This window comes from Amblyomma maculatum, chromosome 1 (assembly GCF_055883805.1).
Source record: "Amblyomma maculatum isolate TAMU_Amacu chromosome 1, ASM5588380v1, whole genome shotgun sequence".
Lineage (NCBI taxonomy): Eukaryota > Metazoa > Arthropoda > Arachnida > Ixodida > Ixodidae > Amblyomma > Amblyomma maculatum.
In genome coordinates, this window is record NC_139344.1 from 467900521 (window position 1) to 468044699 (window position 144179).

At 48.1% G+C, this 144179-nt stretch overlaps 2 pseudogenes; one reads left to right on the forward strand and one right to left on the reverse strand.

The window, feature by feature from the left end:
* Positions 1 to 3219: 3219 nt before the first annotated feature.
* Positions 3220 to 9173, reverse strand: LOC146209890 (uncharacterized; annotated as a pseudogene).
* Positions 9174 to 11708: 2535 nt separating this feature from the next.
* On the forward strand, positions 11709 to 116811 carry LOC146209891 (ABC transporter G family member 23-like; annotated as a pseudogene).
* Positions 116812 to 144179: the final 27368 nt, after the last annotated feature.

Consider the following 144179-nt stretch of genomic DNA (forward strand, 5'->3'; position numbering starts at 1 on the left):
CCTGCTGTGGGTCAATGCCGGGTTGACGTCAAATGTGGGCTGACGGAATTGGTCCGGTTCGTCTTCCAGGGTTTGGTTGTGGAGGGCGAATACATCTTTGAGGTCCGCTAATTCGTCGAGAAAAGCGATCGTCGTGCCCTTGTTGAGATGCCGGTATTCTTCGGTGAATGTTACCAGCACCTGAGCTTATCCTCTCCGGAATTTCGCGATGCCTCTTGCGATGCCGACATCTCGTTCCAAGAGCAATTGGATATTTCCTTCAACGATGCCTTCAGCGGTTTCGATGTCTGCGCTACCTACGCTGACTGCGACGCTTGATCGGGGCGGCACGGTAAATTCTTCGTCGAGGACGTTAGGAGCGACGTGTTGCGTCGAAGTCGTAGTAGCAGGTATGGCTTTGTCTTCAGATAGCTTGATGAGCTTGGATCGGAAGTCGATGATAGCCCTATGTTCATTTAGGAAGTCCATGCCTAAAATCACGTCTCGGGAGCACTGCTGCAAGACCACAAAGCTGGTGGGGTAAGTACGCCCATTTGCGGTTATTCTTGCACTGCATCGTCCCGATGGAGTAATCAGGTTGCCACCTGCGGTGCGAATCAGCGGGCCATCCCAAGCGGTGGTAACTTTCCTAAGCTGAGAGGCTAACGGTCCACTGATGACTGAATAGTCAGTTCCGGTGTCTACTAGGGCAGTGACTCTGCGACCGTCGACATCAACTTCAAGGTCGCTTATTCGCGTCCTCGTATTGCACGTGGGCCTTGGTGTCTGATCTCGGCTCCGTCGTTTCTTCAGATCATGGTCGGGCATACCGTTATTATTTCACTGGGCGGCGGTGTCGGCTTGCACTCTGGTCGTGGTGTCGATGTCGTCGTGTGGAGCGGCAATGAAATAGCTGCGTCGTCGTTAGGGGTCGTCATCGGCGGAGGATCTTCGTCTTTTCGACGTTGAGCAACCTCACCTCCAAAGGTTGCTGCCTTTAGTTTCCCCTACGGGGGCTGGGCTAGGAGACCGTCCTTGCACGTAACTGCGACCCGGCGACGCAAATCGGGCATTGTACGGCGATGGAGCGTGACAGACGCCTTGGCGACGAGTGCTCTCCGCTGCGCAGGAAGTCATTGATTTCTTGTGGTCGCCAGCCAGGACGTGGTCGTGGGGCGTCGACAGCGAAACCACGGAGGCCGATCCACCTGTACGGGCAGTGACGGAGGATGTGTCCTGCCTCACCACAATGGAAGCAGAGCGGTCGGTTGTTTGCTGTCCTCCAAGCGTCGCACTTCCTGGGACTTGGGGGTCGTTGGTAGGCTTGGCGGTCGGGGGTCAAGGGGCGGTTTTCAGGAACAGGACGGTAGCGGCGAGGGCTCGGAAAGTCATCACGTCGGGGCGCAGGGCGACGTAATACAGCAGCGTAGTTCATCGCTGTTGCCTCTTGTGCTGGAACAGTCGCAGCCGTCGCATGAGGAACGCCCAGCGCCTGTTCGACGTCTTCACGGACGACGTCCGCAAGCGTCGCCACCTGGGGTTGTTGCGAGGATGGCATCAATCGGCGGAGCTCCTTTCGCACGATCTCCCGAATGAGGTCCCGAAGGTTCTCTCCGCTTGCAGATGCGGTGGGGCAGTGGCTTGAGTAGTCCGGCTGAAGTGGTCGCTCGTAGTGGCGCATCCGGGTGTCCAAGGTCTTCTCAATGGCAGATGCTTCCGTTTCAAATTCCGCCACGGTTTTTGGTTTGCAAAAAGCGATTCTTTGACGCCTCGCATTAAAACTTTGACTCTTTCATCTTCGGTCATGTTAGGGCTGGCGCGGCGAAAGAGGCGCTTCATCTCCTCAACGTACGCCAGGACAGGCTCGTTAGGAAGTTGAAGTCTTGACTGAAGGAGGGCCTGGGCTCTTTCCTTTCGAACGACGCTTGAAAAGGCAGTCAAAAATGCTTCCTTGAAAATCTCCCAATATTTCATAGCTGCCTCATGATTTTCGAACCAAACTCGGGCATGTCCTTGAAGAACAAAATAGACTTGGCTGAGTTTCGCGGCGTCGTTCCAGCCGTTGAATTCTGCCACACGGTCGAAAAGGTCCATCCAGTCTTCTGCATCTTCGTTCGGTCGTCCATAGAAGCAGGGGGGCTCACGGGGTTGAACGAAAACAATTGCTGCTGTAGGCTGGGCCATTGTCAGCTTCGATGCCTTCCGAGATCGAATGGGGTCAGGCAGCAGACGATGTTCGGGTTGTAGGCCTTGGAGTCGGCGGCTGGCTCGGTGACCTGTAGGTTGGTCTTCCAGGGCGACAGGAATAAGGCTGAGGTCTTCGCTTGAAGGATCAACGGCAGCACCTCCACCAGATTTCACGTGTGGTGACAAGGTCGATGACGCAAATGAAGGGTCGATGATTGCACCGAAGAAACTCTTTAATGGGCTGACTTGCGCCTGCAAAAGAACTAAGCAACTCGGCGGCGGCGGTAGCAACAAACGTGCTCGTCGATCGTCGAACAAAGAATGCTCGTCACACTTGTCAACGCTCAATTTAAAAGCCGCTCAGAATAATCTAGATAACGTCGCAAACTGCTACTAGCACAACCTGGAACATTGTAGAAACATACGCAAGTGATCGGAGTCTTCGAGACAGATCTCGGCGCATCGTTCGCGACAAAGAAAATGATAACGCGTCGTATCGCGACAACAAGTGTGAACAAACACGAGATACAGAATTGATACGCGTGCCAGGGTCACAGTGATAAGCCTGCTTGCCGGCGGCTGTTAAAAAAAAACAACAAATATAGTTTTGAAAGTTTTGTGGCAATATCTCCCAGTAATAATGTCCTACTATCGTGAGACAGGTAGGAGCCCATAAATGTTGGTAGATTTGGCAAAACATCTACCGGAGCATTTGGGGCCCAGGAAACACCCCAAATGAAGACTGTTTGTTTATCTAGTTTTATTTTGACCCATAGCGCTTCTACGCCATTAACATCTGTAAGTACAGAAAATGCTATGTTGTCTTTGTAATTAATGCAACTTCCCCACCTATGTCTTCTCGGTCCTTTCTTACTATTTTATAGTTAGGAGGACTAACTTCAGTGTCGAGTATATCCCCATGCATCCATGTTTCGATGACTACTACTATGTCTGGTTCATATTCTGTGATTATGCCTTTTAATTCGACAAGTTTAATATGCTTCTGGCATTAACATTTATGAATTTGAATGGCTTTGATCCTTTGTTCCTGCGTCAATCGCTACTACTAGAAGTGATATTACATTTGTACCTTTGTTTCGTAGTGTCGTCCCAGGCGTGAAGGATTTTGTTCACCTTCATCTTATCAAATACCATCTTAACCTCGGCCCTGTTTTTTTTTTTTGCGTCTCTCATAGCTCGAGTCACTTTGGGGCGTTGAACGCCGCAAACCAAACCAAACCCTGTTTTTCCTTTCGGCTACTGTGGAACTCCAGAGGTTTTTCTGTATATCATGCACTCTTTTAGAATAGTCCTTTAAATGCTTATTGGCTATCCTGTAAGCTTGTAGCAATTCATAATCTTAGTTTTTTTTTTTCTAAAATCACCAATCCTAAGGATAACTGGGTGATGCTTTCCTGGAGACAGCTTACCAGACGGTGTATTCCCTCAATGGTACTCAACTTCTCTCCGAGTTTTTCCTCGAAAATTTCGTTGTTTACTTTTCTCAGCAATGCTTCTTCTTTTTCTTCCAGTATACCTCAACAATCTGGTTGTTACGCTGGGACTGAATTTCCAAGCCATCTAGTTGTTTAGCTAGTGCAGTGATTTCCACCTGACAATCACTCATAGTAGTCTCAATATTAGACAGCCTTACTTGGGAATCTTCTAGGACCACGAACTTCGCTTCGATGGAATCGAGTCTTGTTTCTATTTTCTCTGTACCTGCCTCAGACGGTGACCAATATTTCTTTTTCAGTTTTGAGAATTATGTTTAAGATAGCTTCTGAAAGAGGCCAAGAGTTTTCCTCTACATCCACTGAAAGCTTCAGCAGCATGCACGCCAATGAAAGACAGTCGTTGACACAATCAAGCAGTACTTGTGAACACGGCAGCACAGCTATACAGAGGTGGTCGCTACGAAAACCATATCTTTCTGCACTAACCTGCACAAACAAAGGCTCTTGAGATGACATCATCACGGCAGGGGCGTCCTGTCCACTGATGAACGTTGGTCGGGGCAGCAGATTTATAGCTGGCAGGCTCCGTGACGTATGTCGGTGGTGTGGAGTCACTATAATATAATTCTAATTGGTGTACAGGAAAGGAAAGGCACTGTATCTTTCACACTTTCTCTGGCAAGGCAATTGTGTTTCGGCGGTACACCATCGCTCCTGTCACGAGGCGTTCCTTGACGCGAGTTCAAGTATGACATATTGCAGGTGGCAGGAAGCTAAACAAGAACTAATCTCCTGGAATCTCGCGGAATATGACCAATCAAGCGTACAAATCTCGCGTACAACTCTCATGGACGGATATCGTTCCATGAGCGTAGAAAGACTTTCGCTATAAATTAGCATTGGACCTGGGCTGCTCCTGGCCCTACGGGGCTAGGACTGGTAGGTCACTGCCAGTCACGGCTCTTGTTGTTGTGGCTGTAGGAAGGAAAAGAAAATGCACGGGCCTGCTACTGGCTCTGTAGCTGAGCCACCTCTGCTGCCTCGTGCGGACAGAAGAGAGAAAGTAGAGAAGGAAAGAAAAAGAGGGAGAGAAAGACGCGCGCTGCAACAGCCGTCGTCCACCACCTAAGCGGTGGCGGGTGCAGGGACGGCCTACAACACATAAAATTTCTGTGGCTGCATGGTTAGCCACCGCCGCAAGCGGCGCTGACCTACCAGTCCCAGCCCCGCAGGGCCAGGAACCACCACCCTTCACCACCTCCCACCACCCTCACGGCTGTTGCGGCGATCATATTTCTCTCCCTCTTGTTTTCACTAGCTTCACTAAGTTAGTGAACACCGGGTCTGGCGTGCGTGTGATCACTTTTAGCCACAGCTGTGCATGCGCGAACTCGCCGAGTGACGTCAGTAGGGGAGGCGCAGGTGCGACTTCTCTTCAATAAAAAAATAATAGTAGTGATAATAATAATTTTATTTACTATTAATAGTATCCATCCGGGAATCGAATCTCCATCCTTTCCATCCTCAACCGAGCGCTTTACCGCCTTTTTTTCTTCTTTATTGCTTGGTCCTGACACGAGAAAATCAACAAAAATCACTCAAATGCTATTTACATACGCTATTTACATATGACACACTAAAATTCACGCATACACAACAAAGGCTCTAGCCTTGAGAGCCACTCGGGAGGTTCTGCTGTAGCTTTCTGGATTGCCAAATACCTGTCCACGCTTTCCCGAAAATAAATTATGGCAGGCCGTGCATCTTTATCGCAATGGTAACCCGCCATTCTTGAGCGCCATATACAGTGGAGGCCCATGAGCATAATTAAATCAAATTGTGGTCTATGGTTTCTGGATACCTGCATATTTAACAGAGTGATCCCCAGGGTACGAATAATCCCTTTTTCTGCAAAAATGTTTTCACCGGCAAGGCTTCGGTGTGCAGTTTAAAAAAGAAGGTTTTTGGCCCTGGCGTCACCTGCATTTTTACCCTTTTTAAAACATCTGCATCTGGGCCTCCATCGTAGAAGGTCCTGTACGAAGGCACAGGGAACGTAATGTCACACAATGCACGATACAATTTCTTTCGTTTTACTGTAGACGAATAATCACTTGAAAACCGCGCTCAAAGGAACCGAACGCTTTCTACGAGATCTCTACAAAAGCCTTTAATCCCTGCGGAAAGAACTTCCGTTGCAAACAACGTAGCAGCCGCCCAAGTCTGACTTGGCATACGGTGCGTAAGAACGGGTCGGTCGTGTCTCTAAAAAACAAAACAAAAAACGACTTGTCGCCCTATCCTAGCCCACGATCTTTTTACTCGTGTGAACAAGTTAGTCCGGCTGCAGTGCTCCCAGACAAATACAACGAAATCCCTGTGCAGCTTCTGAATATTTAACCGTGAACAGTGCAACACCTGCATAACATACCAGAGCTTACTGATAAAGAACAAATTGCAAAATGGGATAGGTTGGTCCCTCTCCACTTTTCAGCTTTGTTCTTTATCTCCTTAGCCTGCCCTCTCCAATACTGTTCACTGTCACGGTAAGCCATAAGCGGAACTCTTAAGTACCTGTCTGGTGTAGTCGTCCAAGGCACACTGCAAACCGTTCAGGCGTAGATGGCCACCTTCCATGCCAGTCCGAGGCATTTCTACCAGTTAACTCCATTACCGGTGACGCGACTGAATTCGCGCAAACACTTCACAGCTTGGCATATGCCCCCCTCATCATCGATAAAAACATCGATGTCGTCTGCATGCGCTAAAAGCTTTGCTTCGGCTGCTGGTACATTGAAACCCTGAATGCTATTATTCTTGAGTATTTTCAAACAAAGAGTCTCTATATAGATGCAAAATTAAAGAGGGCTGAGGGGACAGCCCTGGCGTACAGAACGCTGTACCCTGATGGGGTCCTCTAAACATTTGTTAACAATCAATCTCGCCGTGCAACTCCGGTACGCCAAAGCCACGCCCTCACGGACAACAGAAGCGACATTCACATGGTTGGTTGGTTGGTTGGTTCACAGGAAGGGAAAGGCGCAGTAACTGTCACACTTGCTCTGTGGACACCTGAACCGCGCCGTAAAGGAAGTAAGGAAGGTGGGAGTGAAAGTTGAAAGAGAGAAAGGGGAGCCGTAGTGGAGGGCTACGGAGTAATTTCGACCACCTGGGGATCTTTAACGTGCGATGACATCGCACAGCACATTCACATGGTCAAAAATGGCAAAAAGTTCGTGAGCGACGCAGTCAAATGCCTTTGCTAAGTCAATCTGGAGAAAGGCCGAAAGGCCATCCGACCATTACTGTCATCGCAGTATTCTAATACACTGCGCGCTTTATGGATATTTGTGAAAATGGAGCCCCCTTTGATCCCACACGTCTGATGAGGCCCAACTATGCCTCCAATTAGGTCTGCGACCTTCGCCCTAGAGCCGTCATAGAAATTTTGTACTCCACGTTTGTGAGCGCTATTGGCCGGTATGCAGTAACCCGTCTTAACTTACTCATTTCATTTGTTTTCGGAATGAGCACAGTGTGGGACGACCCATATGACGGAGGAAGAGCCTTTTCTTTGAAGGCTTCTTTAAAGATTACAGTTACGACAGGGGCTATTTCGTGTTTAAGTACTTTATAAAAAGTCGCACTGAACCCGTCCGGATTTACCGGGGTTTAATTTATCATTTGCATGCTCCGCCTCCGTTTCTGTTATGCCCAGTTCTAATCTGTCTTTTGTTTCGTCGTCGAGACGCGGTAGCTCAGCCAGAAGCGCATCCTTAAATGTAATAACATCTACCTGGTGCGATGCGAAGAGCGCCTGGTTATGTTCGAAAAACGCTGTTTTGATATGATTCATGCCTGTTGATAATACCCCTCCCCATTCTATTTATTCGATGTGATTCCTTTCGACACAGGCTTTTTCTAAACCGAGCGCTCTTTTCGTTGGCGCTTCGCCTGCAGCTGCGTCTTCGGCCCTTGCTTTAACCAGCGCTCCCCGGTAACGCTGTTCCTCGATTAGTTCTAGCTTTTGTTTGCTTTTCCTTATGTCCTCCATCCATTCACCCGGTGCTCAGCTATAACGTTTTACCATTTTATGAAGCAGTTTCCTTAACTGCACTTTATTTTGTTTCTCTTCGTGAATTATAATAGCAGATCTTTCGATTGCTTTTAATTTAAAGGCTTCTTTACAGAGCTCCCACTGCTGCCAAACCTTCATGTTTTTTCGTGGATCTATTTTTGCTATTTCTTCTCTTACTGCTCGACTGTACTATTCATCCTCAAGTAACTTGTTTAACTTCAAAATTTCCCACGAAAAACCATTCCCACGCAGCATTGAACCATACAATGGTCTGAAAACTGCATCGGTACTACTTCATACCTGTTGCATTGTGGTACGATATCGACGGAGGCATAGATGCGATCTAACCACGCATGGCTTGAGCCCTGGAATCGCGTATACGTTACTGGGCATTCTCCCTCCAGACACTCTGCAACGTCCTCCAGGTTATAGATGTCAATTATTCTTAACAGCAGTTCAGTGCTCCTGTCACGAAAAGCGCGACTGCTTGTCTTGTCACGCGTGTTTAGAACACAGTTGTAATCCCCCATAACTATAAGCCGTCTCTCCGTCCGAAGGCGCTCTTCGATATTTTCGAACAACACGGCACGGTCATAAACCACGTTGGGCGCATACTCGCACACCACTCGCCACTCAATGCCTTTCAGCTAAAAATCGAGGTAAGCACATCGTCCCGTCATGCACAAATGATGCGCCTGCACCTCTAACCCGGGCAGCTTCTTTGCAAAAAGAACACAACCAGCCCGATGTGCCAACAGCGTGACTAACTACAGAGAAAAACCTAGACGTGAAACGTCGCATCATACTCTCGGTCTCTTCTTCACCGTCTACTTTCGTTTCTTGCACAGCCAATATATCTATAACCATTTAAAGGCTGTAAATCTGGCTTTGTTTCCTTTTACCTGCCAAACCTTCAACATTTAGGGTGGCCACTTTAAACGGAGATGCAGAAGCCATTTTTTAATACAAAGAAGATACTAAAAGCACGATGCTTACCTCCCGCGTCTATCAATTCACCAGACGTTGCCTTTGCCGCCGGTATCATCCGGCGCTTGCCTCTGGTTATGAGGCGACTTGTGGCTGCAACGCTCGTCTGTCTGAGTATTGGTGCGCGAGCGCAGACTAGAACGCCGTGCTTGAGGCACCTTCGCCTGTGGTTCCTCGGCACTGTGCTCTGCCACCGTGTCGTCATCAGTCTTGGTCTCGGCACACGGACGCTTTGCAGCGGTGATGACAGTCGCGCGGGCGTCTCTCTTCTCGCGGTCGTCGCAGGGAACCTTTTCGTCGACATCCAAAGGCTCCACTAAGCTCGCCCAATCTTCCGCCGTGCCTGATCTGTAGGTGATGGGTCACTCTTCCTGGTGCGACAGCGGTGGCGATGTTGCTGCTCGAACCCGCTGCGTCAAACGTCGCCTCTGGCGGTTTACCGGCGTCTTCAGCTCCACTTGCTGCTTCTTCCGACTCGACGACATTCATGAGCTCAGCTGAGTCGCTCGCCGCTACACGCCAAAAAGCCGAAGCTAGGCACGGACGCAGTCCGCTTCCGCGCGTCCATAGCGCCTTCACTTCCAGTCGCGCTCTTCACTCCCGAGGCGACCCGCGGATCGCTGCCTGTCCATCAGACGATGACCCCGATGACCTACCGCACCACCATAAACTTCCGGAAGTGATATTAAAGATGTTTATATTCATGGCCCGCTGTGTGTTTGTCTTGCCTATCCCTCGGACAAAGGAATACGCAAGACAAACACACAGCGGGCCGTGAGTATAAACATCTTTAACTCACTCCAGCAGGGAGTCGTCGTCCGGGAGGGCAGCGCGTCCAGGAGCGAAGAGCAGGAGCGAAGAAGCGATCAGCCAGGAGCGAAGAGGGTAAGGCGACAGCGCGCGCCTTCCTTTATATACCCTCGCGCGGGACCGATTATCCCGGGAACGAGCGGGGAGAGGGAAGGGTTAAGCGGCGGCGCATCGGTAGCCGCGGGAGCTTTTTGTGGCTGGCTCGGTCCCCACAAAACGAATTATAGAACGCCGGTGAAAGACGCGCTCGACATGGAAGCCAAGGAGAGTTTTGCTACTGACGAATGGCGCAGGAGACTGGAGAAATTCTTCTTCTGATACCGAGGTAGTCACTGCTTTTCGCTACGTATATTCAGGCATAGCACAGCTAAGCCATCTTTAATTTTTTCTTCTCTATTTTCTCCTCTCTCCGCACGAGGCAGCGGAGGTGGCTCAGCTACAGAGTCAGTAGCTGGCCCGTGCATTTTCTTTTCCTCCTTCCTTCAGTCGCAACAACAACATTGAACCTGCTGCAGAGGCACAGTGGTCAAGACCCCCACTGCTGTACCGGAGTTCCCGGGTTTGAACCCGATCGCCGGCGGCTGCGTTTCAATGGAGGTGAAACGGAGAGGCGTCTGTGTGCTGTGTGATGTCAGTGCACGTTAAAGATTGCCATGTGGTCGAAATTACTTCGAAGTTTTATAACTAGACACCTTTTCTGTTTCCGTTTTCAGTCTTACTTTCCTCCTCCCGCACGTCATTGTTCAGGTGTCCATGGCAAAAGTGTGACAGATACGGCGCCTTTCGTTTTCTCTAAAGCAGTTTATTATAATTTATATAAACAATGTACAGAGCTGATTCATATGCATGAGAACATTTCTTATCAAACCAAAAGAAAAGTATAACAAATTGTAAAATGCAGAGAAAAGTATAAATGGGGTAGGCAGTGCTGCGCACATACTTCGTGTTTGATATGAGTATGCGAATCGGGTGTAATGTTTTTTATGAATTACCGAAGTTGACTTAAATGATCTCACCTCTATATAGGAAAATATAGGAATATTAAGGAAAAGTTTGATGCTAAAGCTTGTTCAGCGCTCAAAATTTCATAAGGCTTTTAAAAATAGATTGCTCTTTTTAGTAAATGTGAAGAAAATGTGAAAAATGTTAAGTTAGCTACCACATATATTGATAGAAATGATTGAAGCTTCTGATGCACACCAAAACTTTGGGTCTGAAGTTCCTACGCTCACGGAAAATATGTGAAACTGTCATAGCCGTATAGAAAACCAGACGGACGCGTTTTTGGAAATTAATAGCAAAAATTATAGTCATTCCTGAAGGAAGATGCAATATGAGGGAAAAAAAATTGGCAGTAGTTTAGCTCTGGTTAAAGCTGGTAAGTTTGCGCAAGCAATAGTGCAATGGTTGCGCCTAAGGTTCGCCATGTAGTGTAGCATCGCCGATGCTTCTGCTTGTAAAACTGCATAGCAACTAATTTACCCCAACACAAACTCCTATTTCTCTCTTTCCACTCCTGTAAGTGATCGTCTTTTATTGCGCATTTTATTACTGCGCAATTCCCTACCCTGGGCGGCGGCCATCCGCCGCTTGGACCCTGAGTGGTGCGTCCCGACCATCGCTTTGGCGCACATGCCTGGATTTCGACGCGCGCATGCAACATCGGACCTTGCTTGCATCGCATGCGGTGAGAGAGTGCGATCCGGGGAACGCCAGCAGTGCGAGAGGACCGGAGAGACCGGTGCGTCAGCTTTCGTTCTAATGCTAACACTCCCCACTTCCTTCCCTTATGGCGCGGTTCCGGTGTCGACGCAGCTGCGGCTAAAATTCAAGCGTGTCGTCCGCTGGGTATCCGCGATGGCTCGAAACCTGACGCAGTATTGCTATTGCTTACGCAATAAAACAACTTTCAAGAACTATTTCTCAGAAAGTGTCCAAAATGCCAGGGTGTGTGTTTTGTACTCGAAGGCGGTCTGGACTTCCCATGACGGCGCGGCCTTTTGAGCCAACTTTGGCAAATAAATGGCGTTGCTTTCAGTTTACGGAGGTCGCAATGCCCTTGCGCTGTAGCCGATAGAGCGAACAGTGTGCTACAGGCCGCCTTCGCGACCAGCCTTTAATCCCGTTATTCTTTCAAGTAGCAATTTCCTTCGCTTACCATATACCGGGGTGTTCCACGCAGCCCGGCGGCTGCAGCGGCGAAGTCTGCCGTGACGGTGCGCAACCTGAGGCACAGCTACAGCCGCAGGGGGCCTCCGGTCATCGATGGAGTCAACATGACGATTCCCGTGGGCAGCATGTGAGTGTGCTCGAGCTGCGACACCCTCCTTCGTTGCGCACATCATTCGGACCTTCGTGGGTATAGGCGGACATGCATCGCAATGAGGTTGCTCATTCACTTTACAAGAAAAGGATGGCTGCTCGCGAGTAATCCCGCGTTGTTACGCCGCGAAATATTGCATGGAAAGCGTGGGTATGAGATATTTGATAATCCATACTGGACGCAAGAAAGGACGCGGATGAGCGCTTACATATCTAACTAAATCTTATTCCAAAGTGCAGTCTGATTATACAGACGTACAAACCGATGTCTGATGGCAATAAGCCAATGCCATGCCACTTTCTCATTTTATTATTCCTCAAAGGTGCCTCGCGGGACATTACATGAGGGGTAGAAACAACATGGCAAAAAAAAAACGTATTTTTAAAAATTATGAACAGATGATTACAATCAAGAATGCGCTTCCTCAATGGCAGTCATTAATAGCTGAATGTTGCTGATGATGGTCACTTCTGTCGGGAGGTCATTCTATGTAGTCGCGGGAGCATTTAAATGATTGCTTGGATGTTGAAGTATGCGCACGTTTAGGGTACACAGCATTCGGGTGGTTATGACGAGAAATGCGATACGGGCGGGGGATTACATGATTGGCTACATGAACCCCCCCCCCCCTTTTTTTTTACGTGCCCACATTTTCTGCCTATTCTTTAGAATAAGACTTAGTTCAAAGTTAGCGGTTCTTCGTGTCTGCAGCACTTTGCATTCGCTGTGATTTTGCACTTGATCAACTAGACCAGCCGTTTCACAATGACCAGGACGAGGTGGACATAAATCCAGTTGGATACACAAAAGTAAAAAAAAAAAAACAAATAAAAAAAAGAAACCGCAGTGAATGATTTAAAGTGCAGATATGCGATAGCATTGCATTGCGTTGCATTACCGGCGTGTACAACATAGTTTACGTACTTTTTATGAGTTTTTAATTATTTTTCAGTTGTGTTTGTATTTTAGTGATTATTTCTTGTTCTAATTTTATTTTTCCGTGGTAATGTTTTCTGTTTTGTAATTTTTTTACGTAGTCACTCTACTTTTATTATCAGTCATGCCATTTTCCTTTCCTTTCCTTTCCTTTAAAGTTCTCCAGCTTCTTTGTAATAAACAATGGGAATTATGGACACGTCCGAAGAAAACCGGTATAGAGCAGCGGCTAGCGCGCTCGGCTGGGGCGCGGAAGGATGGTGTTTCGGGTCCAGGCGCTGAGGCGATTTTTTTTTTTAATTAATGACTGACACCTCGTGGTGACACATTCTGTCCACAGCTCATTGTAAATCCACTCATGAGGCAAGAAATACGATCGAAATTAAAATTAAAGAAATAGGTCCTGGCAGCGGCACTTCGGCAACCTATTCCGTACTACTTTAAATCGGGAGCGCCAAATGTTCTGGCGCGCCCATTAAGCCAATTCGACGTCAATGACAAGGGGGCAGCTACCAACCTGCGGTCAGGCTTCTCCCTTATCTTTTGCAAGCGGCTGCCCTAGGAGCACTTCATAAAAGTTATTTCTAAATTTTAGGATCCACGCAGACCTTTCAAATTTCCCTTCAGCACTTACGGACCACTTTTATGAATCAGTTGCATTAGAATAGTGCCGCAAATATCGTTCAGGGTCCCTTAAGAACTGATACTGTGAGAAAGAGTAGACCGTACTTTATTCTTTAGTAGCAGTCATAAGACTTTTATCCGGCCAAACATTGCATGGCCGAACATGTCGACTGCCTGAGCGGCTGGTCGACTCTTTTCTTCCACCCCTTCGGCTCTAAGTCAGTTGAGTTAGGTGGTATTGGAAGGAGACGGCGGAAACCCGACTGCTGAGCATCTGAGCATGAAAAGAGGCACTGGGGTAGGTTTGCACAGGCACTGGAGGAGTCGGATCTATGCGATAGGGGAAGGGACGGGATGGGGCAGCGAGTGCATTCATTTGAATGGGCCAGAAGGCAAGCCTCTGGTACAGGTGCATATCGAAACGAAACTGGAGGTTGCCTTTCTTAATGTGCGGCGCAGGGAGGGTCCCCCCCCCCCCATTCTACAAGAGCTTGAGAGAAGGAATAAATGGTGCCAGGTTAGGAGTGTCAAGGGCGAGTTGATGGACCAGCTCATTTCCGTAAATGCCGAATGACTAGGGAGTCAACTTAGAAAAACAGTGGAACCCAGGTTAACCCCACCTGTGTAACAGGGCATACGGAGACCGCTCGTTTGAACTCTTGTTGAAAGGAAGGCGGCGCATAGCGTGTGCTTCTGCATGCGGCGTATAGCAGCTTGTGAGTCTACATTGCGCACTCAAGAAGAGATGAGGAGGGCAAAGGACTGGAAGACACGGACAATTGCGAGGATATAGAGAGACAATACATCCAGCGGGTGGAGGTATGGGCCGCTGGTGTGTGTTTCAGTGGCTAAGACACGGGGATGATGCGGAGCGTATACCTGCAGGATTCTCGAGGGGTCACAAAGGAGGCATCCTATACGCTACTTCAAGGGTAGCGAAGAGTGGAGAATGCTGCTCCACATCCTCCTGAAGGAGTAAATGGGACTTATTGGAGGGGAAAGGAAAGCTACAGAGGTTTGTAGCCGGAGCGTGATGTGCAGATGTTGTGGTGGAGAATGGACTGAGGGAGAGGCCTGCCTGAATCAGTAACCACTGGCTCTTAAGGATAACGGAGTCTTTATATCAACTGTTTATGACTGTCGCACTGGCACCGAAACAGAGATGAAAGACAGGACAATCGCAGGTTAAGGCGCACATTAATAAGTGGGAGTTTATTTCTTGTAACACAGGTTAATTGCATATATACTGGCGGTTAAGCAACAAACATGAAAACTCGTCTCATGCACGTGCCGCTAATGCACTGGAGCCCGGAAAACCTAAATCCTTTGCCGGCAACGACTGAGAGGCTACTTATTCTGGATTTACCACGGTTTCAGATTTCCACAACTTAAGTATTTATCTGGTTATCCGGTTTTCAGTACTTTGCGGACTCGTGTATCCTTGACGTTGGATTGGCATTTAGTATTTTCTTCTTTTTTTTTTTACGGGGCACTTATGTAACCCGGTAGATGATTCTTCTATATTGAAGTTCATACAACCTTTCATTCACACACCTGCCCGTCCATCTTACGTACGTTGAAACCACAATTCTGGGATTTTTGTTTCTTTAGACTTTTGTGGTCGTTTTTTCGGCGATAGATGAGACGACATGGCAAGCATATATCGCCTCTCTTAGGCGACGGATCTGCTAATGTAAATGGTTTCATCTAGCCAGTGCACTTAAGAAGTCATGTAAGCTTCCAATGTCATCGTCGTGAAATCACTGTCTTATAGCTTCAGCTCACATTTAATGTGTTCCTTGCAGCAATGGGTAGTAGCTAGTGTTTGTTATGCACGAATTATTCGACGAAAGACAAGTTATTTACCATAAATTTCATGACAAGGAGCTTCGCGACAAAATGAATCTTGAAATCCGCTGCCCCTTCTGAATGTGAGAATGCACGTGGGCTGAGAACATATCGCACGGTACTGCTGCCAACACAGGAAGCTTCTGATGGAGAAGTTTTGCCTCGCGAGTACCAGACGATAATGCCGACACGGCGGAATCATTCCGCCATCGTCAGAAAAGGATGCTAAAATCTAATATACGCGCGTGAATAAAAGAATGCAAAAATAAAAATTTGTCGACGATTACGTTATTTCCTAATGCGAAATTTGAGCTCAGCTCATCAGCTGTTTCATCTTTTCGATAGATTCAGGCAAAGATTTCGAGCAAGACACGTACGTACAATTACAGACAACGTTTTTTAATTTTTCACACGTATTCCTTCAAGAAACACTCCACTAACAGTTCTTGGCTGTCATGAAAGAAGCTTTATGGTCGGAGAAATGAGGAGAGCAATTAAGTTATCGCGAGGTTGCGGGAGGCAGCGCGTGGGCACATAGGAACGTTGCTCGACGAACAGATAGCAGCAACTGACTGATGCCGCTGACACCGCTAGCGAGTGAAGAGAACGTCACTCTACGTTTCGGCTTGGGATGCAAGCACCGTGATCTGCCGATAGCCAGCTGGTGTTTCGGCAACCGGAGAGCACCCTCGCCGCCACGAAGGAAGAGGGGGGGGGAGGGGCTATAAGCAGCGGCGAATAGGGTAGCGCGCGCAGCATTCAGGTAACACTCGCGGTCGGCGCCCGCAGGAAGATGGGGGCTGAGCTCGGGGGCTGAAAGTGGGGCGAAGCTGTCTACAAGGCCCATGCCGACACGACGCCGACGCGAAGCCCAGGAACGAGCCCCAAAGAGCTGTGCTCTAAAGGAAAAAAAAAACCTTACTGAGGAGTTTAGATCTGCGAAGACATTCTGCTAGGAATAAAACTGTGATAGAAGAAAATTTCTGCTCGGCGCCCTATAGTATAACTGCCGGTTCTCTACTAAGGCGTCGCCGAAATTACATTTTTCTTTAACTATGAGGCAATTGGGTTGACAGTAAGGCAGTTCCACGAATAGACCATTTACTATAGCGCTGATAATCTCCAAAGCGCCGTCCGCTTCGCAGCTTCAACATGAAGCGTTTTATGCCTATTGCGTAGCGCACGGCTAGAGCACCGTCGCCCGCGCCGCTCACGCGGTTAGCACCGTTGCGTTCTAATGGCGAATTCGAATGGAAGAGCAGGTGGACTCGAGAGCACATCGAAAGTGTTCACAGACCAGCGGGCGCCCCGCAGTGGGAGAGCAGGAGTAGAGTCACTGGCTTCCAATTGTGGGTGATGTGGGCTTTTCCTGCTCCCTCGTCTCGAGTGTAGAGGAAGTAACATGGCATAAGGCGTCATATCCGCGCCACCTTTTTTTTTCTCTCTTGAGTCGGCAAGGCTCAAAATGGCTGCTGCAAAGCGTCGGTCTTCGCGAGCTTTTCGGAATCAAGCGAATTTGCGTCGTGAGCGGAAAGCATTTTCTCAGGTGCTATGCATGTTTGAGATTAGCTGCTGGCGTCGAAAGGGCCAAAGAAGGCAAATCGCCGCGCTGTGAAAACAAAGGCATACAAAACAAGCGGTTCTTCACGGAGCGTGGGCCTCTCCTCCGGCAGCAACTGCCGTCACAGCGGGCAGGCGGAGAATGCGGGGAAGAGAAGGACAGTCACGTGGTCGTGGCGCGCTGCTCTCGACACGCAGAGAACGTACCCGTGGGAGGGCAGTTACACCCTCGCTCGGCGTGCTCCTGTACATTATTAATTTAAACAGCGCCAACAAGAAGACACAGGACAAGATAAAAGGAAGCTACAGTACAAGCGCTGACTCACAAATATGCCTAAGCCTTTACTCCAAGACCCAGATAAAAACAAATATTAGGAAAACAAAACAATCACGTGAAACAACCCCTAGGTTCACATGCTGCACAAAAAGTCACTCAAAAAAGACATCTCTTTGCTTAATAGAGCAAGAGAAGTCTTGCTGACACACTTAATGTCCGTTGAAATAAAATATGATTCAACTATCTCTCTCTTCATCTTTTGTTAGTGGCGATACAAAATCCTAGCCTGGTCAAACATAGGAGTACACTTCTTCTCCTTCTTCATTGTTTCACATGAATGGCAATGTGAGACCAGAAATGTTTTGTCCTTGCCACTTTCCAAGTTGTTCCGGTGTTCCAGTAATCTCTAGTTAATACAGCGTTCTGTTTGTTCTATATAAGAGGCTCCAGAAGAGAGCGGAAGCCTGTACACAACGCCAGTCTTGCATCTAACAAATGGGTCTCTATGTTTCACCCCAAATTCTTGCTTCTTCGATTCTCTTTCCCTCTTGAATAGCCAGGCAAATCCTCTTCATCTTGAGCGGGGCGGTCAATGCGACGTCAACACCAAACCTCTTGCCTACATTTTTGAGGCCATGTGAAATTCTGTGCACATACGGTACCACCGCAACCATCCTCTTCTTCTCACCCATGCTAGGCAGGGATTTCTGTCTGAGCGTTCCTTTAAGGCTCTTCAGTACCCGGCAACTGGCCTCATTAATAACCGACTCCCAATAACCGGAGTAAACGGTGACGGGTTCTTCTTGTCTCTTCAAATCTTCCAGCACCTCTCCAAGTTGCTCCTCGATTCGGCAGGCGACATGCAGTTCACACACAAATGCACACTGAGACGCAGGACGACGAACTTGCAGTAACGAAAATTAACTTTATACGACACAAACACAAGATACAGCAAACTTATTTACACAAGACAGAGAGGCGACACATTTCAAAAAAGAGACTGAGCGAATAACTAACGGCAAAACGAGCACATAGCTCTTTTTACGACTTCTCAGTCGGGGCCTGCCTGCTACGCTGTCTTCGTCGGCGACTAGCCTCAGCACAAGAACCAGAACCGTCGATGGCTGCGCGGCGCGCTCTTAAATAGCCAGCGCAGAACCTTCTAGGCGCGGAGGAGGAACGGAAAACAGCTTAGCGCTGTCAAAGCTATGCCTTCCCCCCTTGGCCTTCTGGAGAGGCCTCGAATTTTCTCGAACATGGTCAGCACGCGCGGCCCTCCCGCGCGAAGCGCGGAGGAGGGCCGGGACCGTGTTGGGGAATGCACGCGTGACTCTGCCCATGACGACGAGGGCGAGGAGGCGCAGCGCGGTGGCTGAGATTACGTAATCGGCCGCGTCGCGTTCTCGCAGCTTGTAGAAAATTCCATCGCCGTTTTCTGCGGCACGCGCGCCGAAACATTAAAGAAAGGACCACAGCGGCCTTACAACCGGCCTTTGCAATTCTTGTCAATTGTCTTTCAAAACTATTGCCCATGCCGTGGTAGCACGATTTCTTCAACGCATTTAACAAGCATGTGTTGATCATCCCATTCTTCACTAATTTGGAATGCCCCGAATTGGAGCTTAGCAAGGGCTTCACCGATCTCGTGTTGTATTCCCAACAAACATTATCCTCACCGAACTGAATCAATAAATCTTAAAAATATAACCGATCGTCAACTGGTTCTTCAACAGTAAATTCCAGCCGATATCCACACTCAGTAAAAACATCAATAATGTTCCTCACTCGTTGATTGAATCCTTCACGGTCTGTGAATACTAAAAGGTCGTCCACATACCTGAAGGTGGAATGGTGTAGGCCCTTCAAGTTATCCTTCAGGTGTCTGTCCACGTACATTAAGAAGTTGTCACTCAAGATCGGTGCAACACTCAGCCCAATGCATATTCCGGCCTTCTGCGTATACAGCTTGTCCTTCCAGCCTATGAAGGTGGACTCCAGGTAGAACCACAAAAGTTCGATGAAACTTCCAACACTTACACCTGAGACGTCAATGAAGTCACATTCATTATTGTCTTCAGTAATGCACATTTGAACACGCTTAAAGAGGCAGTCATGGGGGAGGCTATAATATAAATTCTTGACATCCATGCTGAAGCCAACACATTTTCTTGGGTTGTGTTCATTGAGGAATTCAACAAGGGCTTCAGAGTTGGGTAGCCTTAGAAGGTCTGGTAAAGTCAACGAGCAAAGGTGATTCTGCAAATATTTGGAGACCAGGTGCTGCCGTGCTCTTCTCAGATACGATGGTTCTGAACTGATCATCTCGTTTATGGGTTTTTGCCGAGAAGAATACTTACGAATGTAATTGCTTGCATTGTGTCATCTGTTCACGTATCCGTTCGCGCCCAAGATCACCTAGTAGAGCCATAGCCCTCTCTTTTTCCATAGTAGCTTTCATAGGAAACTTTTGAAATTCTTCTGAACAGCAGCCTCCACATTTTCTTGAAACTGATTCTCAGAAAAAATAGTAAAATACCCTTCTTTATCTGATAAAGATAAAGAAGGGTATTGTGGTTTTGATTGTGTAGCAGCGCGTAGAAGAAATGGTATCAAAGGGAACAAACATCATTCGGTTAGAATTTCACTGAATTTCCCGTGTGACAGAGGTATTGCAGCTGTGAATAAGATATTTCACACGTGGCGAGGCGGCCTTTTGGGTCGGCATCGAGGCAAGAATGGGAATTTGCATGCCCTCATATATTTTGGTCATTTGAAGCGCAATAATGGCTTACATATTCTAACGCATTCTTCACACTGCAGTAATTTAACCGCATTTAAGGTAGCTTGCTTGTTCTGCCCTCATTGGCCATGCACGCCGGGTACTCCTTGCATTCTTTTTTTTTTAATTTGCAACTGAGTGATAAGTCTTGACTCTCACTTCCCGGTGACATCGAGGACGACTCACCGACATTAAATAGTATGTTCCACACGGTGCCATGACGGCGATTGACATTCGCGGACCTCTACTCGCGGTGTGCTACATCGAGGCACCCTCCTAGAGAGAAAGGCAGCATGTGCCTGCGGCTCGACTGCATCCATGTATCGTCATCATGTGACGTCACGCAAAACAGTGCTCTCCTGAAGATGTGTGGGTGTTTCAATTTTAATTCAAGTTTTTGCTAATTTAAAATTATTGCTGGCGTGTTTTATAAAACGAAATCGCGTACTCTGACGGCCAAGCCTTGAGCAATATAATCAACCATTAGCTCAGCAGAGTCTGAAAATCGCCGGAGTTGCTCTTTAAAAATATGTATGCCTACCGGAGCGTGTATTGCAGCTACGGCCTGTTGGGCGCCAGTGGATGCGGCAAGACGTCGCTGCTCAAGTGCATGGTGGGGCTCTCAAAGCCGGACTCTGGCAGCGTGCTCATCTTCGGCCAGCAGCTGCACAAAGGCCTGGTGCCTGGACCCGGCGTCGGTTTCATGCCGCAGGTACGCAACGGTACTACACCGCATGCACAAGCGGCTTCTGCGACCCGCACAGCGACGACGACCAAGGAAGGAGGAGGATATCACATCTATTTGTATCCGTATAGTAAGGGCACCGAAAATGTTCTGCTGCGAACGACAGACTGTGCGTCGAAGGTTGCCTGGGTCAGAGTGTAGCACTACAGACCCCGGATGACGCACATTTACCGCTTAAAGGGAAGCTGAAGCACTTTTCGAAAAAATTGAGTTTTCGGCAGCATTTCGTTGTTTTTGGTCCACTGAACAAGAATATCGCATTAAAAAAGGGCTTAAATAAACGCAAACAGCTGTTTTTTAGAAGAAAACGCGCGCCAGCGCCTCAGGGCGCCGAGCGAACGCCACTGTCGCCTGTGAGTGGTCGGGACCGTCGTGACGTCATCTACGGGTGTCCCTCGGGTCTCCGGCCTGCACCGACGGCGTTGCTGCGTAGTGCGTTGCTAGCGCGTTGCTTCAATTGGCTGGAAGGCCTAGTCTTGAAAATTATGGATAGTGCGGGCAGTAGTGAACAGTTTGGACTCTCGCTATGTATGTTCGAGCTATCAGCGGCTGCAGAAAACGGCGGAACCAACGACGCCGCTGAGTGCGCCGATGGAGAAAGTGACGCCGCGACATTTTCACGGGTTGGAAATCTCCTCTGGTACGTATGTTTTGCGTAGGTGCTTGTTTTTACATATCTTTGCGAGGTATATGTGCAAGTGGTAATAAAGTAAATCACGTCGAAACGCTGTTGCTTACTGGCTGCTGCATAACAGCCGAAACACCAGACACCTGTAATATCGAATTCAAAACGCCGGCATGCTTACACGAGTCAGCGAGGTAAAGCATTTGTTTTTCATTTATTTAGAGCACGGTGCCTAGTTACATCCGAAGGCCTTTTAATTATTACTACGAAAGAGCGCCAAACCTGTTTAGTGAGTTCACTGCTGGACTGCAGTGTAACGAGATGACAGAGGAAGCTATTAAGTGCGCCCCTGTATTTTTTTTTCTTCTGTCGTCCTACGAGATGTAGTAGAGTGGAGAGCTTGGTGAATTGGCACATTTTAAACAAGTAAAGCCAGCTAGAAAACGAGGCAGATCTTTGCCGCGTCGTCCTGTGCACCTCTTTTTGTCTGCGACTTTCCGTTGGTCTTGTTTCGGCAGGATGTAGTTGGTGGTGTTGCGCAGCGAGATAGCCAGCAGAATGACTTACAAGAGATATATGCATACCGCGGCTCGACGAGTTTGCCATTTTTACCCGACGAAAAATTTGCACGAACGCTATACCATTGTCGATCATCAGCCTTGTCAATCATTCACGAATGCAAATTGTTTGCATTGCTCAAATATTCTTAAGTTGTGTGCTGAGCGTTGTTCGAAAGTACCCTGCCAAAACTGGTTTATACACAGGCTTCAAGCATTTCTGGGATTCAATATAGGTAAGTGCCGAATTGTGGTTCCATTTTCAGTTAGCATTCATTACATTGCAGCTTTATTCATGGCAACACCATGTAACGACATCAATTCTAGAAACCTTATTTGGCAATTGCACTTAGCAACACATGCAGGTCTTCTTTTACTGAAGTGTTGGACTTCATAGCGAATTCATTCTGCGAATGACATGTGGACTGTCACTCCTATCTTGAGCTAACAGTCTGCATACTTTTGCTTTCTACGAAAAAACCCCTAACATACAATGTCTGTACAGAGCTCTGGCTAAGTTCTATAGGCAGATTGCACAAACGTAACAGCAGCTCCAAAAATGGAATGTCACGGAGATGGTTCGAGCACAACACAGTTGATTTCGTAGGTACGAAATTTTTCCTCTTCACGGCAGAGACCCACCGCGCTGAAAGTTTCTTGTCCTTTGGAAACGTGTGAAACACCACATCGTCCCGGCCGCCAGTGTTCGCGCAGCCGAATGCTGCGCAGAACGACGGCATGATGGCCACTTGTCGCTACACCCACTCCACACAGAACGCTCGAACTAGAAAAAACAAATGGCACTAGCAAAGGATTACGTTGAATCGTCGTTCGCCACGCCAAAGCGCGAGACGCAGCGGAGCAAGCAATGCGGGACGGGCAGGACGGCCGGCCGGCTCCCCGTGAATGGCGTCATTTCCGCCAGCTCTCCAATTTTGCCATCCCCCAACCCGGCGCTTCCGGAGGCGACGGGGGCGTGTCCGCGGCGGGTTTTTAAAAGGCGATTGCGGCTGTTCTAACGGACAGAATCGAGAAAAAATTTACACATATGATTTTCGAGGTCTTTTCTTCCCAACCACAGCATTTCATGCAATTTGAAAACCGCTTCAGCTTCCCTTTAAGGTACCGCTTAGCACCACATGCCGCTACGATGGCGGAATGAGAAATAAAGTTGTGAACAGAAGTCACAAAATCGAAGACTGACAAGATATTCATGTTGGTTTTCATTAAGGATGACTGAGTTGACGTCAGGGAACACGGATACAAGAGAAGAACGATTATTCCTTGCTCCATCAATGTGTCCTCGCGGCACGTGCCTGCGCCAGGAGCATTTGGTACAAATACACCAGATGTTTAAGCTCTGCTACTCATTATTGAAAACAGGTTTCCTGAGGTAAAAAGTTGTCGCTTTTCGCTAAAGTAGCCCCAGTGTTGGCGGACATCGCAATAAACACAAATCACGTTAACATGTTAGTCAGCTAAAGGGTTAACTAAACTGTAATAATCTTTCTAACTGTCACAAATAGACATGAACCTGGTTATAATTAGATTTTTAGCGGTCCAAGAATTAGACAATGAAGACTAATATCCGTTTTTAAAAATTTGAAAATTGCGATTAATCTCGCATGTGTGGCTCTGCTAACTTTGGTCATTTGTCAAGCATTTTGAAAGTCACGCGCCCGCGTTGCGCGCTGAAGCGGCGCCCAGCAGTGAACCTCGTTCCGCAGGCACAAATTTTTAAATCACTTGAGGAGTGGTCAATACTTGCGGCCCCACAGCCCCAATGTTAATGGCGTTTTCGAAATTTTACCACAAATATGATTATACTAAATTACCAGCTACAAATCTCTAACTGCAACCAGCTGCCTATTTGTTTACCACCGCGTAGTATAGTGGGTGTTAAGCCTGCTTTTCATCCAAGTTGTCGCAGCTGGGCGGCAGCAGCTTCACTATATCATGCGGATGTCACAACAGGGATATTGGTCATGACGCGGCAGCAGGATCGCCATTACCCCAAATCTCTTGTTATGTATACGGGTGTGCTCGTTGCCGCGCAGGAACTTGCAGTTTACCCTGACTTCACGGTGGCCGAGAACATGTACTTCTTTGGCCAACTGCGCGGCATGCCCCTGGCGAAGATATACGAGCGCATCGCATTCCTATGCTCCTTCTTCCAGCTCCTGCCCGCCGATCGGTTCGTCGAGCATCTCAGGTATGTGGATATGAACTAAACAGTCAGCTTTAAGGCCTTTAAGGTCTCATCGTTGTCAGCAGGAGCTGTCGGCAGAGACTGTCGGTAGAGGGTGTCACGGTCTCAAGAGCGGGAGTTAAAAATAAATTAATAAACCTTGTCTTACCGGGAATCGAACCTCCATCCATTGGATCCCCAGCCCAGCGCTTTACCAACTGCGCCACTTGTTTTTCTATATGTGCATAACTACAGAATATATATACGCGCGCGCGCGCGCACGCACGCACGCACGCACGCACGCACGCACGCACGCACGCACGCACGCACGCACGCACGCACGCACACACACACACACACACACACACACACACACACACACACACACACACACACACACACACACACACACACACACACACACACACACACACACACACACACACACACACACACACACACACACACACACACACACACACACACACACACACACACACACACACACACACACACACACACACACACACACACACACACACACACACACACACATGGATTTTTATAATGCTATCAACAAAGTGATCATACACAAATTTCGCTTCAGACTCACAATGTCGATAATCCACAGCACTGCACCATACAGAGTGCAGTCCCAACACAAATATGGCATTGTATGGTAAGCTTCTTCTTAATGGTACGCTGTAACGCGACCCTCCCCCCCTCCCCCTTAAAACAAAATAGCATTATTATAATTTACGAAAATGAGCTCAATTGTCTCTAATTTGTTACACAGGAAACAATTTGTCCTCTACGGTACATATATTCCTTTTTGATATGACCAACCCTACCGAAAAACCAAAATTTCTACTGGGTAATAACCTCATAAAATCTCATCAAATCGCATAGTCTCATACGGTGCACATCATTATCATAAAATATAGTACATAATTTATGATAATGTACAAGAAACTATGAGACAATATGCAATTATATGCGACTTGTATGTGATTTGTTATGTGAATTGCGTGAAATTGTGTGAGAAAATGTGAGGTTATTGCCTCACACGATTTTTTCAGTAGGGAGTTTTCACAGGTAAGGTACCAGTGTGTAGATGGAAGATGAATGTCTTGGTTGCAGGCATGATTCACATTTTTCATACCCTCTTTGACCTATCATGACCATCTGTATCTGAAAATCTGTCGGTACAGGGGAACTGGCAAGACCATGTCCTGTGTTAGGCGCTTTTCCTTTACTGTGTGCAAATACTCCCGAGTAAAACGCATGAAAAAAAAAAGATAAGCGGCGACCACCTCTCGGAGAAAGTGCGACACACCATAAGAACCCCTTTCATTTGATGAGACGATTAAACCAGGTAAGGCGTTGGACAGCATGTACTGGACAAAAGAATGAAGAAAGGGATGTCTTTGCGCAGAAACATCCATCCCTAAATACAAATGACAAAGACCAAGGCACCCATTAGTTAAGTTTGCGGGCTTCGCACGGAAACGAGATTCCGAAGGGGCGACCAAGTCAAGAGGTAGCTTGACGCGGGCAGGTTTATGACAGTCGCGCGGGCGACCGCTTCTCGGAAGCGGTCGACGCTGCCGGCCCTGTCCGTCCCGTGCCGCGAGGGAGGCAGAACAGTGCAGTTAGAGCGCACAGCATAAGCGCAGTGGTTGTGGTTTCGGCGCTAACTGTGGTGTCTCCCGGTTCGAGTGGAGAGGGCGCGGAACCCATAAATCCCGAAACGCGGCGTAACACGGGCCTTGGGAGAACGCGCTGTTGACATATGTCTTCCCGAGAAGACGCCTGTGTGTCCCTTTGAATCCGCCGCCCGCGCGCAACCGGCCAAGAGCAGGGATCGGAATGTTTGGGCCTGAGGTTTGCGCGTGTGTGTTTTTATGTATTTTCGGAAGTGTAACCGTTGACGCCGTTTGTCTTTGCCACTGCTTGGCGCCTCTTGCGTTGGAGGATCTGTTGCAGATGTATGTGTGTGCGTGCGCAACTACTCGCCGCTTAGTGCGTGCTTTGTGTGTGTTTTATTTGACATGCGTAGGAGAGGGTATATGGGGCACAGTGATTGGCCAGCCCATTTTAAAGAACTGCATATTATTGGCCACAGAGTGGCGTACGTTGATTGGTCAACTGACAATAGACTCGAATTTTGAGCGCTAAGGAAGGAGGTTGGACGGTTTGGCTGGGAAGACAGTTGGGCTTGGGAGCAGAGTTGGGCTCGGACGAGAGTGGAGAGCAGACGGGTTGTTCGAGAGGGAGGCTAGGCTGACGGAGGTCTCAAGGGACTCCGGCCTAAAGTGTAGCAGGAGGCCAAGGCCTGATTCTGCTAGCCTCTGACCTCAGATCGTTCACCAGTCGCAGTTAGCCCTCTACGTTTGATGTCGCATCCGACGACATTTGTGTAAATACGCCAGTTGTAAAAAGTGTAAATAAACGTGTACAGTCCGAGAAGAGACGTCGTCATCTCCGCACCGCAATGTGTCACTGAGCCACGGACGCAGCGGTGGTCAGCAACACCACTCGGTACGAGCGAAGGCAGCAGCCGCACAGCAAGAACACCTGCTGTACAGGGAAGCCCAACATTCCCCACGCCTTCGCACCTTTGAAAATAACTCCATTACCTACTGTTCGAAAGAGGCTGCATTTCACGATCTGGGGCATGGCGCAGGGCTGGAGCCGCTTTCTCTACAACATTCCCCGGAACGTGAAACGCTCTTCATAATTCTCCTTGTATACCGTGAGGATGATAGCGGGATTCCGCAAGTGACAGATGCTGCGCCTTTCCTTTCCTGTAAACGAATTATAGAACGCCGGTGAACATTGATGCCTGCAATGAAGTGGTGGTTGTGTTAAACAAGAGGCGCGTGTTGTACAATCACGACAGCTCACGACGTTACCCGGCGATTCATGCTTTATACTCTGCTGACCCCGCCGGGCATCCGATAGGCGTCCGTGCGGCGCCTTTCATTTGCCGCTTCCTCGAACGCCACACCACACAGCAAACAGATGCAGATTTCTAGGAGGTGTTAGCACAGCTGCCATCAGCGGCATTTGCAATTGATTTACAAGGGTGGAAAGCACGCAGTATCGAGTATAGAAAACTGGGCGAGTTGGATTGGATTCATCTTAAAGCAGTGCGAAACACAGGACAAAAGAACACGAGACGACACAAGTGCTTGTGTCGTCTCCTGTTTTTTTTGTCCTGTGCTTTGCGCTGCTTTAAGATTAACGCAATATCGGTCACGATTCCCTGCGTACACATGTACCACGCCGTAAAGGAAGGGTGCAAGGTGGGAGTGAAAGAAGAGAGGGAGATAGAGGTGCCGTAGCGGAGGGCTACGATCCACCGCGCTATAACGGCTTTCACCTCATTGCACTTTAGTGGCCCAAAGTGCCCTCTAGAAGTTTTCTTACCGTTGCTGCTAGAGGAAAAGCAAGAGTGTCGGCAGTCACTAAGGACAGGGACTGACTGAATAATATTACTTGCTCAAAACACTTGGTCTTGTTGAGTTGCCTTGTGTTCGGTGCTTTCAGGCCAGGTATTCCAGCGGAGACTGCTGCCTTCCGGGCCCTGTGAACTAGCCAATGCTCTCATCTTCGAGACCTCAACTGGACAGTATTGCTTCCCACTGCGCCGGTGTGGCGTTGTACATTATGGGCCTAACGAAGACTAAGGGGATTCAGTTGCTGTGCGATTGGGGACAAAATTAACGGAAATTCCTAATACACGGTTACCTGCATACCGTTCTAGATATTTCCTCTCTTTATTAGTCAGCGTGAATAGCGGCTTGCTCACGTTGTTTAAACTCAAGGAATTGTTTGCCCTCCTTTGCGCTGATATTTCCCGTGGCTGCAGTTTGTTACCATTGTGGTGTTCAAGCTGGTTTGCGAGGGCGCTTTTTTTTTCTTGCAATGTTCGGCCAAGTGGCCTTCTATCGCAAAGGCTACTGCAAAGGCAAAGGCCCCTGCAGTATTTTTATAAGCCAGCGGCCTGCTTGTCGAGGTAGCATTTGCCGCAGGGCAGGTGAATGATGTAAACGACGCCCTTCTGACATTTCACGGGTATCGTTTGGTGCTTCTTGATGCAGGTATTCTTCTCCGCGCCGTTGTTAACGACCCTTTTTTGCGCTATGTCTTCAAGAGACCCTTCCTAGCCTGTGTAAATACCGCGGAGACGCAATTTTGTTTGCCATTTTTTTTAGGCTGTGAGATACGCCGTGCATGTACGGCATGGCTCCTCACCTGCTGTTTAGTTTGCTTATTTTAGTGTCCTTATGCACACCTTTTTATAGACAGACCTCTTTTACAAGGTTACGGACGCCATGGCATCCATCGGATAGACCGATTTTCTCAGCCGTGCCACCTGCTCACTGGAACTGTCAATATTCACTAGAGTGCAAGGTTCGTAAACTCTAAGAAAAAAAGAACTAAAAGTGGTAAGGAGCTTAGTCCTTCTAGGGACCAACTCGTTTGCCACAACCATTAATCATTTTGGGGACCAACTTCAAGGGGATAAGCACTTAGTCTCCAAAGGACAAACTGTAGGAGGAGGAACAGTTACTCCTTGCATATGCTCCACAAGAGACTAACAGTTGATCCTTGAAAATGACCCTAAGGAGAGGACATGTTACTCCCTGAAGGACTAACAGTGGATCCTCGAAAATTATCCTAAGGAGAGCACCAATTACTCTCTTAAAGATTAACTGTTGGTCCACAGAACGGATCTCTGGCAGTACAAATAATGCTCCCTCAGGATTAACTGTTATTCCTTAGAAATGATGCTTGGGAGGGCAATTATTACTGCCCCAAGATAAACTGCTGATCCATGCGAAAATTTCAAAGGAGGAACTTTTAAACCATTGAGACCAAGTTTTATCCACTCTCGCCCGCCGCAGACATGCTAGCTCTGATCGACTGTGCTTTATTCACCGCTGCATGAATGCATGTAAAGATGTAAAACCAGGGCGTTCAACTGCAGTTTGTAAATTTTTCAATTATTTCAATTAGCATCTTTGGCCTGGTCGGCAATGTAGACGAGAGTTGGACTCGAGATCAAAAAAAAAAGTAAGGGAGGGGGGGAAGAACAAGGGTACATTACATTGTTAGTTATGAAGCCAAATGATGTTGCCAATGCAGAATTTACATAATGAAATACTTCCTTCTTGAGTTGAAATTCTTGAGTTGCGTGGAGTTGCGTACAGCTACTGAAGCCCCAAAGCACAAGAGGCTAACAAAAAATGCCGATTTTATTTAATTTTGCATTATGCAGGACGTCACAGGTAACCTCGACTTCCGACAGATTTGCATGAAATATTTCAGTCGGCGCCATTCTAATTTGATTTTTTAATACTTGTATCAAAACCATCTTGCCATGTTGTCGCGAACAATTCTTTCATTGATAGAATAGTTCATTACGTTTTCTGTGATTGTGCTGATTGCGAAGAATAATTTTATTGGAGTGAGCATAACTTTCTGCGGTTTAATACATGCTTGCTATAATTATACTCATTTGTTTTGGCGCAGTACGCGTGGTGTTTGTACCGTTACCAAAGCTGAGATGAAAACGCTTTCTAGCTCCAAACTGCTGCTAGAGCACGTGAGACAGCACGCTTCTTCTTTTTTTTTTTTCCCCATACAGACGCGGAGTACACGACTTCCACTGCTGCAGGTAGGGCAGCCGCCCTTCGTATTTTTTTTTTTTTTTGCAGGAGAAAAAAAAAGCGCTCTGACGTAGAGTCACGTGGGAGCGGCGAAGCCCCGCCCGAGCAGGTTTGACGGCGTCCGGCGGCCCTTTCTGTTTGAACGTCACGCCGCTCCATCCGTCGTGCTGTGTCCCCCGCCGGTGCCGCTGCGACGGAGAGGAGCACCGGCTGTGAGAATGAGGCCTTAACCGTACGCGGCAGAAGTGGTTGGCATCGCTTTGCCAAGCCTGCGGCGGTCACCGTGCCGCCAGCTCCGGTCCACTGGCGCTGACGAGAAACGCCGTCGATTCCATCCAATATGTTTTCGTCAGTCGCCACTGGGACTTCGCGCATGCGCATAGAACTCGCGCAAAAGGCAGATTATGACGGCCACAGCCGAATGCTTTCGATGCCATGACGCCGTGAAGCTATATTGTGTATCTTTTTTAGAGAGTTTCAACGTTTCGTTACGTCGTTTCGAGCGCTTCGAGAGCGACGATGATCGGCGCGGCTCTGTCTCACAATACACTGGCGATTAATGTAAAACTGAATCTGGAATTCAATAATGTGGTCTACATGCATAACAATCTTCACAGCTGTTCTTGAGGCCCCTCTAACACGATAATTACTACCAAAATGCTCACTGCAGGCTCCAAACAGGGCCTACGCACGAGAGCGTATCCCGTACCATCGCCCAGTATAAACAGCCGAAAAAATTTGATAAAACAAGGAAGAGGGTAATTTACCGAGCGATGGACCCATGAAAGAAAAAAAGAACATTGAACGCTTGTAACTGAGCTCGCTGATACCCAAAATTAAGCTTCGATTGAGGAAAACGCAGAAAACTAGAAGGCCTTTCAGGTATGATCTGGATCAAATTCCGTTAGAATATGCTGTGGAAGTGAGGAATCGATTTCAAGAATTAGATCTAGAAGACAGAGTGCCCGAAGAGATGTGGACTGATGTTCGTGATATAATACACGAAATTGCTACTAAGGTAGTTTCAAAGCAAAAGAAATGCAAGAAAGCAAACTGGTTATCTGAAGAGGCTTTGCAAATAGCTGAGGAAAGGAGGATGGCAAAAGTTATGGGGGAAAGAGAAAGATACAAGGTTCTCAATGCGGATTTTCAGAAAATAGCAAGGAGAGATAAGAATGCCTTCCTGAACATACAGTGCCAAGCAGTTGAGGACAACAGCCAATTAAGGAACACAAGAGCTCTGTATAAGACAATCAAAGATATCAAAGGAAGCTTCTGTGCTAAGCTCGGCGTGATAAAGGACAAATAAGGCAAGGACGTCACTGAAGCCTCAGAGATAAAGAAGAGGTGGCAGGAATACACAGAAGAACTGTACAAGAAAGACCCGGATGTGCAAACCCAACACAAGACGGTTGTGATTACTGATCTGGAGCCGGGCATCCTGAATAGTGAAGTTGAATGGGCCTTAGCCAGCCTTGCTAAGAACAAAGCTAGCGGAATTGATGGCATTCCAGCTGAGTTGCTTCAAAACCTCAACCATGACGCTGTTAACATTCTGCATACATTATGTCAGAAGATTTGGACAACACTGCAGTGGCCACAGGATTGGAGGAGGTCAGTTTACATCCCCATTCCAAAGAAAGGCAGTGCCAAAGATTGTTCCAACTACCGCATGATCGCGCTTATTTCGCATGTTAGCAAGGTGATGTTGAAAATCCTCCAAGGTAGGCTGCAGTAGTATGTGGATCGGGAGCTTCCGGACGTGCAAGCTGGGTTTCGCAAGGGCAGAGGAACTAGAGATCAAATTGCCAACCTTCGCTGGATCATGGAAAAAGCAAGAGAGTTCCAGAAACCCATATACTTCTGCTTTATTGATTATGCGAAAGCGTTTGACTGCGTAGATCACAGCAGATTGTGGCAAGCTTTCCAAGAGATGGGAGTTTCAATTCACCTCCTCTGTCTCCTCAGGAACCTGTATGAAGGACAAGAGGCCACAGTCAGAACTGGACATGGTCTTACTGATTGGTTTCCGATTGAGAAAGGAGTGAGGCAAGGCTGCATACTGTCGCCCTGCCTATTTACCCTTTTTGCAGAGTGCATCATGAGGAAGGCCGGTCTGGACGAGTCTGCAGCTGGAGTGAAGATTGCTGGAAAACGTATCAACAACCTAAGATATGCGGATGATACCACTTTAATGGCAGAAAGTGAAGTGGAACTCAAGAAACTTCTGATACGCGTACAAGAAGAGAGTGAGAAGTTTGGGCTTAAACTGAACATTAAAAAGACAAAGATCATAGCGTCTTGCCCTATCGAGTCCTGGAGCATCAATGGACAAGAAGTGGAAGCTGTGACAGATTTTCTCTTCTTGGACTCTAAGATTACCTCGGAAGGAGACTGCAGCCATGAAATTAGGAGACGCCTGCTTCTGGGAAAGAGAGCAATGGTTAGCCTTGACCACCTAGTAAAGAGCAGGGACATTAGTCTGCCAACCAAGATACGTATAACTCGTGCTATGGTTTTTCCTGTTGTGATGTATGGATGGGAGAGTTGGACTGTGAAAAAGGCTGACCACCGAAGAATTGACGCGTTTGAATTGTGGTGCTGGCGAAGACTCTTGAGAGTTCCTTGGACTGCCAGAAGATCAAATCAATCGATATTGTCGACCATAAACCCTGACTGCTCATTGGAGGGTCAAATTCTAAAGTTAAAGCTCAGCTACTTTGGTCATCTGATGAGAAGAGAGGAGTCGCTGGAGAAAGATTTGATGTTGGGAAAGGTTGAGGGTCGCCGGAGAAGGGGTATGCAGCGAACGCGATGGTTAGACGGTATCCTCGAGGCACTGCAGATGAAGTTATGTGATGTTAGGAAGATAGTGAGAGACCGCAAAGCGGGGCGTAATATGGTCCATAGGGTCACGAAGAGTCGGACACGACTAAACGACTGAACTGAATGCACAATACCTTACGTGTTTCACACGCTTTTGCGCTCCTTGTTGCTTTGCGTATAAACAAACGGATACCTCGGTAAGCGCGACGCTCCCCAAAATGTTTACATACAAATCAGAATAATTACCAGTAAACTAGTGTCCTCGCTGCTGCGCTTGCCGGTTTTGAAGCTTCGTCGCATCTTTCCCCTTGAATGTTTGTGCTACAGCTTCGTGTTCAACGAAAATTACGTCGATCTACGGTAGCACAGCATGAACCAAGAGGCGGCGCTCCTAAATTTGCCAGCGCTGTGAAACTCAACATGTTAAAATAGTGCGCATAGGTATTCAGAACATTACTTGCATGTCCTGAGAGCAGGCAGTAAGCTCCGATGGTCAAGAAGTTTTAATTTTTAGAGCGGCAACAATGGTCTGTAAACTTTGAAATGTGAAGTTGTAAACTTATAAATGTGGCCTCGGCAGAAAAAAATATTTCTTAAGCTCCAATATCTTTGCTTGGGCGAATGGTTAGCGCAGTACTACACGGAGCAAAACATAGGGAGTTCGAATCCCACTTACGGTGCCATTTTTTTCTTTTAGAATTTTTTTTGTTTTTTAATATGCATTTGAGGTGCATCGTTACTTTTTAATTTTTCCTTTTTATCCGAGGCCTTTTTTGCCGGGCGACGAGTGCAATAGGGAAGGATGCCCCTTTTGTTTTACGATGCCTGCCAATGGCATGTTGAAGCTCTTGCTACCTCATTACGTAAGTTAAATGTGCCATGATTTAGTGAAGAATTGAATGATAATGCGTTTTTCCATTGACACTTAGCATAGCTGTATGCTTTTCGTGGCATTAGTAGCTGCATTCGAGCGGTCAGGTCAGGGTTGTCGGGAGCTCGCAGTCGAAGCGGCGACGGCGGCGATATGTTGATTCAGAAGTGTAAACGAAGGGAGCGTGTCGGCTGCAGTGGATTTCGCTCGCTCGCGCCTCCGAATGCTTAAGTGTGAACGAGCCAGTAAGAGAGGGGCGCGTCAGTTGCGAACGTGGCGGCCTTCACTGGGCAGCGTTGCACAAGCGCGTGTCGCTCACGCGTCCTCCCCTCGTATCAGTCACTCCTCAGTATTCACGGACAACAGACGTGCACGCGCGGTGTTCCCTGGACCTTGGCTCCGAGCCGCTCGCATCCTCCTTGAAGCGCGTTTCCTTCTCTCTTTCTCTCCCCCTATGATCTCACCCCAGATCTTTCGGTCGCAAGCCGAAGGATCTGCAGGCATTGTAATATTGGTGGGGAGGTGCTGAGCTCGACTTGTCTGGAATTTGGACAGTTGGCGCCCAACCGACTGAATTATGGGAAGAGCGGCCGGTTGCGGCAGGACAGAGTGCGCGCGCGCGTTTTCAAGCCGCCATCCATCTCGGAGAAGTGTCTCGGTCGCTCGCACGTGTTCCCGGTGACGCTCCTTTGCGGTCCAGGCGTAGCCTGCGCCACCCCCTGCGGTCCGGAAGCGGCCGGCGCGCCTTTTGCAGTGGTGAAACCGCCTCCGCCCGCTTCGGTCAGACGACACTGCTAGCGGACCGCTGCCTTGGAAAACGGCGGCTGCGTCAATAGAGAACCGGGGAGCCGGAGACTCATAAATGGAGAGTCGGCGGAGACGCGGCCGTTTGGACGCTCAAGTCCACGCAAGGCTGACAGCGGACGAGCATAGATCCCCTTCGTCAGCTCTGGAGAATTCCCATTACATGAATCGACCAGCGTCATGGTGCGAGGACCGGTGAGAGTGTGAAGGCACCACCTTATCGGGGGCGGGTTTTCGTCGACAAATGCAATTGGTTAATTAATAAACAGCAAAATTTCACTTCAAATGTGACCTCAAGGAATTCTTGAATCATATTGATCCTGACTAGTAAATATTTAAATAAACTCTGTCTATCTCGTCTAACATCGGTGAACTGGCTGCATCTTATTCTGCACTTTTTTGGGGAACCGAGAATCTCAGGAGACCATCACGAAGTACGAGCCATCCCATCCTAACTGCGTATTAAAGCAAAACGAAGCATAATAAAGTGTGAAATGCATGAAAGGTATAGCGGGGATAAGCGGTGCTACGCATCTACTTCGCATTTCATTAACTATGCAAATCGGCCGTAACTTTTTTAACTTTTTCCAGCCGCTTGCATAGCGTAGGAATTCGGGCAACATTGTAGCGAAGCGGACGGCCGAGATCGGCGCTGCTACGTGAAGCAAGTTGTCGGAGAGACAGGTGTTCGCAGGGGTAACGACATGTTTCCGAACAGTTCGTGTTGGCGCGGCGTGGTAGGTGGTAGGATCGCCAAAACGACGCAAACATTATGTTTACGGATGCAGTTGACCAATTGTTTCCGAACTGAGACTCCGCCATGAGAGCATGTGGCGGAGTCACACTGCAAGCAGAGTAGACGACGCGCCTACTCGTCAACGTCACGAGATTTTGACCCACGTGGCATTTCAATGCTGTGTGCCAACTACGAACCAAACCCGAAACTGCTGCGTACTTATATATGCAATAATAAATTATGTAATGTGATTTTGGGCTTCTAACACAGTACTTTATGCTTACAGAATCGCTACGCACTATTTACCACACAAAAGTACAGCGCAAAAATTTGGTGTCCGTATCCCCTTTAATTCCTTCAGGCAAGTTCATACAGCTTTGTCGTAATTAACTACTGCTCGCTTATCAGTAAGTGTAAATAACACAGGCACAAGTTCAGGGATTAGTAGTTAAATGTTGGATCGGAAAGAGGTAGCCGACAGGCGGGAGCCATTAAATACTGTCGCATTACACCCTTAAATATGTGAGTGCCCCCATTTTGTTTTTAAGAAATAGTTGTTTGAGCTCCTAAACTGCGGTTTTTGTCACGGCCTTCTTTAGTAATAAGACTTAGGGGGCCCACTTTTTTTTCTACGGGTGAGAGCGAGGCATGCCCCACGGCATTCATCCGCTTGAATTATTGGCAGGCAGAGAAACCGTAGCAAAAGTGATAAATCTCCATTAGTGCAAGTGTGCACTTTGCCTCGAAATGTGCATAGGTTAAATAGAGCGCTTTCTCTGCTTTCAATAAAAAGAAAACTACATAGTGTGAGAGTTGGCGGTGTTAGCAGCGGTAAAGCCCTCACTACATTTAATTTAAACACAGCCGCCTATGTACTCCTTCGTCACGGGCATAAGGTAACAGCAAGGAATACACTGTAGTGAGGAATGAAGTTGGCCGAGTTGGTACTAGTTCATGACTAAAAGAACGTTACTGCGTAATAATAGACACAAATACTAACCATGTAAGGACCAGAACATGCGCATGCTGTAGTGCATGTAATGTTCTTTCAGCCACGAGCTAGAAAGGAATACATACGGCGAAAACAGATGGACACTCCTGTCAACTTCTGTCTTGTCTGCATTTGGATTTGCTTGTCCTTCGGGCACCAACGTGCTTGGTGCCCTAAGCTCTGCCCTCGACATGCAGCGGCGGCCAGCAGCGGCGCGTGTCCCTGGCGGTGGCGCTGATCCACGAGCCGCCCTTCCTGATCCTGGACGAGCCCACAGGGGGACTGGATCCGTTGCTGCGCGAGGCGATCTGGCGCTACTTCCTGGTGCTCTCGCACGAGATGCATACCACGCTACTCGTCACTACACATTTCATTGAGGAGATCGCCGACGCCGCCCTGGTATACACTATGTTCTGCACGGAGCTACGCTCGAAAAAGCGCCACCAAAATGAGGGTTCGCAGACACTGCAGTGCTGCATAGAGGCTTAAAATAATTCAAGAAATGCACTCGGCAGTTATAAAACTTTATCGTCTTACGGTGTTTGGGACGCTAGTCGACTCAATGGTGAAGTATAAATGCAGTGTTTTTGCCGCTGAGCACATGCATTCAGTGAAATTTGTTGTAGACTTCGCAGAGTCCTGTACATGCCTGCAGACAGTATAACAAACCGACACTCTCTCTCGGGAGGGGGGGGGGGGGCATATAAACCTTCTAATATAAGACGGGAGAACCCTTCCATGCACGTTCAGAAGGACATGCAAGAATAGCCACATAGCGATGCCACTTTCGTGCTATCACCTTTACTTTGCAAATCCCGTGAAATGGCAAAGCGCCTGAAATATCGCTCCCGTTGCCCTCCCCTGCTTCCAAATACGAATTTAGTCACATGTGAGCGTGTATGGGATCATACAGATTACGGCTTTATCGGTGGTCTTCTGTATAAAAAGTCTAGCTGAGCTTCTCTATTTTTGCATTCGTTGCGCCTGTTTTATTGAGTGTGTTGCTTTAGGTAAACTGGTGAGCGAGTTGATGCATCAGTGGTTCCTATTAAACGAATGAGCCGAGAAAATTCTAGGACAAAGCGGTGGTGTACCTTCCTTGCTCTCTTGTTCTTTCCTTGTGATTTGGGAAGGAACAGCGCTCGCCAACTCGCCCTTACAAATTCCTGCTTTCCGCTGTGTTCTTTGTGTGATATGCATTAAATAGTGTCACCCAGGACAGTGCAGCGTTCATTGGCGGACGGGTGTGCCGAACTTAATGTAGTCGCTTCCGAACAAAAAGCCGTTAAAGTATTAGCTCATCTGTCTAAGAGAAGTAAATCCCTGTTAGCGGTGCCTTCTTTAGAATAGCCTTTCTGCCTCACATTCCGAGCTTAAATGACGCCTCACTGCGTCCTCACTGCCACTATTGTTGTGCGCTAGCTCTGGGCATTTAATCGCATGCATTATACTTTTCCTTTCTGCAAAACGCAAGACGCTGGGCCAAACTCAACATCTGATTATGGCAGCGTTATGTGTTTCGAAGTTGACATGAACGACGGGGCAGGTGTGTCAAGGCAGACACCTGAGCACATTGTACCAACTCAGAGGGTTGTTCAAGTTGCCGTCGAAATATTTAGTTGCGCTGAAATGCAACGCTCCGTGTGAACTTTCCCGTGACATTCATTTCGCACTTCTAAACAAAGCAGAATCAGCAAGCCGTGCCTTCGATTTCGACCCATTTTGTGCTAAAATATATCGCGGAAGAAATGTCAATTGCCCAGGTAGAGAATTCTCAAGACTGCAGACTGGAGGCCTCGTAAAGCGAGAAGTAAAGCAGGGCGGAGCGCGGCTCCCGCTAGCGCCAGTGCGCATGCGCGGAAAATTAAATTCTGGCTTTTGGAAATGCATGCGCTGCGTCTGCATGAAGCGCACATGAGCACCAAGATCACCATTGGGTGGCGCCTACGCAGGTGGGCATTATGAAGAACGGCAAGATCTGGTGTGAGCAGCCGCCCAGTCAGCTTATGGAGATTTACAATACAGTGACCCTGGCCGACTCCTACTTCAAGGTGGGCGACAGAGAGCATTGATTCAACACCACTTTTTTGTTTCACCACCGCGGCCGGTATCACTTATTTATTCTCTTCGGCATAAGAGAAACATGGTGAAGCCGATTGCCGACAGAGGCCGTTTATTATTCACACAATTCAACATCCATTGCGGAAATTAACGCTAGCTTAAAAACAAAGAGCCCAGTCCTTACACGCTTGCTATGCGCTATAAGCATCAATTGGCTCCATTGCCCGCTCGCTCGCTCGCTCGCTCACTCACTCACTCACTCACTCACTCACTCACTCACTCACTCACTCACTCACTCACTCACTCACTCACTCACTCACTCACTCACTCACTCACTCACTCACTCACTCACTCACTCACACACACACACACACACACACACACACACACACACACACACACACACACACACACACACACACACACACACACACACACACACACACACACACACACACACACACACACACACACACACACACACACACACACACACACACACACACACACACACACACACACACACACACACACACACACACACACACACACACACACACACACACACACACACACACACACACACACACACACACACACACACACACACGTTCGCACTAGATTTTTTATCTTTTGCGTGTTTGTTGTGGATTGAATATGGACTACATTTGGGCTCACTTCACCATTTGTACTTTTTTTGCAAAATGTTGGCAGTCTAGCACAGTTGCCCATTTCTCACTTCGTAAAAATCGTGTTATACTGTTTAAGAAGTTTTCGTATGCTTGCAATGCGGAAATTTTGCATGCCTAACCAAAATATTGAAGCGAAAGCTTGTCTGCGGCATGTAAAGCCAATGCCACCGTGTTGGGTGCAGGCAACAATTGAGCATGCGCCACATTTTCGTGTTGTTGTCGTCTTCGGAATCATCTTGCTACCTCTTTATCTCTTGTTCTTGGCGTCTTTTGAGTCTCTTTATTATTTCAACCTCTATGAAAAAAAATGCAGAATTCCTTTCCGAAATCTTCAACGAATAAAGAGCTTCACCACGTGTGCCCATTAGTAATTAAACGTTCGCTTACACACTAGGTTTAATCAAGTTAAACCATCTGTAATGTTTTTCGCTGCTGTTTCGCAGCGTTCCCGCAGGTTGATAGGCTTGCATATTGCTCAAAACAGGCTCTCATTATAAATGACGTGTACAGATTTATTTGTTTTATTTATTTATATACTTTTTGTTTTATTTATTTATATACTTTCAGGGCACATAGACATTGCAGGAGGGGGCGGAATGCATAAAGAGTCGACGTAAATGCATTAATAAAAATCGAAAGCAACATCAAAACGGACCAACACAGAATAGTCAGGATAAATGTGTTCTTCAAAGGCATATTTAAGCAAAACCGTGTCGGTGATCGTGGCGATTGATGTGGGTGCGTGGTCACATTTATTCTTTGTCTTTGGAAGAACGGAATACAGATATGCATTATTATCACTGAGTGGACAGTTACTTTATGGGGCTGGCCTCTATGGGATGTAATGTGATAAATTATATTCTGGTTAAGAGGGAAGCACTTGTTCGAGATGGTGATTTTAAGCACACATTTTGGGAAGTGGTGACCACCGAGCTTCATTTTTTGTAAGGAAAATAGGGAAAGGTTCAGTGCTACTTTCATTATTGATACTCAGGATAAACGAGAACAGTTAAAGAGTATGAATCTTGCCCTGCGTTTTTGAACACACTATAAAGTTTGAATGACACTTTAAAGACTGCGATCACACACCAAGCATACATTTAGCGGTTACGAGTGCTGTACAGGAAAACAGTTTTAAGGCGAATAGGATAATAGAGACGTTACTCCTTAAATATCCAAACATGCAATTAGCATTACTGACCATGTAAATTATAGGCCTTTGCCAGGATATATTATAGGTTATATGAACACCAACACCAAGCACCCCGCCGTGGTGGCGCAGTGGTGACGGCGCTCGACTACTGTTCCCAAGGACGCGGGATAGAATCCCGGCCTCGGCGGCCGCTTTTTGATGGAGGCGAAAAGCAAGGCGCCCGTGTGCTGTGCGATGTCAGTGCACGTTAAAAAACCCCAGGTGGTCGAAATTTCCGAAGTACTCCACTACGGCATCTCTCATAGCCTGAGTCGCTTTGGGACGTTAAACCGCACAAACCAAACCAACCAACCAAACCAAACCAACACTAAGCTATTTGTAGGACGTTAAAGTTCTATTGAAATACCTTTGATGAGGTATAGTCAAAACGACTCTGGAAGCAGGAACGTTTTTCAAAACTTCGCATTGCTTTGCACTTAATTGTGGTAAGGACATGTTTAAGATGCTACGCCACTGAGATGTTTAGTTATATGACGTCGCAGCTGGGTGGAGTTCTTTTTATTATTCGATTATCTTGTTGCGTAAATTAGGAGTATTAAGTAGTATTAATGTGTAAGGAGTATCAATGTAGTAGTAATGTGGTCAAACAAGCTGTTAGCATAAACTGTGTTCTATTGTGAAGAACATTTTGGATCTATCCTAAAACCTTCATTAAAATCTAGTTTTCTAAGCTTCAGACAAAATAGGTGAAGAATAAACGGCCTGAACAACTCTAGGAATATGCAGTCGATGTGGAATCCGAAATCTGTAGCTACGAAAACAGTGTTAGTTAAAGAAGCCTGAGTAATTCACACGAAAAGTATGTTTCAAATCTATGCTGGTGTGGTGAAAAGAACGAGTTACTTTCAAGAAAATTAACCAGAGTAGGTACACATCTAACATTCTGAGATAATGTTAGTGGCTCAAAATACAACGTAACTTATCCGATGAAAATTACACTCTTATGCTTAAAGAAAAACAAACGGCGCCACATTGGCCACTTTCCAATCCCTTGATAACACTGAAGAATGCAAAGACTGTGACTAGTTTAGACACGCTTACAAATGAATACAAAATTTTATAATTATTAATGCACGCTTGAAAGTTCAGGACAGCTTTAAATTTTCTATTATGTTCGACCTACACACCGACAGAGTCAATAAGTGACCATTGGAGTAAAATTCTTGTCGCTAACATCAGGCAAGGAACAGACGTCAACAGCAAGACGAGTGGGGCGGTGGTGTAGAGGTAGAACATCCGCCTCGCATGCTAGAGGACCGTCGTTCGAATCCCGGTGCCCCGCAGTTATCCACCAGATAAAAAATCAAATCCGCGTATCGATGGAATTGCATAAACAGGTTTGGGGTGAGAACTGACGCCGGTGAACATCTCCGGCAACGCACTCTCTCACAAAAACAGGAGTTGGCCACCGTGGTGAAGTAATTGCCCGTAACCTCCCGTGATAAGTCTTATAAAACCCCGGCACTCAATCACCATCGTGCTGGGAAAACTGGCCACCCTGTATACGCAGTGCCTGGTGTCTTCGGCAGTACCGGAACCATGAAGAAAACGAACATTATCTTATTTCATAAGATCTGGGTCGCTAAGAACCTGTAAAATCACACACCATTCAACTTACTGTCTGATAGGTATGAAGCATTTACTGAGGTAATCGCTAATAGAATCAGGACAACCTTAGACTGCAATCAAACAAAGGATCAAGCAAGTTTTCGGAAATGGTACTCTATCTAAGCAAACTATGAACTGTTATGGGAAAATTGTGTTTCCTTGCCTAACACCTTTCTATATAGTATACTATTGATCATATCCATACCATCAACCAGGTGATAGAAAAATGCTAGGAAAATAACCAGCCCTTATTCACAAGATTCATTGATTACGGAAAAGCATTTAACTCAGTAGAAACCTTGGCGGTCGTGCAGGCATTGCGAAATCAGGGTTTAGACGAGCCGTACGTGAAAGTGCTAGAAGATACATATAGAAGGTGTTAGGCAAGGAGACACGATTTTCCCAGTACAATTCACAGTTTGCTTAGAGGAAGTATTCAGACTTGGAATGGGATCAGTTAGGAATAGGGACAGATGGAGAATACCTCAGTAATCTGCGATTTGCGATGACATTGCCTTGCAAAGTAATTCATGGGATAAGCTGCAAATAATGGTTGATGATATAGACAAGAAAGTAGAAAAGTAGGCTTGAAAATTCATAGGCAAAATACAAAGGTAATGTTCAACAGAAGCAAGGTTGAATGGTGGGCTTATTGGTAATTCATGTTCAAAGTGTAGACAAGCCAAAAAGACGCAAACACTAGAGAGAACTTCACAGAAAAAACCTGCCCGCGTGCTGTGAAGTTCTTTCTCGTGTTTGCGTTTTTTTTTTTTTTTTTTTTTTTTTGGCTGGCTTACCCTTTGAAAATGTTCAACAGCCTCGGCAAGACACAGAAGTTGACGTTAGGTAGCGAAGCACTGGAAGTAGTAGGCGAAAATGTCTACGTGGGACAGGTAGTAATTGCAGATCCCGTTCATGAAATTGAAATAACAAGAAGAATAAGATTGGGATGAAGCGCATTTGGCAAGCACTCGCAGATTATGACTAGCAGCTTACCGGTATCGCTCAAGAGGAAAGTATACAACAGTCGCATCTAACCTGTACTCTCCTATGGGGCTTAAACATGGAGGCTAACGAAGAGGGTTCTACTTAGGTTGAGGACACCGCAGAGGGCTATGAAACAAAAAATGCTAGCGGTAACATAAAGAGATAGGAAGCGTGCACAGTGGATTAGAGAAATAACCCCTTACGGACATTCTAGTGAAAATGAAGAAGAAGAAGAAATTGACATGGATAGGACATGTAGTGCGAAGAGAGGATAACTGATGGTCGCTTAGGGTAATAAACTGAATTCCAAGGGAAGGAAAGCGTAGCAGGGGGCCACAGAAAGGTAGGTTGGCGGATGAGTTTAAGAAGTTCGCAGCGGTCAACTGGATGCAGGTAGCACAGAAGCGGGCTAAGTGGAGAAATATGGGAGAGGCCTGCGCCCTGCAGTGGGTATACTCAGGCTGACTATGATAATGATGATGTGAAAATACCTCATTAAGTGCGCCACGACATTTTTCTTTAAGAATAAGAACGCCATTTTCATCAGATAAGTTTGTCATGTATTTTTAGCCATTAACAATATTACTGAACTTTTCAGTATCTGTAACTCTCAAGAAGGCGGAGTCTGCGGAAGAGAAAAAAAAAGTGTGTTTAGTGCTTTTTAGTGGGCTTTTATATCGAAAGTTTGCTACCAGATAAGCAAACAAGCGATCTCAACCACTGCTACTTACGTCTTTGCGAAACAGTCACTTTTTATTTAGCAGCTGTTTTCAGAAGTGTTTAGTTATGGGGATTGGTGCCTGACCGATATGGCAAGTAAGTGCATCTATCTGTTAGCGGAATTAGTTATATTGCGAAAGCAATGCTACGCCAGGTCTACAGTACTCTCGCATCTTTTAATGGCGCAGCACATGCAGTGTGTGGTCTGGAAGCAGGACTGCCTGATTATTACAGGAAAATAACGTTTAATAATTAGCTTGGTTTGGTTTGTTTTGTGGGGTTTAACGTCCCAAAGCGACTCAGGCTACGAGAGACGCCGTAGCGGAGAACTCCGGAAATTTTGACCACCAGGGGTTCTTTAACGTGCACTGTCATCGCACAGCACACAGGAGCCTTGCTTTTCGTCACCATCGAAAAGCATGCCGCCGAGGCCGGGATTCGATCCCGCATCTTTGGGAACAGTAGTCGAGCGCCGTAACCACTGCGCCTCTCCGGCGAGGTAGAAGGAGAAGAAGATGATGAAGAACGCTCGGTCACCCGCACCTAATGCTTTCGCTCCATATTCGATTCAGCAGTGTTGAACCCTTCTAATTTTTAATTAATTTTTTAAACAGACACCGGTTCACTTCGAAAGTATGAGAGAACATTTTTAATGAACACTTATATTAAAATGATCCGAGTTCACTTTTTTGAAACACAAACCTTACATTTTATGTTTTCAGATGCTAGCGCGGAGCGATTTATGGTTCTTTCTGGCTCGAATAGATGCTGTGGTCGCAGCATCCGGTATAAGTCTGTGTGAGCTGCAGTAGGAAAAGTAGCCAGAATAAGCTTCGAATATTGTAACCGTGTGGCGTAGTTCGTGTTCGTTGCTCTATGATTTGCTAGAAGCTGACATCAGCACGCAAGTTTAGAAATGTTGTGATTTGAGATGACTGGGTGAGGCAAACGGAGCCTTATTTTGGGTAATTGAAATCCCGAAGCAGAAATATAGGCGAACTATGGAATCTGATGGCTTTATTGTTTAATACGTCAAGACAATTAGTGCAAAATTAGGACGGGACAGTGGTACGGTGGTAGAATGCGTAAAAAACTGTCACCGTGGTTGATGCGTATACGTGCGCACATTACATCTAAAGAGGAGGCATTGCGAATATGAATACTGAGAACGTTGTCTGTAATGACGATTATAACTGGTTCCGGTAAAAACGTCCCCGGAGCAAACGTCTCCTGAAAAAAAAAAAAAAAAAAGAAAAAATGGCCCCGGAAAAATCGTGCCCTGCAAAAAAGCCTCCATTTCAGAAGTAAAAAAAAATGTCCCCAAACGGACGCAAGCCTAACGTAACATCATGCCTGCACCTCGCCACGTGCCCGGCTTCTGGAGTGTGAATCTTTTTTAGTGCCCCTTAAGTTTACTGATTTTACTTTACATCTTTGGTGGTTTTAAATAAAAGTTTATTTCAAATTCTTTAATTGAAAAGCTCATAATTTAAATGCTGAAATGTTCATAATAACAAACAAAAATAATGATGGCAACGAAAACACTGACAGCATCTCGTCTTCGTTTTTTGTGGAGTGTATGTATCTTCAGGGGACGTTCTCTCCGGGAACGGTTTTACCTACACCCGGCTAGAACACTTCCCCCAGACCTATGTATAAACAAGATTACATCGGTAGACGCTCAACGGCTGAGCAGTTAAGAATTTAAATGGCGGAAATTCCTGCTTTGAACCAAGTCTCGGTAAGTATGCAAATATTAGCGTTGCAAGAGTCAGTGAGCGAGTACAGGTCACCACGTTTGTTCAGAATACTACGAATGTTCGAAGAAACGAAGCAAACTTTGCTTGCAGCAACACGAGCAAAGATTGGTTTAGTTCAATGGAGGTCGTTTTCGCACTGATGCAGTTTCAGCTGCGCTGGCAAAAATCCTCTCGAGCGGGAGCAGTTATCAAGAATGGCCGAGCAGCTCCTCTGCCTGCATCTCACTACCGAATATTTCTCGTCACGTTCGATTTGGCGCCCACGGGCGCCACTCGCGGTAGGAATTGCCATTTCTTTCTTTGAATTCGCCTCACGCTTGGCTTTTCTTCAAAGCTTTTTTGCACTGTTATTTAAAACAATTATCTAAATGAAACATTCGTAGCGATATACGTCATTCTTTCGCGTATTCGAAAGAAATGAAAGAGCTGGAGCAGGAATGCACTTCATGTGCGCTGTTTGCTTGCAAAAATGGACAAGTGGATAATAGTAAGAGGGGACATGCCCTCGACTCTACCGAAAAGGGCATTACAAGTGACTTCCAGTGAATGTGTAGACAGATAGTGGTTAAATCATGATATTGTGAACCTTGATGCTGTGCTGATAGCAATAAGCCCGGCTGTGGGACGTTGTGTTTCTCAGTCTGCTATGTTTGAAATGAGGAAGGGGCTTCCGCAGGGTGAGCTCGTGTGGCTTTAACTTGACATTTTGTCTTGTATTGTATTCACGCTTTTCACGCCATCTGCGTTTACTGACTACTGTTGTGCAAATTCTGATAAAATCGAGGGGAGCGCTCAACTCGAAGCATCCTGCACCGCGCGGCATGTCTGGGGTGCGGCCTTACCCGATGACCACCGCCGTAAAGGCCCTCAGCAGAACAGAACTTGGCTGCCCTGGTGTAGTAATTGGTCTCCTCAATTCCAAGAGGACAGCAACAAGCGTAGAAGGAAGTGGGAAATGCAGAAAGTTAGGTGGGCGGGTGAGGTTAAGAAGTTTTCAGGTATCAAGTGGATGCAGCTGGCACAGAACCAGGTTAATTGAAGCGACGTAGGAAACGCTCTGCAATAGGTGTGGTCAGGCCGGTGACTAATGAGAAGCGGTCATATAGTGTCAAATATATGCATGTCATCGGTAGCAGTGTTTCAAAAATCTGTCGTCCCTGCGTGACTCCTTTAGAGGTTAGGTGGCAGCTCAGGACCGTCGTCAGAGCCCCGTTAGTGTTACTGAAAGAGGTTTAAGCATTCCAGCTGCCGTTAGTGTTACTGAAAAAGGTTTAAGCATTCCAGCTGCTATAAATAAATAGCATTCGCAGTGACATACCAATACTAATGCTTCCGACTGCTCTTCGATAAACGAATATCATTGGTAGTGGCCCATCCTTTCCTTCCTCGCATGCGAGTATCCGAAAGAACAGAAGAGGAGCGAAAGTGATGTCGGAATCCTTTTCGCCATCAGTGTCTCAGGCGTGTGTCAAGCGACGAAGAATAATGGCCGAGTAGTATTGCTTTTTTAGTAATAAACTCGCAATTTGGTCCCAAACGAAACGTCATCTGAGCCAGAAAAGTTCAAATATTCATTTCCAATTAAAAACAAAGCTTAGTCGACGTTGTCTTTATTGGCCTTCGGTCAATGAAGGCGCCATTTATTACAAAAAAAAAAGGGAGCAAACAGACAGACAAACAAACAAGTTTTTCGGGCGCAGATATGCGAAGCTCTGGAGCTGCCGGCCGAGGATGAAAAACAGAAGCCGGTACCAGGTGACTTCAAACCGTCGTCAGCGCAACCTCGGCCCCGGCTGGCGCCCGCGGCGCCAGCGCAGTCGTGCCCCGTTCCGGAGTCTCTGCTCACGTGGGGTGAATGGGGGCCCGTGCGAAGCTGCCTACGGGTGCGAGCCTTGACTACCAAGAATCTGCTCAAGATTATGCGGAGGCTGGTGTGAGTGCAATCGATCCCTTTGCACGAACGTGTCCCGTATATAAGATAATTAGTATTGTTGCCTAATTATTTCCTAATGTTTGGTGTGAGGCTAGAGCATCCTTATGCCTCGATGAGGAGATTTTAATGTCACTCGACCGCTGTCGGCGTGTGAAGAAAACGTTTTGGGCTGAGTTACGCAGTCAAGCACTGCACAACTCCGACCGCAGCTAATGTGCGCGGCGTTCGTTAAAGAACCAAATTGGCGCTACTCTGGGGTTTACTTGCTTTAAAGCTGGCAGAGCCGTGAAGGTGGCATCTGTTAAAGCACCTGATGCTTGATGTGCTGCGCGACACCATTGAACCCGAGCCCCATCGTCTTGCCCTGCGTATGGCTTCACTGTGTCTGGGAAAAAGGTGTCTCGGTAATTGATCCGGTCGAAATTTAGGCCTTTCGGTGAAGAGAACATACTAATGTCCCTTGCTTCCTGTAGACCGCACTTCAGTGCCTACCTGGCCGCGAGAAATCTACAGCTACTTATCCCTATTCACCCGTACACCTTTACTTTTCCAGCCTCTTTTTAAAAGCTTTCCTTTTTGTTTTCTTTTATTAATATTTTTTTCTAGCGGCGAGGGTTGACCTCGTGTGGCCACCGACACTGCGTTATGTACAGGCGTAGAGTTTTTATTTATTTATTTACCAAATGCTGCAGGCCCTAACTAGGCACTAGCAGGAGGGGCGAAAAGAAAACAATGCAGTGGAATATGAATTCATCAAAAGTAACTACTAAACACAAGTGACAAGCAAATTACAATGAGACATGTTCAACACTAACAAGAAAATATACACCAATATAAAACACGAAAATGGTTAAAACGCCAGCGATTCATCAATAGATTCAATGGACATTATTACATCAGAAGACAGCTTGTTCTATTCTTCAACAAGACGAGGGAAAAAAGAATACTTAAATGTATTGATTTTGGCTTGATACGGAGTTACAGATTGTGCATGATGATGTCTTGTTGGACGTGTTGTAAGGGGCGTAAGGTAAGGTTCAGAGCTCATAGCAAGTTGGTTGTTTTTTAGCTATATAGATATTTTAGTCTCTAAATTTTTCTTCGTATTTTGCAATTCTGGGATGGAGATTTCATTCATTAAAATGGAGGGAGAGTCAGATGTGCAGTAATTTGAAAACATGAAGCGTACGGCTTTCCGCTGGATAGTCTCCTATGCCACAATATTCTTCTTGGTGTAAGGGTTCCTAGACTGTACAAGCTTACTCTAATTTGTGTCTAATGCGGCTGTAGTATGCTAACTGCTTTACCTTGGAAGGAAAATTTTAAGTTTGTGGCGAAGAAGGCCAAGTTTTCTGTGGGAGGATGAGCATGTATTGGCAATATGACTGTTTCAACTTAGATTGTTAGTTATGGTAACACCAAGGTATTTATATACTGTAACTTCTACAAGCCCCTTCATGGATCGCTGCCTTGTCGTTGTGGAGGGGCTTGCGAAATTCGATGAAGTCGTGAGCTCTGCTGTGTAGGGCCACCCAAGATAGGCCACGGCAGCGAGTTCTGACAAAATGTGATTTACTGGTGAAGGTAATAGCAACCCACTCCAGTATTTCCTGCCAAGAAAACCCTATGACCAGTCACAATAGCATTAAAGATATGGCGCCGGAAGATGAGCCCCCCAGGTTGGAAGGCGTTCAACATGTTACTGGGGATGAACAAAGGGCGATTCCTAGTAGCTCCAGGACGAATGAAGCGGCTGGGCTAAAGCCAAAAAGACGCCCAGTTGTGGATGTGTCGGGAAGCGACCGGAAGGTCCAATGTTGCAAGGATATATATCACATAGCAACATGGAATGTAAGATCTATGACGCAAGGTAAACTGGATGTCGTCAAGCGAGAAATGGACAGATTGAACATTGATATATTGTGTATCAGCGAGCTCAAGTGGACCGGAATGGGAGATATTAATTCCGGTGACCATTATGTCTTTTATTGTAGGCACGAATCCTGGAGAAGGAATGGGGTCCCTCTCATAGTAAACAGAAGAATGGGCAAAGCAGTGCTAGGGTACAACCCCCAAAACGACCGGATGATTTCACTTCGGATCCAAGGTCACCTTTTCATCATAACAGTTATCCAAGTCTATGCACCAGCCACTAATGCGGAAGACGCTGACATTGAGAGATTTTATGCTGACCTGCAATGCCTTTTAGACCTCACTCCATCATCAGACGTCCTTTTTCTCATAGGAGACTGGGATGCTAATGTGGGGAGTGAAGAAATATCTGGAATTACAGGCAAATTCGGCCTTGGTGAGCTAAATGAAGCTGGGCAGAGGCTAGTAGAGTTTTGTCAAGAAAACAACCTGACCATAGCGAATTCTCATTTTCAGCAGCACAAGAGGCGCCTGTACACATGGACTTCACCGGACGGTCTGTACAGGAATCAGATTCATTATAATATTTGCCGGCAGAGATGGAGAAGCGCTATACAAGCAGTTAAAAAAAGGCCTGGGGCCGACTGTGGCACCGATCATTAGCTTCTTGTTGCCAAGTTTAAGCTTCGATTGAGGAAAACGCAGAAAACTAGAAGGCCTTTCAGGTATGATCTGGATCAAATTCCATTAGAATATGCTGTGGAAGTGAGGAATCGATTTCAAGAATTAGATCTAGAAGACAGAGAGCCTGAAGAGATGTGGACTGATGTTTGTGATATAATACAAGAGGTGGCTACTAACGTAGTTCTAAAGCAAAAGAAATGTAAGAAAGCAAACTGGTTATCTGAAGAGGCTTTGCAAATAGCTCAGGAAAGGAGGATGGCAAAAGTTATGGGGGAAAGAGAAAGATACAAGGTTCTCAGGGGATTTTCAGAAAATAGCAAGAAGAGATAAGGATGCCTCCCTGAACATACAGTGCCAAGCAGTAGAGGACAACAGCCAATTGCGGAACACAGGAGCTCTGTATAATACAATCAAATATATCAAAAGAAGCTTCTGTGCTAAGCTGGGCGTGATAAAGGACAAACGAGGCAGGGACCTCACTGAAGCCTCAGAGATAAAGAAGAGGTGGCAGGAATACACAAAAGAACTGTACAAGGACCCGGATGTGCAAACCCAACATACGACGCTTGTGATCACTGATCTCGAGTCGGGCATCCTGAAGAGTGAAGTTGAATGGGCCTTAGCCAGCCTTGTTAAAAAGAAAGCTAGCGGAATTGATGGCATTCCAGCTGAGTTGCTTCAAAACCTCAACCATGACGACGCTGTTAACGTTCTGTATACATTATGTCAGCAAATTTGGACAACTCTGCAGTGGCCACAGGATTGGAGGAGGTCGGTTTACATCCCCATCCCAAAGAAAGGCAGTGCCAAAGATTGTTCCAATTACCGCACAATCGCGCTTATTTCGCATGCTAGCGAGGTGATGTTGAAAATGATGTATGAAGGGCAAGAGGCCACAGTCAGAACTGGGCATGGTCTTACTGATTGGTTTCCGATTCAGAAAGGAGTGAGGCAAGGCTGCATACTGTCGCCCTGCATATTTAACCTATAAGCTGAGTGTATCATGAGGAAGGCCGGTCTGGACGAGTCTTCAGCTAGAGTGAAGATTGCTGGGAAACGTATCAACAACCTTAGATATGCGGATGATACCACTGTAATGGCAGAAAGTGAAGTGGAACTCAAGAAACTTGTGATGCGCGTACAAGAGTGAGAAGTTTGGGCTTAAACTGAACATTAAAAAGACAAAGATCATGGCTTCTTGTCCTATCAAGTCCTGGAGCATCAAGGGACAAGAAGTGAAAGCTGTGACAGATTTTCTCTTCTTGGGCTCCAAGATTACCCCGGAAGGAGACTGCAGCCACAAAATTAGGAGACGCCTGCTTCTGGGAAAGAAAGCCATGGCTAGCCTTGACCGCCTAGTAAAGAGTAGAGACGTTACACTGCCAACCAATATCCGTATAACTCGTGCTATGGTCTTTCCAGTTGTGATGTATGAATGCGAGAGTTGGACTGTGAAAAAGGCTGACCGCCGAAGAATTGACGCGTTTGAATTGTGGTGCTGGCGGACACTCTTGAGAGTTTCTTGCACGGCCAGATGATCAAATCAGTCGATATTGTCGACCATAGACCCTGACTGCGTATTGGAGGGTCAAATTCTGAAGTTAATGCTCAGCTACTTTGGTCATATGAAGAGAAGAGAGGAGTCGCTGGGGAAAGATTTGATGTTGGGAAAGGTTGAGGGTCTTCGGAGAAGGCTTAAGCAGCGAACTGGATGGTTGGATGGCATCCTCGAGGCGCTGCAGATGAAGTTATCTGATGTTAGGAAGATACTGAGAGACCGGAAAGCGTGGCGTGATATGCTCCATAGGGTACGAAGATTCGGACACGACTCAACGACTGAACTGAACTGAACTTCTACAAGAGGATGCGATGGGAAGGTGTATGGAAATGAATGTAGTAGTTTTTTGTTGGTTATTTTCATAAAAAACAGATTTTGTGGCATTAGGCTGTATATCCAAATTACTGCATCATGTGTGAATTTTCTGGAGGTTAAAGTTGAGGAGAATTTGATTTTTAGGGATATTTATTTCGATGAACAAAATGCGATCATCAGCAAAGAGCCTAATTTGGACTGGTTCGGATATGACAGCAACGATATCATTTATATATATGAGAAACAACAGCGGCCCTAGTACATTTCATTGTGGAGCGGCTGAAGTAACTGGCAATTGATTTGAATGATAACCATCAATTTTAACAAACTGTACACCGTTGATGAGATATGACGAAGCCCACGTGACTACAAATTTAGGAAGACTCATTAGTTCAAGTTTATATATTAGTTTTGCATGTGGTACAACATCAAAAGCTTTTTGAAAATCTAAGAAAATGGCATCGAACTGCCTTGAGCGGTTAAGGACTGTTGCAAAGCTTTATACAACCGATATTACTTGGTTCACAGTAGATAAATCTTTCCTAAAACCATGCTGAACAGAAGAAGGGACACATTGTCATCAAGAAATTTGGTTATATAGTTAGCTAAAATATTGTTACGATACGGAAAGCCAATGAAAACAGGAGAACAGAGGACAGAGAGATGGTCGATGACAGTGACATGACGTTTAATGAAAATGTTGCCGGGCCTAGCGCGAGCGCTCCTGTCCGTGCCACTGCCCGCTTTTTCTTCCTTGATGTCGTCCGTAACATGACCCGGGGCCACCGAGCGATCGTCCCGATCGTGGACGAGGAAATGCACGATGTTGATGATTCCGCGGCATGATGATGGGCGTGTCTAGATGCTTGAAAAAGAAGAGGAAGAATAGAATGGCTTGCCGGCACGATGATTCGCGATGAACCTTGGCAGGACACTCTCGGGCGACACGTTCCCACGACTCGATGGCGGAGGCCAAGGCACGCACCGCATGGCATAGGCAGGGGAGAATGTCTTGAAGTGTAGCGGTGTCTTGGGTCGTAGGGTCCTTGGTCGGCACATCAGGTCAGTGGGGTCACATTAGGTCATTCGGGTCTCTCCTTGTGTCTTGTGGTCATGTGTGGCGTCTCGGGTCAGTCTCTCCTTCGTCGTGTCTTGTGGTCGGGGCGGGGAGGACGGGGCGGAGGAACGGCAAGGTCTTGCTGGGTTCGGCAGGCTGGGGAACAGCCATGCAGTGCCTCCTAACCTTTCGCCAACGGCGCAAGAAGTCGCAGGGCGCTGATGCTCCGGACCAGGATGGGGGGGGGGGGGGGGGTGATGATGAAGTACCAGCACCTCAACCAAATGTTACGTGGTGGCATGACAACGGCGACACAACAAACAGAACGACGTGATGACATGACGACGAAATATGATTTAATGGCCAGCGGACCTGGCGCGAGCGCTTCGCCCCGCACCACTGCCCGCTTCGTGATCTTCGTAGCATTACCCGGGGCCACCGAGCGATCGTCCCGATCGAATGCTAGAAGTCCAATGCATGAAGTGACGATGAACACAGACACACGATTAGGACATAAAACACTGGACACCACAATGAAGGGGAAGATGCGATGAATACTTGCTCCGGAGCCTCAGGTCCAATCTTCATCGTTTGCCGAAGGCCAAGGCTCATGGACACGCCGAACGGCTTGGGCGGGGGTGCTGTCTTCGTTCTAGTGGTCGTGAGGCCGCTTCGTCGTGGGGTCGGTCGGGTCGGTTTTGGGCTCTTCCTGGTCGTCGTGTGTTGTGGTCAGGGCTGGGGACGGGGCTGGGGAGAGCGGCTGGTCGGGTCTGTCACAAAGGGCTGGGGTAAAGCTGGGCGGCGATCTCCACGGGCTCTCGGCCGATGGGCCCGGCGTACGGTTGGCTTCGACGGGGCACAGCGAGGATGGGGATGAACCGCACCTCCACCAAATGTTACGATACGGAAAGCCGATGAAAACAGGAGAACAGAGGACAGAGAGATGGTCGATGACAGTGACATGACGTTTAATGAAAATGTTGCCGGGCCTAGCGCGAGCGCTCCTGTCCGTGCCACTGTCCGCTTTTTCTTCCTTGATGTCGTCCGTAACAATATGACCCTCCAAATTGCATGTGGAAGTGAGTGAAATGGGATGATAGTTAGCAACAAAGGCCATGTCACCCTTTTTAGGAACAGGCACAACGCAAGCTGTCCTCCAATCGGGAGGTAGCCTTCCTGTGGAAAACGAGGTGCGAAATAGTATTGCAAGAAATTTAGAAATAATTGCTGCATAACGACGCAAAAAGATGTTGGAAATTTTATCTGGACCTGGAGAGGATTTAGTCTTGAGATTCAACAACAGTGAAGGTAATCCTGGCAAAGATACAATGTCTGGATCAGGGAAACAAAATGCATCGCTGCGCAATCTGTATAGATTTGGAAATGAAAATACACTGTGGAAGTGCCTGTTAAAGTGCTCAGCGATGTTAGTTTTGTCAACAAGAATTGCACCCTTATGTATAATACGGTTAATAGGCTTTTGCTTTACTGCTAGATAATTCGAAAACTTTTGAGGGGAGTCATAAATAAATCCTGGTAGTGTGTGCTCAGAGTTGTACCGTTTTGCATTCTGAATTTTTTAGTGAGGTTCAATTTGAGAGCTTGAATTATAGTTAAGCGGGCTCCTCTCGGTTTAAATCGTTTAATTTTCGTCGTAAGATGCGCTACGTTTCGATTGATTCAAATATTTGTTTTACGCATTTTCTTCATTTTCGTAGAAACAAAATGGTCTATGCAGTAGAAACATACTTTTTAAAACTTTTTCCATAATACAACAACGTCAGATTTATCAAAAAATGTCGAGACAATACTCAAAATAATCTAGTACACTTCTATCATTTGCATGTGAAAAAATCATTGAAAGGAATTGTTATAGCGGCAGGATTTTTGTTCATATCACGCGCAGGAAATGAAATGTAGACCATACTGTGATCATTCAACCGATACTAATACATTCTGGATGGAACGACTCAGGATACAAGATCAAGCACAGACGCGGAATCGCCTTGCACACGTGTTAGTTCTCTGACAACTTGTTGCAGGTCAAGACAAAGCATTATGCCACATAACGTATCAGCATGTGCACCAAAGCCTGAAACAAAAGATGGGTAACCACAGTCGATTCCTGGCAGGTTGAAGTCTCCCGCCAATATAATCTTGTCACTATTAAATCTAAACATATGATCAGCAAGTTCGTTTAGGAATATTACTGGTGAATCTGGAGGTCGATAAGCTGCAAAAACTAGGAAGAACTGACCGCAACAGGAGGCTTTTAAAGAAATATTCTCATGGCCAGTGATTTGCCTTAGAGTAATAGTGCAACAGCCAATTTTTGTTACAAGAACCGCTACCCCACCCCTCCGAGAAGGTCTTTCACAACGAAATACTTGATAGCCGGGCGGAAACACGTCTGTGTCATCAATCTCATCACGTAGCCACGTTTCCGTAATTACAGCTATGTGGGGATCATATTCAAGTGATATAGCATCAAGTTTTTCTGTTTTGTTTAGAGCACTACGTGCATTAAGGTTTATTAGTCTGAATTTGTGATCACTCGGTGCCGCAAGTCAAGGTGCTTGCGAGCCGATCTGATGGTCTGGCTTGCCAGATTCTTGCCTGGAAGCCTGGCCTGGCAGCTTCATTCGTACATTCTTGGCGACATCTCATGCGTACAGCGTTCCGTTCATATACAGCTTATCGTTCAGTACAATTACTGTTTGCTTTCTTTCTTTTCTTGTTTGGCAATTTCCCAAAAGAGTTTGCGTTTTCTGAGTGTGTTACGAGAATAATCATCTTGCAGCGATATGTCTTCGCCCTTAAGTTTACACGCATTCTTCAAGACTTTCTGTTTTTTGTTATAATCTTGGAAAAAACAATGGCAGATCTTGTTTTCCCCGGCTTACCAATCCTGTGGATCCTTCCTACAGAAGAGCACGAGACTCCAAGTTTTTCGAAAAAAATATCCTGAAATACTTTTTGCTTAAGATCGTCGTCATTTTTATCGGATTCTTCTTTTACTCCGAACAATAGCACATTTGATCGTCTACTTCGATCTTCTAAGCCATGAATCTTGTTCTGAAGGGAAAGCGCAGTGTTTTCAAGGGTGTCTATTCGCGTTCTTTGTTTTTCAAATTACAAAAATTTAGAGCACAGATCAATGACTGTTTTTTGAACATTAGTCTGCTGCTCCCTAAGGGCTGTTATCTCAGATGATATTTTATCCTGACCTTCCACCAACTTCTCCAAAAGTTCACGAGTGCCTTTTTTATCGAGGCCAGGATTCAACTCGACATCGCCACAGAGCAATAATTCGCACACGCAATATGCATCACAGGCAATTTCTAGCACTTTTGTGGGCACGGTAAAACTAAAAGGAATAGGTGGTCGCTCTTAATAGTAGAGTAATAGCCATAAACCTGCACAAAGCAGAAGGGCCTGTTAGGCAACATGCCCATTGCCGACGCGCTGTGCCCATTGAAGAGGAATTCTTGCGGGACGTCTTTTAAAGCAGGATCTGTTGATGTCACGTGGAAGTTCGACGGTAACGCTCCAGTCGTGAAGTTGATGTGCAGGTGACGATGCGTCATCAGCCGCAATTGTTGACAGAAGCACGTGTCAACAGCTGGTTCGTCGAAGATGCCTGGCGATCTGGCAAAACTGAGCAATAAAACCAGCACAATGCAAAACAAGGACCTTTTAGGCAACATGCCCATTGTCGATGCGCCGTGCCACGGCGGCGGCACGACTGTTTTTTAACTTCCTGTCGCGTTTCCTTGTTGGGCTGCGTGATGTACGGCTGCTTACTGCGGAAAATATTTTTTTTATGGTTACACATTTGCGTTTCTATTGCTGTCGAAACCAAAGGCTCATCGATGACTCCACAAGTTTCTTCAGGAAAAAAAAGCCAACAACTATTTGCACTACCACATGGTGAACAGTGAACAAGCCGAGAAAACTTCGAGACTGAGCTCCTGGCTCACTGTTATAAAGACCCTGACAAAAGAAGTTAGTAAGGGGTACAAAATAAAATAATCTAACAAATGGGAACCTTCTTTTGGAAGTTCTCCGCAACTTCCACTAAAAATAACTGGTAAAATAATGCGCTTTGGAGAAATCGCAGTAACCATCGCTGAATATTGCTCAGTGAACCCTGTACTGGGAAGCCTTTTCGGTGGACGACATCAAGTATGTGATAAAAAATTATCTTCTAGAAGGCCTAAAGGCTGAGTACCTTACCAGCATGCACATCATAAAAAATCAGGCAAGACAAGGAAATTCCCACACACACAAAACAAATTGCCCAAACCAAGCATGCACGAGACTCTAGAAATATGCTACATAAAGCTCCAGCTTAGGCAATACATTGTCACTGGCCTTGGGTCGCCTCAGGAGTGCCGAAGACGGCAAATGAGGGAAGAAGCTCAAGCAGACGAGTCTTTGGGGACTTTCGGGCCCCTACACTCTAAATAAAAACTCCGTTATGTACTCAGTACATATCAGTTGTGGTGAGGCTTTCGGGAAGCACAAGACGGTTCCCTTTGGACATCAGTGGAGCCACATACTGACCTTATCACCTCTGCCTCGAACATGTACCATAAAAGAGAGACGCCGAGCTAGCGCGAGCAATGCCTGTGATGAATAACTGGCAGCATTATTGCGGGCAGCAGACCTTTTCTGGCTCGCAAATGGATCGCTTCCCGCAAGGCATACGCTTCCTGCTTCTGCTTTCAGCAGGCTCTTTTGCTCGGCTTAAGCAACTGTGTCGGTGACGGCACTGAAATGCAGCACGATGCAGGAGCGCACGCTGCTATGACGTGACGCAGGCCTAACGAGAATGTGCATTGACCAGCGTGTTCGAGTGCTTTCCGAGCGTATATACATCCGCCTGCAAAATGGGGAAATTCCATTAACTGACACCACCGCACAGTCAAAGACTGATTGTATGGGATCGTGCCGACATTCTTGGGGATGGCGCGGAAGCCCTTGCTGCGCGCAACGCCCCTGTCATCTTTGACTGTCAGAGAAAACGTCTTGCAAAATCTCGTTCGGTGCCCGGATGATTTTATTTTGGCCCCTGGATGACAGCAAAACAGTTACCTGATGATGGCAAATCAGTGCGCGAGTACTGGCTCTCGTTTTTGGCTCTACAGCGCTTCAATTTCACTAACAACGGGGGCTTAAAACATTTCACGCTTAAAAACTTACATCATGCTACCATAGCTGTCGGACATCTTTTAGATTTGCAGAGATCGAGCACGCAGACGTCCCTCTAATTGAAGTGGAGCTCCAACATATTCTGAAACGTCGCATTCCTGTATTCTTGTCTAGCTGTTTGCGCAAATAATTCACGTTTCATAGATGAAGCTGCGCAATACCCATTTCTGCATTTTAAAACAACGTTTAGGTTGAAAAAACGCGAAAAAAGGATGCCGGACACTTGAGTCCAGCCTTTAAGGGTTTGACGCAATAGCGTAGGTGACCACTTGAGACATAAATCTCCGTTTTAACCAAGCCGCACGAGCCTGCCTGCGTGGGATACGAGTAGCGTGCCTGACTGGGCATCCTGGAAGGTTGTTTCTTATTCCACCTTCCCACCTTAGCTAAAAGACCCAAGGTGACAGCCCCTCTTTTTTCGGTGCCGTGTGGTCTCGTTAAGCCGTACAAACCATCGAAAATTCAGTGCTCAGTTATGTCAGCTGCCAGCTCGTGCCTTTTCGCTCGCAGCGCCGTCCTCGACGCTGACACAGGATTTCCGGTGTAACGTGTTCTTTAACGTCTTTTTCGTGCTGGTTTTCAACAAGAACCATTACCCATTCGCCAAACTCACTCATGCTGACAGTATGTACCGTCTGTTGCAGAAGTTTGCAGCCCAACGCGCCGGGCGGAGCAGCAGTATCGCTCCCGAGAGGCGGCGCTGCGCCCGCCGGCGCTGCCTGGTGACGCAGCTATAAAGAGTGAGGAGGCTTGTTCTCTTCCCTTTATCTCGCGGTTGATATCGCACATCTTTGCTCTCAGCAGCGGGACGAGGGAAAGAGTACAAGCCTCCTCACTCTTTATAGCTGCGTCACCAGGCAGCGCCGGCGGGCGCAGCGCCGCCCCTCGGGAGCGATATTGCTACTCCGCCCGGCGCGTTGGGCTGCAAACTTCTGCAACAGACGGTACATACGACGCTGAAGGCCTCCATTTTTGAAATATAGCTGGCAAGTATCAATCCTATATAAATATAACCTAACATAAGATAAAAAGTTTGAGGCAAACCTAATTGCTAATAAAGTGTCACGTTTGCTTATGCATTCTTCGCACCTTTGCTATACAGCAATGAAATGCGCCGTATCGTTGCTTTGTTAATACATGAATATATGCATACATATATAATCCGCATACATGAATATGTGCAAGTCCATATTCTCCTACAGTGGCTGTGAATGCTTGCCGGGTGCGCAGTTGTCCCGTGTCCCGCTGTTATCGCGTTTAAGCGCAATGTTCCTCCACCTCTGGCAGGACGGTGGTGTTCCAGCTGGTGGTGCCGTCTTGCGTGGGCGTCGTTTTCTGCCTTTTCGTGGGCGGGAAGCCGTACAACTTACCTGTCGGCGTAGTCAACGACGACAGGGACGGCGAGTTCAGCAGAGCTTTTCTCGCCGAAATTTCTGCCGACACAGTCGAGCAGGTAAAGGAAACGCGTGCCTCGGTCTGTCACGTCTTTGAATGTATCTCGCCAGGCTCAGGTCTACTTATTCGCGTGCTAGTTTTGCTTGTTGCACGTTCAGTGCTAGGAACAAGGGTTGAGCTGTTTGTCCTGGTGCTACGAATATGACACTATAGCCCGAAAAAGGAACAATGGGCCAACTGAAACACTTTTTTTATTTAGCAAACTTGTCATAAGGAATGCTGTGTGAAAGCATGTAAACCATTGTCTTACAGAAACGGGGGAAGTCTCCTGCTATTATGTTGTCACACTGCGACACTTAGACCTGAAGACGTACAGTTCATGACGCGATTAAATATGGCTGGCGTCCTTTGTTTTTTTTTTTTGTAAGGAAAAATGATGCTGGTTATTTTAAGGATTAACGGCTGTGATATTGTAACTAGTACCGTCTTTTCATCCTTGTTATTCCTTTCTCATTTAGAGGGTAGTTATTGCACTTCGGCTTATCAGAGTAGAACAGATCCAGTGCGGGTGTTGCGCTTTCACGCTACATCTAAAACATATATGGAACAAATATTAGCAAGCAGCCCTGTTCGTAATTCATACACCCGCTTAAACAATCGAAATGGCACTATGTTGTAAGTCGCATATTACCCTCTCTAATGCCGTTTGCATAGGCCGTCGGGGCATATACAAAAAGAATAAATAAATAAATGAATGAATGAATGAATGAATGAATGAATGAATATATCTCTTGGCGAACCACCGAACGTCAAATTGAAAATCACGAGACTTTTGGAGCTTTGATATGCAATTTCGTCTACATAGCTCCTTAACTAAAGGCTTTAATTGTTACGGCATATACATTTTAGTGCAAAACTGCTTCCACGTCTTGCGTTCGCTCTATTATAGATGATTCTGCTTCCGCGCTGGGCAGTTTCTGCAGGGAAAGAAAAGCATATGTTTGTGTGTGCAAAGGGAGGGGGGGGGGGAGGGTAGCATTTAATTTTCTAACGGAATGGGAGCTTGAATGTACGGGAGGAGCACTATATAGTCATCAGTGTAGTGATCAGTGTTAAAATTATTGTTGTAAGATTAAAAGGTGCTTTTATAGAACCAAGGCGTCTCACGTGCCCTCCAAGCAGTGTTTAAAAACATAATAACTGGCCGCACCGCAAGACTCCAAATCAACGGCGGAATCCCGGAGAGTTTGCGTGTTGTGCGTTCCTCTCTCCTCTCTCGCAGAAGCCGTACCCCAACTTGCGGGAGGCTTTCGACGCGGTGCTAGACGAAGCCGCCTGGGGCACCATCCACATACCGAGCACCTACACGGACACGCTGCGCGAGAGGTAAGATCTTTGCCCGTGTTTTCTCCTTCACAAGCTCAGGGAGAGTGGGTTCATGCCTGTTATTGTGAAAAGCGCGACATAAGGGGATTCGGTAGCTCGTACGCAGGGAGCTGAAAAATTAATCTCTACAGCTCTTTGAAAGTAAAAAAAAAACGGACAAGGACGTCAAACGCATACTTAAACAAAGTTACGCGACAAGCGGACACAAAGCATGAGGATGATTGCTTTCGCCAGGTAAGAACTAGCTGATATATAAGAATAAACTTAATAGCCACTGCGGCTAGCGTGAATGGTCGTATTGGGAACTAGGAGCAATCGTAATTCTAGTTTACTCCGTTTGTCAGAATTATAGACGTCACATTACATCACTTTATTGCCTTAAAATATTAAACACCAAGTGTTGCGATATAGTCAGCCACAAAGTTGCCAAGATTTCGCGTTATCACGCATGCAAAGTGGTAGTTGTCGACGCGAAACTTCCCGCTAGCATGACACAGCTGTTGTTTGGAGCGTTTCGTTCACTCTGAGGAGTGAAACAGTTACCGTAGACCGCACCATCGCTGACAGAAGTGCTGAATGACTCTGCTAGAATTTCGCGTCGACTGCCACCGTCTTGTGTCCTCAATTAAATGAATCAGACTGCAAATTTTGAAGCGAGCACCTCGCAACACGTGCGTACTTAGAAAATTCTCAAAAAATCATCAAGAAAATATACATTAAATTTAGGTATTTTGGTGACTAAAAGTTACAATAATCGCCTCACTCCGTTTCCTGTGGCAGCTATCTGATATTCACTCTCCGTACCTATGTTTCCTCTGTGTCATTATTCTAGACGGCTTGGAAAGAGGGGTTACACAACTGAAGTAAATTCTCCGTAAAACACACTAACAAAGCTTGCAGTGCAGCAGCGAATAAACAACGAAATGAGCAGTATTAAAAGCAACAAAAGTTACAGTAACTTGCACAGCAATCAAAGCGGAAACATACATATTAAGCAGTAAATGCAGGGGTACAGGATAATAAATGAACCATCATTTGTAATGTAAAGCAAGGTCGATGATTGAAGCTGTCATCAAAAATACGAAATCAAGCGCAACCACCATCAACCTATCATTAGGAAGCCGATTTCAGTCCATTTCGGAAGGAAAAGTGAATGTTGTAAAAGAAGGTCAGGCCGAGAAGACAAGGAAAGCTATGCCGTTTATTCTCAAGGCGATCCCGAGGCGCATGCCGCGGAGCCGCGGGTTGAGGACAACGGAATGCACAAGTGAGAAAACATGATCAATGGAAGGCTCACATAACCTTCAGGCGGGTTAATATGGCATTTAAAACACGTTTTAAGCGTGGACTGCAGTAGTACAGGATCAGAAATGAACCAACATCTTGAAAGCAGAATTAGGTCGATGGCTTAGGCTTCAATACGAAGTTCAAAATGAGATGTAGCCGACCCATCATTATAGGCAGTTGATGTCAGTCGCCATTTGCATTAAGAAAAATGAATATTCATGCGAGTGAGTACGGCACTGATAGGCTCTAATTTTGTTTACATTGTGTTTTCTTGACGAAGCGCAATGCGTCTCATTAATGAATAGCGTTTTATCCATCCAGATTTTATTATCCTAATTATTGGAGTGGAATATCAATCTTCCTACTCTGAGCGAAGAAAGTGTTCTGCAAACTAGCCCTTCGTGTCTTTCAGAGCATCTGACAGTAACTATAATTTCTTATTACAAAGAGTACCGCTTGTTTCTGGATCCATTTTGTGTTATCTCTGGCCTTTTTCGAACGATTCGAAGTTGCATAGGCGCATTCTAAAATAGCGCTACACTTGTAAAATACGAGGCTATATTCACTGATGACGAGGAATGCTTAAAATGTTGTTTAAAAAGGGAGGAGACGGTAAGGTTCAGCGGTAATTATATAGGTATTATCCCGCCACCAGTTAAACGTATTACCTCGATAACTTCTTTTTTTAACAGGGCAGAGCAAAAGTTTTCTAAGAAAGTCCTGTATTGACACTGCGAGCGAGGAGTCACCAGCTTTCTCTTGGGAAGTGGTAGTTCTGGGAACTGATCGGTCGGCGAGTTGTGTCAGGTTACGAGACATGACATAGCATGCCCAGCTGGCCAGTTGAAAACTACCCGCATGCGAACGAGAACCTGTAACGGGAGCCACCGATCTATAATTATGCAGGGATTGAACTCAGGAGCGCAGTTATCATCGGAAACGAGTTCTTAAATTTCGATTTCTTGCAATGCACGGCGAGGTGCCTGAACATTGTAGTAATGCTAACGTTGGTTTGGTGCTATAGTCTGACGGTCATACGGCTACCTATTTGGTCAATGTGTATCTCTTCCCGCAAGACACAGGCACAGAATATATGACACCGGTTCCACATTGAATTAGTGTGAAGTCTTTAGACGGACGTCACCCGCAGGGAACCTCTACTGTTCAGAACTCGCAGCTCTAAAAAATCGCAAGATTCGTAACCTTTAAGCAAGGGCAGAAAGTTTGCGTGGCGCCGAGATGGGAACGTCCACTCCCGCATATTTAGCGACTCTGGATGCGTTGGCTAATTTCGTGGATGTAGGCCATCGCGACGAGTTTCCACCGCTCGTGGCTGGGTGTAGCCTGGGCATCATATTACATTTGTGCCTTGGCAGTGAAGCCAGTTTCGGATACTAGTTCTTTGGAAAGCTAACCAGCAGTTAGTTAAAAATCGCTGGACCTGATTAATGAAACTATCCTGGAACAGACGCTCCCGGGAATTGCAAAGCACGTTTTGAAAAGAATGCTTTGCGATACCCCGCTTTGTGTGAGAAAACGTTAGAGGCCAAAAAATTCCCCCCTCCCCCCCCCCCCCCACCCCCAATTATAGCAGAAGTGTGCTGCAGACTCTGTCGTCGGTCTCCAGTGCACACTTTATTTCGTGCTCGTCAGGGTATCCGCGACCATGTCACAAATACAAACTACAAATATTCGACCGATAGGCATGCGGCCGATGCCGTCATTTATATTTAAAACGTGGGACGCTTAATGCTCGTACTAATGTAGTTCACTGAATGATTATTTCGGGTTGAAATGCACGGCGATGCATCGTGAATTTGCTGCATATGATCGCTGTCTTTGTTTTATTGCCTGCAGGGTGAACACTTTCAAGCTGAACACAAGTTTGGAGAAAGCGAGCATGATCAACTTCTTCCTTGATGCTACCGGTAAATACACGAAAATTCGCGTTTACTCTAAATTTACTTCAATTGCTTGCTTGTATTAGGGGTTTAGAGTGCTGATTTTGGCCAGCACAGGCACTCGTCAAAATTATGAGACAGATGTGACGATATACGAATAGTGATGCGTCCTGGCCCAGCTAAGCAAAGGAACTGCAATTGCTGCCTACCACACAGCTCACAATATAAGCCGCGGCGCATGCGTGTGCTGGATAGAGGCGAAGTGGATGAAGAGGCGGACGAAGAGCGCGCGTACTGTGAATGACATCACCGGAGGCTGCGCTTCGAAGCGTCTACGCATAGGGAAGTCATCGCATAGCGCGATGCCGTCCGACAACTTGCGAATGAAGCAAAAAAAGCCTAATAGAGCGTCGGAGACGCTCGAGGAGCGGGGAAAACGTCTCCCTAAGCGGCGGCGCCAAGTCTCGGAGCAACAAAGACGCCGAGTCACTGCCGAACTACAAGGAGATGAAGGCCGTCCGACGGTACAGCAGGAACAATTCGAAGCTCACAGAATGTACGAAAGTGAAGTCCGACTTTGAATTTGGCATCGGATCCTCATGTTCAGACTACCCAATGGGGAACCGCCATTGCTCTTGTGCAAAGAAGAGGGACCATCACGTATAGATACTGTGTATCCAAAATGTCAGTTCAGTTCAGTTCAGTGGTTAACGTGCCCGACTCTTCGTGACCCTATGGACCATATCACGCCATGCTTTCCGGTCTCTTACTATCTTCCTAACATCACATAACTTCATCTGCAGCGCCTCGAGAATGCCATCCAACTATCGCGTTCGCTGCCTACCCCTTCTCCGGTGACCCTCAACCTTTCCCAACATCAAATATTTCTCCAGCGACTCCTTTCTTCTCATAAGATGACCAAAGAAGCTGAGATTTAACTTTAGAATTTGACCCTCCAATGAGCAGTCAGGGTTTATGGTCGACAATATCAATTGATTTGATCTTCTGGCAGTCCAAGGCACTCTCAAGAGTCTCAGACAGCACCACAGTTAAAAAGCGTCAATTCTTCGGTGGTCAGCCTTCCTCACATTCCAACTCTCGCATCCATACATCACAACTGAAAAGACTATAGCACGAGTTATACGAATCTTGGTCGGCAGTCTAATGTCTCTGCTCTTTACTAGGCGGCCAAGGTTAGCCATGGCTCTCTTTCACAGAGCAGGCGTCTCCCAATTTCATGGCTGCAATCTCCTTCCGGGGTAATCTTGGAGTCCAAGAAGAGAATCTGTCATAGCTTCCACTTCTTGTCCCTTGATGCTCCAGGACTTGATAGGGCAAGGCGACATGATCTTTGTCTTTTTAATGTTCAGTTTAAGACCAAACTTCACATTCTCTTTTCGTACGCGCATCAGAAGTCTCTTGTGTTCCACTTCACTTTCTGCCATTAAAGTGGTATCATCCGCATATCTAAGGTTGTTTATACGTTTTCCATCAATCTTCACTCCAGCTGGAGACTCGTCCAGACCGGCCTTCCTCACGATGCACTCAGCATATAGGTTAAATAGGCAGGGCAACAGTATGCAGCCTTGTCTTACTCCTTTCTTAATCGGAAACCAATCAGTAAGACCATGCCCTGTTCTGACTGTGGCCTCTTGCCCTTCTCACAGGTTCCTGAGGAGACAGATGAGGTGAATTGGAACTCCCATCTCTTGGAGAGCTTGCCACAATCTGCTGTGATCTACGCAGACGCTTTCGCATAAACAATACAGCAAAAGTAGATGTATTTCTGGAACTCTTGCTTTTTCCATGATCCAGCGAAGGTTGACAATCTGGTCTCTAGTTTCTCTGCTCTTGCGAAACCCAGCTTGAACGTCCGGAAGCTCTCGATCCACATACTGCTGTAGCCTACCTTGGAGGATTGTCAACATGACCTTGCTAGCATGCGAAATAAGCGTGATCGTGCGGTAGTTGGAACAATCTTTGGCACCGCCTTTTTTTGGAATGGGGATGCAAACTGACCTCCTCTAATCCTGGGGCCACTGCAGGGTTGCCCAAATTTGCTGACATAATGTATACAGAACGTTAACAGCGTCATGGTTGAGGTTGTTGCGTCTTCGTGTTTGAAAATGTAGACAGTGGCAAACTACTTTATACACCATCGATCGGTCTTCGTGACTGTGCGCCTGAAAGCCGCCTAGCGGGAATTTCCGAAAATGCTTCCTGGATACGAGTTGCCGTTGGTCGGTCCGACATTCGCGATGGCAGTTCTTGTCCGTTGTCCCTTTCGTGTTGAAGGGAAAACATTGATGATGCTGTACAAACATTTGGAAGAAACTAATGCGTACACGCGTCTCCTACTAACAGGCGCTAAATGACCAGCTGCAATATTGAGCCCCTCGTTACTGTCCGTATAGACGACTTTAGTTTTAATGTCTGGACATGGTCATCTTAGTTTGATGGTGGGGCCCCGTATGATCCAAACTGAGAAAGTCTGCTCCAGCTCCTCTTGACGCCTCCTTGGGCTGTGCTGTGCGTGTTGGTGCTGCGATGCGGCAGTGTAAAAGTGCTATTTCGTGGTGCTCGTGAAAACTATCTGACATCTTACTGCTATACTGGGCTCCGTTTGAGCGCGCCAGCAAACCGTATACCATCCGTTTGGCATGGCGGCAGCTGTTGGAAACAGCACTAGCAGCCGCGACGACTTCGAAGGACTGCGTTCCTCTTCCGCAGGCCGAACACGTCAGAGTAAACTGTGAGGATGTATTTGCTTTATCTTTCACGATGCATGTATTTTCAATTATATTTTATGTTCGCAGTGGTAACTGTACACACAAACACACAGCGAATGAACCGTACGGGCAGCTACCGAACGCGGAATGCAGATATACGAAATATGCTTTCCAGTCATCGCCGCAATGATATAACGTTAAGTCCGACCCATTTCGATATACGATCGATCTGTCCTGCTTCAACAATCTGTACTTTCAAGTTAAACCACGGTTCAAGAACAGCACATGAAGGAAGTAATGTCTAAATTTCCGCCGACGTTTTTATGCAGCCTTAGTGTTCGTCCTTCTGCGCAACATCGTACCCCGTCCAGTACGTCGTAGCAGCATCGTTTGTACTACGTATTGGTGAGCAAAACGTCAAAAAACGTGAGCTCTCAGCTGCACCATGAAGGAGGATGACAAATTCGCATCACATACAGCAGCGTTTACGAAACCGGCGCCGCCCACTGGTGCGGCGGACGACGGCACTCTCGTCGAGCGCTACTCCATAGCAGTCGCTAGGCCTAAATTGTTTCGCATCGAAGGCACATCCGACCGCACTTTGTAATTGCTCAGCGCTAGAGTAAATGGTCTCTTATGGAACTGCCTTACTGCAGATCCCATCCTATCAGTAAAATAAATATGTAAATTTCGGTGACGACTTAACAGCGGACCCAGCGTGCAGAGGATGAGCCATGCGCCACACCAGCGGCAATGTGTTGCGAAACTTGTTTGTATTGCAATTATCAATAAGACGATATGAGTCAGAAATCCGAAAGAATTTCTTTTGCTGTCGGCTTATTGTTTAAGTGAAGAACAGATTTTAGCACGCTCTTCTTGCGCTGCCGGAAGAAATCCACCGTATACCGTTGGCACGGAGGGCTTGTGGGAGGCACGGCCTGCCCGGCGTGCGTGTTTACCACGGCGGAGGAAGAAAAATGGGCATCTTATTCGCGAGTCCGTCATTGGTACTAAGTCTAGCTGGCTTACACAAAACGTTCATATGCGAATAAAATCAGAATATACTGGATAGCTGTGAAGCAGAAACATATTACAGCCGCACTCGGACTGTCGCTGCATGCTTCCCGCATACGCTCTCGGCAATCATATTACGAATTCTTTGATTGTTTGTGCAATCCACGATCACGCATTGCAGTTCCGATGGCATTACCACCTAACGGGGCGTGACTAAAAGTATTTAAGTATCTCAAACGACAACATACCGAGGTGCAAGGCCACTCTGCTATGCAAGAAGCGTGCGAATGCACAGCCCACTCGGGGCTGGCAACAATGAGCCGGCGCAAGAAATCTGGATTAGAGAGTATTTTCCTCTTCTCTTGCTTGCTCTCGGTAAAATGGTATATTGCGGCGTCGACTGATCAACTACTTGAAAAGAGTATACGCTGTTTTCATTCCATTTCATTTCATTTATTAATACTGCCAGCCACCATGAGGGGCTGTAACAGGAGTGGAAAATACAAAACGAAAAAAAAAAATTAAAAACACAGAACACGATGCAAATAAGTAGTCAATCAAGAATCGTCGCTGAACACACACACACACACACACACACACACACACACACACACACACACACACACACACACACACACACACACACACACACACACACACACACACACACACACACACACACACACACACACACACACACACACACACACACACACACACACACACACACACACACACACACACACACACACACACACACACACACACACACACACACACACACACACACACACACACACACACACACACACACACACACACACACACACACACACACACACACACACACACACACACACACACACACACACACACACACACACACACACACACACACACACACACACACACACACACACACACACACACACACACACACACACACACACACACACACACACACACACACACACACACACACACACACACACACACACACACACACACACACACACACACACACACACACACACACACACACACACACACACACAAAACAAAAACGCATCACACAGAAATCGGAACAACAGCAATATGACCTCATATCGCCCTGTGCTAGTGATATAGATGAAACTTTCTAAATGGCGTACAAATTCACATTATGATGAAGATCGAACAGCAGAATCTGGAAGAGAGTTGCAGCCTTTACAAGTTCGCGGAGAATAACTAAACTTGAAACAAGTATTTGTTATAGCCGGCAATGGGATGAACCTACTATGACGATGCCTTGATGTCTCATTTGTTTTGATCTCAAAGTAGTCTGATTTATTAATTTTTAGATATATGCTGATAATGAGGTAAAGGGTTTTTAGTCTTTCATACCTGGTTCTGCTTTCTAGCATTGGTAGTTGGGCTTGCTGGCAGAGGTCTGTTGAAGAATGGTTACGGCGGTATTTGTTATAGATAAACCTTGCAGTGAGTCGCTGAAACCTATCTAGCTTTCTTATTCTTGTTATTTACCCAGCCTTTTTTTGCTATCTCTATATGGTCATGGCAACTCGCATCGACCCAAAATATAAGACAATTACGCCACCTGCCATTGCATCGTGCAAGCACCGCTATCTTATAGGCATATCGCTTCATCAGCCGAACTCACAGGACGTTAATGTGATGTCGCTAAGGGTCCCGTGCCGCAGAAAATTCAGGAGCAGTTTGTAATGCTCAGATTGACGCTAAATTTATCAAGCCAGTTCGTAACGAAAGGAAGATAATTAAGCGGAAATCAAAACTGACTCAACATTGAGTTTGGGTGGAAGTCGAAGGCATGATGTTCGTTTTGCGAGGCTGATGCGCGCTCATAGGTGGTGAAGACTCAATGGTTCAAGCTAAAAAAGGTGGACCTACTGAATTCGCGATGCAAAAGGGGTCCGACAACGCAATCGCGCTCCGATCGTAATAGGCGATGCTTAATTAAGTTCCCTCGCGTGTAAAGCATCCCCATACGAAATTAGCCGCCACAATGGATTGGATCGTGTCGATGACAAGCGTGCACAGTCGGATGTGAGTGAAATGCGATAAAGCGATCGCTTACAACCTTCGATAATTGTACGTTTCGTAAAGGTTATGCGCTTATGTAAAAAATGAAACATATAGAGAAGCGGATCTTCACTAGTACTGCTCAGGTCATTAAATGCATGTACCATGCACTTTGTGGACAGAGTTTAATTAATTAAATTCCGTATCCGACACTCATCATATCGGTCCTAACTTTGCTATTAAGACCTACGGCATGATTTAAAAATTTAAAGCGCCACAAAAGTACGCAGCACTACAATAGGTAAATTATTACAGGTTTACGCGGTAACTAAAATATTTTGTTTCATCCACTTGAAAGCGAATGGTAGCGATCGACATAAAAATTGACAATGACGCGCCGATATTGTTTCAAGTGCTTTCATTTCGAAATATAAGACGTAATGACAAGCGGCTTGTTAACTCGAGGTGACCTCAACACACGCTCTCAGACGTTGCTTGCCGTGCTGGGACGAGTAAATACAAGCCCACCGCATTATTTATAGCTTTCGAACATTTACCCAAGGAAAACCCAATGCTAGAGATGTTCCGTAGTTTGTGTCACAGTACATAGGCAACAAAAGCCGTCTATACAACAATGAAAACGCAGTGGAAAAAGAATCCATGACTCGACGACCACGTAGAAATATACTGAAGCAGAAAATGTCGTCGTCTCCGCTCGCAGAGTTACTTATCAACTCAGCCACCAGCGGCGCAGTCGTCGCTTTGCACAGGGAGTTTAAAGCGTATTATTGAATAAACATGCTTTTTACACACATCGAAAACCTCGACAGTGCCTCAATTGCTTAACCGGCACAGCCTTACATATTGGATAACCGAGCTCATCCAAGCCAACCCGTGTCTTTCTCTAAGTATATCCTGGCCTAGCTGAACTAAGGCACTGCAAATTTTTATGCATGAGCACTTAAATAGCTCAAGGAAATCGCTGTTCGACGACTTCTGCCAGAGGGCTTCGAACAACAAAAGCAGAATAAATCAAACAGAAATAAACGTGTAGAGAATAACATTCGAAATCGAATCTATCGTTTTGGGAGCCGAGAGCGCACTCCACTAACCCACCACAGCACACACGGTGGGTGCAGGAAAGGTATTCGTTTACATGGAGGCTGTATAGTTTACTGCGGGAACGGGCACGCACTGCGCCAAGGTGAGTACTGGGGTGGGAACCTCTGCTGCGTTTGCAGGCCATGATAGAATATTAAATGAAAGCCAGAAGCGGTAAACAGTAATGAAATCAAACAATGTGGTAAAGCGTGTGGGGCGGGATATGAAGTGGAAATGGGCCATGTTCACGCATTAGTTTCGGATCGATTCATCGACTGTCCGTGAGCTATTTCTCTAGATGGGATTTGCGCCTTTTCTTCTAGATTAAGTGTGCTTGATTGTGGCCTCCTACTGAAATACACCTGGCGTTGCTCCTCGCAGACTACACCATCCGCAATACCCTGCAGTTTGAGATTGTCAACGCGCACGCCCGGTACCTGAAGCTGCTCTCGTACAACTTCACCCGCAAGAATTTCTCCGTCGAGACGATCCGAGTAAGTGCGGTAATTTTGACTCTTATGTTGTCGCAATTCTGGAGCGTATACTGCTGCCATTCTCCAAGGTCATTTATCTGCGCAAGCTAGGTTCTGCGCACAGCTCAGTTTCATCTGCAATGGCTTCTTCGGCTCCCCGTCAGTGACAACATCGCAATAATGAGACTACCAGCTACGCCTTGCGCTCCTTCTCCGCCTCGCCGTTGGTTTAAACAAAACCTTAAACCAGCGCTCTCGCCGCCACATGACAGCTGCTTAGACAGGTATGAGTTGCCTAACTGTGGCTCGATTCCTCACTCTAGCCATGAATGATGCGTTTCCTCGGCCGTCGATGTCTACACTCGGTTGCAGGCGTTATGCTGATGTAGCCCGGTGCAAGGTCTACCTCGCTAGCCATAGAGAACGCAGTCATAACAGGCTTACAGCCAAGACTCCCGAATAGCGAGAAGCCCAACTTGATCGTGCTCGTAACGCTTACCAGCAGTGATTATGCTTGTTAACTAGGTTGAACATGGTTGAACTGCTCCATTCTTTGGTTATGCAAATATTAAACTAACTCATTTTACCCGGCTTAATTATCACAAATTATCGGTCACGTATTTCTCCCATATCTATAATGTTTGTGTGAGGGAGAAACAACCGCACTGCAAAACACACAAGGGCATATAAAAAACTACAGGACAAGCTCTAACTCTCCCATATTTTATTTACAGTCATCAAGCAAGTATATAGGAAAGCGAAGACAGGCGCGGAAACAGAAACAACGAAAAACGGACCTGCTTTTCAGAAAACACGTTGAAGATAATAAGCTCCTGCGTTTAAAAGCTCTGTCGATGTTTCGCTGGTACGCTTTGCCCGCCTCTTTCTAACATGAAAAGCTTCTAGCAGTTCTCGTGCCTCCTTGCCACGATCTCTTCCGAGTTGATCTCATTCAGCCGAGGCTCGTTCCTCCCTCCCGTAGCATTCCTTCACTCCGTAGAGCCCGCAAATGTACCCTGCCCGGTAATCAACACAATACGCAGTTTGGCTTATACATATAGGACTTCCCGCGTATCAGCGAAATCTTATCGATGACTGCGGCGCAGCAGTTGACAAACTACTTGGCATGCTTCTTATTGCAGCCATTCTTTTTATCTGCACACTGAACAAAATGACAGGACAAGCGCTAACACTCATCTCTAATGTTTGCAGCCACGCCAGTAAACGTACAGGAAAGTGAAGACATGTGCAGAAACAATGTCACCGGCCTCTAGCCCAGATACAAGTTTTCTCCAGTCACATATCTGATCACATATCTTTACTGAAAAGTCCTTAACTTTTCTTTGCATCAAACTGAATTAGAGGACTGCTGCAGGGCATTCGTAACATCAAGATGGTGAGATGCGGCACCTCAGATTTCAGAGTGGGATTTGTACAACCACCTCCGCATGGCCCTTGACTGATCTCGGAGAAAATGTGACATGCCGGGGCCGAGTGCTTTTAACCACGTGGATAGGAACTGGATGGCATCAACAAGGAAGATTCACTTAGGCACGGTGTTTGTCGGGAAAACGGCTGTGTGATATCCGTTCTGCTCCTAACTTAACCCGCTTAGAGGGGTTTTAAACCCGCTGCATTACGCTTGCATTTATTTCAAAGCTATGACATATGCATTCGCAAGGTGCCGCACGAAGAAAGCTGTCACCAACAAGTATACGGGCATTCTTTTATTTACGCCCCTTGCAACAACGCACTTGATAGCAGTGGTGGCGTAGTATGTATGTCATAAACTCCTTACCTGCTGCAGGCATCTAGGCACAAGCAACAGCACCGTTTTTCTTCAATGATATACCAAACTATTCCGATCAGATGTTTTGGCCCGACAAACCACGACCCGGTCATTGTTCTGGTTAAAGACAGAGACGGGGCTATACATTCCCCTGCAGGCACAACGAAGACTGCTCTGCCATTTCTAAAAGAAAGCCCATAAGCCATTCATTCAAAAACTATCAGGGAATACATAAAAGCCTAAATCCAATGTGCGAAAAAGCCCGCACTTAACCAAAGCCTATCGCAGGCAAAACAAATGGAATGTAAACGAAAAGGGGCATGCACCCAATATAATTTTAAGAAAAGTAAATTAGTAAAATATGATACAAGTTTTAGTTTTGGTTTTGTGGGGTTTAACGTCCCAAAGCGACTCAGACTATGAGAAACACCGTGGCAGAGGACTCCGGAAATTTCGACCCCTTGGGGTTCTTTAACGTGGGCTGATATCGCACAGCACAAGGGCGCCTTGCATTTCGCCTCCACCGAAAAGCGGCCGCCGAGGCCGGGATTCGATCTTGTACCCTTGGGCACAGTACTCGAGCGCCCGAACCACTGCGCCACCTCAACGTAAATATGATATATGTGCCGGGTTAGCAACTGTGGTCTCTAGGGTGTAGAGGCCTGCAACATGTGCACGCACGCGTTTTCATCGGGCTACCTGCCCCTCTAGTGAAGCGGTGGACCCTATCCTCTGCTCGGTCTAGTTTCACCGTCCCCACTGCTCTCTTAAGCTTGTAAAAGAATAAAAGAGAAGTCAAAATAATGTCCCCCACTCCCAAATAAAAAGTCCGAAAACAAAACTTACAACAGCTTCTATTAAATTCACCATGAATGGCTTTCTAGATTTTCCACTGTAGTGGGCATATAACAACTGACAAATAACGGGCATCTTAAATTTACTTCCCCAGGTGGCTTCATGTTTACAAACGACGAACTGAATTCTCGGCACAAGTACATTTTAAATTAGTATATAGAGGGTTTTTCGTTGTTACCGACAACAAGCGAGTAGGACTTTTAGAGGTGTTGCTATTCGTGTCCAGACCGAGGTCAGTTCTCAAAACAAATTGCAAGGCAGCTGCTATCACTGTTCCAAATTTTGCAACGATCACAATATAACTCGAACCGGACTTGATAGTGGCGCTTCATCACTTCTAAGCCCTTCTAAAACAGCTAACAGAGACATGGGAATCAGGAATTTTAATGCCGACGCCTCCTTTCTGCGGATGTGAACAATTTCTCAAGTGGTCGTATTTTAGAAGCCGAATATTGTGTCCAATAAATGAGCGAAGGCAAGTGCAAAAAAGGTGTGGTCGACCTCGGGAAAACAGAGTTCTATAAATATGTTTCTTTGCGTCACATTCTAATGTTATTGATTTTAATTGGTACGACCTCGACAACCACCGCGGAAGCGATCACCTTCCTGTGGTAATCAGCTTGTCATCTTCACCATTAGGTATCCTAAGATTAAGACGTTGCACGCTTTCCCTATTGACTGTCCGTGGTTTCAAAAAGAGCCAGTGTAAACAATTTGTGTATTGTGTGGAGACCAAGAACGCTTCGCTGAAGTGATTTCGTTACGTCAGCATTCAACAAATCCGCTTTACGCACAAAATGTTACTCACAGGAAATATCAAAGCCTGCATTTGAAGAGTGCCAGGACATTTCCACAGCAAATATTTTATTTTCATGTTCGAAGATTGACAAACAAAGCATCGTCTTGCTCACGAATTTTAACACCCCCCCCCCCTTCCCCCCGAGACTAAACACACGACTGCAAGTACTAAAACATAAAATCTCGGTTATTTCTTAATTAGTTGTATAACTAGATGAGTCTTGCAAGAAATCGTGCCCGCCATGGCTGATAGTTTGTTTATGCAACAAGTCTGCTTATTTAGAACTAACTCTTTTAAATAATTGTTGCAAGTATTGGCTGAAACACCCGATGTACAAAATCCCGTCCCAACTTAGTCGAGAAAATTCCATTCCAGATTGGTGATGTGTTTAGATTCCCAAAAGGAGTAACTCTTTACAAAAAAATTTCACATTTCATTTATTTTCTAACATGCTGTTTACCTCTTTTTTGATGCATGATAGTGTTAGCAGCTGTAAAAACCAAATCATGCACACAACGCAGTAGAGGAGAAGGCTGCTGCGTATACCTTGCAGGCAGGAATAAACGGAATACACGGCACGAAAATATCTTTCTTCCATTTATTCCTTTCATTTTAAATCTAGACACTACTCCAAATACGGGCATGTGAAAGTGGTGAAAAAAAAAAGAGAGAAACAAAAAATTGAACTGCAGGCTCTCAGTGGTCTTTAGGTAGTGAGCAGGTAGATAATTGTGCACGCACGCGAAGAGCCTATTTCATGTGGGCCATGTGCAAGTACTCTGTGCTCAAGAGTATATAGCTTAAAATTAGGTTGTAGTATTCACTCTTCAGTGATAGCGTGTGCATACCTTAGTTGGAGGGGGAAGGTTTACAGATGAGTCGGAAATGTACCGGAAAAACGAACAGGTGATTTCGTGTCGATTGTGAGGAAACCGTTTTGTTTTTTTGGCAGCGTTCTTCGGAGTGTCATACCATTTCGCTTCCCACTTAGCATTCAGCTGCAAGTTGGAAGCTAGGGTTTGATAGGGATTCGACCCGATTACTTATGCGCCTTCAATTGCGTGCCGCTTATTGTAAACACAGTTTTCCTTCGAGAAGTGAGACACATACTGTGCCACCCTGTCTCCGGAAACAACCTAAACAGAAAACTAAAAAAAAAGGATTCGCGGAATGAACAGATCATGTTAACAGCGCTATAGCGTCTCACTATCGAGGCGAGTGTAGAGCCACGAGCGGCCGTCCTAGAGATTGCCCTGATATGATGTATGAACGTTAGGTCCTCTGGTGCGTAAAGACGGAATCGAATACAGCAAGGAAGTTTGCAATGTTCAGGATTAATCCTTTCTTCTTCCGCAAGTAAGCCATTTTTCAATTTGTGAGTCATGTTTTTTTTTTTTGCGAGCGATCATACGAGAAGAAAGGGAACATTTTTATTATCATGTACCGGAGAACTGTTGTACAATGGGTACTTAGTACCAAACAATCGGCCCTGCTGTTCTGGATCACCACTTACCTTATATTATGCAGTTCACGGATCCGTTCTACCAAGCATTTGACTTCGAGTTCCGAGAATACATGAGCCCTGGCATCATCGTTGCGTAAGTGGCGTTCAGTTCTTATCAGTTCCCACACGCACGACCTCTATGACAGCTACTTCCCATTTTTTTTACCTCGTTGACCTTAGATATATATGGTGTGATGGTAGGGTACATGTGGTGGACATGTTTACCTAGGCTTCCACAACATGAGATCATAAGGATTCGGGATTATGCCTGGAAGTGTTAACAGCGCCGGCATATGCATCCACATTGAATGGTAGTGGTGGCTAGGCTACATTCCCTTATTAATGTAAAGTGGTGATGCTAAGCATTTTAGAGATGGTCCCGATTATTTGCCATACAAGCTCATTTCTGGTCCTCAGGGACAAGACATCGACACAAGTTGGGCAAAAAGTCTTGCTCTACCACCCTGCGCCTCCTATATAGCTCAATATTTTCACACCAATCTTTTAAGGGCTGCTACAGGTGCGTATTCTGAGGCATTCTGGCTAGAGCTCAGGACCTCAGCGTTGCTGGTACACCCGGGAGTGGCCCAAACTCGTAAAACTGTTTGTGCGTCTCTGCACGCTAAGGGAGAGGCAAGATGAAATTGTTGACAACCCACAACAAAAGTGGACAAGAGGGGAAGCACTAGTGCACAAGGGACCGTTTCGACAGACCCTGTTTGCTTGATAGTGGCAGGCGCGCCCGCCAGTTGCGGATGAGATGAAGCCTGGGTCAGCAGGCAATCATAACTCTCGTGAGGCTATGTGCCGGCGGCTTGCGAGTTTTTCCTTGGACTTTAAAGCTGTAGTGAAGATATGTTGCCGCACTAGCTGCTTAATTGTCTGCCTCGTTTAGGGTTCGTTGTGGTTCTGCCCGTGAAACCGTATTGCTGAGCCAAAGCCTAAAAGACGCTACGCACCAGATGAGGCACGACCCGAGGCTGTTTCTTGTCGTTTTATTTTGTTGGTTGTGGTTCTCTTTGCGCTGCGGAATAACTTGCTGAGATACATGTTCTTTTGCGCCATAGTAAGTGCACCGCACCGAATAATTTTTTTTAAATATACCAGAGGGCGCTTCCTGCATTTTCTCTGGCCGCAGTACGCTATTCGCCCTGTCCATGTCTCTGACGGCTTTGTTGCTTGTGGCCGAGAGCCAGGAAGGCATTCAAGCACGCTGCGTCGTGGCAGGTAAGCCTTCGCTCCTACGTCGAAGTAGCAGTCAACACCTTTAGCAATTCGTACAGCCGTTAATAGAGAAATTTAGCATAGCTCAGACGTAGCAGCGGAGAAGTATACCGTTTTGACGGACGCCTTCTCTGCACGCGCAGTGGCCGTACCTTGCCCCTGCCCTGCACGTGCGCAGCAGGCGTTAGGTTAGTACGTCTATGCTCCGCTATAGGGAACCAAAGCTGGAGTTTGCTCCGCGACGCCAGCGCTCGGTTTCCAGCGGAGCGGAGAGGAACTACAAAACCTACGCGCATTCGCGCCCGCGCTGCGCGCGGCTGTCTGCGGAGTCTGCGCAGCTTGCTCGCTCGGGAGCGCGTGCTACGGCGTGCACGCGGAGCGGGAGATGGAGAGGGAGGATGAAGGGAGTTGGTGGCGCGTCTTCGCGCGCAAAGCCGGCGTTCTTTGCCAGTGGGATTTCTTAATTTTGCTTTTTTCTGTGCCCCGGCTGACATAGAGGCTGGCTGGAGGCATGTTTTTTATCGGTGCTTTCGAAAGCAAGAAATTATGATTAATTGATCGCCGGACATTGTTTTCAAAGAGCGCTTGTTGGCAGGCTCAGACATAAAAAAAAAATGAACGCGAATTCGCTACTTGAAGGCGGGAGGCAAACGACAGGTATCTAGAAGGACTTGAGGCGGCACCTCTTGATGCCTCTATCCATGCTCACAGAATGAGGGGTCCAGCCTTCTGGTTGAGAATAACCGATAGGCTTGTACACAGCGACGAGGGCTCCTTCCTTTCCCTTTGTGACTGGTCACTTAAAAGGGGCCTGTTCAGCTCTTTGGGGACAAACGTTTTAGGCAGTGCTGCCGGCGCCGTGGGGCCTGTTTTCGGCGCGTTTAGGATGCGTTCCCTACAAAGGCACAAAGCATGCCGCCTTACCCTTTGGTTCCTGCTGACACCGGCCAGGGGAAGTTCGCTGCTGCGGCGCTGCCGTTCGAAATCAATGACCTATCTACCTTTAACGATGAGGGGTTCCTAACGACTTGGGTCATTCCCCAGAAGCCGAGGCATGCCATTTTTGCGGCAGTTTCCTCTCCACGAGACGAACAGGGAGGAAATGTCTGACGACTTTCCATGCAGACGGGGACATCTCTCCACGGAAACCTTTGTCTTCTTAATTCCACTGTTACGCTGCGCAATTCCTAGTTCAGTTATCTCCTATAGCGAACGCGCAGTTTTGAGCTCCCGAAGCACGATCGCGTATGAGGATAGGATGATTGACGTAAAGTGATCGCATTAATGACGAATATCTGTTTCTTGAGGCCGACTCGGTTCCACAATGGCTGCTTCGGCACCGCCAGTTAGAGAAGTACGACACACGAACGGTACGAGATATCCCCCCCCCCTCCAAAAAAAAAAGAAAGAAAGGCCCACAACCATCCCGTTACCGTTTCCACACAAGCTTCGCGAAAAAAGTGCGCCGTCATTTTTTTCATTCTAGTTCTTTTCTTTCTTCTTCCCCCCTCATTGTTAGAGCGCGACGGTGGCCACAATGCGGTCGGAGGAGGAGAGAAACAACCGAGCGCGCGCGCGCAAAGACGTGCTAGAAAGCAGCGCGGAGCAGACGACAACATGCTTTTCTATGCGCCGGCTAGCAGACGACGCGGCCGGGCTGCGCGTAGATTTTGACGGGGTCTCCATGGAGGGCGCTGACGCACAGAGCGGCGCAGCGCCCCCTGGCCCAGGTTTTCTCCCCTATACCGGAGTACTTACTGGCAGCTCGCCCACCGAAAGTGCTTACGCGCTGATTGGTCCTGACACGGCAGGTATGTGCACAGCTGGCGGACACCCAGTGTCATCTGGCGCCCTTAAAGTGATCTGACGCGCGTACGTACCAATCGGCGCGTGTACATGTTATCCGAAAGGTCTCTAGTGGACATAATATGCGTTGCTAAGGGTGCTGCTGCATCAATGGTGAGAGAACTCGAGCACAACTGCCACGTAGGAAGACTCCACGGTCCTCGCTCGAGAAGCGAGAAAACTTGTATTCACAACGTTGTTTTATTACACTTGTTACAGAGGAAAGCTTAGCTAAAGGTGAATGAAACCGCGCCTCTCACAATTTCGTGTTTTGCGCTGCTAAAGGGCAAATTGAACAGCAAAAATACATATTTAGACGCTTCTCTGTTCTATGTATTCCTTAAACTCCAAGGTAATTTATCGGTGATCATTTTTTAAAATTTATTTCGCTTTTTTGTCTAGGCCAGAGAGAGCAAAATCGTCGCTTCTTGGGGCCTTATTTAGAGCGAGGGAAATTACTAGAGAAAATGTAACTCGCACGACATAACACGAACAGTAATGAACACATACCGTACTCTCTACACAGTGATTTCTTGTATAGCGAAAATAGTTAAAATGCGAAGGTTTAAAGAGCCTAAATTTCTAACTTAACTTTATTGCAAGAAATGAACATTTACCTCTTGAAAGATTTCTAAGCAATCGCAGCACGGTCCTTGCGGCTGTGGAAACATAGGCCCGACATCACAAGTTCTTCCTTTGCGCTTCACGTTGGTATGTCGGAAGCTGCCGAGGCAAGTAGCAGATGGAAGTTTAAGAAGGAATTTTATTGTGTGAATATTTAATGAAGCCCTCTTTTAAGGTGGTAAGGGGTAAATTTTTTAAAGGGAAAAACACTCATTATTTTTCTATTTCCTGGCTGGACGCAGAACTTGTACTTGATGCCACTGGCACTTCTGGAGCAGTGAAAGCTGGAATATATGTTCCTGTTTACAGCGGTGTCTCTATTTGAATGTAAGGCAAATATTCGCAGAAGCTCAGCACATTTCTCTCGAGGGACGACCAGCGAGAGTGAACTCGCTCTTGGTGTATTGTGATTGCGTGCATTTGGAGATCGCGGAAAAAGCCCAAACGCGAGCTCACCTTCAAGGAGCACTTCGTGCTCTGCTGGCAGTTAACGGTGCATTGCGTCAGTCAGCTAGTAGATTCTCATGCATGACTGGTTTTGCGTCTGGCGCGTCGGCTTCATGTGTTCGGTTTTATTTTAGTATCACACATCTTTTTGCGAGGTGCCACAGGCGAATGGATCCAGAACAGATATTCAGCTATAATATTGTTACCGGGAAACGCGGGACCAAAATGATGTGCTCACTGACAGAGACGACGATCGAGGAACGCGGGCACGACGAAGCGTTGAGAAAGAGGACGACGCTGAGAGAGTGGATTCTGCACGGCTACTGAAGTCTTAGCGTCGAGTTCAGCCCATCGCAGTGCCGTCACATTAAGTACATCCCCGTAACAATATGATCAGACATATCGTGTCCTATGAGGGTATATGATATGATATCAATTGTATATGACATGATGGCATCATTGTAGACCTACAGCTAGTCTGACGCATGTAGTAGGGCGCGTAAATCCGTCATTTACCGCTGGTGGTCGACTGTTTGGTCCTCGCGTATTTTGCGAAGATCGAATCATAATTCCAATCATAACTGCCCAAGCGATTGTGTGCATCCACAGGGTAGCATCGGCGGCAGTTATGGCTAGGCCGCCACATTGCCGAGCACCTGATATCTCAGCAACAAGATGCGAGCAGTGACGCAAATTATCGGGCCATCTTTTAGCGCATCCAAGCTACGCCAGGGCTGTGAAGCTCGCAGTAGCGGAGGGTTACAGGTTGATTTTGAGCACCTGGAATCTTTAACTTGCACCGAAATTCGACACATGGGCGACTTAGTTTTTCACTTCCAAAAGAAAAACGGCCGCTAGGGCCAGGATTGAAACTGTATCCTTTGGCTGAGCAGCACAAAGTCTTTCAAAAGCACTCTAGCAATCGTTTTATCCAAGTGTGCTCGTAATCGAATGTGTGACGTGATGTGGCGTCATTCAAGTATTGCGGGCGCGGATCTTAACCACAACGATATGGCCATCGACGCAAAAAGAACACGAACGGAGCCAGCTATTGAAGAACAATGCGTCTGATATTTCAAAACGAAAAGAAAACATATTCTTGCCCCTGTGCGCTTCCTTGTCTACAACGTACGACACCAGCCGCGGTGCCTTTGATTGAGTGTTCGATGCATAATAGGTACCCGCAAAGCCTCTCGGAAGCGTTGACAACACAGAAAGATCCACAGATAACTTGTCGGTCATTATTTCTCCCCTAAACCTTAAAATAAAAGGATCGTCAAACCGCGAAAGCCTCTCATACGTACCGCACCAGACGTTCTCCCAATGTAGCTCCGCTTGCTCGTTTTAGTATTCCTCCGAAAGATGCCAGCATTTTTGGATTTTATTGGGCACCATTGGGAATCGCGCATTTTACTGTGCACCGAAAGTACTTAAACTGATTACGATAAGGATGATAATGACGATGACCGTGTTGGGTCTCCATACTCGAGTCTCCTTTCAGTTGCCCTTTGTTCCGCTTTGTCTCAGGCGTGACTTCGGTGGAGGTTATCATAAGCCACGCGCTGGTCCAGATGTCCATGGCGTACATGCAGACGGTGCTGATGCTGGTCGTCTTCGTCAGCGTCTTCGACACGCCCGTCCGTGGCAGCTTGTCCGCCGCCTTTTCCATACCGGTGCTCATGGCGCTGTGCGGCATGAACTTTGGTACGAGCACACACAGGAGACGTCTGTACCACAGCACTCATACCTCCGTCAAACGGATCAAATCTAATGCAATTAATCAGTTAGGGTCTTCAATGTTATTTTCATTTGGGTTGTATCACAGCGAAAAGTTAGAGAAAATTATGAGTTTTGAAAAAAAAAAATGAAATTGATCAATTCGCTACATTTCGTTCGCCCAATAATTATGTGAATTAATTGTCATTTCTTCTGCGGAAAACGTGTGCAACTTTTTGAGGTTCAAGGTCTTATGCACTAAATTGTGCATTCGTAATTTACGATAATTCAATAAATCTGTACTGTACTTCTATAACGACTGCTAAAGCTTTAGCATCACTTATGACTAACTTCGCTTAGTGGCTCGCATAATGGTAATTGGCCCCTTATTCGACCAGCAGCAAAATTGCGGGATTTTCGCCAGCAGATGCTTGTGAGCAGTGCTCGTTATTCGTTGAAAAGTTGTTGCGGGGATGTGTTCAATATTTTCTCCTTTGTCTGCAGAACAAACATCAGATGACAAAACCTTTCACGACGCAATAGCTAACAATGTTTATTCTGAAGGAATTTGATCATATGTTATATCTATTTCCACTGTGTTGTGTACACTGATTTTATGTTATTTACGCTTTGTGTGTGTTGTTTGTTTTATTCTGGAGGAACTTTATTTTGTACTTCTTGTTTGCACTGCATTATATTCATTGTTCTGTATCCTAATTAACCCACTCCCCTCTGTAATGCCTTTGGCCCTGAGGGTACAATAGATAAATAAACAAGTGGCATGGGGGGCGGAAAATTCGTAATTCTTGGTCCACATGACGCAATCTATTTGAATTGGTTCGGGTTTAGTGGAGCAAAAATTAAGAATTTTTCTGGTGGCAGAATGAATCTGTGTCCATGAAAAATTCGTGATTGCGGTTTTAGAGTCGCTCAGAATGAGTGTGGCAACGTTGGAGGAATGGCCTGAGATATGGCTGCTGTTTCGGCTTCGAGTGAGGTCTTTATGGAGCACGTGACTTTGTGTTTGAGGTCATGCGATGCCACACTGATGACGTTTACTCTGCCGCATCCACGTAAACCGCCTCTTTGTCGTCTGCATGAGCTTTATATAAAACATTGGGACGAGCTTCGCGTCTGGCCTGGTCGTGAACTGGGTGTACATTTCTGGGCAAGGGGTGGAATATGAGATTCCTTTTGATGTGCGTAGGGATGGCGTGAGTGTTTTTTTTTGGGTGTACCTGTTGGCTTTAACTTTAGTGAGGCGGGAATGTGTTTACCTGTATTTGTGCTGGAGAGTGTCTATATGAGCCGAGCGGTGAGCTTTAGTTAGTTCTTGTAGTGTATTCTGCATTTACATGCGAAAATGTGTGGTGGGAGATCGTCGCGGGATATTTAAGGTTGGCTTGTATGCCTGCCTTATTAGTGCATCTACATTCTCCTTCTCCGCCTTTGTGAGGTAAAAGTAGGGCAGGGTGTAAACCATCCGACTTATCACGAAAGCCTGCATCAGGGCCATGGTGAGGTCTAAGACTAGCAGTGTTCGCGGGCGTTCGCAATGTCTGGGATGTAGGATTTCTTCTGATTTCATGCATTACCTCTTATGTGGATAGATGGCTTTGGAATCCTAGCATTGTGTGCGGAAATAGCTCTTCGGTTTCAGTGTACGTGTCTTCACACTGTGTGTCCTGTCCGTTTGCGCTAAACAAGATGGATTGTAAGACTGATCACTAACTAGCCCAACAATTGAAGCTTTTTCGATGTAAACTGCGGGATTTCACGCCAGGCCACTGCGAGCTGCACCATTGCTCCTTGTAGGATTCCTGACGTCTTCTATGTCCAAGGACGAGGCCACGGCACTGTTGCTCTCGTTGGCGGGGCTCTACCCAACGCTACTCATGGGAGGTAAGCGACGCTCACTTGTAGTGTGCTGGTGATACTAATCTGCCGGTAGACAGTGTGAGACACTTGCCCTTGACGGGTGATGGTGACCATTTTGTGAGTTTAAACTAACGTGCTCCGCTCTTCCTCGATCTGAATTGAAAATCAGCAAACGCAAATCTCCATTGCAAAGACAAACAGACCGAAGGACGCGCTTTTTAGTTGCAGCAGAGCCGAAGGGGTACTATGTCAAACAACCACGTCGCTACGTGTACCATCGGCCATCTGGTGTTCATTCTTGTGAGAAAGGACGCCAAATAAGTTTGGCGTGTACAGGCACATTGCTTTAACCTAGTGCTAGGAGCCAAAGTTCTGTCAAGCATGGTTGTGCATGCCTTAGCAGAGTTTTACATGATTGCACGGTTTGAATTAGGGTGATGCTGAAGCTTTGCCTTGAGGGTAGATGCTTATCCTTCGTTTTTGTTTTTCATATATTTTCCTTCAGTTAATTTTGGGGAAAGGAAGACGCAGTATATCTGCTTCACGGTTGCAAGAACAGCACAGTAGGTGAAGCTTTTACAATTTTGCCAATATTAACAAATATTAAAAGGAGCCCAACATCGGCAGGGTGGTCACATTCGGCCTGGCATCTTCGATTTACAGCCCGACGACTAGTACCTGCAACCGTTTCATCTATAGCTATAGTGAATAGAGTTCTAGTTCACCATATCTAGCTTTGCAAAGGATCGAGAAGTACTATTAGTCACACGGTTAGACGCATCATTTGAAGGTCAGCTGTGTGGAACGACCAATCCTTGAGCTCTGCATGCGTGAAGGTTCTGCTCTAAAACGTGGCATCGTCCGTTAATAAACACCGAACACTGTACTACTGCGTGCGATATGATTCTAAATGATTTAGTTCGTCGTTCAGAGCAGGTCGAAGGAGAGATTTTAAGATGGCCGATCGCCCATGGCTAGCTCCGACCTCATTGGCTGGCTCAATGGCCCGCACTTAAACCTTCGTGCCCGAGCTGGCCAGCAAGGAATTAAGCTCTATCAATTTCGTCGTGGGTAGATCATTTGCGCAGTTCCAGAGAATGTGGTCCTACGTGGCGCTTTTGCCGCATTTATTGCAGTTTGAACTGTACTGGCCAGAATACATGAGGGAAAGCACCGCTGGATTTAGAAGGGAGCGTGTTTGCTGTCGGTGCCAGGTAACTTTTCTGCGCCTTCGCCAAGGTTTTGTGGGTAGGGGATATGTGCGCGTCTCTAGTCTAAATGGGTTGGCGATGTCATGATATGAAATTAACCCATTCCTCGTGAAATTCAAGCCGGAGGGCGCGCTCACTTCCCAGCCGACAAAACCTTGGGCTTGTGCGTGAGCCACCGCGTTCCCCGGATTAGATGCATGGGACGGGACACAGATCAATTTAACTTCGCTGAGTTGGAAGCGAAGTGCTTTCACGGCTGCTGAGGGAGGTAGGTGTGATGCGGCCCCTCGTGAAATTGCAAATGGCTGTTTTGGATTAGCTGAATATATTATCAGTGGGCGCGTTTGCTCTTCACCGCGAGATGGGCCTAGACGTGGCACAGTGGTCACTCCAATAATGTGGAACGGTAGCCGACGGGGCTCGCAGAAATGCACGCAGCGCCGGTTTATTTCCTAGTTTACCGCGGGTTTAAAGGCGACGAAAAGCAGCCGTGCGGAGATCATGAGCAATTTACTGCTTAGAGTGTTTCACTTTTAATGCGGAAGCCTTTAATAGCGCATACTCGCGGCCATGGATGACCCTGTCCGTCCGGTAACGAGAAATGTCGCACTTCTTCGCGACATTCCACGAAATACTGCGAGGTTGTTACGTCATCGGCCATGACGTCCGGGATCGTTAAACGCACATCACTATTCTCTTTGTCTGCCACGAGGAAGATAGTTAAAAATAAATACATGCGAAGTCCACTGCGAACGCAGAATGTACATTTGGGCAAGTTGGTAGCTGTTCATAATTCTAAAACAGCGCAAACAATGGTGCACACGAACTAGAAAGACACGGTACGAGCGCTGACCCTCAACTAAGGTTTTTATTGCCAACACTTGGCGCTTTTAAATGAAATACAGTAAATTCTACGTCACACTGAAGTCGATAAAACCAAAACCAAAAGGGAGAGACACATGCGACACTCGAAGGTCACCAATAAAAGCTATCTATTTGTCATTTAGAGTGACAGATAGTTTGCGTATACATTTTGAGTCTTGCAGTCTACAGTTTCAGTCTTGATTGATATGGGTACATTGGGAAGACGGGACGATGCATAAATAAAAGGTTGCTCGAGCAGAAAACTAATCTAGACATTAACAAGGAACTATCTTACCTGATAAGCTACTGCAAGAAGTGTGAAACCATGAAAAAGAAGAAGGGAAATTGCACCGCCTCATGGCGAAGAACAGATATACTTTACAAGCACTGCGATCAGACAACGCGGGAAATAATGGAAGCCTTCCATATCAATCAAGACTCAAAATGTATAAGCAAATCATCTGTCACTCTAAATGGCAAAAAGATAGCCTTTATTGGTGACCTTTGAGTGTCGTCTTTTGGTTTTGGCTTTATCGACTTCAGTGTGACCTAGAATGTACTGTCTTGCCTTTAAAAGCGCCAAGTGTTGGCCTTGAAAACTTAGTTGAGAGTCTGCGCTCGTCCCGTGTCTTTCTCATTCTTGTGTTCCGTTGTTCGCGCTGTTTTACAATTATGATCTCCACTGGGAATCGAAACTTCATTCCTTGGACCCTACCGAGGGTTTTCACTTTTAACGAACTGTGCCACGACCGGGATCGTGAAACGCACATCATAATTCTCCTGGTCTACAGTGATGATTATAGTAGTGGGATTTTGCGAGTGACAGGCACGGCGCCTTTTCTTTCCCGTAAACCAGTTATAGGACGCCAGTGAACTTTGATGCGTTCAAGGATTGGCCGTTACAGGGCCGAGGAGTACTGACCTACTTCATATCGCCTCTTCGCCAAAACTGCGTTTCATGCCGATCGCCAGCCTCCACAGCACCGACGTCACCATCGCCATACCTGTGAAGGTGAGCGCTTCATCTGAAGGGCATTTTGGAGCCAAGACACCCCTGATAGGGCCACCCGGACCTAATACTCGACCTCGCCAAGCCACCGCCACGCTAGGCCTCGTGCCGCCCGGCGCTAGGTCTGCGCCGTAGAGTTTCTTGCTCTTACCTATATAGAGGAAAAGCTCTGTTGCCATCTATGGGAGTTTACATGGAGTTTCCAGACGACCAGTTCAGCCACCATGGGCACGCAAAGCATAATGGGCCGGAGAGCTACCGAGTGCAGAACTACAACGTTTGGCCAAATCTAATGCAACGGTAAACGTTGTTCTACCTTAAATAATGCCCTATCATTCAATATTGTGATTATAAATTTCAAAAATGGAGAGAAACAGCATGCCAGTGTGAGATTTATCCAATATAAGCGATGGCTCTTTCTCCTATTGGCTTAGTTTTGAGCAGCACAAATACCAATATTTCGCACGCATAGGCACACTTTAAGAGGAAAAAAACGTTTTGAAAATATTTATGGTTGCGCAATTACGTAAGGAAGTCTTTAGTGGCATTTCAGGAAACAGAAACCTTTTATTGGCGACGTCTGCTTTTGCGCCTTCCCTACTGTGGCTTTTGCAGTCTATGTACGCACCTTGAGATGATGATGATAATGAAAAACATCATAGTAACGCCACTCCGTGCATCCGAGAAAAACCGACTTTCCCGCAATAAGTTGCACACCGGCCCATGATTCTTAGCGCACCCATGGTGGCTGATGTGCAGCGCCTTCAGCTTTCCCTCTAGTTAGTGTAAGAAACTCTATGGTCTGTGCAAAGCTCCCGCCTCGCAAGAATGACTACAGCGGTAACGGTGCCCGGAAGAGACTTGAACCCTCGAAACTACGACCTCACGGACTGAACTCACGGCCGTGCAAAACAAGAACCATATCGGTGGATGCTGAACGCCGCCACGATGCTCCCGGAACGCCGGACACAGGCACCATCAAAACGCGCAGGTCTCACAGACGCCAGCGACAGCCATCGCATCGAAAGCTAGCACCTGTATTCCTCAACCGACATTCACACAACGGCAAGAGCTTCGTGCAGCTGCCTGCAATATCCGACAAATGCCAGCGTTACCGCCAGCAGGATATCAGGTGGTTTTTCGATTCCGAGGAGGACTCTTTCTACTGCAGAGGATACCGACGCCGCTTCTCACTGCCATCGCCGAGGCCGCAGGCATCAAAGATATATCCCAAAATCAGTTACTCCTCAGAACGCATCCCAACGACAATACGTGCACCGTCTTCAGGGAAAAACAAGAACTTCCTCTCCAGCTGGTGCAGATCACAAGCCTTACCTACGAGCAAAAAGCATACAATATGGCCGCATACATCAGTCCCATGGACGGGTCATCACGAATGACTTCTGGTGTGAAGCGTAGCAAGATATAATTGCAGATCTTGTCCACCCAAATCCATAAGCCAAATTCATTGACTCACAACGAACTGGCCTCTCTAGTTCAATCATGATCACCTTCGACCAGCCATATGTCCCACGTCAGATTGTATATGGAGGTGGACTCCACATTTGCACCCCATATAGGCCCAAATTTGAGACGTGCACCAACTGTAGAAAGGTCGGCCACCGAACTGATGTTTGTACCGAAGCCAGAACTCATCGATACCCGAAATGTGGCACCCAATACCCCAAGGACAAATTGCAAACTTCTATCAGTTCAGTTCAGGCGTTCAGTCGTGTCCGACTCTTCGTGACCCTATGGACCATGTCACGCCACGCTTTCCGGTCTCTCACTATCTTCTTAACATCACATAGCTTCATCTTCTATACCCTTTTGCATAATCTGCAATGGCATTCATCAAATCGGAGATCGAACCTGCACGTACCGCTACATCAGCCGACAACCAAGAAAAACAGACGGCCGCACTTCACGCAAGGCTACCCGGAGACATCGGACAGACGATACCAGTCGTCAAGGAAATCTAGAAACCGCCATGCAGGAAAGTCGGCCACCAACCTCACATGGGCGGATCGAGTCAGGGACCCAAACCCCAGGTACGTGGAGCTCCAGATCCTTAGGGAAGAGATACGTCGGCTCACCACCGTGCTTACTAACCTCACTAGTACGCCATCTCCCCCACCCACATCACCTACTACCACCGCTATCCTGCCTCCCTCTTGCCCCATCTACATGCTGCCACTACCTCCACAAAGGACTCCCCTCCAAAACGAAGCGCCTCCCGCAATCCTTCTCCGTTAGCTCTGATGACCTCCCAGCGCTGGAGGCAAAACGCGATGCCAAATCTGAGGCTCAATTTGTGGCTAAGCAAGTTGAATTCGAGTCGCAGATAGACACCGAGCTGGCGAAATTCGCGCAAACAATGATGACATGCCCCGAAACTCCTATGGAGTCCATCTTCACTAGACTCATGATCTCCTTGGAAACTAAAATTGCACAGCTTGACCTTCGCCTCCAGCGCTTGGAACAAACACAGGAAGGCCTCACCCCTGCTCTGCAACATCATATAACCACTTCACCTTCACAATATCCCAGTACTTCACAAGTTACTGCACCTCTTATCCTCACCCAACCCACGCTCCCATATGGCGTGACGGGGCAATAATCCGCGCACTATTACTAGGGTAGACGTAGCCGGTATAACAAACAGAACCGTTTATTTATACATCAGATAATGGCGCCGTTTTCGCTCTGCTTGGCGCGGTCGCCCATGCCGGGGTCTCCCGGCGCTCCACCTGGTTAGCTTTCCGCTTGGGGCGCTGTTGTCAGTGGCGCCCACAACACCCCCCTTTCTTGAAAGGTTTGATCTCACAGGTCCAGGCGTTCTGGTCGCTTACAAACGCCCACATCTTGTGGTGCTCGTGTCCTGCAATGGTTGCAGGTGTCTTGCGTACATCTTGCTTGTCCTCTGTCGGTTTGTACAACGTAGGACCTTGGTTCTGATGTTGGCTGTGTTACTACGCCGTGTGATGCAGCACCAGCGAGGATGCACACCGCTGTGCCTGGTAGTAAGCGCTTTCGGCTCCGTACCTTGTGGCGGGTGTCGTATGATCGTTTTGCACGAGCTCTGTAGGCTTCATTATTTTGTCTGAATTTGCTGTCGTCCCACTTCGGGGCTAGCAGCTTCGAAGTGGTGAGTACTGTGGTGTTCAGACGACGACCCATTAAGAGTTCTGGTGAAAATGCTTCCACGTTGGGTGTGGCTCTTCAGGAAAGCAGCGCTTCGTGTATGTTGGAAGACTTCCTCAAAAGCTGCTTTGCTGTCTGCACAGCCCTCTCAGCCATACCGTTGCTCTGCGGGTAGTAAGAGCTTGAGGTTGTGTGTGAGGCTCCCCAATGATGCACTACTTCTTTGAACTCTGTGGAAGTGAACTGCGGCCCGTTGTCAGTGCGTATTGTCCGTGGAACACCGTACCGTGCAAACATTGGCTCCAAGACTAGGGCTATGTTTTTTGTAGCTGTCCTCGGCAGCTGTTCTAGCTCGATAAATCTGAAGTAGTAGTCTACGACTACAACATACTCTTTCCCCTCCAGCGTGAAGAGATCCATGCTGACTGTGTCCCAAGGGTGTGCTGGCAATGGGGTTAGAAGCACGGGTTCTGTTTCTGGCTTTCTGTGCTCTCTGCAGGTTGGACACTTTTCCACATAGTCTTCAATGTGCTTGCCTATGCCTGGCCACCATATGCATTCTCTTGCCCTCGCTCGGCACCTCGTTGTGTCCAAGTGGCCTGCATGGAGTTTTTCCAGATCCTCTACTCTGATGTCTGGCGGGATGATTATTCTGTCGCCTTTGAATAGCAGACCATCAACGAGCGAAATCTCACTAGCCACCTCGACGTGCCTTTTCAGGTCAGATGACAACCCATGCACAGTTGGCCATGATGTAGTGCAGGAGGTAGCCACCCTGGAAAGTGTTTCGTCTGACTGGATGCTTGTCCTGATTCTGTCCAGCATTTGGTTTGAAGCAGGGAGCTGTTCAAGTGCTAATTCTTCAAACTCGCGCTCTGCACTCTTTCTTTGTCTGCTGGTTTCCCAGATGGCTTCTGGGACAGAAGGTCAGCTGTGTACAGCTTTTTGCCGGGAGTATGGGACATGGTGTAGTCGTGCTCCAAAAGGCGCATCCTGAAACGTTGAAGGCGAGGACTCAGCCCGTCAAGTCGTTTAGTCGTCAGCGGCGGTATTAACGGCTTGTGGTCCGTTTCCACGTGAAAGGTTGATCCCAGCAGGTATTTGCGGAAATGTTCGCAAGCCCATGTGATTGCCAGCGCCTCCTTTTCGATTTGGGCATATCTTTGCTCTTTATGCGTAAGGGAGCGTGATGCATATGCCACAGGTAGGAGCTTTTCGTGCGACTGCTGTAGAAGTACAGCCCCAAAGACTGTATGAGGAAACATCCACACACACTCTGTGAGGCGACTGAGCATCGTAGTGAGTGAGAATCGGCGTCCTGCTTAAAGCCTGCTTGAGTTTGTCAAAACTGTGCTGCTGAGCTGGGCCCCAGTGCCAGTCGGCGTCTTAAACGCTCCAACAAGCATCATGGCATGCGAGAGTCCAACCTCCTGCGCCTCGTTCAAGCTTTCATCTGCTCCCGCATCACCTACTCTGGACCCTACTTACATCTCACTCGTGCCGAAAGCGAACGGCTAGAGGCGTCACTTCGAAAAGCATACAAGACGGCCCTAGGTCTTCCCATGTCCACAGCTACCCATAAGCTCATGGCTCTCGGAATCTCCAATACCGTGAGCGAACTGATCGAGGCAACCCTCACCGTCCAGTATGAGCGGCTCTCACTCACACACGCTGGCCGAGCGGTACTGCAGCAAGTTGGGATCTCCCCGCCGAGATCGGCCCCACGTTATCCTGAACTTACACCGGAATATCGCCTAAATCTCCGCATTCCTCCCATTCCCAAACGGATGCACCCGGAACACCACGCCGAGAGACGGGCCTACCGGGCTCGTCAATTCGAGAAATGCTTCAGCGGACGTCCGGACGTCACGTATACGGACGCCTCTTACCATCCATCGAGACCAGCGATGGTGGCGGTAGCTCTCGCCCCTCACCGCAGCTGGTACACAGCCTGCTGCATTCGCAATGCAGAAACAGTCACCGCAGCTGAGGAGATTGCCATTGCGCTAGCGCTAGCCGACCCTAATACCAAAGCCGTCATCAGTGACTCTCAACAGGCTATTCGCAATTACGATGCTGGCCGTATCTCTTGCCAGGCGTTACACATTCTATGTTCTACAGCACCCTCTTCCACATCTCGCTTACGTCTTTGGGCTCCAGACGACGAGTCGCTCAGCGGAAACGCCCAGGCACACATTCTCGCTCGAGATCTCAGCTGCCGAGCCGAGAGTATGATCAGCCACCCTGTTTCCGCTGACATTAATATCTCACGCGCTTCTCTACTCACCACTTACACGGACATAATCCAGCACTACCGACTCCAAAGGTGCACATATCCTCCCGCACACCGCGATCTAACAAGACGCGAGGCCGTCCAATGGCCAAACTACAAACTGGCAGCTTCCCACACCCCCTCTTATACAGCAGGATCTTTCCGGATCAAATAGCCCCCATGTGTAAACACTGCTCAACTCCGGCCACACTCATACACATGGTGTAGACTTGTACACATTAGAACACAGACAACTCAAACACCCCAGAGACGTGGGAGTCTCTCCTGTGTACTTCCGAGCCAGCAGACCAACGCTGGCTTATCCAGCGCGCGGTGGAGGCCGCGGAATCCCAAAGGATCCCCGCCGACCTCCTCTAAGTCAGCGCAACCGGTCCTTTGACTGGTCCCCTGTTTTTGGGCGCAATAAACGAGTTCACCACCACCACCCACAAGGCCATTTATGTCTAAACCAGTTACCTCTACTATTTTAGTGCCCTCGACCGGCAGATCTCGTAGAAGCTTACACGACAAAACACATTCAGTCATTGCGGGGACTATTGCCTCTTTGATTAACGCCACTAATAGATAATTGCTGTTGCAGTTTGAACCGTATGCCGTGCTCTTTCTTTGGGCGCGGTTCACTATTAGAACACGGTCATCCCCATACTTAGTATACCCTGCATTAGTATTAGGTTTACTTTCTCTTGCTGTAGAATATCCTGGCCCATCAGGTAACCAACGGGTAGCATTAGGGCATCCTCGTACAAAAAGAATCCTGCCTCGAGTTCAGGTTTTCCAAGCGTCGATGGAATCTGGAATTCGCCCCGATTGCGCAACGGGTTTCCGGTGATGCCTACAAGCGTTATACTACTCTCGCGCTTTCTGAACGTCCGCTGCCATTCTCTCTCAATCCGTGTTACAGCGTCCAGCCTGAAAAGGCTCAGACTAGAAACTTTGTCCACCATCCACTGCAGAAGGCTAATTGGCAGGCTTTATCTCCGCATAAACTCAGCACAGCTATTAAAGACCTCCTATCGTAGAGGTTCTCGATGAAGGTCACCTCTAGTTTACCGCGTTTCTTGGATACATCTGTTCTTCAGCTGGAGTAAGGTCGCGCGGGCTACCCTCTGCGTTAGTGTCTGGGAGGCACCTGTCAAAAGGGACCCGACCTCCCGCACGAGTAACGACGCCAAGCTTAATTGGAGCGCCGTGACATGTTATTCTGCTGATCTTGCGCGCATTCTTCAACGATCTTTAAATTCTCTTCTAGCAACTTTCCAACGCATTCGAGTCGCGTTTTCAGTTCATTGGCTTCGCCCGCTTTGACCTACCTAACAGCCATGCCCCGGTGACACGTGATCTTTTTGATCTTCCTCTCTTTTGGGGTTACTTTCATGGCTTCCTAAAACGTCTTCGGGTCGCGGGAAAAGGTAGAACGCCGGACAGGATCGCGCAGGTCACTGAGATAACGCCGCAGGAGTTGCATTGTTTTAGGATTTCACTCCTTGCTGTTTTCTTTGTTGCGTCCTCTGCAGCATTGCTTCCCAGCGTGTACGTGCCCAGATCCTCAAACGAGCCGCGAAAACACGCGCACCCTCACCTGTTTGTTTTCAAACATGACACTTGCCGGCTCCGTGTCGAAGCGTTTAAGTGCCAGCTCCCAGAAAGTCTCCAAAAGTGGCGGCGTTAGCGACACCCTCGTCCCTCCAAGCAAGTGCCTGAGCAGCACCGACTATTTTGCACCGTGCCATACCAGTTAGCTGTTTTCCTGCAATCATCCCATTGCGCCGACTTGCTCTGCAATTTGGAGGAAGCCCTTTATATTTGGACTTGTACCGTCCGTGATGAATGGCTGAATAATTTCTCCTAGCATCATTGCATTGGCCTCCAATGCTCCTGTCTGAAAGTCAGGGGACTGTTTAATCATTTTATTTATACATACTGCAGCTCCATCTGGGCCGGCCAGAAAATGAACGGGTCAGCAGTGTGACAATAGGCTGACCCGTTCATTTTCTGGTAAGAGGGTACACGGGCTCGTTCCAAAACCTCAACACAATCCCAACCGCTTCCGCCACTTGTCACGTCCCTAATCAGGGGTCACAAATTGCAACCGATGAAGTTGCCAAACTCGGTTTCGTGCTTAGGTGAGGAAGGAATGAATGAACATCCACAACTGGCCCTTTACTTAAAATCATTTATTTTACCAAAGGGGTTACTTTGAGGAGGTGGACGGTTCGCTCACCATCCTTGTAGTGTCGGCGCTCTGCAGCGATCACGGGTGGTGGCTCAGACTGGGCGTCAGGGAGGCTGCAGGCCTGGAAGGCGACGTCGTCTTCATCACGGAAGCAGGATCGTGTTCTCGCCGTGAAGGCCGAGACAGGTTCAAGGCTCCTATGTCGCCGCTGGCAGGCTGCCATTGGTTCTCGGGGAATCGCCCTAAATGGCTCGAAGGAGCCACTTCACTATCCTTCTGCTAACCCCGACTCGGGACTTGACCTTCTCCGATGCTGCCAGATCATCTCTGTCCTCTGGCCCCGTAAATGTTCTTCAGGCCTCCGATGTTGTACGATACTGCGGCCAATTCTTTTGCTACCAACGTCCTCGCCCAGAGGGCTCTACCTCAAGGTCGGAGGCCCAATAGTGTCGCGTACGTCAAATCACCTTTCCCAACTTGGTTGTTAGCCTGTCCTCAATTATGCCTTTTGGCATTTTCACGTAGTAGGACATCCTGGGAAATGAGGCGTTTCTCCGGAATTTCCGATCGTTGAGTGACGTGCGCGTATGACAAGCTGGTCTATCTTGCACCCTCCAAAGCGATGACCCATGATCTTCACCCGGAATCCGCGCTAAAAAGCGCCGGACATAGGTTAGACACCAGGCCGATACACAACTGCTTAGTTCTGAGAATTACACAACGCTGGTTGGTTGGTTGGTTGGTTGGTTCATAGGAAGGGAAAGGCGCAGTATCTGTCACACTTGCTCTGTGGACACCTGAACCGCGCCGTAAGGGAAGGGATGAAGGTGGGAGTAAAAGTGGATAGAGAGAAAGGGGAGCCGTAGTGGAGGGCTACGGAGTAATTTCGAAAGATCCCCAGGTGGTCGAAATTACTCCGTAGCCCTCCACTACGGCTCCCCTTTCTCTCTATCCACTTTCACTCCCACCTTCATCCCTTCCCTTACGGCGCGGTTCAGGTGTCCACAGAGCAAGTGTGACAGATACTGCGCCTTTCCCTTCCTATGAACCAACCAACCAACCAACCAACCAGCGTTGTGTAATTCTCAGAACTAAGCAGTTGTGTATCGGCCTGGTGTCTAACCTATGTCCGGCGCTTTTTAGCGTGGATTCCGGGTGAAGATCATGGGTCATCGCTTTGGAGGGTGCAAGATAGACCAGCTTGTCATACGCGCACGTCACTCAACTATGACGGTGCGTTTGAAGCTAAATCTTCACTACGTCATCTTGGTCAGCATGGGCTTTCATTTGACCTTCAAGGAGCAGGATGGCAAACACTATTATACGGTGCAAGTGTTCACGGAGAAAACGATTAAGCATGACTTGAACCTAGGGATAGAGCGAAAGCTCTGGGTATTGCAGCCAACGTTACTAGAACCTGGTTGCATCTTATAGCCTCTTTAGCACCCGCTTTCAATCCGCGGTTTTTTACATTTTTATTTAAATTAGATTTTGGGGTAAAGAAGGAGCCTTGTTGTTTTGAGTGGACGCAATGGAAACTTACAAGTAACCAGGTGATCATGTTGTCACATTTTTTATTTTATATTTCACGTTGGTTTATAGGAAAGGAAAGGCGCTGTACTTGCCAGACTTGAGGGAAGAAAAATTGGAGTGGAAGCGTATACGTAGAGAAAGAGGTCCCATAGTGGAATGCCCACATTTGGGCCTTTAACGTGCGTGATGGGCTGCCGTTGCATCCGCCACCGCTTCGGTGGTAGACAACCGCTTCTTCGACGCGCGTCTTTTTCTCCCTCTTCATTTTTTCTTCTCGATTTTCTCTGCTGTCCACACGAAGCAGCGGATGTTGTTGTTGTTGTTGTGGCTGTAGGAAGAAGGAAAAGAAAATGACGGGCCTGCTACTGGCTCTGTAGCTGAGCCACCTCCGCTGCCTCGTGCTGAAAGAAGAGAACATAGAGAAGAAAAAAAGAAGGAGATGAAGACGCGCGCCGCAAACGACTGTCGTCCACTACCGAAACGGTGGCGGATGCAATGACGGCCTACAACAGATAAAAATTCTGGTGGAAAGCGGCGGTGACCTACCTGCCCCAGCGGGAGCTGGCTCAGCTGCAGAGCCAGTAGCAGGCCCATGCATTTTCTTTTCCTTCTTCTTACAGTCGCAACAACAACAACATCGCAGCTACTCAGGGCTGCCTCTCCGTTTAATAATTGGTTCACAGGAAAGTAAAGGCGCAGTATCTGTCATGCTTGTTCTGTGGACGTCTGATTTGCGCCGTGATAGAAGGGAGGAAGGTAGAAGCGAAAGTGGAAGAAGAGAAAGGGGTGCTATAAAGGAGGGCTACGGAGTAATTTAGACCACCTGGGGATCTTTACCGTGCTCTGACATCGCGCAGCACATGGGGAGAAGAAGGTGAAGGGTGGCTGATCCTGGCCTTGATGGGACTGGGACAGGTAAGTCGCAGCCGCTTGCGGCGGGGGCAAGCCTGCCACCTCATTTTTATCTGTTGTAAGCAGTCATTGCACCCGCCACCGCTTTGGTGCTGGAGAATGGCTGTTGCGGCGCGCGTCTTTCTCTCCCTCTTATTTTTCTTTTCTATTTTCTCTTCAGTCCGCACGAGGCAGCGGAGGTGGCTCAGCTGCAGAACCAGTAGCAGGCCCGTGCATTTTATTGCGAAAGGAATACTACTTGCACTTTCAAGCCTTTGCCGTACCGTGTCGGTGCCACCAGTGACCTTTCGCGTGACCTCTGTGTGACGTCACGCCGAAGAGCTGGGTGGCCATCTCGCGCCGTCTGCGAGTAGTGGCGGTGCCACCATCGCCGGCCTAACTCCCGAGCTGTCCGCCAGGAGCGCAACAGGTGTGACGTCACGCATCAACGACAAGGGCAGAAATGTGTACGCCCTCACTCGGCTCAAAAACACCAGCCTGCAGGTTGCGCGTATGATAGCCAGGGTCACTACCAACGACAGGGGTATGCTCGAACAAGACACCCTGCGCCTGGTTCAAGCATTCATCATTAATAGAATTGTGTATTCGACACCGTATCTGCACCTCAGAACGGGAGACTAAGCAAATCGACGTCATTATACGAACCGCAGTTAAAAAGGCGCTGGGCCTGCCCCAAAGCACTTCCACAGAACGTCTTTTGCAATTAGGGGTGCACAATACAGCCGAAGAACTCCTTGCCGCCCAACGCACCACCCAGATAAATCGACTAGCAGCAACCCGCACGGGCCAGACCGTTCTTATGGACCTTAACCTGACTAGCCGCAAGGTCTCGTACAAAAACAGGCTATACCGCCCCCGCCCGGGTGGTCAGACTCGTTCATAGCCAATCCCCTACCCCGCAATATGCATCCTTCGTTCCACCAAGGGTGCGGAAGGCGCGGGCCAAATACATCCAGGAAAAGTACGGGACGGACACTGAATCCTACTACGTAGACGCAGCAAAGTCAGAAGCGGGGTACATGGTAGCGGTTGTGATTCACCAACAACAACTGGTTGATGCCCTCACCATCTGCGATGACAGTATAGAAATGGCGGAGGAGGTGGCCATTGCTTTAGCCGCCAAGCATACCACCTGCGCCTATATAATAACAGACTCTATGGCTGCCTACCGCAACTACATCAAAGGGCGAATATGTCCCCAGGCTGCCAGAATATTGAAAAATTATGGACACCCCGAACAAGACAAATGCCTCGTCTGGACACCGGGACATCAAGGCGTGGAAGGGAACGAGTGCGCCCATGCCGCTGCCCGAGCTCTCCTCCGCCGGGACTCGACCCCTCCATCCTCCACACCACCCTATCCCGGCCCTCTGGCGACGTATGCGGAGAGGTTACACCACTGCAGACTCTCGCAGAAAATATCCACCCCCAGCCAGGGGGCTCTCCAAAGCGAGGAAGTTAGATGGCGACGCCTACAGACAGGTACATATAACACACCAGCCCCTGGTCACCAAGAGTGATGCCACAAAGATGGCTAACATAAGACGTGACCAGTACCCCCTCCCAAAAAAAATAAACCATAGTCACCACCACCACCACCAACATCCTGGGTTCTGCGACCCCAAATGCAAATATTGCGGGGAAAAGGCAGGCCTGCCCCACATGGTGTCGACCTGCCCACACAATCCTCCAGATGATCCGAATGCAGTGCCAACAATTGAGGGGTGGGAGGCTGCCCTAGCCAGCTCTGGACTAGAGGCCCAACGGGCCCTCGTGACACGTGCGCGGGTAGCTGCGGCAGCCGCTGGAGTCCCGGACTAGGGACCCCACCTACACATTCCCCTCCCTTAAATATACCTAATAAAGTTTTTCACTCACTCACTGAAGAGCTGGGCGACCATCTCGCGCCGTCTGCGAGTAGTGGCGGTGCCACCACCGGCGGCCTAACTCCCGCGCTGCCAGGAGCGCAACAGGTGTGGTGACGTCACGCCGAAGAGCTGGGCGACCATCTCACGCCTTCTGCGAGTAGTGGCGGTGCCTCCGCCGGCGGTTTAATATCTGCTTCAACGATGCCACCTACCGCTAGGGAAGCTCGTCGCAATGAGCGTAAGAGACAGCAGCGAGCTACAGAGACGGAGGAACAGCTCAAGAGAAGACTTTCTAAGAGGCGTGCTCAGTATGCAGCTTTGCGTGGACGTGCGACCTCTTCAGTGGAAACAGTGGAAGATATGACGGATGTTATTGATTCGCTCAATGCCATGGATGCAGAAGCCAGGTGTAGTCTCAGCAGTGATGAATGTTGGAACTTGACGAAACGACTGCGACGTGCCCAGGAAACCCAGGAACAACGACAGGAGCGGCTTCAGAAGGAACGTCCGTCGCGGATTACGGAAAATGAACGCCAAAGTAATAGACACGCCGAAGGGGTGACGTTATGTCGTATCCAGAGTGAATCATTGTATAACCACCGCAGTCTAACCATAACAAGCATATCCAAAAGCACCACCACCGGCCGAATATTAGCTGTACCTGGGCGTAGCCATGGGTATTGCTTTCGCAATCTATCGGGCTTAACCAAGCTAAGCCTCTGCCAATTTTTTCTTTTCCTTCTTCCTACAGCCACAACAACAACAATAACAACACGGACGGCTACCGGCGGTCGGGATAACATAATAATAATAATAATAATTAGTTCACAGGAAAGGAAAGGCTCAGTGTCTATCACACATTCTGTGACAGATAATAATAATAATAATAATAATAATAATAATAATAATAATAATAATAATAATAATAATAATAATAATAATAATAATAATAATAATAATTGGCTCACAGGAAGGGAAAGGCGCCGCATGTCACACTTGCAGCTGTGGACACCTGAACCGCGCCATAAGGGAAGGGAGGAAGGTGGAAGCGAAAGCGGGAGAAAGGGTGCTATAGTGGAGGGCTCCGGAGTAATTAGATCACCTGGGGATCTTTAACGTGCGCCGACATCGCACAGCACACGGACGCCTATTCGTTTCGCCTCCATCGAAATGCAGCCGCGGTCGGGTTCGAACCCGGGTACTCCGGCGCAGTAATCGGGCGTCTTACCGCTGCACCACACTGTTGGGGCGTCACAGATATTTTTTAAAATAATAATTTGTTCACAGGAAGGGGAAGGCGCGGTATCTGTCACACTTGCTCTGTGGACACCTGAACCGCGTCATAAGGGAAGGAATGAGGGTGGGAGTGAAAGTGGGAAGGGAGAAAGGGGAGCCGTAGTGGAGGGCTACGAAGTAATTTCGACCTCGTGGGGATCTTTAACGTGCGCTGACATCGCACAGCACACGGACACCACTTCGTTTCGCCTCCATCAAAACGCAGCCGCCGTGGTCGGGTTCGAACCCGGGAACTCTGGACAGTAGTTGGGCGTCCTACCACTGCACCATCCCGGCGGAAGTTAGGTTATGGGGAATGGAAGGCACAGTATATATTTGGGTGAACACATGAAATCGCGGACACTCACACTTAATTGTGGTCACTCTCACTTGAAAGGCAAACGTAAACTTAGTGCCACACGAATTGCTTGCGACGGGAGGAGGGTGGTTGCTCCTGGCCCTACGAGGCTGGGACTGGTAACGGTGGAGGCTAGCCTGCCACCGTTGGGTGTACCTGCAGTAGGCCATCATTGCACCCACCACCGCTTCTGTGGCAGCGATGGACATAGCGATGAGCATCATTCAGTAGCGTGGTTTTTTGGGCTTGTTGGTACATGATTCCAATACACTATAGCGCAGCAAAAGACGAGGACACAAGAGCGAGAGACGAACACCACGAGCGCTAACTTCCAACAAATTGTATTCTCCTGAAGCATCATATATAAACGCCAGAAAAACATGAATCACATGTGCAAACAGTATCAATTCCTTAGAAAGACAAGCTCTTTATCTGAGAGGAGAATGGAAGGTGTGCTTACACACGCGCATCCTGAACTATTTATCTTTTCGGCTTCAATGATTTCGCGCGTTACTCTTTCTCTGCTTTTTCCTATTACCCCACTTTTATCAAATTAAGGCTTACAGGTTTTTGAGTTGCATTCGAGAATGTGGTCAACCAGCGATCCGCCTTGCCGGCCGTTTCTGACGTTGCGTTGCGAGTTCTAAGGAATTGATACTGTTTGCACATGTGATTCATGTTTTTCTGGCGTTTATATATGATGCTTCCAGGAGAATAAAATTTGTTGGAAGTTAGCGCTCGTGGTGTTCGTCTCTCGCTCTTGTGTCCTCGTCTTTTGCTGCGCTATAGTGTATTAGGAGCATCATTCTCTTTCCCTCTTTTCTATTTTCTCCTGCCCGCACGAGGCAGCAGTGGTGGTGGTGGCAAAACATTTATTGTGGGAATCAGGGTACATTACAAGGACTGAGGTGGTTCCTGATACCAGCTGGTGTCTGTCAGGCCGTGCCTGGCAGTGACCGCTTCAGCCAAGTCAACCAGCATCTTTTGCGCTGCTGGGTCCGAGCTGGAGGCCATCTTCCAACCCTCTTGGTCCGTGAGGCCCCATTGGGGCTGTGGCTTGAAATCTTCGCATAAAACAGTATGCGATTCAAGTTGGCTCTAGATGCGCCCCATAGAGAGCATGTGGGGTCATACCGGCCCGGGTGTGCCAAGGCCATTCAACGTCGTACTACTGCCCTCGATTCTCCAGAAACTCAGCTCGTCGCGGTCACCGCGCGGCCACCGCTCCTGCCGTTGGGCGCTCGCCCATTTTGAGACGTCACACCACGGGCATCGTTGTCCGACAACTCCGCTCGTCGCCGCATGGCCGCCGCATGCCGTTGGTAAAACCCCCCAATAAACTAAAAGTAGCGGCAACTTGTGAAGATTGCTACCTGCCTCCTCTCAGGTGCTCTTCTGCGTTTGACCCTCTCATTGGCCGAGCGCGGTCACGTGTTTGCGCGCGATGTTTTCTTGCTTGTTTTTTGTTGGTTGCCTCCTTTCCAACGGTGCAAAATGACGTCGGCGCGCGCGGCCATGACCAGCGCCTGCTATGGAGGGTGCTACCTAGCCGTGCACCGCGTAGGTGGAGCCACGGTCGAAATGCGAGAGGAGGAGCGGCGGTGCCGGAGGAGGAGAGTGCAAATGGCGTTGCGTTTAGTTTATTGAGAGGTTTTAGCGGTTGGGAGCTCACTGCATGTTCTGCCTGGCGCCGCACCCCTCTTCTGCCGCTGTGATAACCGGGAGCATAGAAGGGGAGGAGGAGGAAGATAAACATTTATTACTTGAGGAAGTCTGGCAGGCAGGAGCTTCCGCTCTAGATGGCCAGGAGCCCCTGAGCTCTGGAGACCTGGGTTGCACGCTCGATGGCCCGCAGTTGCATTACCGGGTCCGAGCTGAGCATAGCGGCCTCCCACTCCTCGCAGGTGGAGAGTTGCAGATTCCGCGGAGGGAGTCTTGTGGGCATGCCCATAGTATGTGGTGAAAGTTGGCCCTCGTGTTGCATAAGTTACAGTACGCTGTCTATAATGCAGGGTATGCATGGGTGTAGGTGACTGGATATGGGAAGGAATGCGTCTAATTTTCGCCAGAGGACCTCCTGTGCCTTTGTAAGAGATTTGTGTCCCGGAGGGTATAGGGTACGTGTTTGACGGAAGTGTAGTGTAATATCTTGATAGGAAACAATACGGTCCCTCGCAGACCTCATTAGGTGTTGCCCACTCACCCGGCTGACGAGTCCTCGGGTGAAATTGTGGGTAACCTCATTAGCAGGAAGGAAGGAATGTACTGGCGTCCAGATTAGCTGTATTGAACGGTGAGTTTGAAGCAAGCAGCAATTTTAGTGCTATAGGGGATACCCTGCCTTGAATGTAATTAATTTCTTATTGCGATTTTCGAGTCGTTAATTATATGAAGGGCTGAGGTTGAGCTTATCGCGAGGGCGATGACAGCCTCCTCCGCTTCCTCCGGGTCATTGACAATGACCAAACCAGCCGTGAGTTGTTGATGAAGGAAAAGAAAATGCACGGGCCTGCTACTGGCTCTCTAGCTGAGCAACCTCCGCTGCCTCGTGTGGATAAAAAGGAAAATGGAGAAGAAAGAAAAAAAGAGGGAGAAAAAGGCGCACGTCGCAACAGCCGTCGTCCCCCACCGAAACGGTGGCGGGAGCAAGGACGACCTACAACAGATTAAAAATTTTGTGACAGGCTAGCCCCCGCCGCAAGCGACGTTGACCTACCAGTCCCAGCCCCGTAGGGCCAGGAACAGCTACCCTTCACCACCACCCCCATCTTGTCGAAAAGAACCAGAATTTCATTGAACGCATCAAACTTAACCGGCGTCATTAATTCATTTACAGGAAAGGAAAGGCGCCGTATCTGTCACTTGCGGAATCCCGCTATCATCCTCACGGTAGACAAGGGGGGGAGGAGGAGGACAAAACAACTTTATTTAGTCATCACCACGTAGGCGCGCTTAACTTTAACTCAAGACGATTCACTAACACAAGACAAGACTGGAACGTGCGCAGATTTTAGTCGGCGAGGGGGGGGGGGGGGGGGGGGACTCTCAGTCCAGGGTCCCGTTGGCCGTGGTGAAAACATTTATTATAATACATACAGGTATATACACTAGGTTTGATGCCTAGACAGGTACTCCATTGGCGTTTGCCGCAGCCCGGGCGCGCTGCGTTAATACCTTTTTGGCCTCTAGGGTGCAGCAACCGGACAGGGTCGCCTCCCAGTTCTCTCGGGTGGGGTTGGGGATAGGGGGCAAAGATGGGTTTTTCTGGGAGGCCATGTGGTAGATGTCAGACACCTCCCCACAGTGCGAGCACAGCCCGTCGAATTGCAGATCAAAATGTTTTAGAGTAGCCGGGCACAACATTGTATTGGTGAGCAGGCGAAGGAGCACCCGCTCGTTAGCCTTCCCCAGCCCTTTGTACGGGGTGGGAAGAGTTTTGTGCGTAGATCTGTAATATTCACATATTTCTTTAAATTTGTAAACTGGGCTGAAATCAAAATCCTCGTCCGCGTCGGGTCCCGTAGGAAATGGCCGGAGAGAGAGCGCGCGGGCGGCGGCGTCGGCTGCCTCATTTCCTTGGAGACCTTGGTGACCTGGAGCCCAAACGAGAGATCGGTACGCGGGATCCGAATCTCGACTGCGAGTTTGGTATATGCGGTAAGCTAAGGGAGCAGTCCACCCTTGCTGGACGTTCCGACAAGTCCCTCGCGAGGCGGTTATGATGTATTTGGAGGAGTCCGTGGCTGCAGTAACAGCGCGGCGAGCCAGCCATCATGCTCGCGCTCCGGACAGGGGTCCTGCAGGGCGGCCTCCTATCTTCTATGCAGGGGTGGGGGAGAGGGCTTAAAGAAGGGGTAATTTGGCACGCCGTGGTAGAGCGTTGCGCGCTCACCGAAATGTGGGCAGTCAGGGGAATAAAGGGAGGGGTACCAGAGGTTTAGAAGGAATGGTGTAATAAAGGTAGTAGTTTGCAGGCGGCGATAAGTTGCTGTTTCTTGAGTAGACAGTGTGGGAGAAAGGGGAGGTAATGTACGGTGAGACAGCATGTAGTGTTCAAGCACTTCTGTGTATGTAAGGATCGGGGAGGCATACGTGTGATCCGGGAGAGGGGAGACTCGGGGAAGTAGCGCGCGAGCTTGTCGATGGGCAGCTTCATTGCCGGGCATCTGCTGGTGTCCCGCAATCCAGATCACATTGATCCTTTTCGGAGGGTTAGCGACAAGGATTCGGCGGCTGGCGGCACCGATGCATCCGCGAAGATAGTTACGGCAGGTCGTGCGGGAATCTGACATGACGGTAGCTCGTGCATATAGTGGCGGCGACCAGAGCGATGGCTGTTTCTTCGGCAATCCTCGGTTCGGTGATGCGAAGAGGGGCATAGTTGAGAAGAGTGCCCGCTGGAGATGTCGCGGTAATGGCCATGTGTCCGTTAACAGGGCCACCAGCGTCTACGTACAGAATATTTGGTTGGTTGTTCCATATTCGAGAGGTGAGTGGCTCTTGCCTGTCGGCGGTCTTGGTGATATTCTGCATACATGTGCTTGGGGAGAGGTTTGACGGTAATGACTCGGCGGATATTCTGTGGCAGATCTTCGCGGTTTCGGGTTGTAGAGGGCGAGACAATATTGAGAGTTTGAAGGACATGTCTTCCAGCGGACGATGCCGCTAAGCGGACAAGTTGCGCCAGGCGATGGGCTCTATGCAACTCTTCAATGGTGTTATGAACGCCAAGTTGGAGTAAGCGGTCAGTATAGGTGCAATTGGGAAGCCCCGGGGCGGTCTTGACCGCTTTTCTGACAAGAGTGCTCAACCGATTGAGCTCCTGCTTACAAAAAAAAAAAAAAATAAAGCGGAAGGTATGGCGTGCCGTCGGTAATGCGGGCGATAATGAATGCGTCTACCAGCTGCAGTGCGTCTCGCGCCCTAATGCTGTAGTTTTGATGTTTAACTCGTTGAAGCATTCGTATAATTTGATCGGTAGTGTTGACTAAATTTACATTGAGAGTAGAGGAATCGGAGCGGCCGTTAGGGATAACGATGCCGAGGGTCTTGATCTCCGGCTTCACTTCTATTATTTGGCTGTCCAGGATGACCTCAATGGGCGAAGTGGCACTGTGAGGGGGATGTCATCGGCGGTCAATAATGAGAATTTCCGATTTCTCAGGGGCACAGGCAAGGCCACGAGAAGCGGTATAGGAACTACGCAGGACCGTCGCCACTTGAAGATTGTCTTGAATTTCGCCTTCATTACCATGGGCAGTCCATATGGTTACATCGTCCGCGTAGATGGCGTGTCGACCTCCCGGAAGGCTGTTGAGCTTATTGGGAAGGTCCTTCATAATGGGGTGAAAAGCACTGGTGAAAGTATCGCCCCCTGAGGTGTGCCCCCAGGGCCCAGACTGATGGGTGTGGAAGTAGCTCCGTCCACATTTAGGATGGCTTTCCTACTGGTTAGAGAAGCTCGTGCATAGTTGTAGGTACAATAACCACAGTTGGTGGAGTTCAGGCTGGAAAGAATGCTGCTATGGGTAACGTTATCGAAGGCATAGCGCAGATCTAAAGCCGGGATGGTGCGTACTTGATGACGATTTGGGCGCGTGACAACTTCCGATTGTAGTTGGATTAGGATATCTTGTGTAGAGAGGTGGGCACGAAAGCCAAACATAGAGTGCGGAAGCATGCCTATATCTTTAACATATCTGTTGAGACGGGTATTAATAACTCGCTCAAACAGCTTACCCAAGCAAGAAGAAATTGAAATAGGGCGGAGGTGCTCAACTGAGAAGGGTTTCTTGGGCTTTGGAATAAAGCGGACTTCAGCAGTCTTCCACGAGTGAGGAATAATTCCTTGTGCCCAACGATTACTGTTGAAATATTCAGTCAAAGCTTCGATGGCTGAGTTGTAAAGATTAAAGAAAAGTTTGCCATTGATACGATCCGGCCCCGGCGCTGCACTTTTCCGCATAGCGGCCAGAGCTGCGCGCAGTTCCGCAACGGTGATATTGTCACGGGTTCTATCGCTACCCGGACGGCAGTCCAGAAGGACAGGGTCAAAGGACGGGGTTGAGGCACAGGAGGCAGAGAGCAGGCGCTTCACCAGGCAAAAGCAGCGGCGTCCCAGAACCACGCGCACTCCGCAGAACCTCGTCTTCTTCTCCCTCCAGAACTGACACGGTTAGCGCGGGTTACACTACTCCTCCCCCTGAAAGGCGCATCGTCCCGATGCGCGCTCCAGCGTTACTGAAACGTTAAATCGAGCAGAGCTCAGAGTCAGAATACGTGGTTCTAGCGTTCACAGTAAGTTTTGAGGCGAACCACATGCACCACTTCAGGATGAGGGGGCCGACGAGATGTGCTCGGAACAATCGGAATCACCTCGTAATTCACGTCGCTTATACGGCGAACGACCTCGTATGGGCCAAAGTAACGTTTTAGCAGCTTCTCGCTGAGACCGCGACGGCGAACGGGAGTCCACACCCACACTTTATCACCAGGTGCAAAATTAACTTCACGATGCCGGAGGTTGTACCTGCGTGCATCGACGTGCTGGCGGTCTTGGATGCGTAGTCGTGCCAACTGTCGGGCTTCTTCTGCGTGCTGGGTTACCAGTTGGACATCGTCGTAGGAGTAGGCCTCCGGCTCATGGGGAAGCATGGCGTCAAGCATGGTAATCACCTCTCGGCCATGAACCAGGCGGAACGGCGAAAACCCGGTTGTTTCCTGAGTTGCGGTGTTATAAGCGAAAGTTACGTAGGGAAGAATATCGTCCCATGTACGGTGCTCGACGTCCACATACATAGATATCATGTCGGCTATAGTCTTATTAAGGCGCTCTGTGAGCCCATTCGTTTGGGGGTGGTATGCGGTAGTTTTGCGGTGGTGCGTGTTGCTTAAACGCAAGATCTCTGCCATTAGCTGGGACACGAACGCGGCACCGCGATCTGTGATCAAGACTTCGGGAGCACCGTGACGGAGGACGATGGACTCGATGAAAAACTTCGCTACATCAGCCGCTGTTGCAGAAGGTAAAGCTCGCGATTCGGCATACCGTGTGAGGTAATCCGTAGCAACAGCAATCCAGCGGTGTCCCGAGTTGGACGTAGGAAAAGGTCCGAGCAGGTCCATGCCTACCTGCTGGAACGGAGTCATAGGCGGCGGAATGGGGTGAAGATGTCCTGCGGGTTGTACGGGCGGAGTCTTACGTCTTTGACATTCGCGGCAGGTCCTGGTATAGTGACGAACAGTCTTAGCAAGTTGAGGCCAGTAATACTTGGAACGAATTCGTGCGAGTGTTCGGCTGTATCCCAAATGCCCGGAAGTTGGGTCGTCATGACAGGCGTCCATAATTTCATTACGCAGGTCAGCCGGAATAACCAGTAGCCAAGACCTCGCACTCGCTGCGAAGCTCTTTTTGTATAGCACATTGTTGCGAAGACGTAATGCGGGCAGAACGCGCAAGAAGACGCGTGGAATGGTGCCTTCTTGACCTTCCAGATGGGCGATTACTTCACGGAGTTCAGTGTCGTGTCGCTGCCGCGCTGCCATATCGACCGTGCTTATGGTACCTATAAAAGCATCTTCATACTCGTCGTCTTGACCGTCAGATACTGATTCTATAGGCGCTCTGGAGAGGCAGTCAGCATCTGTGTGCCTGCGACCGGACTTATAAACTATTGTAGCATCGAATTCTTGCAACCGAAGTGCCCACCGTGCAAGTCGCCCTGAAGGGTCTCTCAGAGTGCTGAGCCAACACAGAGAGTGATGGTCGGTAACCACCTGAAATGGGCGTCCGTACAAGTAGGGTCTGAACTTATTAATCGCCCAAACTACCGCGAGGCATTCTTTTTCAGTGGTCGAGTAGTTAGTCTCCGCCTTCGATAATGTTCGACTTGCGTAAGCGATTACACGCTCGGTCCCGTTCTGTTTTTGAATGAGCACGGCTCCGAGGCCCTTGTTGCTGGCGTCTGTATGAACTTCAGTCTCGGCGTCCTGGTCAAAATGCCCGAGTACAGGGGAGGTCTGTAAGCTTTGTTTAAGGCGGTCGAATGCACGCTGCTGTTCATCCGACCACTGGAAGGCGACGTTCTCTTTCGTGAGGTGAGTAAGCGGTGCAGCGACATGAGAAAAATTGGGAACAAAGCGCCTATAGTAAGCACAGAGGCCCAGAAACCTCCGTACGGCGTTCTTGTCCGATGGTGTAGGAAAGGAGGCGACGGCGGCTGTTTTATCGGGATCTGGACGAACACCCGCGCTACTGACGACGTGGCCAAGGAATTTTAATTCATCGTAGGCAAACTTGCACTTTGTTGGCTTCAGAGTGAGGCCTGCGCTTCTTATAGCTTGTAGTACTGCTCTCAGGCGAAGAAGATGATCGGAGAACGTGCTTGAGAAGATTACAACATCGTCAAGGTAGACCAGACAAGTTTGCCACTTCAGTCCGGCCAAGACGGTGTCCATAACGCGCTGAAAGGTTGCTGGGGCGGTACAGAGGCCGAACGGCATCACTTTAAACTCATATAGACCATCCGGGGTGATAAAAGCAGTCTTCTCTCGGTCGCGCTCATCCACTTCGATTTGCCAGTAACCACTTTTCAGATCTATGGATGAAAAGTAACGGGCATGTCGTAGATGATCAAGTGCGTCATCAATGCGAGGAAGGGGATAAACATCCTTCTTGGTGACGTTGTTGAGACGGCGATAGTCAACACAGAATCGAAGAGTGCCATCCTTTTTCTGTACTAGTACCACTGGAGCTGCCCATGGGCTGTGCGAGGGTTGGATTATATCGTCGGCCAGCATTTCTTGCACTTGGTTCTGAATAACTTCACGTTCTTTGAAAGAAACTCGGTAAGGCGACTGACGAACAGGGTGAGCAGCGTCATCGGTAATTATTCTGTGTTTGGCAATGGTCGTCTGGCGAATTCCGGATGACGTAGAGAAGCAGTCTTGGAATTCTGCAAGCAGCGCTATCAATTTGGCCCTCTCGCTCACAGAGAGATTAGGTGCAATGCTTACACCCAATGGTGCATCGTTCTGCTGCGAAGAGGAGGAGAAAGCACCTTCGGACAGGGCAACAACTTGAATAGGGGCGGTAATGCTCTCCATGGTACCGAGAGCCGTGCCTTTCGTAAGGCGCTGTGGAGTGCCACAAAAGTTGGTGACTAGGACGTGTACGCAGCCAGTATCCAGCTGCGCGATACCTCGAGCAACACCAAGACCCCGTTCAAGAAGCAGCTGAGCACTTCCTTCCAGCAGAACTTCGCCAGAAGCAACGTGGTCGGACGTTACAGGGAGAAATACGCTAGACTGGGGCGGTACGGTTACGTGCTCCGCCAAGACGCGTGCCGTGCAAACTTGGGGCTTTGTTTGCGCCGAGGTATATCGAGGTTGACGAAGCGTGAGGCGGCGGTCGGTAAAGTCGATTACAGCGCTGCAATCACTCAAAAAATCCATTCCGAGAATAATGTCTCTGGAACATTTCGATAGTACAACAAAGGTAACCGGGCACCTGAGACCGTTAATCTCAATACGAGCAGTGCATCTGCCGATTGGTCTCACGAGGTGGCCTCCAGCGGTTCTGATGTCGGGGCCATCCCACTGCGTCGTTACCTTGTGAAGTCGGCGGCATAGCTCCCCACTCATAACAGAATAGTCTGCACCAGTGTCAACGAGTGCCGTCACGTCGTATCCGTCGATCACAACATCGAGGTTATTGTACACTCTGGCGCGACGGTCGTCGGAAGCTCCGTCGGGGAGTTCGTCGTGAAGTTCGTCAGAAAGCTCGTCGGAAAGCTCGGCGGGAAGCTCGGCGGGAAGTTCGGCGAGAAGTTCGGCGCGAAGTTCGTCGGGAAGGTCGTCGGGTTGATCGTCGGGTCGCGTGGGGGAGCGGGGCGAAAAACGTGGAGGCTCTTTAACAGGAACGGGTTCGGCAACGTCACCTCCAGACGTCGCCGGGCTTAGTTTTCCCGATGAGGGGACAGGCTTTGCCGTCGATTGCTGCGAAGGGGAGAATCGTATCGGCGGGACGGTGTCGAGCGAAGGTCGCGACGTGAAGACCGGTCGGGTGGTGGTGAACGGCGCAGATAATCCGCGATGTCGCGGGGTTGCTCGCCGAACTCCGGGCGGGGAGCATTCCGCTGGAAACCGCGAAGACCAAGCTCGCGGTAAGGGCAGCGACGGTAGACGTGGCCTGCTTCTCCGCAGTGGAAGCATAGTGGGCGTTGGTCGGTTGTCCTCCACACGTCAGCCTTGCTCATCCATTGCTGCTGCGGACGAAGATCGTACACAGGGGTACGGGGTTGTGCAGGCAAGTACTGTCGACGAGCAGGCGGCGGTGGTGGCTGCTGCGGCGGCGGGCGACTAGCAACGGACGCGTAAGTCTCAATGGGCTGAGTAGGGGGCTGAGTAGGTGAAGAAGCAACGGAGCACTGTGGATAAAGGGCACGCTGTACTTCTTCGCGGACAGCATCCGTGAGGGTGCAGGATGCCGTACCATCAGCAGGTGGAAGCAGCTGCCGTATTTCCTCGCGTACAACTTCGCGGATGATCTCGCGTAGGCTTGCGGTGTCGAAGGAACCAACAGGGAAACGAGCAGCTGAAAGGTTCGAAACGCTGGGACCTCCAGCAAGGCGACGATAATGGTCCGCTCGCGTAACCAAGGCTCGCTCGATGTTCGTCGCCTCATTTACAAATTGTGCCACTGTAGTCGGCGGATCACGAATAAGGCCGCCGAAAATGTCACTCTTGACGCCCCGCATGAGTGCACGCACCTTTTTTTCCTCGGTGGCACGGGGGTCGGCACGGGAGCTAAGTCGTAGGACGTCTTGAACAAAACTCGTTACAGTTTCGTCGGGTCGTTGTACTCGTGTTTGCAGAAGGTCTTCTGCTCGCTGTCGCCGATACTGATTGGCGAACGTCCGTCGCAGCTCTTCCTTACATGTGTCCCAGGATGTAAGGGAGGCCTCGTGGTTTTCGAACCAGTGCCGAGCCGTACTGTCCAGGCAGAAATACAAATTCTGAAGACAGTTTTCGGCATTCCAGCCATTGTGGCGGGCCACACGTTCGTACTGCTCCAGCCAATCCTCCACATCTTCGGAGGCATCGCCATGGAACGTGGCAGCCGCTCGAGGAGCCATCGGTAGGTACACCACGGACGGTGCGAGAAACGAGTCCGTCTGTTGACATTGGGTCGTGGTACTCCGGGCCATTGTAAGTTGTGGTGAGCCGGAGTTCGGCAACAGACCAAATTCAGGAGCAAGTCCTTGAAGTCGCCGGCTGGCACGTATCTCGGCCTCCTCGTCGAAGGGGCGGCGGCTGAGACTTGGGGGCGAACTCAGAGTAGCGGGTTTTGAGGGGCTGTGCTGCATTTACCCCGCGTCTCCACCAGAATGTCACGGGTTCTATCGCTACCCGGACGGCAGTCCAGAAGGACAGGGTCAAAGGACGGGGTTGAGGCACAGGAGGCAGAGAGCAGGCGCTTCACCAGGCAAAAGCAGCGGCGTCCCAGAACCACGCGCACTCCGCAGAACCTCGTCTTCTTCTCCCTCCAGAACTGACACGGTTAGCGCGGGTTACAATATCAGCATCCAGAGCGGGATTCTGCGTACCTGTGTAGTCTGGGTGGGAGATAGAGGGTTCGGTGCAGAGATACGTTTTAGTAAGCGTTGCAAACAGATCCTCATTTGTACCTGCGAATCCGTGAATAATTCTTCGTAGTGCTTTTTTTTTCGGTATTTCGGTTAGCTGGATCAATAAGGACGCGTAGAATGTTCCAGGGTTTGGAAACGCCGAGTTTGCCTCTGAGATTACCACAGAGGCTACGCCAGTTTGGATGGAACAGAGTAGTTGCGCAATCGGCCGTTGCTTAAGCTTGCGAATAAGCTTTTGCATTTTTCCAGTGCCTTATTAGGGCGCGGCGGGCCTCCGACACGTGAAGTAGGTGGGGGTCAACAGCTGGAGTCTTATTAGACGTGCGGAGAGTTTTGGTGTACTTCTTGACTTGTGCGAGTTGGTCAGACACCCATTTGTCGATATCTGATATATGCTACGGGTTGGTAGTAGACACAGCCTCGCGCCATTTGTCCCACCTAACAATGTTGGCAGTACCTAAAGACCGACTGCACTTGTTACTTACTATAGTGGTAGATAGAAGACAAGGGGAAAGCCTTTCATGATCCGGAACGGGGCGCAGTTTTGACACTTTCAATGAAATACTCCCTCGTAGAACGAGCATCCACGTCCGCGTCTCTCAAAGCAATTCTCGTTTTCCATACACTGTTGGCGACCTCATAGGCGCGCTGGAGGATCCGGTCTTGTATTCCCGGGTCCGAGCTGCGCAGCAGGGTCTCCCAGGCATCTGGATGCAGGATTTCTCCTAATTCTGGAGGTGGGGAGTCCTCCTTGCATCCCCAGAGCATATTGTTGAGGGTAGCTCTCTCATCGCACAGTGTGCAGTCAGGAGGAAATTGGCTGGGGAAAATATATGAGAGAATTATCTGGTTTGGAAAGGAGTTTGTTTGGAGTCTCCTCCAGGTAATTTCGTGTTCTTTAGTAAGCCGCTTGTGCGGGGCGGAAACATCCGTCGTTCATGTCGTTAGTGGTGGGTTAAGTCGTGAAATGATATCAGGTTAGCCTTGGCTGTCCCCAGAGCGGAGGTGGTCACCGCCCGGCCGACTAAACCTCGGGCTGACCGGTGAGCCGCCGTCTATAAGGGCAATGTAACTTGGCCAATATAACTATCCGGCTAAATAAACGTTTCTTCTCTTCCTCCCTCTCCATACAGTGTGGAGGCAAAGCAACATGAATAGGTCGTATGGCACACCCTTTTGATTATGGACCACACAGAAGAGAAAAATAGAGAAGAAAAAGAAGAGGGAGCGAATGACGCGCGCCGCAACAGCGGCTGTCCACCACCGAAGCAATGGAGGGTTAAATGACGGCCTACAACACATAAAAATTCGGTGGTAGGCTAGCCCCCGCCGCAAGCGGCGGTGACCTACCTATCCCAGCCCCATTAGGGCCAGGACCAGCCACCACCTTCTAAAATGTTAAAGGAAGCCTCAACCTCACGCAAAAGAACACTCAGTCTTGTGTGTGTAAAGTTGTTAGAGGGCACCAAATATTCGGGTAAGTCTTGGCTCAGTCTAACTTCAAAAACCGCATGCAGAAAAAGGTAGGTTTGGTTCCGTAAGAACATAAACCTGGGGCCGTATCCAGCGGAGGTTCCTTTCGGGAACCGTTCTCTTTCAAGATGACGTCAATTTGACGTCAGCAAGGCAGCGGGCGCCACCTCATGGCGAAGACGGGAAAGACAGCGACCAATCAGCGATGGCCCGAGATCGTAGGCGTGTCCATCCAACGTCCATCACGAGCATGTGGCTTTTTCTGGTACCAAATACTTGTACGAAAGTGGTGTTAAGCACGGAATAAATCTTATAATTACATAGTAATGCAAACTAGTGAATAATAGACTGAAATATTCTTAGAAGCATCCTGTTAACAACTGCCAAGCAATTATCTTGGCTCATGAGTACCTTTCTTCGCCGTTAGATGGTGTTGCGCGCGCGGCGGCGTCGTCTGCTTTCTCTCTCGCTGTGAAGTTTTTGTAAGTTCTGCCTTTCGCACAGAGTGGCAAATATCCTAATAACGATGTCTACAACGCCCGTAGTATGCAGCCCGAATCACGCTAGCTCTTTGACGGAGGAGTTGCTGCCGCCGTTGCGAGTACGAACGAGCTGCTTGATACCGGCACCGCGCCGGCGCGTCCGCGCCTGCCTATGTAGCGGGGCAGCGTCCGTAGCCTTATCGGCCGCTCAAGCGTCGTGAGTATGCGCGACCTTTCCGTGAATAGCTGTCAATGTAGGACGCAGCCGATGACACATGGAATCCGACTGCACTCGACCCAGTCAGCCACCGTCTGCTCCCCTTCCGCTGATGTAGAAGGAGGGAAACCTCAGCCCGCACTTACGGACGCGAATTATTTGTCTCTACGACTGCCGGATTCAAATGGTCGCACTGCTGTTGGCCGAGAGCTCCCGATCGCAAAGTAGAGATCGAAGCGCGTAGAGCACCTTTGCTTCTGACGGCAGCCCGGCATACCCTTTCGTCCCCACTTCGCTTCGCGATCGGCACGCAGCCTTAGCCAGTGTTGCCGCAAAACCTCCTGAGACATGTAGAAGGCGTTGTCTCGTTTTTCTTTTTTTTTTACTGCTTCAGTTTACTAAACCCGCAAAGCGCTGCCCAAAAAAACACACACACACACACACACAAAAAAAAAAGGATACCACGGCCGTACTCAAGCAGCTGCGCGGCGCGCGCCGTCGCTCGACTACGGCCATGAGGAGCCACAGCGAGCGCAGAGCGGTTCCATCTCGAAGCAGACCAACTCGTCGCGGTTCCTGCGCGGGCCGGCAAAACGGTTCCTTTCGGAGCGGTGGCCCCGCCCCGTGCCGCTCCGTGACGTAGGCGAAAAACGTGGAGCCGCCTCCGGAAGTTTTGGGGGTCACGCCGGACGTGACGCAGCAACCAATTAGGAGCGGCGAAAGGAACCAGTTCCCGAACGGAACCGTCGCGGGATCTGGCCCCTGGATACTGTTTGTCATAAAAATAAATGGGCAAAACCAAGTGCTCCACGTTTTACCGAGCGCAACAAATTTGTACGACTTGTTCTCTCCCAAACCGAAACCGAAAGTTTCAACAACCTGACCGCCACCTCTATTACCAAAAGTGAAATAGCTGACTGCGTGCCAGTTTTGAGTGAACTGGCTAACATAAAGCGTTTTTGAAACTTTGTGAACCCTTACTTTTGCTAGAGCTCTTCGTGGTATTATACTTTAGTTTTGCCTCACTGTAAATTCCATTGTTAACAGGAAATAAATAAAAAGGGGCATGGCGCAGTTGTTAAAGCGCTGGGCTCGGGATCCAAAGGATTGAAGTTCGATTTCGGGTGGAAACAGGGTTTATTAATTTATTTTTAACGCTTGCTTGCGAAAGCCTGACACCTCTGCTGACAACCTTCTGTCGACAACGTTAAAGGCTTTCGCTTTAAAAGGCGTTGGTCAAACGAGCAATTGTGGCTGCGGAAGCCACTGGGGTCGCGTACTAGGTAGTGTTTGTGAGGTGAATTGCACTAAGCCTGACCTCAGAGAAACCACCACGTAACTTTTTTTATTGCGAAAGCAACACTACGGCAGGTAGAACTGTTCTTCATGGTAGCCCGTTGCGCCGCGCGCCGCTTGACCTTGAGTCACCCCGATGCTTAGTAGATGGCCCGCCCTTGTCGTAGCAACACGATGACGGCTTGGTTGAAGTGTGACTTTATATGCGGGCTGGTAGCGTACGCTCTCGCGTCATACCTTTAAAGGGTGAGCTTAAATGTCTCCCATAATGTAGCTCCTTACATTGATAGGGCGTGATAGGGGAATAACGTAGCAGGCAAAGGAAGCTTCCGCCGTTGCTTTCGCAATTCAACAAGGGTTAACCAAAGCTAAACCACAACTAAATTTGAATAAACGTTTTCACCACCACCCCCACTGCTCGGAAGAATGAAGGTCGCTGATGGCGCAGATTTTGGAAGAACGACGGTCACTTATAACGGTCCATGACGCCAAGAAGTACGAGAAGGATACTTCGAAACGACAAAGCCAGATAAGCACTGACAACCGTGGTGATGAAGAGACTAGGCATAAGTGTCCACGCGTAGAAGACATGGGATGAAAGGAAACATTGCTTTCTTATGTTTGTTGTTCTTTCCCGTGAGAGAAGGGCCCGTGTACAGGTCAGGGTGTGGGGAGAAATCGGGATGGTGGCACACTAGTTTTGTTAGCTCGGGTCAGTGCCATTTGTATCATTTGGTCATTTTGTTGCTCTTTTTGCTTCCATATGTGTCTCGGGAGAGCGTTATCAGTACTAGCAAGTTGAATAGGAGTGTAGTAGGCAACAAGTAACCAATCATGTGATCCTTACTGCAATTGGCTACGATTTTTGTGTGGGCTGGGCCCTTTGGCATTGAGATTTAGCTCAAGGGCCCAGTCGAGTGTTCCATCCTATGTTATGGCTTAACTCGTCATCTTTGGCTAGGCAGTGTTAGCCATATCCAGGTTTTACCTAGCCTTGCTGTACATATTGTAAACTTTCGTGTACAAATATCAGTTCATCTATTGGCCCTCATCATGTGTAGCTATCCATATTTCGTCAATCATCGTTGCTCCACCTCACCGTTCCGGAAGAACACGACCTGAAAATTCACTGGAGCCATCGCGGTGCATAAAAAAACTATTTTTGCTTGCAGTTTGTGCATTTACAAAGCTGTATTTTCGTTTAAGAAGTTGAAGAGGCTGGCTTGCCGTAAACGTTGCTTGCCGCGTAGGTAAATCCATTGTCATCGAGCTCTTGCAGATGCTGTGTTGTTTCTGCAGGCGTGCTGTGGCCCGTGGAGGGGGTACCTCGTTTCTTGCGCCCACTGAGCTGGACCGTGCCACACGCGCTGCCAGCGCACGCCATGCGCGGGGTCATGCTGCGCAACTACACCTTCGACAACCCGCACGTGGTGCGCGCAGTCAGCACTACCGCTGGATGGACCATGTGCTTCATGGCCGCCGCCATGGTTGTCTATTCGCTTTCCAAGTGATTACGACGACCGTGCCGCTCTCCCTCTCTTTCTCTGCCTGCTTCTTGCGCGCCATAAACTTGCGGCAAACAGCGCATGTGAAAGCATCCTTCATTTTTTATTCTACTGAATGTTGTATATAATAATCACGTTCCTAAGTGTAACGTCAAAGTATCTGGACCTATTATACAAGTCAAATCAATGCAAGGTGTTGCCGAATTCAGAATGAAAAAATAATTTGCAGTAATGGTCAAGAAACCTATTTATAAGCACCGCACGTGCGCATTCATAACCAAATGTTTCAAGGAAGCCTGCCACTAATTAGAAAATTGGTTTCGATGGGGAGACGCTGTTTTTAGAGGGGAATATTTGCAGTTTTGGCAAACAGTGGAAAGGTGGTGAGTAATGGTAACTAATAAACTGGTGAAATAATTCCAATACTAAACTTTATAGCTATCGGGATTAGGCATCTAGTTGCATTCGGAGATCTGTAGCGGGCCATTAGTAATAGCCGCGCCAATTTATAGAATGAGCGATTAACGCCTGATTATAGGAGATAACAAATTTTGATTCTCTCGCACAAAATACGACAGCATACGCACCCTACTAACACCCCCAGATGGGGCAACGGTCCCATTTGTTGAGCTACAAAGTTGAGAGCTTAGAACTGACGCATGTGTCAGTTACAGTGGCTACATCACTAATTTAAAGCTCAACTGCATTAGTTGAAAACTTGCATAATAGAAGTAAGTTAACCAGCTTTCTTGTCAACTGATTCACCTGTTTTCCGATCTCAGTCAGCAATGGTAAGCTTGTCCTTCAGAACCCGCATTCATATCTGTAATACCACAGTTTTAAAAAATAGTGGCGGGCTTCATTAAAACGCGTGTAGATTCCATCAGCAATGGAATTGATCATTGGCAGTCATATGATAGGCATAAATTTCAGTGTATTAAAATTGTTTGGTGGAGATTTATGTAAGCTCCCGGGGGGGGGGGGGGGGGGAATGGCTATTACTACAACACAGAAGTAATCTACCACAAATGGATGCTACATATAATGCAAAGGAACTATGCGTTGTTGCAAACTTTATACAGACCAATACAACAGATAGTCTGCTGCGCTTTGAAAAGGTAATCTGATGCTTAAAACAATCAGTATGGCAAAGAAAGGGTACCCTGAGCAATTGTTTTGTTACAAATATTTCATGACCTGAGAAAATGCGGTAGCGAATAAAGGACACTTCAACGATACGAAATCGCGCACATGCAGATGAATGGGGGATTGTTATCTGCATCAAATCGGGCTGAATCAATCCATAAAGAATACGGCAGTAATTATCGCAAATCTACTCCACTGTTATATCGTGGTTTCGGTTTCGAGAAAAAACTTATTCGCCTAGGGGGCCCTGTATTAGCGGCGCCTGACACATGGCAGCACTCCTCCTCCCACGGATAGTAAGATATTGCAGTCATTTTTTTGGGCTAGCAGGCTATTATTCAAAGATTGTATCGCAATATAACGGTATCGCTCAAGAGGAAAATATACAACAGTTGCATCTTACCTCTACTCACCTATGGAGCTGAAACGCGGAGGCTAACGAAAATGGTTCTACTTAAGTTGAGGACAACGCAGAGGGCTATGGAACGAAAAATAGTAGGGGTAATGTTAAGAGATAGAAAGCGTGCAGAGCGGGTCAGAGAAATAGCTCGTTACCGACATTCTAGTGGAAATTAGGAAGAAGAAATGGGCATGGGCAGAACTTGTAGTGCCAAGAGATGATAACCGATGGTCGCTTACGGTAACACTGGATTCCAAGAAAAGGAAAGCGTAGCAGGGGGCGGCAGAAAGTTAGGTGGGTGGATGAGCTTCGCAGGGGTCAAGGGGATACAGCTAGCACAGGACTGGGTTAATTGGAAGAATATGGGAGAGGCCTTCGCCCTGCAGTGGATATCGTCCGGCTGATGACGATGATGCCGACGTCGTTGAACCGCTATGCCATATGCTCCGGCAAGACCAGATCTTCGAATGGTCTGAGGAAGCTCATGCTGGATTCAGCTTATAACAAAAGTTGCATATAAACCAGTAATTCACATTTTGACAAACGCCTTCCTATCATAATTACTACTGATGCATCAAATATCTAATTTGGGCAGCATACACCAAAAGAAAGATCAGCTGTTGTCCCCTGCCCAGTGCAGGTATTCTGCTGGTGAACGCGAGGCGCTTGCGTGTTTATTTGCTTGTGAGAAGTAGCATGTGAACCTGTGGGGCCGGTGTTTCACTCTGCACACTGACCATCAAGCATTAATCGCATTGCTGTCAGCTGGTTCACCGAGGCGACGCCCGCTACACATTTCAAAATGGTGGGCTCGACTCCTTCTTTACAGTGCCACTGCATAATATTGCAAAGGGTAGAAAAAATGTCGCAGCAGATGACTTGTCAAGGTTACCATTTCAGCTGCCTGCAGTTGAACAGCTGGAGAAGGAAATCGTCTCCATAGTCACTCCATGCATCAGTGAAGCTTACTTACAAGCAGTTACCTCACAGGGCACTGCTTTGCAGTAGGTCATCAAGTTCGTTGCTGATGGGTGCCCACAAAGAGGACTTTGTCTTCTTAATTAGTAACTTATTTTGCACTGAAGGATGAACTCTCTTATGTGCAAGACCTGGTTTTTCGCAATGAACGCGTTGCTATCCCAGAACCCTCAAGATAAGTAATGTCGAAAGTTGGGCAAGTTGGTTAACGTTCATGATGGACAATAGCGCGAAAAAGTACACGAAGGAAGGAAGACACGGACAAGCGCTTCCGTCCTTCGTGTACCTTTTAGCGCTATTTTTCATCACGAACCCTCAAGAAGCAAGCTAGTACAGCTTGCTCATAAAATTAATCCAGGGATAATTCGAATTAAACAGCAACTTAGAGAAATGCACTGATGACGTTGCAAAGAGAAACAGGCGGAAAATGCAATCCGAAATTGTTAAATGTCTCAGGCCGCCGACAAGTCGGCTAAACGATTATTTGCTCCGCTCTTACCGGTTCCTTTCCCTGAATCTTCATGGGAAAAGTTAGGCAAGGATATAGTCTGTCCTTTGGCTTATGCTACACTCGACTGCTGATTTGCAGTTAAATTAGTTTATTGCTATTCTAAGTGGCCTGAATTCTCTCTCGCGCGGTGACTTCTGATGCTATTAGAACTTTTCTCTGTGTTTTTTTTTTCAGCCGAGACGGTTTCCCCCTACCCAACGTGATGAAAAATGGTCCACAGTTTAAATCTCAGTAGTTTGAGACCATCCTTGCAGAACGATGAAATAAACACCTGTGTTCATCTAACTATTATCCACAGGCTAATGGTTAGGCAGAGTGGTTCAACAGGACCCTTAAGGAGCGAATTAAGCTGGCACTGCTCGAGAAACGCCCATTGAATAAAGCAATTACAGATTACTTGGGTACGTACACGACGACAGCACAGGCGACTACAGGGTTATCTCCACGAACGCTTTTACATAGTCGACAACCTCGCTACTCCATTGATATTGTTACGGACGGGCAACGGGGTAGTGGCACGGGCAGGAGCGCTCGCGTTAGCCCGCTAACATATTAATTAAACGTCATCTCCCTGTTATCGACCATCTCTCTGTCCTCTGTTCTCCTGTTTCCATCGGCTTGCCGTTTCGTACCATTTGGTGGAGGTGCGGGTTGCATCATCATCACCCCCTCATCCTGGTCCGAAGCTTCGGCACCCTGCGACGTCTTGCGCCGTCGACGAAAGGTTAGGAGGCATATCATGGCTGTTCCCCAGCCTGCTGGTCCCAGCAAGACCTTGCTGCTCCTCCACCCCAACTCCCCCCCCTCCCCTACCACAAGACACGACGAAGGAGATACTGACCCGAGACGCCACACATGACCACAAGACACAAAATATTCCGAGAAACCCACCTCAGCGGTGTTGTCGGCTACCCGGAGCCGACAACACCGCTGCAACAGAGGTACCATGCCATCTCGCCCAAACTGGCAGCTAAGGTCAGGGTCGCGCCAGTTCCAAAGAATATGGACCCCGCACTCCACACTGGCCGTAGGACCGCTAGAGTCAAGGCACTCCTGCGCCAGTACAGAGGTGTCCAAACTGTTTTATATGTCGACGCGGCGAGATATCCATCGGGCACAGACGCTATGGCACTAGCTGTTACGGACGCCAACGGCTCAATTAAGATTACGGGCTCCGTTCGTGGCAGGAACTCGAGCACGACGGCTGAGGAGACTGCCATAGCGGTAGCACTCACCTTCATACACCACATGGACACATGTTACAAACATCCCACCAGTCCGACATACACAATAATCACAGATTCACAAGCTGCATGTCGCGCCTTTGCGAAGAATACATTATCTTTCGAGGCTTCACGCGTGCTCTCACCTATAAACTATCATACCTTTCCCATTGTTAAAATTGTTTGGACTCCTGGTCACTCCTCCCTTCCTGGCAACGAGAGTGCGCACGTGCTCGCCCGAGCAGCAACCTTCCGGGCGCTGTCGACGGAAGCGGAGGGGGAAGTAGACATAGAGGACGCCAGCACAGTTCCACAGTCTTACACCCATATTACACTATATTACCGCACACAAAGAAGAACTCTGCCACCGCCGCCCCCAACACTCACCAAGGCCGAAGCTGTGGCATGGCGACAACTGCAGACTCACACGTATACAAATTTGTACCACAAACATTTGTTCTTCCCCACCCGCTACCCAGATAAATGCCCCACCTGCCAGCAACACCGACCTACACTATACCATTCTGTTTGGGCCTGCCCAAAGCCACCCGGCGGCATTCCACCTGTACCTCACCCCACCCTCTCATCTTGGGAAGATGCCTTGTCCCGCACGGAGCTGGCCAAACAACACCGGCTAATCGAGCGGGCCGAGAGGATTGCCGTGGCCCATGGGCTTATGGACTGATTTGTATTTATTCTTTCTGAGACCGTTTTATTCGCAACAACCCGCAAGACCAGCGACAGCTGTTTTGGCGGGCCTGGCAATTGAGGCGGCACATGGAGCCCTGGACTGAGGGCTCCAGTCAGGAAGAAAAGGAAGTTTACATAATAAATGTTTTTCCTCTTCCTCCTCCGAACGACCGTATGTGACCCCACTGACCTGATGTGCCGACCAATGACCCAACGACCCAAGACACCGCGACACTTGAAGACATCCTCCCCTGACTACGCAATACGGTGCGTGCCTTGGCTTCCGCCATCTATTAGTGGCAACGTGTGGCCCGAGAGTGTGCTGGACCAAGGTTCATCGGAAATCATCGTGCGGCAAGCCGTTCTATTCTTCCTTCTTCCTGTTCTTCTTCAAGCATCCAGACACGCCCATCATTATGCCATGGAATCATCAACATTGGTGAACTTCCTCGTCCACGATCGGGAAGATTGCTTGGTGACCTCGGGTCACGTTGCGGACGAGCAACAGGGCAGCGGCGCGGGCAGGAGCGCTCGCACTAGGCCCGTTAACTTAATCATTAAACGTCATCTCACTGTCATTGACCATCTCTCCTTCCTCTGTTCTCCTGTTTTCATCGGCTTACCGCTTTGTAACATTATAATTGATCTTCAACTATCTCCTTAAAACTCATCTTGCGCCCCTAATTTAAGAACTGAGGCGTTCCCGTTCCGTTAACAGCAATATGTGAAACAAAACGTGAATGTAAAGAGGGAAGAAAGGCCTGCATGTGTACAGATAGGGAGTAGAGTAAGAGTACTCATTTTAGAGAAACGTCCTGAGTACTGTTGTGTTTTATTGCGTAAGCAATACTGCGCCAGGTTTCGAGCCGTAACGCGGACGCTACGCTTGATTGGGAGTGCTAGCATTAGAAAGAAAGCTGATACACCGCTCACTCCCATCCTCACGCACTTCGCACTCGTGGCTCTCCCCGGATCGCACTCTCACTGCATGCGATGCAAGAAAGGTCCGATGTTGCATGCGCGCGTCGAAATCCAGACACGTGCGTTAAAGCGGTGGTCGGGACGCACATCTCAGTGTCCAAGGGGCGGACGGCCGCCGCCCAGGGTAAGGAATTGCGCAGTAATAAGTCTATCGCTAACAGAAGTGAAAGTGGAAAGAGAGAAATAGAAGTTCGCGTCGTGATAAATCAGTTGCTATACAGTCTTACAAGGAGAAGCATCGGCGACGCGCCGAAGGCAGAAAACGGCAACGGGCTCAAGCGACTGCTGGAGAACGTGAACGGCTAGCAAAACGGCGAGCGCAGGACACACTGCTCATTCATTGTGTAGCGTGTCTTTAATCGTGGCTAAACACGTCAAGCTACACTACATGCTGAACCTTAAGCGCCACCATTGCAGTATTGCTTGCGCAACTTACCAGGTTTAACCAGAGCTAAACTACTGCCATTTTTTTACAGTAGAGTGCTAGCTATCGCATAATGCATTTAAGCTCAGTGATGGAAATATTTGGACCAAATCAGTTCTTGTGCATGCAGAGAGCAATAATGGTAACCAGGACAAACAGTCCGCTGGCAATGAGATTCGTGCCTTGGTAGCTATCCCCATTCCTGCAGTGTAATCATCTTCAGCCGGAAGGAGAGATGATCAGGTACGCGTTCAAATTTCGACTGACGTGCCCAGGCAAAATGCTACGCTCATAGCATCGACTACTGAGCGCTTCATAAGATCTGACGCTTCTATTCAAGCACCAGTTCTACGGTTGTGGTGCCCATCCAGCGAAGAGATGTGTAACTGAAATAAATGGTTCAATACTGGCACCTTTCGCTGAAATACGTAATGCTCAGCCTTCGTCCTCACATGCAGATCATAAGTGTTCGCTCGCAGTTGTGCAAAAGGGGCGCGCCACTGAATCTTAGGACTTTTGTGAATCTTCATCTTCAAAGCTGTCTGATGGGCCTTTCAGTGCGCTGGGAAACTCAGATGTCAAGCCGCTATCCCCGTTTCCGGTGTTGCCTGGTGAATGCTTAGATGAGCAGCAAAGCTCAAAAGAAACTTCGCAGTCATTGCTGGCGCCTATAGAAGGTATGCCCCTTCATTTACCGCAATTGCCTCGGCGGTCAAAATGACGGGGCTAGAAACAGCGCCACCTAAAGGATTTTGTTTTATGATTATGTGTCATGTGAATTTTCATGTGCCACACCTAGACAGGTGTTCAAATAAGTTGTGGGCTGGCAGTTCACTGAGTTGCCACAGGTTTATTTTTTGTTTTACCGAGTGCTCTACTTCGTCCTTTTTTCCCAGAAGGGGGAGAGAGTTGGTAATTGCAATGTTAAATGAATGTATATCATCAAGAGATGTATAGTGATGTTGCTTCCCCTACCTTCTTTTAAAAAAATTACTATATTCTATAATTTATTCCGTTAATGTATGTATAAGGTTGCTTCTTCCACATTTATTTTGAAAAAAGAGGGATAACGTTATACCGTGGTTTCGGTTTCGATACTAAAGCTTACTCGCCTCAGGGGGCGCTGTGGCGCTACTACTACTGGGAGAGCTTAGGGGTGTTCTTGGGGGAGGGGATGCTGGACGCTGGCTATGTCGGCCTAAGAAGCAGCCGTCGGCTGCTTCTTCACCAGCGCCATGGTCCACAGGTCCAGTGGAAACTAGAGATGAGCAGCCAGGCCGGTCTTCTCCAGGAAGGCCAGCAGGAGCCGGCGGGCTGCCAGGGGGCTCCTGGCTGCGGCGCTGATAAGAAGGCCCCTGTATGTTCTAAAGGTAGCGCGAACTCCTTGTCTCCTCGCCGTTTCCTCCTCGCTCCTTCCTCTTGGCCACCATTAGTGAGCGAAGCGCGCGGCCGCTACCGCCCGCTTCATTTCGTATCGCATGCGGTGCGTTAATGCGCCTGCTCGAAAAGCCACTGTTCTGGGCGAATTTTCACAAGGCTATTCGTACGCAAGATATCTTCGTAAGATATGTAGTAAGTTATTAGTAGAATCTGCGTCGCTCCATCAGACTAGAAAAGTGAAAGGTACAACAAGTTAAACGCAATCTTTACTACTGCTCATTGTTTGTCGGAATCGAATGATGGTCTGTTTACCTGACACATTTAGGAAAACAAAGAGCTACATTAAACTATGCGCACACAACACGGCTGGGACATTTATGTGCTAAATACCCTCAATGTGCTTTTTTTTTGCTTCTAAAATGTATCAGCGCGCTTTTCTTTCCCTCTCAGTTATATGCCTTGGTTCCCATGTGTGCAGGAGTTTTCTGCGTTTTGCTCTTTAATTGGCGACTCTGCTATTATGCGCATTTTATGATAAGTTATGCTGGTATTCATATTGCCAAAATGCTTCCCTTTGTTCGCCGCTGAGTATAAACCGGGTACTTTTTTCAACTCAGTCGTTGGCTGATGGTTAACTCGAGAACGCACTCACCTTTCCGCGTTCATCACTAACTGGTTGAGAACAGAGAGAAGAACCTCCCTGAGTAATGACGCCTCCAAATGCCAAGAACGTTTTTAATATTTTCAACGAACACACGTTTACACTTAGTTGAAACAAAGGAAACATGAATATCGCAGCGAATAAAGAGCACTCTTTCTCGTTCACAACTTTGCAAATATTATAACACATTGAAGCAAAGCAATCATTGCATATTACATATTTGCACATTCTTATAGTAATAATTTCAATCAAAATTATTGCATGTTTGTAACAGCAGAAATACTCGCAAATGGAATGAAATTGCGAATGCTAGAGATTCTGCTGTAGTTACTGTCGGCAGTTTGAGGTACCCGATGTCCAATACGAGCCGGCAAAAATAATCTCGCTTTGAGAGGTACTGAAACTGCACGAGAAAGCGCAAAATGCTGCGCTGCTTTTTTTTTTTTTTTTTTTTTTTTTTGCGTTCAAGCCAAGTGTCAGCATTAAACTTCCGTTGACGTGAAAGGCTTCCAGGAGCACGTATACACAAAAGGGTTCAGTAGCGATCGACTTACTTCGCAAAGCCTTCCTCGGTGGCAGCCCGATACGGTGGAGCCATAGAGGTCGCCATTTGAGGTTTCGTTTGCCACGAGAGAACGAAAAAAGGCTTGCCCCCCTTTGCAATGCTTTTCGAACGTCCAGCAGCATAGCAAGTCGGCGTGATGCTGCTTCCGAGCGCATCTTCAAAAAATGTGGAAAGCCTACGCTCACGCACAGCGCACATGTGTCGCGGTGTTTCTACGCTCTCTAGTGGCGCCAATTTCTCGCCATAACTTAGCGATAACGAAAGGCGCGCGAGTTCTTAGTCACGTATGAAGCCTTGTCCAACGGGAGAGCAGAAAACGGCGAAGTCAGGAGAGAGGTAGGGGGAGGGGGGACGGAAATTTTCCTTTCCTATTTGAACAATGGTTTGCGCTACCTTTGGAACTTACAAGGGCCTAGGCGCTGAGTCTAAGGCGCCTCGCTCTGAATAAAAGTGCCCTTAACGTCGGTCCGCGTTTGCATTCGTGTCTCTCTCTGATGGCCGTCGTCCTGGCGTGCCTCAACGTGCTCCGGCGTGACATTCGTGGTGGCCACGCCTACACAGCATCCGCCTTGGGGTATTCCCCAAATTTTTCGATCATTTCATGAATGCTTCTACTCTACTGCCAACGTACGTCATGGTCAAATTGCCTGCTGGTACCAAACATAAATTTTACCTTCACACTGCCAGAGTAGCAGGTCTTCGTAATAAAGCAATTATATGGAAATTAAAACGTATTTTCCCGAGCCTTTTGACTGTATGAACCGTGCGACACTGGTAACAAAACTAGAGCGATAAGGCATCCGAATAACTACCCTCAACCATATGAAAGATCACTGTAGAATAATTAAAGGGGGGGGGGACGGAGGGGGAGGAGCGTTAGTTTGCAAGACAAGTGGACTTGTCTTTGTTCCTATAAGCCCATTTCGAACCCCCCCCCCCCCCCCTTCCACCCCTTAACCTTGTTCACTCCTCTTTCATATTGTGCAGTCTTTTTTCTCGCATTCCACCCTGCACCCTCAACCAAGTTGCAAGCAGCCGAAAATGTCACCTCCTATCCGTATCCATAAATTACTCAACTCATTCCCTCTCAAGGACAGGTGTAACGCAAAAAAAAAAAGGATGACAAGACACAAAAAATAAAAAATAGGACTAGTGCAACCAGTATTCGGGAAAAACGAAACGCTATCATTGCCAACACGACAATCATCTTATCAAACCAGGAAGCTCGGAGGCAGTCTAGAGGCTTATACGCCTAAGTGAATAAAATTAAAATGAAGCAGGGAAAGATTAGGGAACCGACAAACCCTTCAGTTACCATCACCAGGAAAAGCCGACTCGAAACTAAAAACGAGATAACAATAACAAGTGTAAACGTCAGGCATAGACATAACAGTCCCCAGTAAATTTCAGATGGTAAAGGAAGTTCCTTTAAAAAGAGCATTACAAGAAAACGGTAGACATTCAGCCCTAAAAAGAAAACGAATAATTTGAGCCATTCGAAGAGACATTTTCTTTATCCTACAAGCAAATTGACGGCGTGCTGACGCACCAGCCTCCACCCTTACAGAAGCTTTGCTTCAACTACATCCCTTTCACGTTGTCTCGGCCGCAGTGGTCGCTTTACGAATTAAGCGAAAATCAATTTGTCCGTATGATGTGTGATGTGGGCTAGTGCACATTAAAGGCCCCGAGGTAGTCGAAATTTGTCCTTCAGTCCTTCAATGCGGTGTCTCTGACAGCCTGAGTCGCTTCGAGACGTTAAACCCACAGAACCAAACCAAACCCGACAAAGTTAACGAAAACCTTTACGTTAGTCGTTTGCACGTGCCCTTATCTCAGACTCATCATACAGTGGCTCACATCTGAAATCGCATAACAGTCCACAGTCATAATCGCAGCCAAATTCTTTTCATTTCTTTAGTGGTCGGCAAGAAATGCAAAAAAATATGTGAGTGGATTGCCAGAAAGGTAGGAGGCTGATGGATGTATGTTTCTTTCGTGTCCTTTTCTGAGTCTCTCAGGGTTTGCAACATTAGGCCTGGATGCTGGAGTTGCGAGAACCTGGGGTTCGTTACCATGCACTTACACCGGGGAGTAGAGAGCACTGAGTTTGAGACGAAAAATGGCTCTTACTGGTTCCGTGCAGTAGTGGCTCCATCCGGTCACACTATAGCTGACAATCAAAATCCGTCATGATGACGTCATCAGAAACATTGCCAATGATTACGTTATTTGCTAAGGCGAAATTTGAGCGCAGCTCATCAGCTGTGTCAGCTTTTCGATAGTGCAAGGTGAACGGCGGCGGGTATGCGTTTCGGTTCGGGCGGTGCACATACCAAGATCCGCCGCCACCAATCAGGCGCTCTGATTTCCGCCGCGCAGGGGTGCATGATATTGGAGGAGGCGCGAATAGAGCAACTGATTTATCGGGGGGTCTCGGGAGGCAGCGCGTGGGCCCATAGGAACGTTGAGTGGTATGCACGCATGTGATCCGCTGATGCCGATCCGGCACTTCGCCAACCGAAGAACACCGTCGCCGCCACGCAGAAGAGGGGGGAGGATACACGCAGCGGCGAACGGTTGCGGCAGGAGCGCGCGCCGCAATTGGAGAACACGCGTTATCGCCGCCACGAAAGAATGAGGGGAGAGGGTATATGCAGCGCGAACAGTGGTGGCAGAAGCGCGTGCTGCACCGGCTGCGGGGCTGGTTACGAGTGACAACGGCGACGACGACGCTGAACGCATGAACAGGCGCCAAAAAGCTGCGCTCTAAAATAAAAACCGTGTATCCACCGGAAATTGAACCACCATCCCTCGGATCGCCAGCCAAGCGCTTTAACCAAAGTCATTTTTATATTGTCAACTACACTGTGATTCGGGATACCAAGGATAGCTTTTATGACAGGGGGTTAACCCAGACACAATGGCAGCAAGCACCACAGACGCCCAAGCGCAAGCGACACTTCGTCGTCCTTCTAACTTCGCCTTTCATGCGCCACTTGGTAATGCTAGGTGTCGTTACCCCCCTTCAACAAAAAAAAAAGAAACAAATGAAGATGGCCGGAAAGCACGGTGTGGAAAACAAGACAGTGGTGATAGCGGGGGGCCGTACGTTAACATGGGTAGTACGGCTTCAGCCGCACAATGTGCATAATATCGGAGCTGGGCTTTGGACGTGTTGGCTTTGCAGCGCCGTCTGGAATAACTTCATAACTGAGGTCACTCACACGACGCAACACTCTGTATGGCCTGAAGTAGCGCGAAAGAAGTTTCTCCGACAAGCGTGGGCAGCGAACTGTTGTCCACACCCAGGATTGTAGTCAAACTGGCGGTAGCGGAGGTTGTAGCAGTGCCCGTCAGAGGTCTGCTTCCTCCCGATATGCACACAGGCGAGCTGGCGGGCTTCCTGGGCGCGGAGGGCATGTAGCTGGGCATCTGGGGCAAACTGGTTATCGTTTGGGCACGGGAGCATAGAATCAGCACTTAAATCATGGGATCATTTTAAGGAGGATACACGTAATTGAGCGATCGGATTCAGGAGTAAAGAGAAAGAATTGCAAGGAGAGCTTGACCTTTTATTAGGCTTAGAAAGTGCACAACCAGGGCAATATATGAAGGAAATCAGAATGGTTAAAAACCACCTAGGGGTTATCGATATACGCAAGTACAAAGGGGTTGTCGTCCGAGCACGCGCACTAAGGATTTATTTTCCCAAGAAGCGCCCACCAAGCGTGCAATAGGAGAGGAAAAAAGGTACGCGATGAAGAATGAAATAAAAGAGATCAATACCAGCAATGGGGTCACACGCGACAGGGTGGAGATACAACAAGCGTTCGTACAATATTTTCGCCCCTTGCTGGGCAAGGCAAAGCGAGTGGAGGAAGGATTTGAAAAAGACTTTTTGCCACTGATGCTGAGACTCGATGACACCGTGAAAGCAAGCTTGGAGAAGCCCATCAGCATGCGAGAGATGTAAATTGCTATAGATGACCTGACCGCTGGAAAATCGCCTGGTCCTGATGAATTGGGCGCATCTTTTTATAAAGCTTTTAAGGGGGAAGTAGCGCAGGCAGTGCATCGAGTTTTGAGCGAGGCATATGATAAAGAAACACCACCGTCATTTAGAAGGACGCACGTGGTGTTCATACCAAAGAGCGACGACCCCGACAAATTGCTCTCAGTGAAGTCATACCGGCCTATAGACCGTTTTACCGAGAGCAAGCAGGAAAGGAGGAAAATACTCTAACCAGATTCCCTGCGCCGGCCCATTGTTGCCAGTATCGAGTGGGCTGTGCATTCGTACGCTTCATGCATAGCAGAGCGGCCTTTATTAGCGCCCCTTTCAGTGGTAATGTCATCGGGACAACAATGTGTGATCGTGGACTGCACAACCAATCAAAGAAATCGCAAGATGATTGCCGAGAGCGTATGTGGAAAGCATGCAACGGTGCAGCAGTAATATAGGATGGACAGTTGGGCGAGTTGGTACAATTGCATAGTGGGTGTAACAGCGCGAAAAGACGAAACACACAAGAAGAGACGCACAACAGACGAGCGCTGCACTCGTCTGTTGTGCGTCTCTTGTGTGTTTCGTCTTTTCGCGCTGTTACACCCACTATGCAGCTGTGATATGTTTCTGCTTCGCCGATTTCCAGTCCACCCTGATTTAATTCGCCAATGAACGTTGTGTGTAAGCCAGACAGACTTAGTACCAATGACGGACTCACGAATATGATGCCCATTTTACTTCATCCGCTGTAGTAAACACGCACGCCGGGCAGGCCGTGCGTGCGTGCGGGCGCGGCCTCCCGCAAGCCGGCCGCGCCAACGATACGGTAGACCTTTTCACGTATTGTTCTTCACCTAAACAATAAGCCAAGAGCAAAAAAAAATTTTTCTTGTGGATCTCTGACCCATACCGTGTTGTTGATAATTGCAATACAAACAAGGTTCTCAACACAGTCAGCTGCCGCTGGTGCGGCGTGCAGCTCATGATCTGCACGCTGGCTCCCCTGCTAAGGTGTCACCGAAATTTACATCTTTCTTTTACTGATACGTTGGGATCGGCAGGAAGGGAGTTCCGCGAGAGACCATTTACTCTAGCGCTGAGCAATTACAAAGCGCCATTGTTCTGTACACCGCAGTCGGATATGCCTTCGATGCGAAACAATTTAGTCTATAGCGACGACTGTGGGAAGGCGATAAGTGTGTCAGTGCGCCCTCAATCACCCTGTCAGAAAAAGAAAAAGTGTACCTAAGGAATAGTTTGCCCGCCTTTTCATTAGTTTTTGATCGCTGGTTTTGGAGTGCGCATGTGCCACCAAGTGCTTTATGTTCCCTGTATTGCAAGTAAATCCTCAGTTCATGTTTAGCGCTCGTCCTTTCTTCTCCTATGTCTGTGTGTGTGTTATTTGCGCTAGTCTTTTTATTTATGATATCAATGTTCGCGCGTTCAACTGTACGCAGTTTGTTCGTTGTTGCAAAAGTCGGGTATGTTTTGCAAGCATTGTCTATGTCAAGGGTTAGCATCCAGAAATTTTACCGATTGCTGGCGGTTTTCGTATGGGGTTCAGTTTGGGAGAGAGCAAGTCGAACAAATTTGTTTCGCTCGGTAAAAAGTGGAAGACTTGGTTTGGCCCATTTCTTTTTACGACAATTAGCATCCAGGCTTATGTTCTTACGGAACTAAACTGAAACTTAAGTTAGACTGAGTCAAGACTTACCCGAATGTTTGGGGTCCTCTAGCAGCTTTAAACACAAACGACGGAGTCTTTTTTTTTTTCTTGGGCGAGGTTGTGGCTTCCTTTAACATTTTAAAAGTGAGATTCTCAATGCAATACCCAAGCGCTGTAACCCTAAAGCAACTGTATAAGGACCTGCTTGATGTAATGATGCCAGTGCCGTTCTATCGATCACTACACAGTGGATGGGAAGGTAAGGATGTCCTAAAAAGAGTTAAAAAGAAGCCGGCACGGTCGTCAGCAAAAAGCTTTTCTTCCTATTACACAGTGGTACATTACCTGCTAAACCGTGGTTGAGGGAAAAAGGTGTCTTTGTTCCGTAGTCGGTGGACTGCTTGATTTGTCATAAGCCGGAAACCATAGACCATATTTTTCTTCACAGCTGGGATGCAGTCTTTCTGTGGGATATCTTGCAGAGGACTTCAAAAAAGGGCTTGCCAATTACACCCTATGGTATACTATTCCTGCCGGTTCATAACTAAGGGGGTGTGTCATATGACTTATTCATGTTGCTTTGCCTCCACAGTGTATGGAAAACGAGAATGGTTGTGAGACACGCGGACGCGGATACTCGCTCAGCGAGGGAGTATTTCATTGAGGGTATCAACAATCTGACCGCCGTCTATAATACCCAAACTGAGAATCCTAAATGGATGCCAGTTTTGAGTGAACTAGCCAACCTAAAGCGTTTTTGAAACTTTGTGGACTTTAGCGCTTTGTGGCATTATACTGTGACTTTACCCCACTGTAAATATCATTGTTACAGGAAATAAAAAAAAAGCATAGAATCTAGCATGCTCTGAACTTAGCGTCCATACACAAGTCGAAATGATGTGAAGCCTGTTGTTTCTTTAAGGCTGTATTTACGCAAAGGTTTCGTACGGCAGCATCTCATCCCAGGTCTTGTGCTGCATATCGACGTAATACATTGATAACATGCCAGCAATCGTCTTATTCAACCTTTCAGTAAGGCCATTGCTCTGTGGATGGTACGCTGTAGTCTTGCGATGGGTCGTGCAACTCAGCTAATATGTGGTCGATGAGCTTCGAAGTGAAAGCTGTCCCTCTGTCGGTAATGACGTACAAAGGGGCGCCGTGCCACACGATGATGATAATGTGCATCAATAACTCAGCTACTTCAGAAGCTGTGGCACGAGGGATGATTGCCTTTGTCTCAGCGCATCGAGTCAAGTAGTCAGTAGCGACTACTATCCATTTGTTTTCCGCCTGCGACAAAGGGAAAGGGCCGAGGAGAGCCATATCAATTCGGTCGAACGGAATAAGGGCTTCTTTAACGGGCTTGAGAAATACGGCCGTCTTAAGGAGTGGTGTCTTACGGTGCTGGCATTCACGACAGCCTCTTACATAGCATTCCACAGCTGCGGAGAGTCCTGGCCAGTAATAAATATTGCGCACTCGATCAAGTATTTGTGAGAAAGCAAAATGACCAGACGTCGGTTCTACGTGTCATGCAAGGAGAATATCCGCACGGACCTCCCCTAAATATTTGACCAGGCTTTGCCAGAGTAATGTGAAGGTGTCGCATAAGCAACCAAGTTGTGCAGCGACGCCATACGTCGTCTTTGCAGGAGCCAAGCAGCAAGACGGGAAAGCAGTCTAGAAGGAGTTTTTTGGCTACTTTAATAGAATTAAGTCACTGTCGCTACAGCTCCCACACAGCGCGGCACGCCGTACCCTTGACGGACGATGAAATGCAGCCGGGGTGCCCATCGGGTCAGCTTCGCGGTGCTACACGGTTGCCTGGTGGCGAAATAAAAGGAATGCTGGCAAAGCCTATATAGTAACTCTAGTAGTCGAGTAAGGGTCATATCACGCCCTTCCAGATAATCGATGAGCGGAAGGATGTTTGGATCAGCTCTTTGTCGGTCCCTGAGCTAAGATGAGCTTACGGCTCCTAGAAAGCCGCTATCGTCATCGACTGCAGCATTACCAGTGTCAACGGGTGCTCCTGACAGCGTGTCGGCGTCTTCGTGCTTGCGGCCTGACTTGTCAACAATAGTAATGTCAAACGGCTGAAGCTGTAAGCTGCAGCGTGTTAGTCGTCCAGATGGGTCTCGCAGATTTGCCAACCCGCACAAACAATGAGCAGGACATGTAGTGCGAAGAGAGGATAACCGATGGTCGCTTAGGGTAACAAACTGGATTCCAAGGGAAGGAAAGCGTAGCAGGGGGCGGCAGAACGTTAGGTGGGCGGATGAGGTTAAGAAGTTCGCAGGGGTCAAGTGGATGCATCATCACCACCACCACCATAATCATCATCATCAGCCTGACTATACCCACTGTAGGGCGAAGGCCTCTCCCATATTTTTTCCACATAACCCGGTTCTGTGCTAGCTGCATCCACTTGACCAAGCGACCATCGGTTATCCTCTCTTCGCATTACATGTCCTGCCCATGCCCATTTCTTCTTAATTTCCACTGGAATGTGGGTAACTTGAGTTATTTCTCTGACCCACTCTGCACGCTTCCTATCTCTTAATGTTATCCCTACCATTTTTCGTTCCATAGCCCTCTGGGTTGTCGTCAACTTAAGTAGAACTCTCTTGGTTAGCCTCCACGTTTCAGCCCCATAGGTGAGTACAGGTAAGATGCAACTGTTGTATACTTTCCTCTTGAGCGATACCGGTAAGCTGCTAGTCATAATCTGCGAGTGCTTGCCAAATGCGCTCTATCCCAATCTTATTCTTCTTGTTATTTCCATTTCATGGTCCGGAACTGCGGTTACTACCTGTCCTAAGTAGACATATTCGCCTACTACTTCCAGTATTTCGCTACCTAATGTAAACTGCTGTTCCTTCCCGAGGCTGTTGAACATTACCTTAGTCTTCTGCATGAGGCTGTTGAACATTACCTTAGTCTTCTGCATATTGATTTTCAAGCTTACCTTCCTACTTTTCCTGTCTAGGTCATCAATCATTATTTGCAGTTCATCCCCCGAGTTGCTTAGCAAGGCAATGTCACCAGCAAATCGCAGATTACTGAGGTATTCTCCATCTACCCTTATTCCTAACTGCTCCCATATTCCAAGTCTCTGAATACTTCCTGTAAGCAAGCTGTGAATAGTACTGGGGAGATCGTATCTCCTTGCCTAACACCTTTCTTTATGGGAATTTTGTTACTTTCTTTATGCAGAACTATGGTTGCTGTGCAGTCACTATATATATATATATATTCCAGCACTTTCACGTACGGCTCGTCTACCCCCTAATTTCGCAATGCCTGCATCACCGCCGAGGTTTCAACTGAGTCAAATCCTTTTTCGTAATCAATGAATGCTATGTATAAGGGCTGGTTATAGTCCGAGCATCTTTCTGTCACCTGATTGATGGTATGGATATGGTCGATAGTAGAGCACCATTTCCGAAAACCTGCTTGATCCTTAGCTTGATTGCAGTCTAAGGTTGTCCTGATTCTATTAGCGATTATCTTAGTAAATACCTTATATGTAACAGACAGTAAGCTGATTGGTCTGTAATTTTTAAGGACTTTAGGGTCCCCTTTCTTATGAATGAGGAGAATGTTGGCATTCTTGCATGGTTCCGGTACCGTCGATCACACCAGGCACTGCGTATACAGGGTGGCCAGTTTTTCTAGCACGATATCCCCCCCGTCGTTCAGTAAATCTGTAGTTATCTGATCCTCTCCAGCTGATTTCCCCCTTTTGCATAGCTTCTAATGTTTTCTTGACCTCGTCCTTCGTCAGTGGTGGAACGTTTGACTGTTTTTCCCTACCGCCAATCTTATTACGGTCCTGACTACTTTGGCTACTGTAGAGACCTGTATAGAACTCCTCGGCTACTTTGACTATCTTGTCCATATTCGTGATGACGTTGCCCGCCTTGTCCCTTATCGCATACATCTGGTTTTTACTATGCCCAATTTTTCTTTACCGCTCTAAGGCTTCCCCAGTTCTTTACAGCATGCCAATTTTCTCCCTGTTATACTTCCTTATATCGGCCACCTTGCGCTTATTGATTAGCTTTGATATCTCGGCTAATTCGATCTGGTCTGTTGGATTGAAAGCTTTTATACTCTGGCGTTTCTTAATCAAATCTTTCGTCTCCTTAGACAGCTTACCGGTATCCTGTCTAACTATCCTACCGCCTACTTTTACCGCGCACTCAGTGGATGCAGCTAGCACAGAACCGGGTTAGGTGGAGAAACATGGGAGAGGCCTTCGCCCTGCAGTGGCTATAGTCAGGCTGATGATGATGATGACAAACAATGATTCCCCGTGACGACTTTAAATGATCGGCCGTAAAGATGGGGGCGAAACATCATAGTGTCCTACACGACCGCAAGGCGTTCCTTTTCCGACATGGAGTAATTCGTTTCGGCACGAGAGAGAGTGTGGCGCTCAATCCCGTCTTGATGCTTTGGACCGCGTCAAGATCGATGCTACTGGCGTCAGTGTGCACCTCGGTGTCAGCCACTTCACCGAAGTGCGCTAGAGCAGGGGATGTTTGAAGGCGCTTGCGAAACAAAGAGAAGGCCGTCTGCTGCTCAGAGTTCCACACAAAAGAGGTGTCCTTCCTTGTGAGACGCATCAGGGGCTCCGCAATTTGAGAAAAGTCCGCAATGAACCGCCGATAATAAGCGCACAGACCGAGAAAGCGTTGAACAGCCTTCTTGTTAGCTGGAACGGGAAACCATGCGACGGCAGCAGTCTTATCTTGATCTGGGCTCACCCCGTCAGCGCTCACAGCATGGCTAAGGAACTTGAGTTCTGTGCCCCCGAAATGGCATTTCTGGGGCTTCAGATTGAGGTCGCAGAACGGAGGGCTTCCAGGACAGCTAGAAGGCGTTGGATATGAAAACACATACGTCTTCCAAGTGCACAAGACGAATCTGCCACTTGAGGCCAGTGAGTACGGTGTACATCATCCTTTAAAATGAAACTGGGGCAGAGCCAATCCCAATGGGATTATTTGAATTCATATAGGTCATCAGGAGTGACAAATGAGGTTTTTCGAGGTCTCTTTCGTCCATTAGCCACTTTCATTAACCAATAGCCGCTTTTGAAATAAATAGATGAAAATACTTTACACGTCGCAATCTGTCCAATGATTAATCGATGCGCGGCCACGGATATACATCTGCCTTTGTCACATTGCTCAATTTTCGATAGCCGACGCAAAATTGGTGATTGCCGTACTTTGTTTTTGACCAGGACGACTGACGAAGACTATGGATTTTGTGAAGGCTGCACAACATCATCCAGCATCTCCTGAACTTGCCTCTGGATCGCTTCCATTTATTTGGCAGACACATGATAAGGCTGGTGCCGTATAGGGCAAGCGCCGTCATAAGTAACGATGCGATGTTGTGTGATGCGCCTTTGACGAACCTTTGAGGAAGAAGCAAAGCAGTTCTTGAAGTCCAGCAACAGTTGCTCTAAGACCCGCCTTTGTCCTTGGAGAAGTGGCAGTTAATGTTGATGCTGCCAAGAGATGGTTCCTTAGTTTCGACTGCTGCGCATGCAAAATAGACCGGATCGTGTGCAACATGGTCAGCGAAAGCGATAGCAGTTCCCGGAAAAAAGTGCCGGTGCTCATTAGAAAACTTTGTGACAAGGAGTGCAGCCCGGCCATTCTGAAGCGACAATAAACTACCAACAGCAGCACAGATGCCTTGAGCAAGCAAGAGGGAATGGTTCGCCTCCGCTACAGCATTGCCGGCACGGAAGTCGTCGCAGGTAACTTTCACCAGAACGCTGCTTCGAGGTGGCAGCGATACGCTCTCGGCGGCGTCGCGAAGTGCGGCATTGCGAGGACTGCTACTATTATGTTCGGCAGATTGACCTATCGTAAGTACTGGTCGATAACTGCTCCGTACTCTCGCAGAACGTAAATGCCGAGGATAAGGTCACGGGAGCAGTCACTCAAAACGATTCAACTAACGACGAACGTACATCCGTTAATCTGAATGCGAGCCGTGCACATCGCATTTGGAGAAACTGTGACCGCCGGCGGTTCCAAGGTACACAACTGATCAAGTAGTAAGCACTTCTATCAAAACAGTCGCCATGCAGCCACTAACAATAGAATAATCGGCACCGGTGTCTACTAACGCATTGACGGTAGTACGACCATCTAAAATAACAGGAATATCCAAAGAAACAATTTTAGCTTCTTCCCTAAGTGACGGTAACAGCAGCGCTCGGTCGGGTCGAAGTGGCGGCGACGGGAGATAGTCCACGCAGCGACAACCAGAAACCTCGCTCCCAAAGGTCGCTGGTTTCAATTTTCCCGACGAGGGCTAGATGAGCGCCCTTTCTCCTCTCTAGAGGAACCGTGGGTGGACATCGAAGAGCGCCTTGATGAAGGTGAGCAGGACCGACGCTGCGAACGAGATGAACGCTCCGCCAGATACCCTTCAATACCTCGAGGTCTTTGACCAAACCGGGGAGGAGGCGAGTCGATGTGGAAGCCGTGAAGACCATGGCGTCGATACGGACAATCACGGTAGAGATGGTCTGGTTTTCCGCAGTGTAAGCAGAGCGGATGGTGGTCAGGCGTGCGCCAAATATTGGCTTTGCAACGGAGCAGATGACGATCGTCGAAATACTGCACTGGTTGCATCGAGGGCAGCGGAACTGTGGGCGACGGAGAAGGGGGAGACTGACGCTGCAGAGCTTCCGCATATGTGGGACGTTTGTCGGTCCCCGAGAGCGATGATGGGCTCGTAACAATAGGCGAAAGAGGGCTCTTGAGCGCCTGTCGTACCTCCACCCGCACTATAGCAGAAACGGAAGCTGGTGATTGCTACAGAGGGCTGTAGCACTTGCGCAGTTCTTCGCGCACCATGCTGCGAATCAGTTCGCGCAAAGCGGCAGGGTGCCGCTCGGATGATGGAAACGATTTCGTGATTATGCCAGTTCTTAAAGGTTTGTCATAAGTCACGGCACGTTATTGTTGTACCCCTTTCAGTGTAGTAGCCTCAGCAAGGAATCCGTTGAAAGTCAACGGTGAGTTGCGCGCAAGGCCTGCGAACAGCTGCTCCTTCACGCCCCGCATAAATTGCCCGACCTTTCTGTCTTCGGGCATGGCGGGATCGGCTTGCCTGAAGAGGTGCGTCATGTCGTCGACGTACGCTTAGATACTCTCGTTCGGAATCTGGAAGCGATAGTGAAGGGCACGTTCTGCATGTTCGCGGGGATCCCCGCTGGTGTATGCCTCGAGGAGTTGATGACGGAATTACCGCCATGATGTTAAAACTTGCTCTCGGTTCTCGAACCAGGTACGGGCGCCATTCTCGAGGCTGAAGTAGACGTTCCTTAGTTTGCAGCGTTGACCCACTGGTTAAAAACAGCGACATGTTCAAACTGAAGAAGCCCGTCCTCCACATCTTCAAAGAGGTCCCCATGGAAAGACTTCGGTACCCGATTGGCCTGCAAGGTGTAGTTACAGGCCGGTGCGACACCGGCTACTTGCTGAGCAGAAGCGCTGAATGTCATGGCGACAGCTAATGGCTGGAGCTCCGGAGACAGTCCCTGGAGCTGTCGACTGGAGCGATGCACCGTGATGTCAAATCGCACAGGGCTGGCGCGACGTCTTTCAGATGGAGACGTTTGCATATGTGATCGTTTCACGCAGCACCTCAACCAGATCGTCACTTACGCGGTGATTTCGGGATACCAAGGATAGCTTTTATGACAGGAAGTTAGTCCAGATACAACGGCAGCAAGCAGTACAGACGCTCAAGCGCACGCGACACTTCGTCGTCCTTCCACCTTTGTCTTCACTCCTTAGTCATGCGCCACCTGGCACTAATAAGTAATAACCCGCCAACTCCTGCAAATATATACTGGCTTTGACACACTAAAATTCTCTATGAAAACCTGGCTTCACTTCCACTAACCTTTCCCGATCTTCAAGTTTTCCGAAATAAGCAACTCAAGACTAAACATTAACCACTTTTATTGATGTCGCCAAAGATTCCATAAAGAACACTTTTTGCGTTCGCAAGGAATTGCATTATAAGAAAAATTTTACCTCGGGGGGAGCACTGTTGTTTCTTGTTTATTATTGATTTATTTCACAATAGTGTGAGTCTTTCTCAGGCCTGGATAAAAGGAGTGCATACAACAGGCATGCTGCTCTAAAGCAGTAGGGAAAAGATGCACAGCATACAGTAATCATCGTATCAAGAGTGCGGATATGTATAAGCTATTCATTGTTGATACTTGTAAAGAAAAAGAGAACAGTGAGAATAACAACTCTACGAAAGTGACATTTCTTGAAAGAAAAGATTCAACGCTGGTAGAAAAAGCATCCAGTGACACATTATTCCTAAATTGGTGGGCAGGTTGTTGCATATTTCTATGGAACGGCCAGAAATCCTATGCATCACAGTTCTTGAAATGATGCATGAAGATGCCACATCGGGGCCTTTGGAAGTGGCCCGAACATTCCACCTCACATAGCAGCGTCTTTACTGGCCTAACATGCGTTCAACTGTCCACGCTATTCAGCCAGCTGTGCGCAATGCCAGCGTTTTAAGTCGACCGGAAAAACTGGGACCCGTTACAGCACCAACAGCCCCGTTTGAGCAATTTGGCATTGACCTTCTTGGACCTTTCCCATAGTCCTCTAAAGTAAATCGATGGACATATATGTGTGTAGATTATTGAACCCGCTATTTTGAGACAGCCGCTATACGATCCACTACTGCGTCTAAAGTATCTCATTTTCTACTTCGATTCGTCATTATTTGGTATGGCCCTCCTACAGTTCTCATTAATGACCGTGGATGCCAATTCACAGCAGACGTTGTCGAGTCTCAGCTCCTACAGGTTTCGTCACTTGACACCATATTATTCCCAAACGAACGTTGCGGTGGAACGTACTAATTGGACGCTCACCATCATTCTGGCTATGCAGTCGTGAGCAAAAGTGGCATACCCCATGCGCTGCGAGAAATCTGCCAGCGAGAGTTCAGTTATTTTCTGAGATTTTCTGAGACCTTGATATACTTGCCATCTTGTTCAAGTAAGTGTGCCTGGCACATTTGTTATACAGAAAAGAATGCAATCCTTGCGGTTCACGTGAAGTATACCCCTTTTGTTCACGGGTGTACATCGCTGGAGACCATAAGTACTGGCATGGCGTCCTTCCGTTTGTTACTGAAGCATACAACACAGTGCGACATGAGACAACTGGCTACAGCATCTTCTACCTGCTCTCTGCTTACTCACCTCGCTGGTTCCTCGACACCATGTTGTCATTTTTAATTAATAATAAACCTTCTCTTGCTACGACACTCCGAAGAGCTGAAGAAGCTCACCGGTTGCCTGCGTTCGAATTTTATCTTCGCAAAAGCGTTCTGACCGCATTAGCGCCCGACAACAAGTTTCTTATTTTCCTGGTGACACTGTGTGGTTGTGGACCGGGGCCTTTGTCAAAAACTGCTTTTACACTATACTAGATCTTAGTTGTGCTAGAGTACATAAGCGACGTAAATGGCTTTATAGCACGTCTAACTGCAAGCGGTCGACGGTCATGGTAGTATCAGGTGGTGCATACAGCCAGCCTCAAGCGATTCATCCCAAAGATTCTATTTAACTCCTCCGATGGGCTTCGCCTACGAGGAGGGAAATGTCACAGAACATCGGTGGAAGAAGGTGATGAATGGTCGGGCGGATCGGTAGAGGAAAAAGATGAGCAAGGGCAGAATGACGTTTGTAGGCTTCGTCGCGGTCTAGCTCCGATCGATCCCAGATGCAGATATCGTCAGCATATGCACTGAGGTAGTGCATATGCTGACGGCATCTGCACCTGTGCTTCTGGTTCGACGCGCCCACAACTATGTGTGAAATTGCAACGAGCTGTCATTGACATCGATGTAGCTACGGCGTCGAAGTTTGCTTTTAGCGGCAGAAAAGTGCCGTGATCGAATTTGCGAGAAAATGTGTCAGCTGCTACCCGCTTACTCTTCATGGAGTTTTGATACCGTACGTCTCCAATTACAGACTCTTGGGAGTAATTATTGACCGCAGGCTATTTCCGTCGAAGCATTAATATTGTGAAGAAAAGGCTAATGAATTTCTGTCATGTTCTTCATTTCATAGCTGCCATCAAATGCGGTTAAACTGAGCGCTCCTTACTACGGCTTTACGAGACTGTTGGTTACATCTGGTATAGTCTATCAGTACTCTCTAATATGAGCATTTCGTGTTTTGAGAACTTTAGAGAGCGTTCAAGCATAGGCACTAAAAACATGCATTGACTGCCCAGATACACCTCTAACAAAGGCACAATGAAGAGGTACATGCTCGCGCAATATGCATATACTCGTCACACGAACCACTTCGTGTATATTGTGAGCACTGTGTGGCTCACTTCGACGACACTGCTGCCACCATTCTTCACACCGATGCCAGCAGTCTCGGTATCGGCGCCGTACTTCTGCAACGTGATACCGCTTCTCGGGAAAAGGTAATTGCGTTTGCCAGTCGAACTCTAACACCAGCGGAACGCAACTACACCATCACTGAGCAAGAGTGCCTCGCCGCCGTTTGGGCAGTTCAGAAATTCCGCCCCTACCTCTACGGCCGCCATTTTACGATCGTTACCGATCACCACGCTCTGTGCTGGTTATCAACCCTCAAAAATTTGACTGGACGCCTGGGCCGTTGGATTCTGCGTTTGCAGGAGTACCACTTTGATGTCATATTCAAATCGGGACGCAAACATCGAGATGCCGATGCTCTTTCCCGCTGCCCGCTATCAGAATCACCACCTAGTGCTTCCTCGAGCCTTCCTGCGTGCACCCTCGACGTCCCAATGTCGTCCAAAGCTCCAAACATCACCTGTGCTACTCCTGCCGCTGCTCCAGATCGCTACGCCATTATTTCACACCAGCGAGCAGATCCCTACTGTATTTTCCTAACCAACCTTCTCACCGGGGCTTCTCACTCTCCTACCGCTAAGATGCGCAGGCAACTCCAAAAGTTCAAACTTGACAACGGCGTGCTCTCCCGTTATATTTATTGCTCTGAAGGCACGCGTTGGGTCCCCGTTATTCCGAGAGCGCTTCGCACCCGTACCCTGGCGGCTTTCCACGATGATGCTACAGCCGGTCACTTAGGCTTTCATAAAACTTACCACCGCGTGAAAACCCGTTTCTTGTGGCCAGGCCTCGCCTCAAGTGTGGCAAAATACATCGCCTCTTGTCTGCCATGTCAGCGCCGCAAACGGCCCACTTCTCCTCCTGCTGGCCTACTACAGCCGCTACCTTGCCCTGCTACCCCTTTTGCCGTTGTTGGCATAGACTTATACGGGCCACTTCCATTGTCCGCACGAGGTAATCGCTGGATCGTCACCGCCGTCGACCACCTAACACGCTACGCTGAGACCGCTTCCCTGCCTAATGGCTCAGCACATGAGGTCGCGACCTTCTTTTTGTAATCGCTCGTACTGCGCCATGGGGCCCCTCAAGTGCTTCTCAGCGATTGTGGTCGGACATTTCTGTCGAATATTGTAGCCGCAGTTATTGAGGCCTCAACCACCGATCACAAATTGACCTCCAGCTATCACCCGCAGACCAATGGGTTGACTGAGCGGTTCCACCGCACGCTTTCTGACATGTTGTCTATGTACGTCGACCAGGACCACCGAAACTGGGACGTAATACTTCCTTTTGTTACGTTCGCCTACAATACGGCTGTACTGCGGACCACAGGTTACACCCCGTTTTTCCTCATTTACGGCCGTTCTCCCACTACCTTTCTTGACGCCTCTTTTCTTTCTACACATGCCAGTTCCTCATCCTCTCTTCCTGACCAGTTCCTTTCCCGAGTGGCCAAATCTCGCCGGCTTGCTCGCGTCAACACGCAAGCTAGCCAGGAAGACCGCAAGTACCGCTATGATGCAACCCATCGCCAAGTTTCGTTCTGTCCCGGCGACGAGGTGTTACTTTGGACCCAATCACGCACTCCTGGCCTTTGTGACAAGTTACAGCACCGTTACATTGGTCCTTACACAGTTCTTGCAAAAACCTCCCCGGTCAACTATCGCGTCTCCCCTGTTTACCCTCCTCCGGACTGTCGTTACCGTGGCACTGAAGTTGTCCACGTTTCACGTATGAAACCTTTTATTCGGCGCAATCCTGCGGACTAATTGCGGCCAGGCTGGCCGCTTCAACTGCGCGGGCGAAACAGTGTGAGAACTGTGTGGCGCTTCATCTTCCACACTGCTGAACATGGTGCTTCATCTTCATCCTGCTCCCTCTTGTAGATACCCATCGTCATCGCGGAGTGTGTTTGGCTGCAGTGTGCGACCAAGGCTTCAGGTCTGCAATAAAGCCTGATTCCCCAAGTCCGACCTTCGCGTTACCTTACAATATTTACGAGCACTTACACGACACTGTTTATCCCCTCTGAGCAGAATTCTGGACGACCGGTCGGACTGCACCTTTACAAGTGCTCTCCGCTGCCATCAATCGCAAGTATCAACAAATATGTGCCCTGCCATATTGTCCCGCCCAACCACCATCGGTGATGAATAAACCTTTGGTGCACCTTCGTGTTACCGGGATTTTGAAGAAATCAATGGTACCACTTAGAATCAATGGTGTCATGTAGAAGTTATTGTTTCCACTCTTAATAGGCTCAAACAATTTACTATGACACACATCTAGTCTGAATATCATAA